At 30.9% G+C, this 144,179-nt stretch overlaps 7 protein-coding genes and 1 pseudogene across 11 annotated transcripts; 3 read left to right on the top strand and 5 right to left on the bottom strand.

The window, feature by feature from the left end:
- Positions 1 to 14,156: 14,156 nt before the first annotated feature.
- Positions 14,157 to 15,807, bottom strand: LOC109788661 (uncharacterized). Its single transcript, XM_083072320.1, has one exon. It carries the CDS (start codon positions 15,628 to 15,630, stop codon positions 14,575 to 14,577), a length of 1,056 nt encoding a protein of 351 aa, XP_082928446.1. The 5' UTR covers positions 15,631 to 15,807; the 3' UTR covers positions 14,157 to 14,574.
- A 16,207-nt stretch (positions 15,808 to 32,014) lies between these two features.
- On the top strand, positions 32,015 to 37,595 carry LOC109788664 (protein unc-13 homolog). 2 transcript variants are annotated; one of them, XM_020347440.3, is made up of 5 exons: positions 32,015 to 32,851; positions 33,784 to 34,647; positions 35,023 to 35,478; positions 35,642 to 35,831; positions 36,230 to 37,595. In XM_020347440.3, the coding sequence occupies exons 1-5, from the start codon at positions 32,444 to 32,446 to the stop codon at positions 37,159 to 37,161; spliced, it is 2,850 nt and encodes a 949-aa protein (XP_020203029.1). In that variant the 5' UTR covers positions 32,015 to 32,443; the 3' UTR covers positions 37,162 to 37,595. The 2 variants fall into 2 exon arrangements, with proteins under 2 accessions (XP_020203029.1, XP_020203030.1); XM_020347441.3 differs by having other exon boundaries at positions 32,714 to 32,851; positions 33,765 to 34,647.
- Positions 35,020 to 52,740, bottom strand: STT3A (staurosporin and temperature sensitive 3-like A). The gene is made up of 23 exons (XM_083072318.1): positions 52,498 to 52,740; positions 51,598 to 51,660; positions 51,347 to 51,402; positions 51,165 to 51,236; positions 50,915 to 51,020; positions 50,779 to 50,829; positions 50,396 to 50,491; positions 45,333 to 45,392; positions 45,126 to 45,239; positions 44,539 to 44,625; positions 43,048 to 43,151; positions 42,860 to 42,955; positions 42,474 to 42,594; positions 42,308 to 42,388; positions 42,095 to 42,226; positions 41,766 to 41,993; positions 41,267 to 41,410; positions 40,130 to 40,316; positions 39,960 to 40,057; positions 39,735 to 39,814; positions 39,563 to 39,650; positions 38,344 to 38,433; positions 35,020 to 38,237 (listed from the first exon to the last, which is right to left on the bottom strand). Exons 1-23 carry the CDS (start codon positions 52,612 to 52,614, stop codon positions 38,181 to 38,183), a joined length of 2,328 nt encoding a protein of 775 aa, XP_082928444.1. The 5' UTR covers positions 52,615 to 52,740; the 3' UTR covers positions 35,020 to 38,180.
- A 14,847-nt stretch (positions 52,741 to 67,587) lies between these two features.
- LOC109788669 (lachrymatory-factor synthase) lies at positions 67,588 to 68,597 on the bottom strand. Its single transcript, XM_020347445.3, has one exon. The coding sequence runs from the start codon at positions 68,524 to 68,526 to the stop codon at positions 67,993 to 67,995; it is 534 nt and encodes a 177-aa protein (XP_020203034.1). The 5' UTR covers positions 68,527 to 68,597; the 3' UTR covers positions 67,588 to 67,992.
- A 9,776-nt stretch (positions 68,598 to 78,373) lies between these two features.
- Positions 78,374 to 101,997, bottom strand: LOC109788667 (uncharacterized; annotated as a pseudogene).
- Positions 101,998 to 110,775: 8,778 nt separating this feature from the next.
- Positions 110,776 to 111,681, top strand: LOC109790281 (uncharacterized). The gene has a single exon (XM_020349399.3). It carries the CDS (start codon positions 110,884 to 110,886, stop codon positions 111,493 to 111,495), a length of 612 nt encoding a protein of 203 aa, XP_020204988.1. The 5' UTR covers positions 110,776 to 110,883; the 3' UTR covers positions 111,496 to 111,681.
- Positions 111,682 to 124,851: 13,170 nt separating this feature from the next.
- Positions 124,852 to 134,324, top strand: LOC109790280 (golgin Putative 1). Of its 4 annotated transcripts, none has more exons than XM_083072289.1 (21): positions 124,852 to 125,137; positions 125,604 to 125,672; positions 126,479 to 126,528; positions 126,703 to 127,308; positions 127,402 to 127,464; positions 127,583 to 127,660; positions 127,769 to 127,972; positions 128,963 to 129,019; positions 129,120 to 129,194; positions 129,273 to 129,344; positions 130,355 to 130,528; positions 130,641 to 130,739; positions 131,249 to 131,320; positions 131,432 to 131,500; positions 132,621 to 132,668; positions 132,746 to 132,841; positions 132,922 to 132,998; positions 133,402 to 133,447; positions 133,532 to 133,630; positions 133,723 to 133,767; positions 133,855 to 134,324. In XM_083072289.1, exons 1-21 carry the CDS (start codon positions 125,110 to 125,112, stop codon positions 133,924 to 133,926), a joined length of 2,199 nt encoding a protein of 732 aa, XP_082928415.1. In that variant the 5' UTR covers positions 124,852 to 125,109; the 3' UTR covers positions 133,927 to 134,324. The 4 variants fall into 4 exon arrangements, with proteins under 4 accessions (XP_082928415.1, XP_082928421.1, XP_082928410.1 ...); XM_083072284.1 differs by having other exon boundaries at positions 124,853 to 125,137; positions 131,243 to 131,320; XM_083072297.1 differs by having other exon boundaries at positions 124,854 to 125,137; positions 130,466 to 130,528; positions 131,243 to 131,320.
- A 1,625-nt stretch (positions 134,325 to 135,949) lies between these two features.
- LOC109790277 (uncharacterized) lies at positions 135,950 to 138,493 on the bottom strand. Its single transcript, XM_020349394.3, has 3 exons — positions 138,335 to 138,493; positions 137,316 to 137,543; positions 135,950 to 136,421 (listed from the first exon to the last, which is right to left on the bottom strand). The coding sequence occupies exons 2-3, from the start codon at positions 137,496 to 137,498 to the stop codon at positions 136,170 to 136,172; spliced, it is 435 nt and encodes a 144-aa protein (XP_020204983.1). The 5' UTR covers positions 137,499 to 137,543; positions 138,335 to 138,493; the 3' UTR covers positions 135,950 to 136,169.
- Between the last annotated feature and the right edge of the window lie 5,686 nt (positions 138,494 to 144,179).

Here is a 144,179-nt window from a genome sequence, read left to right as displayed (position 1 = left end):
GTATTTCGTGAACACAAGGGAAACTACATCCCTAAATTGGAATTTACATTTATTATTTTTCTACCATATATATGACATTTGCATATAATAGCCAATCCTTGCTTCTAAGGTAGCAATATATGACTTTTATTTAAGCACATACAACACGTAAAATGATTGAAACAAGGAAGTAGGTAAACAAAAAAATGAGAGTGATCAGAGTGGGGTAGTGTATTACATGCTAAATCGTATTTTTCATGGAATACAAAGGCCGGAAAGCACAAAGTGATGGAGCCAAAAAAATAATAATTGAATGAATGGGAACAAAATGTGAGAATGGCAAATTAGACCGATTGATATGCAACGACAAAAAATGGTGCGTCGTAGGTGGGAATTGGAAAGTGGGTGGTATCAGTATCACCTAAGGAACAATATTGTTTTCTAAAGTCATTATCATGTGTTTATCTTATTGTGCAAACCCTATCCTTTTCGAGTGAATGAAAAAGGTGAAACATGAACGAAACCAAAGTCCAAAATCTTTTTTTTGCACCCATGCACCCGAAAATAATTAAGAGGAAATTATGGCTTAAAAAGCTGAGTTTTTCCACCCCTGATTAGTACTTTTTTTCTGAATTGTCTAATCGGATTTTGGAATTAATAGATGCATGGTTGCTTCATGCTTAATTGGTTTCTCATCCCCGTTTTCTTTTTTGGGGTTTGTCTTTTATGTTTCGTCTCTTCTTGTGTACCTCTATTATTTTATGTTCTTGATTATTTGGTCGTAGTCATAGTGTAAAGTTTTTCCAATTTAAGCTTGACAATGATGGTGAGAGAACAATTCAAAACAAATTGAAATGCATCAACCAGACACACTTTAACCAGGGCCATGCCACTAACTACTTCATGCTAAGTGCGAAAACCCTCATATATATCACTTTCTTTTCTTTTTTCATTATTATTTATTTATTTTGTAAGAATTTAGTTATAACCACGGCCAACCTATGCACGAGGCCAATTCTGTAATGCCCATACTTTAAGTCCTTCAAAAAAAAAGTGATACATTAATATTTATATAGTTTTTTTAAAATTCATAATTTAAAAGTTTTTTTTTATTTTTTAAGAATTTACTCTAAAAGATCCATCTTTAAAAAAATATAAATATATAATTTTTTTTAAGATTTGTCTCTTAAATATCTTTATTTTTAATAAAAATGTTAATATTAATTTTAAATATGTTAGGCCAGCCCCGGTATAATAACCAACAGAGTTGGTAGAAAACTAGGTTTTAGAACATGTTGATAAAAAGAATGATTTTCTGATCATGTGGTGATTTCAAGCCTTAAAAGGAATTTAGTATTGACTAGATGAAATTTTTTATGCAAAAAAAAAAGGAATAAAAACTATGCCTAAACATAAAATAGATACTCATTATACATCAGCTTTTTCTTCTATTCTCACTTTCATCTCTCTCTTTTTTTTATCCTCTATTTTTATTTTCATCACATTACCTATTACTTTTACTATTTCTCCACTTCTCCAATTTTCTCTCCTATTAATTTCATCCTCGATTCACCTGAAAATGTAGATAAATAACACTGCTTCCTAAACATAGCCTTAAAATAAATGAGTTCATAGATCAACCTATCCCACATGTGTATAGCTAGCTAGACCCATATGATGCCTAACGTATGTACGTTATAATTAAATAAATAGGAAAGAAGGACAATTCATACATAATTAATTTTACTAAAATTGTGAAAATAATAATGCATAAGTTAACAATAATTGATTCTTATAAATAAAATGTTTCATAATATAGTGGGGACAAAGTTTTCTACATTTTTTAATTGAAAAGGAAAAAATTGCAACAAAAAAAAAATACAGAAATTTGCAAGATTAATATCATGAAATTTTGAGGAAAAAATCTGATATTAAAATAAGTGAATTATAAAAGGCTGTAATTTGATTTAAAGATCACTTATAATATTAGCAAATACATTTTTGGTGAAACATTCAATCACACACTAATTGTACTTCTTTTTTTAGTTAATTTCTTGTTCTATATAAAGAGGTCCCAGCCTAGAGTTAAACCTAAAGCATGATGGTGCTGTATCAAAAATTCAAGGGAAATGAGATAGAATTAATAATACAATTGAGGAGGAAGTGCAATTTGAAATCAAACACCATTTGCAGCACATATATATCAATTACTTAACTAATTATAATATATATCCAAAGATTTTATTAAAAAAGAAAAACGGAAATTAACTTTGGCATAGCAAGAAATTGAGGATTATAATAAGGTGTGAATTCACATTTACAAACAATTAAGGGCGACAAAAGAACAAACAGTACAAGTACTGGTGGCCTCTGAATGTGATGAAGTTTGTTGTGGAGTTTTAGAAGCTAGCAATAATGGTATACTGTTTCTATGTGCACTGTGAATAAGGTTTGTACCGACAACAACAAAATTCAAAACTATCGTCATATTGTTACAAGAGTTGTCATTTTAGAAAAATTCTCGACAGGTTTTTGAAACCATGGAAGCTGTTTCTTATTGTCAATGTCATTCTCATGTTAAAATTCACCTTTATATTTGAAATTTAATTAAAAACCGAATAATATGCTATTATATTGTATATTAAGTATTATGTATCAAATCCTAAAACTAAAGGTAAAAAAATCAATTTTATGACATTTATTAGTGTGTACCTCTCTGTGTGTCTTATAGCAATTAATTAGTATACACTTGTAATTAGTGTTAGCTTAATAATCAATTCATTCATTCATGCATGCCTCTATATATATATATATGAATATATTAATTTATATCTTAAAACAATGTATTGGGGAAAATAATTAGTAGTATATATTATATCTGTTTTTATTAATAATTTTAGTATTAAATATGAAATAAATTATATTAAGAGAAAAATATTTACTTTTTGCACACTAAATCTTTAATGAAAATTAATCATTATTTTTAATGATAAATATTTTGTACTAATGTGATAATTAAAAATATATATAATTTAGAAAATACTAAAATACATTATCCTTATGTGAAACACAATTGTGAGATATTTGTAACACTCAATAAAAAAAAATGTTTTGTGTAGGACCGAATTGAGAGCTGTATGAAGGTAGTTGCAACTTGCAAGCTCATGTATTTCACATTGTCATTGGATTCACAGCCACCCTTAAGAGACGTGGCTTATTCTTAACCTTTGAGAAAGGGTTTTAAGTAGGAAATGAAAAACAGGAAATGGGGACATTTATCAAATAGGGTTATATATATACGAGGAGGGTTGAAACGATATCGATGTTCATATTCTTAACTTTTTTGTTAAAATTGAACAACAACTTAAAGGTAATCAAAGTGTTCATATTTTAGTATATTTTGAAATGTATATATTACGTCAATTTTGTTTTATGACAATGAAGTATCAAATCATCTTAGATTAATATAAAATTTGATATATATGATCTAAGAGTAATGAACTTTCAATCTAACGGTTGGATTTTTAAAATTCACATTTAATATAAAGTTATTGAGCGGTGTAATACTTAGTAAAAGTTACATCGGTGTCTTTTGAATCCTCCTCTCTCTCTCTCTCTCTCTCTCTCTCTCTCTCTCTATATATATATATATATATATATATATATATATATATATATATAGGGTTATAATTACACCGGTGTAACTTTTACTAAGTATTACACTGCTCAATAACTTTATATTAAATGTGAATTTTGTAAATCAAACCGTTAGATTGAAAATTCATATCTCTTAGATCATATATACAAAATTTTATATTAATCCAAGATGATTTGATACTTCATTTTTATAAAACAAAATTGACGTAATATATTCGTTTCAAAATATACTAAAATATGAACACTTTGATCTCTTTCAAAGTGTTCATATTTTAGTATATTTTGAAACGAATATATTACGTCAATTTTGTTTTATAAAAATGAAGTATCAAATCATCTTGGATTAATATAAAATTTGGTATACACATATAAAGTGATATGAATTTTCAATCTAACGGTTGGATTTACAAAATTCACAATTAATATAAAGTTATTGAGCGGTGTAATACTTAGTAAAAGTTACATCGATGTAATTATAACCCTCCTTATATATATATATATATATATATATATATATATATATATATATATATTATTTTTGAAGTTATTTTTTAAATTTTACTTAAATTAAAAAAAAACACTCATAATGCACAAAATTCGTACAATTATTGAATGTTTGAAAACACTCAATTTTGTCCCCCTTTTATTTATTTATTTTATTTTATTTATTTATTTTTCATTCCTTTTATTATTTTTCATTTTTTATTATTTTTCATTTTTTATTCACATTATACTATTTCTTCTTTTCTCAGGAATAAAGTTAAGTTAAATATAAAAATAAAACTAATAAATGAATTTGGTGTTTCAAAAATACTGAGTTTTAGTATATATGAAAACGTAAAAAAGAACAATAAATATTGAAAAACCAATAAACAGAAAATCTTCATAAAATCTTCAAAAAATCTTTCTCAACCCATTTCTGTCTAATCAGCCACCAATTTCAGTCTACCTAGCGGACCTATGTCGAAGGGATCATACCCCCTACGAATAAAAAAAGGGAAAATGAAGAAATAAAAAATAATTAAATGGAAGAACATTCTACACATTACAGAGGAGGGGCGGGAAAAACTGATCTCTCACAGTATATAAGGTTGAACGCATTGTAGGGGAGGGGCTTTTTCTCACAGACAATACTCACACCTCACGCTTTAAACTAGGCACTTTTCACACACAAAGAATACTCACTGGAAGATCTAGATACATACATTAAACTTTGATCTTCCTTGAATCCATCATGGCTCACGCGGTCCCAGAGCTCGAGTTAGCAGCCACTCCTACCTAGCATTGTATCTTCATTCCAGCATTAGTAGTACTTGTGCCTGCCACCAAATCACCCAAACCAGATTTTGTCTTTTAATCAACACCACAAACACGAAACCGCTGCGTAAGCAAAAGAGTTGGTAAGGCATATTTCTTCCATCTTTGCCTCAGCCCCGCAACTTCTATCTTTTATTGCTCACACTTGCGTTTCATTTGTACTGTGAGTATTTCCACTTAATGTGTTGTTATATTATTCGCCCCATCCATGCATAAAGTCGAGCTCAGTATCACGTGTCACCAAGACCATGACCTTTTCTTTCTTTCTTGGGTATATCACACTTCCATAGGCCACGTAATCCTGGTGCATGCAGTTTTGTTTTTTAGCTTGAATAGAATATATGTTCATGCCTTTTTTATTATATTTTTGTGTGCAAAACTAATGAAAGTTAGATTAGCATAGGAAGGAATCGTAGACTTACCGAATATGAATCAAATAATAACCACGTAATTCCGCATTGAAATAAGGATAAAAAAATATCAATGAAATCATTTGGAATCAAAGTTCTCATCTAATAATAATAGAATGAAATCCAAACTTTTGCGTCTTGGTTAAAACAATTAGTAACAATAATGATTCCTTTTAATAGTAAAATAAGAGAAACAGTTTGGTTAAATGTAACATTTTTTACCTCTCAAAATTTTAGAGCACAAGTTGTGACAACTTGATTGTTCTAAAAATTAGAAAAAATACTTCAAATATTAAAATTAAGTATTTATGATTTAGAATCTAAACAATACTACAATAAGAATTTTCTAGTGAAAAATGATCAAATAGACATGACGTCTTTTTGTTTCCTAAATTGCCTAAAAACATATAGTTATAGTTTATAATCTCGAGATCTTGTAAAATGAAGCACATTACAAATTATAAGTTCAATTTAAAAAATCAAGTTTTATATTTTATCAATAAAATAATTCAAGTAATATTTGGCAAAAAGATTATTTGAATGTGACATTCTCCTAATCTTAGAAGGCAAAGATACAAGTTGTGACAACTTGTTATCTTATAACTCTTTTCTAAATTAATTCAAACGTATAATTCTTACCATTAAAAATATCATTATAGAATTTTCGCTAAATATTTAAAAAAAAACATTGTAACAATTTATTACAAAACAATTAATTTTTTTTGTTTTACCACAAAAATTATAATAACCATGATTAATCAAAGTTAAATAATTAAATAAATTGGCTTTGGTGTACACCTTTGTCAATTTTAGGTCGTATGAGTTGAGACAGCTCAAAGGCTCCAAATTAAACTAAAATGAGAAATTTAAATAAATAAATAAATAAAAACTATTAAAGATTTTCTACCAAAGAACTACGTGACTCTGATTCTTCATTACACATGAAGATACGTAGGAGCAAGAATTAAATCTTGTCGAGCCAAAAAATAAAAAATATATTATCCTCCTTTTTATATAACAATAATAATTTTAACCTTTTTTTCAATGCATAATTTAAATTAGTTAAATAAAATATATTTGATTATTTTAGTAAGATAAATATTTTTATAAATTATAAATAATTAGTTTAATTAATTAAAGGTAATCGTCTTAGGACGAACGTTGTGAGGTGTTAATACCCTCCTCACACGTAATCGACTCCCGAACTCAAAAATTTGGTTTTCGTAGACTATTTTTTTACTTTATGGTTTTTTCCAATGTTTTTCCGTGAAAAATAACATTGGTGACGACTCCTTTTTTTCAATTTATTTTTTGCTGTGCCGTCGCGACCGAGGTTGCTACAATGTTAATTAGACTTTTTTTTTTATCATATACCTTATCATAATGTCAAATATTATTAAAAATATAGTTAATTTTTTTTTATCATATACCTTACCTATAATTGTTGAACAAGTATCTTAAGGCACTCATTGGCAAATCTACTATCAAAAAAGATTTGAGAACAAGTAATAATGGGATTATGGGACGGTGTCGGTAGATGAAGAGTAAAGGGTCGTTTTCCCCTTTTCTCTAAGCCTTTTTGGCTTTTCCACGTGCGCCAATTCTTATCTTTTTCTTTGTTTCTATAATTCAATTTGGGCCAAAAATTCGACAAAGACCACGTTGTGCTTGCTATTACCTCATATTTTTATAAAACAAAATTAACTATTTTTATTTTATAGGTCAAAACTCTTCTTCTCTCTAATAATTATACAAACAAGATATTAGATAATTGTATATCATTATTAAAAAAATTATGAAAAATTATTTTTTTTAACATTTGAGAGATATAATGATCATTCAAAAGTAAAGACCAAAAATAAAATGTTGATATCCCTTTATAATAAATATAAATTTATTTTTAATTTATAATATCTCTTTCCATCCATGATTAAGAATTAATTTTTCTAACCATATTCATCTAAAGTGTTATTTTTTAATAAATATTTCTTATACACATAAGCTCAAAAAATTAAACCCCTAAGTATATGTTAGAATAAAATTATTTGCTAATTATGCTATTTTAATTTTTTAAAATTCCTCTTTTAAAGCATGCATTATGAATGTCTTTAACAAAGTATTTGTAAAGCTTATAAGATCTATTAATCAAAATAAACTTGTTTAAAATAATAACTTATTTTAAAATTTTATAGTTTATTTTCATAAGTTAATTAAAATAGTTTATAACTTATAAATTCTTATTAATGGTAAAAATGTGTGATTCTTGTTAATCGTAAGAAATAAATTTTACACATTTTTCACGTTTCAATAACATGATATGTACGAATGTTGTATTGAAAACGATAAGCTTTTTCTGTGTTGAATAAAAAGAGTAGTGATTTTATCTACATTAACACTTTTAACATTTCGTAAAATTGCACATAAGTTATTACTGTTTTAATGTTACAACATCTCTTACATGAGAAAATAATACAACATTTTTCAAAAAAATAAATAAATAATATAATGTCTAAGGATTATCATTACTAAATTTTTCAAACAATTAAAAAAATAATGCAAGGATGAAAATATGAGATTTTTTTGCAAAATTGTGGAATCTTAAGAGGTGTTAGTATAATTTAATCCTTTTTCCTAATACCTAAATAACACTTGTTATTTTCCTCTGTTTCTGTCTTCTTATTAAATATTCACATCATATCACTTGTCATGCATATACTTTTTTCTTACTTTTATCTCAGTCATAATATTTTGAGTGTTAAAAATTAATTTTCAAACAGAAACACACTGTTTTATTTATTTTTTTTCGGGTTTAAATGCACCGTTGTTTTTCAGGTCTCAATATTTAAGTATCTGAAATATTTAATTTTTTTTTTTGGTTAAGTAAGTATCAGAAGGTCTCCCATATTTATTCTAGTTGCTTTATTTTAAGTAGGTTTTTTATACATTGGTGAACTTTTGCTGATGTTTCTAATAGGTTTATCGCTTAATCACCTATACACTGTTAGCGTAAAAAATTTTTACACTAACAACCAATCATATCTTTTAATAGTATAATGTCAGGTGCTTATTTAATGAAATAAAAATAAAATAATTTAATTTAAAAGATATGATTGATTATCAGTATAAAAAAATTTATACTGACAGTGTATGGATGATTATTGATCACAATATAAAAGAAGCAAAACCTCTAAAAGTGGACTATCAGGTCAGCAGGCCCAATAGCTTTTAAACAATACAACAAGAAGGGCTTTTTAATTTGTTATTCGAAGTGTTGGGCTTTATTGGACCAACATGATGAAGTTGTCTTCTTTAAACCAGTTAAATGGATCGAGGTGGGCTTAAACAAAAGTATTGGTTCATAAATATCTTTTTTCTTTTTATGTGTGTACTTCATAACATATTTTTAACCTAACTATTTTGAATTATATCAATTAAAATTATTATAAAGGGTAAAGCTCTGCAACTAAATTTTTAATGCAATTATCTGTATCAAAAGTTCAAATTCAAGACTCTTAATTAAAGTAGAATAATTTGCTTATTGTACATGCGTTTAGCGATCCTATTGATATGGTGACAAAGTCATTAAAAAAAGCTGTTTTTTTGCTTAAGTTAATATTTTAGATATGTTATCATAATATTTTCACATTAAAATTATTTATTTTGAAATATTTACTGTGAACATTTCTTGTTTGAAGTTTTACTTTTCTTGTGTTATGCCATAATTATAACTATGATCTGATTGCATTTGTAACAAAGAATTAAGTATATGTTTAGATACCAATTTAAAATTATATTTAACGAAAAAATACATATTATGATGTAAAAAAGTAAAAGTTTGTGAGTATAATTTTTTTTAGGCTAAAACCCTATTTTGGTCCCTTAAAATCTTTTGTTGTTTCAATTTAGTCCTTCATTAATTTTTGGTCTCAAATTGGTCCTAAATTAATTAATTGATTTCAATTTAGTCCTAAATTAATTAATTAGTTTCAATGTGGGACTTTCGTTCAAATTATTTAAACGGAGTTAACTTTTGGCTACGTGGATGCCATGTAGATGCATACGTGGCATCCACGTGGATGAGAAAATTCTTTTTAAGACACCTGGACCTGGAACGGCCCGTTCTGAAACCGGAACGGGCCGTTCTGGTTGCAAAATTAAAACACCAACAGTGAAGAAGAACGGGCCGTTCTGAAACCAGAACGGCCCGTTCCAGAACTGTGAATAAAATATTCTTTACTTAATTGTGTTTTTGATATTATAATTATGCAATTTTGATCTCTAAGGTTTTAATTGAGTAATTTCAGTCCTTAAAAGATTATAATTGTGTAATTTTAGTCTCACAATTTTTAATTGAACAATTTTAATCTCTCAAATATCATAATTGTGGAATTTTAGTCTTTCTCATTAAAAATTTAATAATTTTAAAATTTTAATATATATATAATATTTTAAAACTATATAATTGTTTGTTTATTTAAATTAACGTATATATTTTTTTTTAATGTATCAAATGATATATATTTACTATTACTAAATAAATAAAATTTATATATTATTAGTATTTTAATATTACTGATAAATTAATATCAATAATATTTTTACCCTTTTTATAAATAAACTAATAATTTGATAAATATAACTTAATATATATTAATATACTTTTACAAAAATATAAATATATAAGATCAGATATATATTTCTAATTACTATACTTATATTTTTGTAAAATATTAATATATAACAAGTTATATTTATCAAATTATTAGTTTATCTATAAATATATTAATAATATTATTGATATAATATCGAAAATTATAATATACGTTAATTTGAATAGATAAATAATTATTTAATTTTAAAACACTATATATGTATATATATATATATATATATATTAAAATTATTAATTTTTAATGGGAGAAACAAAAATCATACTATTATGATATTTGAGGGACTAAAATTGTTCAATTAAAAGTTGAAGGACCAAAATCGCGCAATTGCAATTCTTTAAGGACTAAAATTATGCAATTAAAATCTTGGAGATCACAAAACTGCACAATTGTAATACTTGAGGGATAAAAAATGCAATTAAACCAATATTCTTAATTAATTTTATTAAAAAATATAATAATTAATAAGATAAAAGGAATATCACTTTATAATTTTTTGCAACTTATTTAACATTAAAGGAATAAAATGATAAAAATTAATAAGATAAACATAATAAAATAAAATATATAAAAAATATTAATATATTTATTTTATTGGATATAATAACATAATTAAAATATAATTAATAATATATATTTTCTAAAATTATTAATATTTTATATATAAAAAAATAAAATAAAACCGGAACGGCCCGTTCTGAAACTGGAACGGGACGTTCTGGTGCATTTTGGGTGTGTTAATTTTGCACTTGGAACGGGCCGTTCCGGATGCAAAATTAACACACCAAAAGTGCATCCAGAACGGCCCGTTCCGGTTTCAGAACGGGTCGTTCTGGATCCAGGTGTTTTCAAAAAAATTCTCATCCACGTGGATGCCACGTATGCATCTACGTGGCGTCCACGTGGCCAAAAGTTAACACCGTTAAAGCAATTTGGACGGAAAGTCCCACATTAAAACCAATTAATTAATTTAGGACTAAATTGAAACCAATTAATTAGTTTGGGACCAAATTGAGACAAAAAATTAATGAGAGACTAAATTGAAACAAAAAAAAAAATTATAAGGGACCAAAATAGGGTTTTAACCTTTTTTTTAACTTCAATTAAATTGAACTCAACTAGTTCCTAAGCATATGTTAAGTTTGATTTTAATTGTTGCCATTGTGCTATTTTTTATTAATTTAAAAAACACTTCATAAACTTATTTACTCAACTGAAGAAAATAAAAACGAAGGATTAATGCAAATAGATATAAGCTTTTAAACATTTTTTATCCCTGCGAAAGTATGATAATCAGAAGAAAAAAAATGAAGCCATTTTTTTTATTTTTAAAATACAATTAAATAAAGTTGTTTAAACATTTGATGGAGGGTGATACAAGCTGCAGAGAAGAGTTTGGAATTGAAGAATATGCTGAACAAGATGAAAATACAAGGAAAAATATAGATATTTTTAAGCTATTTCTGTTTTTGCTTTAATTTTTGAAACTCGTTTTAAAAATAATTTGAATTTTAAAACCTTAACAGATCTTATACTATAAATTAATTGTTATGTAGTATAAACTTGTCTTAAAAAACAATTTTTAGAACCAAAAAATAAAAAGAGAATTAATGGCTGAAGTGATAGTCGTGAATGTGGGCTATACAGCTAAGTAGGGATGGTAACGGGGTGGGGCGGTTACGAGTTTCATGATACACGTCTTCGTTCTCGCGAGTCAAACATATTCCTGTCACTGTACTCATATCTGTCGAGTATATGATTTTCATCTCCATTCTTGTCCCCGTCGGGTATCAGGTATACCCGTACCCGTACCCATCAATTTTTTTATTTTTTATTTTTTGTAAAAAAATATGATATTTATAAAAAATTTATTATTATATTATAATTATAATTAGGTTATTTCTCTATCTCATATTATAATAAATAATCACACATAAAAAACTATTAAAATTCTTTAATATAATTAAATTAAAAGTGGATATTAAATTAAAAATAGGAACAATAACGGGGACGGGGACGGGGACGGGTACGAGGCGGGTAAGTATATACTCGTACCCGTACCCGATTTAATATATCGGATTTTACCCATATCTGTGTTAGAAAATAAATTTAATAGAACACAAAAAAAAATATTTAGATTTTCCAATAAAACCAATAGAAATTCTATGGTACCCATCTTATTTGAGAGGGTACCGGTACAGTTTTTATATTTTATATGTTTAATAATTTATTTAAATAATATTTATGATATTTTATTCTTTCAATTTTTAAATTATTTAGTCATTTTATTTTTATTTTATATATTCTAATTTATTTGTAATAATATTATTATATATTTAAATAGTTTAATTTTAATAATTTTTTAAGTATATTTTTATCTTTTCACTTAAAATTTTTGAATTTCTATATTTTAATTTTAATAAATTTTTAAGTATATTTTTTTTTGTCTTTTTGTCTTAAATTTTTGAATTTCTATATTGTAATTTTAATAATTTTTTATTTCTACTATTTATTAATTTTTTATAATATTATTGAAATCTTATAATTTTAATCTCTATAATTTTATCTTACTTTTTATTTTATAAGTATAATTTGGATTATTTATTTTATAATTAAATTAATTTTTTTAAATCTTTTATGAATTTACATAGAAAAATGTATTGAAACCCCTCGATCTTTGAGGGTACCGTAGCAACTCCCTAAAACCAATATCAACAACACGATGAATATTATAAAATTAAAACAGAGCAATCAGTAATTTAAAGTTTAGAGAGAAAATAATAGGTTTAGAGTAGCCTGAGTTGAAGCACGCAGAGCGCTATTCTTAGAGAGAAAACGCTCTCACTGCACTGGTAATTTAAAGTCTTATAGTGCGCTCCTCTCCCAAGATACGTCAACCCGTTAGATCATTCGAGTGCAGTGAAAGTTCCTCGAACCAAAGAACACCGCTCCAAAATTATAATTTTGTAGTAGAAATAATATTGAGGGAGAGAGATCAAATGAACTTGTTGTGTGTGTATCTTTCTCTTTTTCTCACGTATTAATATATGTATATAGGCACAATTGGATTCCCTTTTTTCAGCTTCAACAGTACATGCAACAGTTTTAAAATTTGTTTTGCAAAACTTTCGGAAACAAGTACATGTACTGTGCTAACTAATAGGAAAAGGAAAAAACCGTGAGTCTTGGTCAAGGTGCGACTTTTTTTTTTAATATACCTTTTTTTATTTATTTAAATAACCTAAAGTGAAATATATTTTCCTAAATATACCATTTAGTTTTTTAGGTGAGAAATCGGTTACTGGGTAACCGATTTCTCAAAGGGATTTTTCCAAATTTTTTAAAAATCCCTTTGAGAAATCGGTTACTGGGTAACCGATTTCTCAAAGGCCCTTTTTTTTTCATTTTCTGTTTTTTGTTTTTTATTTTTATTTTTAATTTTTTTTCTAGATTTGTAATTTTATATTTTTCGTAATTTAATTTTAAATTTTAAGTAACTTTAAATTTTTTTAGTAATTCTAAATAAAATAATTTATTTAAGTTTTTAGAATAAGAATAAATAATGAAATAATTATTAACTAAATAAATAATGAAATAATTATTAACTTAATAAATAATGAAATAAATATGAATTTAAATTAATAAAAAAAGACAATTTTTATTTAAAATAATAGTAAACAAAATACAATATTTAGAAGGTTTGATGACATTTTAAGCTTGATAACTTGAACTCCCTTGACAATAAGGACATTTATTCTTTGAGTGACCTACATTCCTGCAGAGAGAACATCTTCTTGGTTGTCCTGGTTCAACCATATCCATTTCAGTGCGTATTCTGGATGACTTTGGACGACCTATTTTATTTCTAATCTTTTCCGGATTTGGTATGATTTGCGGTTCTTCACAATCCAGCCAATAAGATTCATTAGGCAGTTCACCAAATAATTTGTTATACACATTTGAAACATATTATAATGTGCATACCGGATCTATGTAAGATTTATAATCGTGGTGAACATGCTTACATGCAGCAACAACATGGGAGCATGGCATGTGTAGCTTTTGGAATTTTTCACAGTCACACCAGTTGTCATGTAGTCTAACTGTGAAAGTTCCAGTAGGTCGTGTTTCCCTTGGGTTAATGGTCTCTTGCACCAGAAAACGTGTACTGTGACGATCAAATTCGAGGACATGATGACTATTAGCCTTTGATTCTGCATCTCTGATGGCCCTATTCATTATTTCCGTATAAACTTGGCCAGCCCTAAGTTTAGCATCGACTTCCTTCCCCCTTTGGATGAATAAGGCATTACATCTCTTATAAGTCGACATGATGATTGCAGAAATTGGCAAATTTCTTGTTTTTTTAAGAATGGATTTAATTGCCTCAGCCAAGTTGGTAGTCATGTGTCCCCATCGTCGGCCACCGTCCCATGCAAGAGCCCATTGTTCTTTTGGTATGGTGTTGAGCCATTCAATTACACCTTCAGTTTCTGGTTTGCTCCTTAGAGTGTTGTAGTAGTAATTGAATCTTGGCTCAGTCATCCCATAAGCTGTGAAATCAGATTAGGAAAAAATGAACAATTTAGTAATGTTGAAATATGGTGAAACAAATTAAAGTAATTAAATGATGCTAAGTACATACCCATATTGATTATTAATTTTTTCCGTTCTGTATTCTTGAAATGTCTCATGAAGTTTTGAGCTATATGGCGAATACATAATACATGCACTGAATTCTCAAGTGTCCAACCACTGCCTTGTTTAGCGTACACATTTTTGATAGACTCGTGTTTGTCCGAAATTAAGCAAAGGTCATCTTGAGGGCAAACATGTCTTTTGAGATAATGTAGAAAGAAAAACCATGCCTCTTCTGTTTCACCCTCAACAATTGCAAAGGCAATTGGAAAGATTTTGTTGTTACTGTCTTCAGCCCCGGCCACAAGGAGAGTTCCTTTGTATTTGCCATACAAGAATGTGCCATCAACTTGAACAATGGGTTTGCAGTATTTGAACTCATCAATACAAGGTTTAAATGTCCAAAATACTCTATGGAATTGAACATAATGATGAACCATCTCACCTTGTTGGTTGTATAGTGGCCTTGTTTGCTTCTCAACAACAAATCCATTAAGAAATCCACTCATGGCACTAAGCAACTTGGGTAAATCATGGTAAGATTGTTCCCAGTTACCATGTAAGTCTTTAATTGCCTTTTGCTTTGCCATCCAAGCTTTGCGGTATGAGATCGTGTACCCTTCAGCACTTTTGATGTGTGCTATTATTGTTGGAATAGAAATGGATGGATCACTCTCCACCAAAGGAAGAATACTTTTGCTAATATATACATAGTCAAGGTTAACATGATCTTGTGTAATAATAGGTGATGAATAAGAATGTTCACCTGATAGCTTACGAAGCTCCCACTTTTGGCTTTTAGTAATAAAAGTCGTTCTGCACCTCCAATCACATGTACTGTTAACACAACGTGCAACAATTAATGTTAGTGACGATTTCTCGACCCTGTAATACAAACCTTTCTTTATATGGTATGCATTTAGAACATGTTGGACTTCCTCCTTTGTGTTGAAAGTCATGCCTTCAAATAGGCTGTCAGGAGAGTACTCGACGTCAACATGGTCAAGTGCATGTCTGTACTTGTTGAGATTTCCGTTGAAGTACTTTTGTTATAATTGAAATTTAGTTTAATTCTATCAACGGTCTCAAACACGGCAAGTATACCGGCCGTTCAAGTAGTAAAAATATCGTATCCACAGGGATTAGAAGGTAATATAAGCATTTATTGACTATTCGTGACTAAAGAATAATTCCAATTTCATAGTTTGTGCAGTGAATTCAAAGTTGTGACTATTGGAATGAAAGCTGTAAATAAATATTGTTTTGTGAGTGGAAAAGGTAAGGAATGGTATTGTGGTATTGTGAGGTTGTGAGGGTCAGATTTCACCAAACGTAACACTAATGTATCCTTAATCTCTTGTTGAATTCATTGCTTAGTCAACCCAAGAGTTTACTCAAACCTAATCCCTTAGAGAAAGAGCCTAGGTGCGGATATTGAATATCAATCCCTTGAGTACCCAATATCTACACCCGCATTACGGGCTAGGGTTTAAGACTACTAATGGGTCAAGCTCTATCCCTAGATACAATCACCACTAGGCATATGTTTCAGAACTAGTTTCAAAGGTTATTTTCCAATACCCATGGAACCTTAAATCATGCAAAGGGTGATCAATCCAAAGCAAGCATTAAGAATAGAAACAAACACAACAAAGAATAAAACAACATGTATATATATCATTAAAACCGTAAAGATTACAATAGAGTACGTTGGTTACATCTAACCCCACAAAATGGGTGAAACCACTCAACAAAGAGGGCAAATACAAAATAGAGATGGAAGAGGAAGTGAAGAACCGAAGGAAAGATCCGCACACGGACGATCCCAAGCCCTGGGAATCCCTTCCGCAGCTCCTGGAGGCGCCCAATGTGAGAATGGGGGTTTCTCCCCCGAAAATGGCTTCAAATACGAGCTTGGGGAGTCAGATTAGGGTTTCGCGCCCGGCGCATAAGTCTTCGCGCCCAGCGCGGGGCCTTCCAGATACTCTCTGCCTCAGGACAAGCCCGGCGCAATTCACATTACGCCCGGCGCAGAACCTCTTCTCTGCTCCTTAGCTTCTTAGATTTCCAATCCTAAGAGTCTTCAACTTTCCACTCTTCCTCAATACCTGCACAAAAAATGAGGTGGATTAAGGTATTGTTAGATGAATTTGGGTTAGTTATATCTGCACACAAAATGAACCAAAAAGAGAACAATTATATTGCAATGGTTCAAAGGATGAGTGGAATTTGTTCAATAAGTCTCATCCAAAAAGAGGTAAAATTGAGACTTAACAGTACTCTAGGTCGGTGAAATCTGTTTTCAAATCAACATTATGCATGTGTGAAGGAAAACTGAATGTGCTTACGTGCTGAGATTGTTGTACAACACAATCCTGTTCATCTTGTTCATCGTCTTGTTGGAGTCTTGCATCATCTTCCCCCTCATTGAAAGGACCAACTTCTTCTTCAGGAACTCCAACTTCAGCGACTCCTTCCTGTTGTTCTTCTTGTTGGACTCCAAATGTAAGGAGGTTGATAAATGATCCATGTGTATGAAAATCGTCTAATGATGGTTGGTTTTGATGGGAAGAAGGTTGGTTGTGATAGGAAGAAGGTTGGTTGTGATATGAAGAAGGTTGGGTTTCATAGAAAGAAGGTTGGTTTTCATACGAAGAAGGTTGGTTGTGATAGGAATAAGGTTGGTTTTGATAGGAAGAAGAAGGTTGGTTTTGATAGATAGAAGGTTGGTTTTCATAGGTAGAAGGTTGGTTTTCTTCTTTAGAAATAATTGGTGTGAGATCTGCATATAGTTGAGCAGAAGTTAGATGTTTAAGGGAACAAATCATTTGAATCATACCATGAACATCTTCATCGTCGGTAAGCTTGACAGCCCGGAAATGAAGCATTCCTTCGCCTACCACTTGTGGATACCGAAAGTAAAGTTGATCAACTGAATGTAGTTGTGGTAATGAAATTCTTCTTTGGATCTTAGCTTTCAACGCATCAAGTGTGATACGTGATCTAATTGATAAAAATATTGGGTCAGAGGATACAAAAGTATCCCCTTGATTTGTTTGAGTGATTTCACCATTGAAAAAGACTAACACATTGAAAGAAGAGGAAGACATTGTTGTAGACAAAGACTAACACACAGAAACAACAAAGCTTAGCTCAATTGCACTTTGCATTTGAACCCAACATTCGTATCATTTAAATAAAAGATGGAGTTAGGAGTCAATCAATTACATTCAACAACCGTAAACAATGCATTCATGACTCTGCACAAAGCATTGATTTTTCTGACGCTGTAGGATAAAGCATTCATGACACTGCATCAATGACACCCTGCACAAAGCAATAACTTTTCTGACGCTCTGGTACAAAGCATTCATGCCTCTGCACAAAGTAATAACTTTTCTGACGCTCTGGGACAAAGCATTGATGACACACTGTATCAATGACACACTGCATCAATGACACCCTGCACAAAGCAATAACTTTTCTGACGCTCTGGTACAAAGCATTCATGCCTCTGCACAAAGCAATAACTTTTCTGACGCTCTAGGACAAAGCATTGATGACACACTGCATCAATGACACACTGCATTAATGACACATTGCATCAATGACACTCTGCACAAAGCATTCATTTTTCTGACGCTCTGGGACAAAGCATTGATGACTCTGCATCAACCATTGATTTTTTCCACTATATATACACTACATACGATCCAACCCTAAACACACAACAAAAGATCATTTCTCTTCAGCTATTGCAGTATTGAATTTCGTTGCTATTGTTCTTCAAGAATGTCTTCTTCGTCTTCAACTATGTTGTGGAAACAACACCTCTATAGGTCAAATGAAACTCATCTTATGGTAAGTTATTATACATTGCATAATGTTTACAACTAATATTATCTTTTACTAACATTTCAATTCTACCATTTTCGTAGACAACAAGTGATCAACTCATTCAATCTTACTATCATTCCATGCCTACACCTGACCCAAGAATTGAGAATTTGTTGGAGTTTGCTGGCTTTGCCGAGGTTGCGAAAATAAGACATTTTAAAATCGATGATTGTTTGATAACGTCTTTGGTGGAGAGGTGGAGACCTGAGACACATACTTTTCACTTCCCAGTTGGTGAGTGCACGGTGACTTTGGAAGATGTGGCACTACAATTGGGTTTAAGGATTGACGGTAAACCAGTAACAGGACCAACTTTCTTTGACTGGGATGAATTATGTTACGAGTTGTTAGGCTTCGCACCTCCGAAAGGGGAAGCTCTAGTTGGCTCAAGCATAAAACTCAAATGGTTAAGAGACCATACAATTGCACTACCAGATGAACCCACTCAACAACAATTGCTTCAACATTGTCGAACATATATTTTAGGGTTGATCGGTGGTGTCATTATGCCAGACAAGTCAGGTAATAGAATTCACTTAATGTATTTACCATTATTGACTGACTTGGAACGTGCAGGACGATATAGTTGAGGTTCTGTTTATTTGGCACATTTGTATAGAGAATTGTATAGGGCAATCTATCCATCCTCAAAGAAAATAGGTGGATGTTCTTTGCTTCTACAGTCTTGGGCTTGGTATAGAATGCCCTCCATCCAACCAAGAGTCCAACAGGATATTACATTTCTGCTAGCATCGAGGTATGGATTAATATTTATACCACTTTAATACATCGAACAAGTAAAATATTTAACCTAAAATTTTATAATTGTACAAATGTTTTAGGTGGTCAGGAAGAGGGCTAAGATTTTCAGGGATGCCCCATGGATACTTACTTGGCTACAGATTAAGATATGACAACATGAACCATAACGAGGTAATACAATGTAAACTTCTCTCAAACATACTCTCTTATACTCAATTCATTCATACCTTAAACCTTTTTCTTTTACAATTTCTATGGATGCCATATAGGGAATTTCAGTCCTCACTGCCACCGCGTGCTTATAAGGATTCTAGAATATGGACTGCTTGTACTGCTTTAACTTCATTTGCAGTTGTAATCTGGCATCAAACTGATAGAGTCCAATTGCAATTTGGCTTATGGCAACCAATCCCCAACGAAGCTCATAATTTTGATAAAATGCACGACATAGACATGAGAGGATATAGCGACACCAACTGGGCTCAACAACATGCAGACTGGATTTCCATTTGGAAAGACAGACGCAAACATGTTATTTTTGGGGAACCACTTCAGGGGCCTCTCTAACACACTCCGGAGTATTTACAATGATTTCGTGCTAATTCTAAATTATTTCTTTGTAGCCAGTATTCTTCATCTTGTGCATCCACTTCTAGTACGCAACTCCCAACAACAACTGCAACAACATTCCCAATGGCTAGAGATAATCACCCACCTTATAGTGTGGAACAACATCCTCAGTCTTATTCATCATTTCATACACACCATGAACAATTCATGTACACACCACCATCAACAACAACTCCAACAGGTGACTTCATGAGCAATCTTTTCGGCATCGACGTACACACGCCACAAAGTGCATATAATTACATGAAAAACATGAATTTCCCTTCATTTTCGTCTTATCACTCTGAGGTCGGTGGAAGTGGTTCGCCAAATCCAGTCACCGATACTGTTAATATACAACATGACAAAGACCAGGTTGAACCACAACAACCACGCATTGGTCGTCGAACCCCAACAAGGAACCGACAACCTCCGAGGTGTGGAACGGGTGGGCATAGACATCATTAAAGTTGGATTCTAATTTACTGCATTATAATTCTGTTGTTGTTCTTTTTTATTCGATCTCCTATTTTATTGTTGTATTTTGTTCTTATTTCAACTTGTTCATCTCAATTAATGTTGTTTTTATCTAAAGTTGTCATTTATCATAATATTTTATTTTTTAAAATATTTTATTTAAAATTAATTTTATTCAATTTTATTCTTTAAATTTAATTTTAAATACATTTTTATAATCTAAATTTAAAATAATAACTAAATTAATTATTTAAAATTTCATTATAATTTTTTTAAAAATCTATATATTTTAAACTGAAAAACTAAAAAAGAAATTATAAATCTGGAAAAAAAAAACTTAAAAAAAAAAAAAGGCCTTTGAGAAATCGGTTATCGGGTAACCGATTTTTCAAAGGGATTTTTCAAAAATTTAGAAAAATCCCTTTGAGAAATCGGTTAACTAGTAACCGATTTCTCACCTAAAATACTAGATGGTATATTTAGGTAAATATATTTCACTTTAGGTTATTTAAATAAATAAAAAAAAGGTATATTAAAAAAAAAGTCTCAAGGTGCATGTACAATCCGAAAACTGTTTTTGGTTTTTGGAACGTTATATAAAAAAAAGGATTAATCATATTAAATATTTAATTTAAATTTTAAATTATAATATAATTTCTCAACAATCCCCCACTAATTTAAAATTATGAAAAAAAATGGTATTTAATTATATAATATATATATATATATATATATATATAAACTTAAATATTTTAATGGAGCATGATATATTATATTTTCAGTACAAGGAACCTTCCGGGTTTGAGCCTTATACCTAGTGTATATGAACTTCCATCTAAGAGAATATGGAGACATAATTGTCTTGAGTCATGTCCCTTTGGCCAAATTTTAGAACATAACACGTATAATAACGGTGTTCATTTGAGTTCTAATCAGTGGAGTGCATTACGGCCTTGCGCATGTATCTTGTTTCGTGTGTATCATTTAGAGATTTTCCATATCTCACAGTAGCGGCCCCACCACCACACTCACTAGGTGAACCCTTCCAAGGGTGGTTTGTGACACCCACCCCTACAACAATTGTCATTGGGTCCATTAAGAGGTATTTTAATTTTAACACAATAAATATAAATATTTGAATACCTCAACCTTATTACGGTCACAGTTTACTTTAGAGTACACCTCGCCATAGGAATGGAACATGCAATAATTTTGCAATTTACAATGGTGTACTTAGTTAACAAACAATTTCGTTATTACCCATTGAACTCCATTTATGGGATCACCATTTATGTGGAGACGGGTGTCCATTGTTGCAACTAGTTCATGGACTTTAGTCCCATTCCCCTTGACGATTCAAGTACTTGTTGACGCGTCAACCCTTTTGTGAGTGGATCCGCAAGATTATTTTCAGACCTGATAAAATCAACAGAAAAACACCATGAGCTATCAAATTTCTAATGGATTTGTGTCTTATTCTCAATTGCCTTCTTTTTTCCTTAAAGTTTTTGCTAGTAACTTTAGCAATGGCAACTTGACTATCACAATGCATTGAGATTGGAGGTATAATTTTATTTAATAATGGCAAGTCATATAGTAAATTTTTAAGAAATTCAGCCTCACTACTAACAGTATTTAAGGCAATTATTTCAGCTTCCATAGTAGAACGAGAAATAATAGTTTGTTTTGCAGATTTCCAAGCTACTGCACCTCCAGCTAAAGTAAAGACATAACCACTGGTAGATTTAGTTTCATCAGAGTCAGAAATCCAATTTGCATCACAAAAACCTTCAATTACAGCAGGATAACATGCATAGTGAATGTCATAATTAATAGTTCCTTTAAGATATCTAAATAACCTTTCTAGAGCAAGCCAATGTGAATGATTAGGATTATGAGTATATCTTTCTAACCTACCAACAACATATGCAATGTCCGGTCTTGAGAAATTAGACAAATGCAACAAGAAACCAATAATTTGAGAATATTTAAGAGGAGAGACACTTTCACCAATATTTTTCTTCAATTTAATACTAGGATCAAATGAGATAGAAACTGGTTTCACATCAAAATAGTTAAACTTTTTTAACAATTTTTCAATATAATGTGATTGTGTCAAAACAATACCATCATGATTCTTAATCAACTTAATACCTAAAATAACATCAACAAGACCAAGATGGAGGCAATTTAGAAATTAACAAACTAACAAGCATTATGTCAGGCAAAGTAATTTCTTTCATTTTCATATCATAAATAATATTTTCAAATTCATGAACTTGGTCAGAGAAAGGTTTTCCATCTTCCATTTGAAAATAAATCATTCTTTCACAAGAGTATTTTCTTAAACCGTTTTCAGCAGAACCATACTTTAGTTCAAGTGCGTCCCATAACTCCAAAGCAGTTTTTGTATGACAAAATATTTTATAAATATTATCAGATAGAGCACTCAAAATACGACCATGACACAAAATATCTTTATCACTAGAAGAACTAGCTTCAACCAAGGCACAATCAAGACAATTTTCAGATTTTCCATTTAAAATAATAGAAAATAAACTTAACTCTGTAAGCCAAAATTTAATCTGTTGTTGCCAACATAAAAAATTTTCACCATTAAATTTTTCTGGCTTACTACTCAAAGACTTTAAAATACCCATTGCAGACATGTTGATATTGAACAAGAAAAGAAAAGGATTTTTCTCTCTAAGATTGTTAGAAAATAAATTTAATAGAACACAAAAAAATATATTTAGATTTTCCAATAAAACCAATATCAACAACACAATGAACATTATAAAATTAAAACAGAGTAATCAGTAACAACTAATTAAACACAAAGAGAAAATTAGAATATTAAATAATAGGTTTAGAGTAGCCTAAGTTGAAGTAGCAGAGAGCTATCCTTAGAGAGAAAACGCCCCCACTGCACTGGTAATTTAAAGTCTTATAGTGTGCTCCTCTCCCAAGATACGTCAACCCGTTAGACCGTTCGAGTGCAGCGAAAGATCCTCGAACCAAAGAGCACCACTCCAAAATTATAATTTTGTAGTAGAAATAATATTGAGGGAGAGAGATCAAATGAACTTGCTATGTGTGTATCTTTCTCTTTTTCTCACGTATTAATATATGTATATAGGCAAAATTGAATTTCCTTTTTCAGCTTCAACAATACGTGCAACAATTTTAAAATTTGTTTTGCTAAACTTTTGGAAAAAAGTGCATGTACTGTGCTAACTAATAGGAAAAAGAAAAAACCGTGAGTCTTGGTCAAGGTGCACGTACAATCCGAAAACTGTTTTTGGTTTTTGGAACGTTATATATATAAAAAAGGATTAATCATATTAAATATTTAATTTAAATTTTAAATTATAATATAATTTCTCAATAACCTGTACCCGCACCTGGTCAAACCGCCCGGTTAAAGTCGGGACGAGTTCGGGTATTACTCGCGGGTACGGGTATATTTGTCATTCCTACAACTAAGGGACTTTGGGCCGAGTTAAACTCTATTTTAAAATCTAGTTCAATCAACATTTCTCTATACATATTTATAGGCTAAAATTTAACACCGTTTGTGAAATTTGAACGGAAGTCTCACATTGAAAATTTTAAAATAAATTGGGACTAAATTGAAACTAAAAATTAAAGTGAGACTAAATTAAATTTTTTTAATATTATAAAGGATCAAATTAGGGTTTTAGCCCATATTTATATTTATTCATAAATATTTATGTATATATTATTGTGTGTGTATATATATATATATGCATGTTATTTCAAAAGGATAAGTCTCAGATTACTTGAACAACTTAAGTGTTGAGCCTTTATATATTAAAGTGCTCCTAACATTTCTAAAAGGGCAAGTAAATGGTGTTGGACTCGTGCACATAAAAATAGGTCTTGTGAGTCTGTTGTAGTTCAAATTTATCTTCATTTTGTCACTGGTCATATATATATATATATATATATATATATATATATATATATATATTTATTTATTTATTTATAAGCCAGTTATTTTATTAAATTGAAATAGAATCCATTAAATTGAGAGTATAAAAAATAAAATTAAATGTTAATAGCCTTCTAATTATTTCATTACACTAATTTCATTTACACACGATTTCCCTTTCCAAAGACAAGTTTGAATAGTGGATATTGGTTTTTTTTTTTTGTGTATGATGAATAATGGATATGAACATTAAGATGTGGGACATGACATGATTGCATAAACAAAAACAAAGATAAAAGTAGCTTTGTGCATGTCGCCGTGTTCGATATTTTCGATATCCATTGCATTACTTTCGTCTGTTGAACAAACCCATCAAAATATAACTCCCGTCGAGCGTTATCCATTAAAAGTTGAAACTCCATCTTAGTTCTATCTTCCCTTCAATTAGCATTTAAAGGATTTTTAGTTCCAAAGATTTCTAAAAATAGAAAAAAAAACCAAATTTCATATATTTTGTCTTATTTCGTTAAGGCCTTCAATTTAAGAGGAAGAGGAAAGGCTATTTTTGATTCCAATGTCAGGGCAAATATGAATTTTATAAAGATTTACAATAGGATTATATATACTTTGTCTATAAAAAAAAAATCTGAATTTATATTCTCCGGGCAAATATGAAATTTAATAAAGATTTACAATAAGATTATATATATTTTATTAATAAAAAAAACTTAAATTTGTGATTGCTTAAATTTAAAATAAATTTATTTATAGTCTCTCAAATTTAAAATCAATCTTTTTAAACTATATAATTTATATAAAAAAAATCATGTTTTAGTCCCCGTACTCAAAATTTAAACCATAAAAAAATTGAACTTATATTTTATGCAGTTATTACCGCAAATATTTATATTATAAATTCCTCGTACTCAAAATTTAAACCATAAAAATCATGTTAAAGCCATATTTATATTATAAATTTCTTTTTTTCATCAATGTATAGGTAAATATTTCAGTTGATCATAACGAGGAAAAGAAAGCCATGAAAAAGTAGTGTAAGAACATTCTGTAAAGAAACATTCAAGGCAAGTATCTTTCGATCTTTGAAGAATGATTTAAAACATTATAGTATTTTTTAAACTTGTGCTACAAAAAAGACATGTTTCTTATTTCATATATGTATAAATAATATACATTTTTAATATTTTTTTGTGATTACTTAAATAATTATGCTCACATTTACTGCCTATACTTAGTTACATAAAAATACTAGAGGACACAATTCTGATTAAGTGGCAAATATTTTTAATAGAAAAATGATTCATCTTTTAAAATTTACCAATCGAAAAATCTTTTGAAAGTTTAAAACTTTAAAATATTAAAATTAAAGAAATATTTTATCTAAAGTTATTGACAGATATAAGTTATCGAGTAATTTGGAAGATGAGTTAGAAGATTTTTTCAAAACATATAGCATTTCTTTTTTCATTATAATTAATAAAACTAGTTATTTTAGTGTGTGTGTTTTTTTTTTCTTTATAAATATAATTCGAATTTGATATTTTAAAAAAATTAAGCATATATCACATATAATGATCACCTCTACTTCTCTTAATGTTCTAAATTGATTCCAAAATAAAAGGTATGTATGTGTTATATTGGATAAACAATAACAAGGATTACTTCGCATATCACAACATTTGAGATGAAAAGATAGACTAGTAAGACAATTATATCTAAACTAGTATGAAATATGCAATTTCTTGTCCAATTGAGTTTACGAAATGCTCTTATAGTGATTATTTGATTTAACACAATAAAAACTAGTGTCAAGAGAATTGTGGTATCGATTCATCAATTTTGTGGTATTTATTTGTAAATTTCTATATAGGTAAAATAATACTTTCAATTATGATTTTATATTTATGAGTCTGCCTGTGTTTGAGAAACCATTTATATCAATGCAAACTGAGATTCATTCTTTTCAATGCACCAAATGGAGAAGTTAGGTTTTTTTTTCTTTTCCTTTGAATGTGGATTTGTAATTTTTCAACGATAAATCAAACATTCACTCTATACTTAAGTCAATGATCAAATTTTAGTTGTTAATCTAGAAACATAAATATCAAAACTACATATATTAATGAGTTTTTATTAAAAAAAATATTTAACACTACTAAGTGTCTCCTAAATATAAGAATATTTTAGAATGATTGTATCATATGGAGCTTGTGATATACTAGGGCATATGTCTGACAAAATTTTAAGACTCCTAAGCAATAAATTGGATTTGGTTGTTCCTGCCTCATTTGATTTCTCTAATTGCAATATATGTCCTCTTTGCTAAATTGAAAAAATTTCCATTTACTTGTCATAATAATTTTTCTAATTCCATTTTTGATCTCTTACATTGTGACATATGGGGTCCTTATGGCCATCCCACCTATAATGGTATGAGGTATTTCTTAACCTTGGTGGATGACCACTCAAGGTACACTTGGATACACTTATTTAGCATAAATCAGATGCACCAGCAGTAATAAAATGTTTTTTCAAATTTATCCAGAATCAATTTGGAAAGAAAATCAAACAAATGAGAAGTGACAATGCTAAGGAACTTCTCCTGACAAAATTCCTTGCTCAAGAAGGAACTCATCACCAATTTTCATATCTGGAAAGACCTCAACAAAATGCAGTGATAGAAAGAAAACACCAACATATCTTAAATATTGCACGAGCTTTATACAACCAATCCAACATCCCTATCTCATACTAGGGTGAATGTATCCAAACAACCACATACATTTTAAATAGGCTACCTTATCCAAACACCAACAATACTTCTCCATTTCAATTATTATACAACAAAGAACCGGACTATACGAGTATGCATTCTTTTGGCTGCTTATGCTACACAGCTACTCTTTTGTCCAAAAGAAACAAGTTCTCCCCTAGAATTCATCCTTGCATATTCCTTGGATATCCAAATGGCACAAAAGGTTACAAAGTTCTTGATCTCACCTCAAATCAAATTCAGATTTCAAGAGATGTTATCTTCCATGAAAGTATATTCCCCTACAGAAAATATCCTTCCAACAATAATTTTGATCCTTTTCCTGATTTGGTCATCCCTCAACCCATATCTGATCAGCCTATTTGTAATGTCTTAGTTTTTAGATACAATTATTATTATATAAATATGTATGATATCTAATTATATTATAATATTTTATTATTACATACGAAACAACTTATTATAATATATATGATAACATATACATATAAAATAGAATGGTTCAATGGCTTGTTCTATAATGCATAGAGACCATAAGATACAAGTCACAAGATCAAGTCATGCTTTGTCTCGATATATATATATTTTAGTAATTAAATAAAATTTTATTCAAAATCTATAAATATACACATGCTGCAATATATATAGTAATTAAATAAATTATATGGAAAGATAAATGTAAATTCGATTACGTAAGACATTACTCGTAATAACTAGATAAAACATATCAAATATAGGATAAGAGAAAGTAAGAGTGAAGGAAACCTTGTGAGAGAAGGGAAAAGCGAGTAAGATAAAAACAATCTTATATATCTTTGAGAAACTTTACTTCTCTTAAGGTAAGGGAGAGGAAAACTCTATCTTTTTAAAATTTTATATGTTACTATGTTTATTTAATTATTTTATATTTTGTGTGTATTTATTTAGTGAAGTGTCCCTAATCTCATTTATTTGCTTAATCTATGATAATTTTTACTTATAATAATTAATAAGGTATTCATAGTTTATGTTGTTTAATTATTTTATAATGATTATTATTGTCATTTACATGATTGGTAATCTTAATATATTATATTTACGTAAATATTTTTTTAATGATAAATATTCAAATTTATTTAGCGTAATTATTTTTATGATTAACTACAATATAGTTTAGTTAAAATATATTTGAATCGTCTTGTTGTTATTTCTTCATGTATTTAATTATGAAGATAAATATTATTCTATGGTCATAAGAATGAAAGTTTGAATTAATTTGTAATTGGAAGTTTAACCTTGGGGATTTAAATGAGTAAGGATTTAAGGTGAAAAATTATTTTGTTGGTCGATAATATGATAATGTTCATTTATCCTGACTAGTCACTGCAAGTGTAATTCAAATTTTTATGTATATTTTCTAGTATTAACTATTGCTACGTATGTTATGTAATTATTAATATTTATTTGAAATTTGTTCTCACTCTTTATGTTTCTTGTGTAATATATTTATAAAAATAAATAAATAAAAATAGATGGACCTACCAACACTTCCAGGACCTTTCACTTCCATCATCTTCGCGGTATTTCCAGGAACTACTTGGTCTGTAGATGTCGTTGCCAACTCAGTCACTTTTCAAGGATTGGCACTATCAACTTTTATGTTTTCTCCTACTCAAGAAGTTCTAACCGTTATTGATGGACCGATAGTGGTCACCTTTTTCCTACCTCCAACAAACCATGTTAATCCTATAGTGAACTTGTATCAACCCGACATGTAAGCATCATAAAATTAGTGTAAGAAATAAATAGTTTATAAGTATGTACATTATTGTAAATATTTTTGTTTAATATATGATGCAAATATAAAGTGCTATATGTAAACAAGTTTATAAAAAATTTCTTTTGCTTTATGTATAATAATATTAATGATATAATGTACATAATTATTATATACGTATAATATTGGAATTAATATTCACACGACTAGGCGGTTACACTATTCCTTATATCGTCCCCTTGACTAACCAAACACAAACTACAGATATAACTCAGCTACCTAGAAGATCAATAAGAATTACCAAACCTCCAGCCTACTTACAAGACTATCAATGGCAACCACCTATTACCAACACTGTGTTATATCCTATAGAAAAACAGCCATCTTATGACAAACTATCACCTTCCTATATGAACTTCATCTACCAAATCACCAAAACCTATGAACCTTATACATATCAACAAGCTGCGAAGTTCCCTGAATGGAAACAAGCCATGGTTGAGGAGATCAGGGCATTGGAAGAGAACAATACATGGACACTTGTCCCTTTACCAAAGAACAAGAGGCCAATTGCTTGCAAATGGGTTTATAAGCTTAAACATAAGGTTGATGGCACAATTGACAGACACAAAGCTCGGTTAGTAGCTAAAGGCTACACTTAACAAGCTGGTGTCGATTTCAAAGATACTTTTTCCCCGATGGCAAAGCTGACTACTGTGAGAACTCTCTTGGTTGTTGCTGCAATTAAGAATTGGCAACTCATTCAGCTTGACATAAATAATGCTTTCCTAAATGGAGACCTTGAAGAAGACATTTACATGACCATTCCACAAGGGTATACAACACCTAAATAGGGGATGGTTAGAAAATTACAAAGAAGTTTATATGGCCTCAAACAAGCCAGCAGATAGTGGTTCTCTAAGCTCACTTCTGCTTTGATTCAACAAGGGTTCAAGCAATCTACAAATGATTACTCCCTCTAGAGGAAAAGGTTCCAATCTACTCATTCTACTTGTGTATGTTTATGACATTATAATTGTCGGATCCAATTCTGCTCAAATTCAATCTGTACAAGGCTTCCTTCACACTATATTCAAACTTAAGGATCTAGGAAATATGAAGTATTTCTTGGGTCTAGAGATTGTCAGAAACCAACAAGGCATATCTCTTTGTCAAAGAAAATACACCCTGCAACTTCTAGAGGATACAGGAATCCTAGCTTCCAAACCAGTGAAGTTACCTATGGATCCTACTCTTAAATTGAATAATACAGATGGAACGCTCCTGCAAGATCCTTCTATGTACAAGAGACTTATAGGGAGAATGATCTACTTGACCATTTCAAGACCTGACATTAGCTTCACTATTAATAAACTCGTATGGAGCCTGTGATATACTTTTGAGAAATATTTTAGGTGTATCTTACAATTAAGTTTTATGGTATTGATTTAGCCCATTTATATCAATTGAGATGAATAAAACTACAAATTGAACTTATTTTATTATTCAAAATTATTATAAAAAAAGTATGACAATATTTAATCAAGACCTTTTTTTAATTTAGAAAAGTCATGTAATATTCAGTTAAGAAAATTAGAAATTTTAAAAAAGTACATGAAAATTTTGTGGTATTTTAATTAAGAAAATCAATATTTTTTTAACATTAAAATTTGGTGACATTTAATTAAGATATTTTTCACTTAAAAAAATTATGTTGCTATTAAAAAACAGAGAAATTTCAATGAATCATTTTGATGGATGTACTTTGTGAGACTTTTTATTATAATTTATATATAATTTACTCATTCAATAATTTTACCAAAATTATTAAGATTTTACATGAATTTTTTTTCTTCGTTTATTTCTCTCTTTTTTTCTCTCGCCTTTTTTACTTCTTCCTTATCTCGTCTCTCTCTCTCTCTTTCATATCTCATCTCTCTCTCTCTCTCTTCCTTATCTCATTTTTTTCGCTTTCTCTATTCCCATGTCTTATCTATCTCATTCTTATTTTCTTTTTGTTCTTCTCTCTCATTTATTTACTTTTTGTTCTTTTTAATTCTATTTTTTTCCTATCTTTTTTATCTATCAATATTTTTTTGTTACATTTTTATCTATCTTTATCAATATATTTTTAATTATTAAATATTATATATCACTATTTTTAAAATTATTAAAATTTAAATTTTTTTAATAAAGTTTAATATTGAAATTAATTTTTTTTAAATATATATTAAAAATATATTTAGACAATTCTACTTATTAATAAATATTATAAATTTATACATATTATTCAAATTTAATAATATGAATAAAAAAATATAAATACATATGTAAATAAATGTCATTTAGGGAGACATAAAAGTATAATCAATTATTTATTATACGATTAAAAAAATTTATCAATTTTATTTTTTTATTCAAATCTTTTTATTTGTTATTTTTTATTAATTATATTATTTTTTTAAAATTCATATTATCCTTTGAAATCTAATAACATTCTTTCAAATCTTATAAATTCTTAAGATACAAATTCATATTACAAAATTTTGATTAAAAAAGTCTTTTAAAAAATTTAAAAATTATTAAATTTTTACAAAAATATTTTAAAATCGAAAAAACTAATCTCAATTGAATTTACTCCTTAAACTTCTTTTTAAAAAAATATTAATATTAATGTACTCGATCTATAAATAGATTAAAAAAAATGCGATGATGATATCGTTTAATTAAAATTCCGAGTAAAAAAGAAAATTAAAATTCTTTTCCTATAAAGAAGACAAATCTATAGTAACTGAATTTGCAGACTAAATTAATCACAAATAGTTAAGTAATTGTAAATCTTAATTACCCCTTTATTAACCTCATTTTCTCTCTTCCAAATTTCAACCAAAAGAAGAAGAAAAAAAAAAAAAAAAAAGATAAAGTGACATTTCACACACACAAACGACAAGCACAAGGAAATTAAAGAATAACCGAACAAGATAAAAAAATGCATCCAAGTCAATGTCAGAAAAACATAGTATACAAGATTCACTCACTGGCAACATACACATTAAGAAATGAATAATGAAAACAGAAACAGCCTCATCTTATCTATCATATATCCACCAAATAAATCCAATAATAAAAAAGTTGTAATTTTTCTTTCTCCTTTATTCCCAGATTCCTTTTCTCTGCCCTCTCCCTCTCTCACTCACAGACAGACACCCTCCAACCACCGCCAACTCCTTCTTCAACTTCAAACACAAACCCTTACACACTCTCTCTCTCTCTCTCTCTCTTTCTCTAAATTTTCTCTCTTTCTTTAATTCTTCCTCTGGCCCACACCACGCCACCTATCTATCTTCAAAGTCAAGCAAGAATAACAGATTACAGACACAAAGGGCCAAACAAACACAAACACTTTCTCTGACACCCAAGCAGAGAAACCAAAACCCAAACCCCACTTCACGCGCCCCAAAAAAGTTTCAAACTTGCCCCACCCCACATCAAAACCGTTCCGATTCCTCATCTGGGTCGTCACCAATGTCCGCCAAGAGGCACCAGAACGCGATGCCGGTGCACCCGATCGAGGACCTTCCGTCGCCGTTCGGAGACCCGGCTCCGAATTTCGCCCCATCGGAGCTCCGGGAGACGGCGTACGAGATCCTCGTCGGGGCCTGCCGGAGTTCGGGGCCGAAGCCGCTCACTTTCATTTCGCAGTCGGAGAGGGGGGATCGGGACAGGGCGCCGGCGGCGGCGCCGTCGCTGCACCGGTCGCTGACTTCGACGGCGGCGAGCAAGGTGAAGAAGGCTCTTGGGCTGAAAACGACGTCGTCGAAGGGTAGCAAGCGCGCGGCGACGACGGGGGAGTTGGTGAGAGTGCAGATGAGGATTTCAGAGCAGAGTGATACCAGAATTAGAAGAGCATTTCTCAGAATAGCTGCAGGCCAGGTTTTAATTTTTTTATTTATTTTGGACTTTACTTACTTAATTACCAAATTTGGAGTTTAGTTTATAAATTTTTTATACAGTCCTTGGTCCCATTGAGGCTAGACTCTACTCACTTCTCTTAAGTAAGGTTTCAGTTTTGAATTTTATAGATAGAAAAAATGTGATTAGAGGGGAGAATTCATTTAAAGTGGTTAATCAGTTTCTCGTAAAGATCAGTCAATATTAACATCTATAAATATTTTGTACCAATAATATCATTATAAAAATTAGAGTTGAATGACTTGAGTGGTTATTGAAGAAGTTTCCATACATGGAGTTAGTTGTGACTGAATGACTTGTGACAGTCTCATTTTAAAATTTAAGGAGTTGTTAGAAGTTGGAAATTTGGAATTTTCTTTTACTAGCAGTGAGAAATGGGTGGAGTGTTTAATTTTAAGCTTTCAAATTTTAAGGTTGGGGTGTTTAATTTGGACTCGTCAGTTGATTTTTGCTTTGCTTGTCTTGCGGTTGAAGTTTTATGCAGTTTTATCTCGTTCTGGTTTTTCAAATGAGTGACGATTTGTTTGACTTGTTTTGACTGACGGAGTGTGTTGGAATTGAGTTGAATGTTCTGCTTGAGTTTTAACCCCGGATGACTAATTACTCTTTGCTTTTGATTTTGTGCTAAAATTGATGACAAAAGATTGACCACCGGTTGTTACTCATGATGGGTGGCAAAAACCAGTGATCAATCTTTTTTTACTTTTGTTTATAACTTGTTTGGTGACCATCAAGTGGGATATATTTCCTACTTCTAGAAAAGGGTTAATTTCACTTCATCCCTTTATATACAAACATGTGGATCAAAATGTAAAGTTTCAACATGTGCATTATGGTTCCTTACATGTGTTTAATCACAATCATAAGTTACTAGGTCTTTGTTCATGAAATAGCTTGGAAGACGCATGGAGTCAGTGGTTCTTCCACTAGAGTTGATACAACTGTTCAGGAGCTTAGATTTTCCAAGCCAACAAGAGTATGAGGCTTGGTTGAGGAGAAACTTGAAGGTTCTTGAAGCTGGACTCCTCTTGTATCCTCGCCTTCCGTTGGATAAGGCAGACACTTCTGCACAGAGCCTCCGGCGCATAATCCGTGGAGCACTTGACAAACCCATGGATGTTGGTAAAAACGGTGAATCAATGCAAACCCTCCGGAGTGTAGTTATATCTCTTGCTTGCAGATCATCTGATGGGTCTATTTCTGAGACGTGCCATTGGGCTGATGGTTTACCACTGAACCTTTGGATCTACCAAACTCTTTTAGAAGCTTGTTTTGATATTCATGCAGAAACTTCTGTGATAGAAGAGGTTGATGAGGTCTTAGAGCTCATTAAAAAGACCTGGGTTATGCTTGGAATTAACGAGACACTGCATAATATTTGTTTCTCGTGGGTCTTATTTCATCGGTATGTTGTCACTGGTCAAGTGGAGAATGATCTGCTTTTTGCATCCAGTAATCTATTGGAAGAAGTTGGGAAAGATACTGGGGGTTCGAAAGATCCTTTCTACACAAAAATTTTGAGAAACACATTGAGTTTGATACTAAGTTGGGCAGAGAAAAGGCTCCTTGCATACCATGATGCTTTCCATAATGGTAATATTGAATCAATGGAAAGTGTAGTTTCTCTTGCAGTATTATCAGCAAAGATATTAGAAGATATCTCTCATGTGAACAATCGGCAGAAGAAAGAAGCTGATGTTGACTACTCTAGAGTTGATAATTATATTAGATCATCTTTGCGTGCTGTTTTTGTTCAGGCAAGTTCTGTCATTTAAGCTCCCTAAATATGAATACTCTCTTTCAGATGGTAGACATGATAAATCATGACATATTTGTATGTTATACTTTTGATACCACTGACTGAAATAGGATAAATTATGACATATTTCTAAAAATACTTCTGCTCAAGTTTTCCTTATGTTTACAAAGTTGGTATTAGTTCTTTTTATGCATTGCAGGAGCTTACCACTTCTGTAATGTACAAGGATAAATTATAAGCTAAAACTCTTTGTTTTATGTCTCAGCATTCTCCAATTGGGTTTTCAATTTTATGTTACTTTATTTTACAAAGCTAATTGCCTAATGTGGTGCCATTAGTATGACCTAACTCTTTTTAATCTCCTTTAAGGCAGAAATTGGAGAAACTGGACCCCAGCAAGCATCCATCTAGAAAACAGAATAAAGCCTTTCCTATTCTGTCTGTCCTTGCACGAGATATTATTGAATTGGCTATTAATGAGAAAGCAATATTTAGTCCCAAACTGAAGAGATGGCATCCTCTTGCTGCTGGTGTTGCCGTTGCCACCCTTCATGTCTGTTATGGAAACGAGTTGAAGAAGTATGTTAAGGGTATTAACGAGTTGACACCCGATGCTATAGACGTGCTGATAGCCGCTGACAAATTGGAGAAAGATCTGGTGCAGATAGCAGTGGAAGATTCTGTTGACAGTGAAGATGGTGGAAAATCCATTATAAGGGAGATGCAACCTTATGAAGCTGAAGCTGTGATTGCTAGTTTGGTTAAGTCATGGGTAAATATCCGAGTAGATAGATTGGGGGAATGGGTTGACAGAAATGTTCGACAAGAGGTATGCCAATTTTTTATGCTCTTAAGCTAATCAAGTTAACATGGTATTTATTTTTCTTTTTATCGAGCAAAATGTTTCTCGTTCCATTTAATTTTTAAGATATTGTTGTTGGTAAGTTTAAAAGTTATAATATAATTTTTAACTTCTCCATTGCATCTCACAGGTATGGAATCCACGGGCAAATAAAGAGGGTTTTGCTCCTTCTGCTGTTGAAGTTCTACGAATCATAGATGACACTCTGGAGGCTTTCTTTCTGTTGCCTATACCCATGCATGCAGATTTGCTTCCTGAACTGATGGCCGGTCTTGACAAATCTCTCCAACAGTACATTTTGAAAGCCAAATCGGGCTGCGGTATATATTTACAGCATAACATTTGTTTAAGGGTCTGTTTGAATAAATTTTTCTAGAAGCACTTATAGGAGGAAAAAATAAGAAGAAAAAATTAAATGTTTCTTCAAAAGGTAAAATTAACTTATGCATAAGTTAATTTGAATAAACTCTTATTTTTCCAAAAAATTACAAACAAACTTAGCATAAGTTAATTTTAACTTGTGGAAAAGTTTATTTCATTTTTCATTCGTTTGTTTTCCTCTCAAGAGTTCTTTTGGAGAAGTTTATCTAAATGAACTCTTACCAAGGGGAGTTATTCAATCATTGTGTGACCTGGATTTCCCTAGGGGAGTATTTCAATCATTGTGTGACCAGGATTTCCCTTTCTTTCTTTCTTTCTTTCTTTTTTTTATCTGCAGGGAGCCGGAGTAGCTTCATCCCAACTTTGCCTGCATTGACCCGGTGTTCAACAAGATCAAAATTTAATGGTGTATTTAGGAAAAAAGAAAAGGCACAAGTAAATCAGAGGAGGAAAGCCCATGTTGGAACCACAAACGAAGACAGCTCATTTGATGTAACCCAGATGTGTGTTTGCATCAATACTATGCAGCGCATTCGTATGGAGTTAGGGGTTTTGGAGAAGAGGATAGTTGCCAATCTCAGCAGTTCTAAATCCTCTAATGGAGACATAGCAAATGGGGTGAGCTTGAAGTTCAAGCTTTCTGCATCTGCTGCTGTGGAAGGCATCCATCAACTCTGTGAGTGTGTCGCATACAAAATCGTTTTCCATGATCTATGTCATGTTCTTTGGGATGGCCTATATGTTGGAGAAGTTGCATCAGCCAGGATTGAGCCTTTTCTTCAGGAGCTTGAGAAATACTTGGAGATCGTATCTTCTACAGTGCATGATAAAGTTAGAACACGTGTGATTGTTGAAGTAATGCAGGCTTCTTTTGAAGGGTTCCTGTTGGTTTTGTTAGGTGGAGGTCCATCACGTGCTTTCTCTCTGCAAGATTCTGTTACCATAGAGGAAGATTTCAAGTTTCTGACTGGCTTGTTCTGGTCCAATGGAGATGGATTGCCTATTGAGTTGATAGAAAAGCATTCCACCACTGTCAGAGGTGTACTTCCCTTGTTTGGTGCTGATAGTGAGCACATAATTCAGCAATTTAGTCAACTTACTATGGAAATGTATGGTCCTACAGCTAAATCCCGGCTTCCATTGCCTCCAACAGCGGATCAATGGAGCCCAACAGAGCCAAATACACTTTTGCGAGTTTTGTGTAATAGGAATGATGAAGCAGCTGCTAAGTTCCTTAAGAAGAATTACAACTTGCCTACGAAGGTCTAACATTGACAAGTAACCACTCTGATATGCCACGCCTTCCCACCCAATATAAATTGTTTGTTCGTTCCTTTTTGTGTTGTGAAACCCTGGCCTTGTTTTGAGGACGTGATCGAGGCAAAGGTGGCACGGTATGCATTACACTCTTACTGATTAACTATAGGAAATATGGTGCTTTATCGTCAATAATGCTCAAAGTATGCAATGTACAGGTGTGATTCTTTGGTTTGCTAATTTGTTGGCTTATTTTCAGATCGTGTCAAAATGCGATTACTGATAGCACGGTAATACAGAGATGTATTTATATCGGTTATTTGTTTTATAATTTGAAAATGACTGGTCTATTTATTTGTGCGGCTATGTAATTTTCCCCCACAAAAACTACTTGGTTCTTCACCTTTATCTTGTAAATGAAATAAAATTCTTCGTGCTTTCCTTAATCTTGGAGGCTGAGCTGTATTGAATAAGCCATTAAAGACTAAACAATTTATTCAATTAACGTGAGGAATCCAATTACGTATGTAGGAAAGGTGACAACTAAATGAATGTGTTTTCAATTACCCAAAAATCCTGCTTTAAATTACCATTAATATTTCCTCACAAGTCGACAGAAAATTGACGAGGCGGCATGGCGCCATGCCAAGGCATAATGGACTAAGCCTAGATATACGATCAAACAAGGCATTTTAAAAGGGAAAGTACTTACTAGGACAGTAACGGTATCGTTTATCATGAGAAAAAACAGTATTATATTATTTTTTATTTTTAACCCTTATGATATATGCCGTGAACATGGTCAGAAAAATATTAAGAAATACTATCCGACGGGCATTTCATCCTAATAACGAGATCTTAAACATTCAGTCAAAATATCTTTAGCTTCAAAATTTTCGTTTGATCATTAAATACTCGAGTGTAGCTAATAATGCCGGCAAAATCTTTCATGGCAATTGCATTAGTTGTATACACGTATACATGAAACGCACACTAAGAAATAAACTCACCTAAAAGAAATGAAAACCTAACTAAAAGGGGTTCCTTTTTAGTCCTTTTCTTTTCGAGGTGGTTTTTGAGCTTGCTTTCTGCAAAACATGGAAAAAAAGTGACCAGTCATGGCTAGCTTAAGTAACCTGCGATCAAATATTAAGAAGAAATCAAAGGCACATAAAACAACAATCATATACGTACCGATTTTGATTTCTTAATCTTTCCACGAATCCTGTTCTTTTGTGTTTTCAACTTGTATATCCGAACCATCCAATGGTGAGTTGTGAACACCTGAATGCGTTAAAAGCCACGACTACCATCATCAGTAAGACCATAGATACTGCGCTTTTAAAGTATTGGTAAAGGGGTCGAAAATAGAAATTTTACTTTAGGGTAAGAACTAAGAACACACCCCCACCGTATTTATAAATGCAACCCCATTGTGATTTAAATAATATAAAAAAAATCTATTTATCAATTCCTAAACTTTTTTTTAATCCATCGGAATTAAGTGGTTGGCAAGGATGCTAATTTTAAATTCTCCTATTATTTTTTCACACCGAATGTCCAACTTACTAGATGGAAAGAAGTATTAAGTGCTTTTTATATTTCCATATTAAATGTATTTACTTTTTCATTTGAATTTCCAAGCATTAAGAGGATTAATAAGAACATATTACAAGATAATATAATATTACGCTTTTCCTTATTAACAAAAATTGTACGGAAAAAACTATTTACTAATCCAATAAATGGAAACTAAATAAACTTCAAGTATAGAAAGGCTAAAATTTTAAAGCCAGTAAAAGCTTATATTCCAAATCTAAAGTTTGAGTACTCTTTCTTTTCTCCCTGATTTGAGAGACCAAATCATTAATTTGAGTTATGGGATGCAAAGAGAGTATTGGCAAATCAAGTACAAACCAAAGTAGTGTACAAAAGAAGAAAATATGGATGGGTAAAGATCCGAAGGAAACTTATAAGCATGAGACAATGCAATCAAATTGATATGTTTAGAGAGAAAAATATCGACTACTAAAGGTAAACTAAAATGTACTATTCAAAATTTCAAATGGTAAATTTTAATAGTATATCAAGTCATCAATAATAAAGTATGCGATAAAGTGAGCATTGGCATATGATGGTAGACTAGTACAGAGCAACCCAGAATAAACATCTAAACACATACACATGCTAACAACCAACAAATGTTAGCCATTTTAAACGAGTTATATTTTTTCAAACAAAAAAAAAAGTTATTTAAGGAAACTGTACAGTACTGGTTATAGCAAATACCATGGTTAGTTCATCATGCATGCACCAAAATTAATTCGAGGATCATAATAGATGAAATACACAGCAAGAAAATTTCCGGACAATTATTTAACACTGGAAATAGTTTCAATAGAAACAATCTGACCTCCTCGAAATGTGTAAGTTTAAAATATTTCTTTCCGATCTCTGTCCGCCTCACTCTGTCAAAAGCTTTACCATCTGTCTCCACAAATCTGGAGCAAAAGCAGGATAAGGGAGTTAGGTAGCAGAACAGTTGAAAACAGAAATTTTCAAACTAATTTTACAGAAAAGCTGACCTGTAATATGAAAGTTTATACATGAGGCAGTTTAGCATGGTTGGTGTGGCCATGGAATCAATCCGATATTGACCATCCCTCTTTTGAAATTTGAAAGAAAAAAGGGGTATTAACACTCCTCAAAAGTTTAATATTATTGAAGGCTAGAGTATGATCTGTTTTCCACATTAAAATATCAAGAGCATGATAAAATATTTAACAACCCATGTTACTCATTTAACTTACTAAATAATCTGGTTCCTTTATGTGAGGGAATACACCCCCTCCAATGCGAACCATCCACAGGAACTTATTGATGTCATCACTGGGATAGCCGACGAGTCCTGTTAATAATTATAGAATCAAATCAGAACGAGGTGACTTGAGATAATCCCAATAAAGAGAAAGAAGCAGACCTCCAAAGACAACAAGAACATATTTGACATCCAATGAGTGGAAAATTTCCCAAGCTGCCTTCTCTGGAGATGACATGGCAGTGCCAACAGTAGCAATATGTGTGTTATTCCAGGTATTATTGTCAACAATGACAGTTCGGTTAGCCATAGCAGTTGTTTGGTACCCATAGTCCCACCAAGATGCCACCTACAAGGAATTTTATGAGCGTCAATACCTCAACATTCACAATGTGTTTTAACTTTTAACCAGCACTTATTTTCTCTTCAATTGGGGTAAAGAATGATCAAGTAGAAACATTTAGGGAGAAGACAATTAAGGAATTTAAGGCCGTAAAATATACAAGTTAGAAACATTTATGTACTCAAGTGGTTAGTTAAATCAATATTTTGTTAGTGTATTATAAAAAATTTGAAAATTATTAAATCAATATGCCTACTTCAGAGCTTTCTTCTAAGGAGTTTATTAATTATAATTTTCACAAAATCCATATAGACAGTATGAATCATTAAGAAACTTGTCACGAAATTTCCAATGATTGAGAAAAAATGGAAAAGGAACCAACACGTTCAGGGGACCAAATAACTTGCAAGGAATAGACTATGCCCCAAGTTAATTTATAAAATACTTAAATCACCTCAAGTCTCAATCGAATTTCACTTTCCATAACATCAAACTAGTGAATATCGTCAAGTTTCATTACCAGCAGCCTCAATGGCCAACTGTCTCTATCTAAGGAAACATCATCTGTCATATCGTCCATTTAAATTTATAATGCAGAAAATTGATTTATGTTTCAAACATAATGTAAATTTCAGGAATTAGCACAAAACACAGGAAATCATGCAAGCTAACCATCATCTATCATATTTTGTACATTTAAATTTTGTCATGCAAAAAATTGATTTCATTTCGAAACATGATGTAAATTACAGGAATTAGAACAAAACACAGAAAATCATGCAAGCTAACCATCACCATTTATTCCAAGTCTTTTTCAGAGAGAATATCGGTAATAATTAGCTTCAATTCTGAACTTGTAAGAGAAAAAGGAAAAGATAATTAATGTTGGCAGGGTTATCAACATGCGTAAAGACATGCACTTCAGCAGTAAAATTACCAAATCCCATAGAGCTTACTTTATCATCTATTTCTGTATTATGACTCAGCCAAGCATAAGCCTCTCTAAAATCATCAAAAACGTGAAGTCCATCATGTGAATGTGATGTTAGAACAATAGAAGGGGCTGAATAAGCTTCTGCTGCTGCCCATACACTGTGAACCTGCATGAGCAATCAAGATAGTCAGGAACTTAATTATAACAAACACAATAGCATGAAAGGGCATTATTGTTCATAAAGAAAATGAGGGAAAAAAAAAGAGTCTAACAGTAAACACCATTCTTCTAATTGAGATTTAACCAGCAGAACACGTCAACTTTTAAGTAGAAAGAGACTAGAGATACATTTAAAACAGAAAGTTATAAAATTATATTAACAAAAAATATTAGTTAAATAAAAAGGAAGAAATAAATGGTAAACTCCAAGTGGACAACACCAAAAAGCTTGTATCAAATGAATAATCTACCTTAAAAACCAAGGAAACTTCAAATGAATGATATCATGCTTAGGAAATTACCACATAGAAGGCACCTAGCAACACAAGCAAGATAATAGCAATGATGGATGTTTCCAGAGGTAAAACCAAAAGCCTTTTCTTAGTTTGTGACTTGCTAACAGGCTTTTCCACAGGTTCCTTTTCCTTCTTCCTGCTCTTCTTTGAGGTCCGTTCCTTTGATGTGTCCTCGCTTTTATCAGTCTTCACTGAATCATTTGGCACTACACTTTCAGAACTGGCTTCCCCTGCCTTGATTGTCAAGAGCACAATTTGAACAAAGCAAACTCATAAAATGACCAAAACAGCATGAAGTAATACCAAAACAAGTGATGATTAAAACAAATGCTTACATCAACATTAGAATGATCCGATAGGCTGGGCAACTGCAACTTTATAGATCTTGTGAAAACATCAAAAGCCTGAGAAAGAGCAATCCCAGACAAGATACATGCTGCTGGAGCAAGTACAAGCATCAAGCGAACCTGATATTCAGCAAGATTTTGTGCTCAATAATATAATAAAAATGCAATTGGAAGAAAAACCACCTCCATTATTATTCTTACCATGACTCCAGAAAAGTATACAGATGTAACAATATAAAGTACCACAAAAGAGCTTGCATCAGATAGCGGAGAAAAGCATGCCTACAATAGGTAAGCACCTCCATAATTTAGTTTATATAGAATACAACAAGATAAAACAAATAATTAAAAAAAAAAAAAAACTCACAATAATGCCAGCTGGAACCAGGAATGCCAAGACATTGATGTCCATAAAGTATGAAGGCCATGTAGGTGGCTGGTGCTCACTAACACTAGCAATGATCGGTATATACTTGCTTGCATAAGTACTGTCACACAAGAAACAAATTAATTACTACTACTTAGGGTTGGAGCCAAATCATAAAATAAATACATTTTGCAAAATGACAAAGAAAGGTAAATTTAAAGGACACTTGTTTGGGCTATATTAGGTAACTTCCATAGTTATTATGAAATTGAATGACCAACAAACAATCTCCTTAATCAGAAAATATCATTTTAGGTGGAAAAAAATATTTTAATAAATTTTTTAAGAACTTGAATGATATTTAAGATTGTAAACACAGCACTTACGGATCTAGCAGACTTAAACTTCTTCCACTCCATCCCTTTGTTGGGCTTGAAGCTACCAATGCTACGAGTACTGCCACCATTGCACAACACACTGCCCTGCAAAATAAACAAGAAAAGCACAGGTACTAGTTTAACATCCACCTGCAATGTTTTGAATAGTCAAAAAAGCCAAGCAAAGGGACACCCACAGGCCAGCAGAAACAACTAGTGCCATAGCTACTTTAAACATTTTTGGGGAAAGAATTCCTTTAATATAGTACACAAGAGCTACTACATGGATGATAACGAAAACCTGCACAAGAAAAATTGGGTAAACTTCAATTAAGCTAAAATGTGAGTGAGATATAAAGAGAAGGAAAGAAGAAAAATACACACAAAATGATTGTATATGCTTAATTGAGTTGAATAGATTAGTGACAAATTAGTATATAATCAGTGCTTAATAATGATTGAGTAGACTTGGAAAATAAATAGAATTTATATAATAATTAGATTAGAAGATTACATTTAAAAGCTTGCATGAGATTTGCAGACAATCTGAATTATAATGTTAACAAGATAGTGGAAATAATTATATTATAATATACCCCATATATAAAAGACAGCATAAATTATTAAGGATTAGGAATGGCTTTAAAGATTTGTTCGTGTGGAAATGAAATTAACTTAACTATACTTTAATGAAAAGACATTGCATCCATTTACACATTGGTCATGTTACATGTCTACAAATTCATTGTGTTTCAACTTGATGGGTCATCATTGTGCAACACATGTCATCCCTATTATACTTGTTTTTCTTAATTTTCTACCGCTGCCATACACTTTGAAGGTTCAACAAATTCAACTCCCGTCTTGATGTAGTAAGGAGTTCAAGGTTCAATTCTTGTTTGAGTTCTGTTTTGATAAGTTATTTTTTTTCCACAAAAAATATTAATAGAAGGCAAAGTAAACCATAGGATTCAAGTTGAGTGAAAAAGAAATGGAGAAATGCTACCGGCATAGTTTTTGTGCCACTCAAATTCAAACGAAACTTTTATCAACATCCACAAATTCAGCAATGCTTTATGACACTAAATATTGAGTGGTGAAATTACAACAGGAGCACTAGCTTAGTGTTGCAAAGATAAAACTGTTGTGATAGATGAATGGGTATACTAGACAAGATGAGGAATGAATTTAAAGTTGGAGTACCACCCATTTAACGTTGGAGAGTCACAAGTGAAGTTGTTCATGTAACCTTTATGAAATTTTGTTTAACAGAGCATGGTAACCCTAACTAAAGAAAAAACTTCTCTTGTTGTATTAAAAGTAGTCACAACCAAGGATTATTTACTAAACAAAGTGTTTATAATTTATGTCTGTACGATGATCTTTCATAAAAACATTTGTACTTTTCAGTTATCCCAACAAAGTTAACAGCTTCCATGTTCATAATCCGATTTTAAGAATACTGACTTGCTAAAGGGTTATTTATACTCTTTGTTGAGATATTAACACTTAATTTCTCCCTCCATATAATCAAAGAAAAACAAAGAATATTTGGTTAACTATTCAATTGAAAATAAAGCATTCACAAGGTATGCAATAAAAATCTTAGGCTAAAACATGCTCTTGGTCAATTATCTTCTTTAAGGCAGAGTTCAACTTAATAATCCAAAGGCTAGGGGAGAACTCACTAGAAATGATGCAAAATGCTCCGAAGTCATTACAGCATTAAACCCAACCACTGGTACCAAGGAAGCCAACAGGGTGCCCAATACAACCTGCATTAAGAAAATCATAATGTGAACCAGGAACAAGATAAGATGATGTTGAGATAAGTTCCAAATATACAATCCACATCAAGACCTAAAATACCTCTGACATGTAATTTTAAACAAAAATGTGATGAAGTCACATAAAGTAGTAAATGTGACATCAAATGAATGACCCATTCTCTAATCTAGTAAAATGCAGAGATTATGCATAAATAAATTCTGCATCTACATGTTGAAACTTACGAGTTAAACCTTTTTGTACAGCATTATATCAATCTGTTAAACCTTAAACTTAAAGCCAACCTCACCTAGTGAGATTAGGCTTTTGTTGTTGTTTGTTGTTGTTAAACCTTACCCAAACTCCCTCAGGACGCTCATATTATCCAAATTACAGATTACTATATCAAGCCCAAGTAATGTACTATCTGCATTGCAATTTTCCAATTGAAAAAGGAAAATGTACTTGATTAAACTCTAATATAACTGTGTCTGAAACAGATACTTACAAGAGGTGCATATGCAATATACAGTCGAGAAGAATAGCGACCAGTTACTATGCACAAGAGTACATGCATCGGAATAAGATTAATGATAAAAGTGTACCCTCCCCATGAGCAAACCTGAAAGATAAGAAACGAAGATGACATAAATAAGAGGGGGCAGGAGCAAGGGCAAAGAAAATCAAGATAAATAACATGGCATAAAAAGCTTACCATATAAAAGTATGCTATGGAATTCAAAGTGGCATAAAAGAGGGACCCTGTATTAAGCGTCTACATGACATGTAAATCAAGTTAGAAACTTATATTAAAAATAATGCAAACATTAGGGGCTGTTTACGTTAAGGAAACAATTTCTATTTTTTATTTTTTATTTTCACTGTTATTTACAAATTCAATTTGTTGCTTGTTTTCGAAGATTTGTACATGAAACTGTGAAAACAACTTGATAGGTCTCAACTGGATATTAAGAGAGAATTTGAGAATAACGAAAGATTGTAGTATTATTGTTCTTGAGTTCTTGCTGTCAACACAACAGAAAGAAAGAATACAATGAATCAGGCAATTCGAGAGTGCCTATCTCTCCCAAAATACAATACTTCTTCCCCCTCCTTCTTCTCCCTTATTCCCTCCTATTTATACAATTTAACAGTCCCTACCTGACTGTCATCAGTTAGTTACAAAATTAACTAACTGTCCCCCTTTTCCCTCCTAACGTAGACCTGTTTAACCACAGGTCTCCTATCAATACTCCCCCCTCTAGCAATCACCTTGTCCTCAAGGTGGAATTGTGGAAATGCAATCTGCATCTGGGTTGCTGTCTCCCACGAGTTTTCACCTTGGAAGGAAAAGTTTGAGCTTTGAAAATCGCAGGAGGATCCCTTCCATACGCAGCCTTGAATGGGGTCATACCCGAAGACTGATTATAATGAGTGTTAAAACAAAATTCTGCCCAAGCTAACCATCTAGGCCATTGCTTGGGTTTATCCCCTACAAAACACCTCAAGTAATCCTCCAAACACCTATTCACCACTTCTGTCTGTCCATCTGACTGGGGGTGATATGCAGAAGAATATTTCAATTTCGTACCTGCTGATTTAAACAACTCCGACCAAAACTGACTCAAAAACAATCTGTCCCTGTCCGTTACAATGGATTCCGGAAATCCATGTAGTCTCACCACTTCCTGAATGAACACTTGAGCCACCTCTTGTGCCGAAAAAGGGTGTGATAGGGGTAAAAAATGAGCGTACTTGGACAATCTGTCTACCACCACCAAAATGGTATCCTTGCCTAAAGCTCTTGGGAGTCCACCAATGAAATCCATGGATACGTCAGTCCATATTTGTGTCGGAATCGGTAATGGTTGCAGCAATCCCCCTGGCGCTAACGTCTGATACTTATTAATTTGGCAAACGTGGCATTCAGTTACGAATTTGGCAATATCCTTCTTCATTCCCTTCCAGAAAAATGCAGCCGATACTCTCTTGAAAGTCCTGAAGACTCCAGCATGCCCCCCCATCGCTGAAGCATGGAACTCCTGGATCATAAGAGGAATCCTGCTCGAATGTCGGGGTAAAACCAATTTGCCTTTGAAGAATAATTTTCCCTCCTTCAATTCATACCCTTTTTCCGTATCCGGGTCTGTGACCAATTTCTGTATTAGTGCTTGCATTTCAGCATCCCCCAAGAATTCTTCTTCCCATTTCCGCCACTCCTCCATTTCCACTCTTGATATGGCAGCATACATCATCTGCCTTGAGAGCCCATCAGCCGCCTTATTCTCATAACCTGGTTTGTATTGGATTTCGAAATCAAATCCCAATAACTTGGTCGTCCACTTGTGATGCTCTTCTCCCAATAACCTCTGCTCTGTAAGAAACTTGAGGCTCCTCTGATCAGTCTTTATAGTGAACTTCCTTCCCATCAAATAATGCCTCCATTTCTGAACTGCCACCACAATCGCCATCAGTTCCCTTTCATAAACTGACTTGCTCTGGGCCTTTTCAGAAAGTGCCTTGCTCATGAAGGCTAAAGGTCTGCCCTCTTGAAGCAGCACTGCCCCAATCCCTTTGCTGGACGCATCTGACTCCACCACAAACTGTTTGAAAAAATTTGGTATGGCCAGAATTGGTAATTCGACCATGGCCTATTTTAGTGCATCGAAAGCCTTGGTGGCTTCCCCACTCCAAACGAATGCTTCCTTTTTTAACAATTCAGTCAGTGGTCGAGAAATCACCCCATAGCCACGAACAAATCGCCTATAATATCCGGTCAGACCCAGAAACCCCCTCAAACCTTTAAGACTCGTAGGTTGAGGCCACTTAAGCATGGCTTCTACTTTGGAAGGGTCAGCTGCCACCCCCTTGACCGAAATAACATGACCCAAATACTCCATTTGAGGCCTTGCAAACTCACACTTCTTCCCATTAACCATCAACACATTTTCCTTTAGCAAATTCAGCACTTGCCTTAAGTGGTATTGATGCTCTTCCAAATTCCTACTATACACCAATATATCATCGAAAAATACTAAAACAAACTTTCTCAAAAATGGCCTCAATACTTCGTTCATCAGCCCTTGGAACGTTGAGGGTGCATTAGTAAGGCCGAAAGGCATTACCAAGTATTCATAGTGCCCTTCATGCGTTCTAAAAGCCGTCTTGTGAATATCCTCCTCTCTCATCCGAATTTGGTGATATCCCGATTTCAAATCCAATTTGGAAAATATAGTGGCCCCAGTTAGTTCATCCAACAACTCATCAATAACTGGAATTGGAAATTTATCTGGGACGGTTACCTTATTTAGCACCCTGTAATCTACACAAAACCTCCAACTCTCATCCTTCTTTTTAACCAAAATTATGGGACTAGCATAAGGGCTGATGCTAGGTCGGATAATTCCGGTTCTCAGCATATCCTGCACCAATTTTTCAATCTCATTTTTTTGATAATATGGATACCTATATGGCCTGAGGTTAGGGATCTCCGCCCCCTCCTTCAAATTGATCGCATGGTCTTGCCTTCTTGACGGGGGTAGTCCCTGGGGTTCCCTGAAAACCTCCTCAAACTCCTCCAAGAGTTTCTGAATACTGTCCGGAATGGCTCTCATCTTCTCCCCTGACTCCGTTTCTGCCACACAACATTCCACCCAATAGATTTCGTCCTCCTCCTTCAGTTGCTTGAGGGTGCCTTTCAAGGGTGCTTCCAACACACTCAAAGAAGAGTCCCCCTTGATTAGATAGACCCCTCCTCCCACTCTAACCCTTAAGGTTAATTTATCAAAATTAGCCTTAATTTCTCCCAGCCCCCTCAACCATTCCATTCCTAAAATCACGTCAACCCCATCCAAAGCGAACAGATAGAAATTCTGCCTCAACGGAACCCCTTGTAACTCCATTTCCAACCCTGAGCACATGCCCTGCGCCTTCACACTGTGCCCATCCCCTACCTTCACCCAATACGGTTCAGTTCTCTCCACCTCCAGCCCCAATTTCCTTACCACTGAATCAGCAATAAAGTTGTGGGAAGCCCCACAATCCACCAAAACCAAAACTGAATTATCACCTATCTCCCCCCAGCATTTAAAAGAATGTTTTGAAGTCATTCCCACCATGCTCCGAAAATCTAATGTTGTGGTGGATGGTTTACCACTCCATTGGATTTCCTCCTCTTCATCTTCCACTACCACGCCTTCTTCTAACAGCATTATTCGAATTTGCTTATTTTTGCACACATGTCCCGGTGAATACTTCTCTTCACATCGGAAGCAAATCCCTCTTCTCCTCCTGTCTTGGTACTCCGCATCTGTCATGCGCCGCCAATTTGTTTTTCCTTCTTCCTTCGTCACCGTAGGTTCCTCTTGCTTCCTCTTCTCTTCATCCCTCCGGCTGCCATAAATGTTCTTGCTCCATCCCCCTCTATTATTAGTGGCAGACGATCCACCCCCTTCCTTCCTGAGAATAGAATTTCGGGACTCTATCAATAGGGCCAAATCCATAATTTCTTCTAATGAATTGAGTTGATGCAACCTCAATTCCCCTTTAATCTCCTCCTTGAGACCATTCAAGAAAATCCCCTTCAAATAATTGGTATCCCCGATCCGGAGAGGCCTAGAATTTGCCTCGAATTTCTCCCTGTAATCAGCCACACTCCCTTCTTGCTTAAGGCCCAACAATACCTCATACGGGTTTTGTACCATCTCTGGCTGAAACCGTCTCAACAAGGCCCCTTTGAGACCCACCCACGCAGAATTTGGATTTCTGCCTTCCCACCATTGAAACCACGTCAACGCCTTCCCCTGCATCGCCACCATCGCAACCTCCACTTTTTCGTCCTCCAATACCCCCTTCAATCGGAAATATCTCTCCATCTGCCCAACCCATCCTAACACGTCCTCCCCCTGGAACAGCGGCAGTTCCAGGTTTCGCCACATCCACCCTTTCTTTTCCGCTCTTGGGTCCCCATGAATTTCGTCCCCTTCGCGGCCGTTGCTTCCCATGGTTACTCTCATCTCCTTCAACTGCTCCAACATCTCGCGCATAGCCCCCTCGATGTTACGCCGCCATTCACTTTCCTCAGCCGCGCGCTTCTGTATGTCTTGCAATCCCTTTTCCACCTGTTCCAACCTAAAATCCATTTTCTTTTCCATCTTTGATCGCCTCTGTTTCGTACCTGCTTTGATACCAGTTGATAGGTCTCAACTGGATATTAAGAGAGAATTTGAGAATAACGAAAGATTGTAGTATTATTGTTCTTGAGTTCTTGCTATCAACACAAGAGAAAGAAAGAATACAATGAATCAGGCAATTCGAGAGTGCCTATCTCTCCCAAAATACAATACTTCTTCCCCCTCCTTCTTCTCCCTTATTCCCTCCTATTTATACAATTTAACAGTCCCTACCTGACTGTCATCAGTTAGTTACAAAATTAACTAACTGTCCCCCTTTTCCCTCCTAACGTAGACCTGTTTAACCACAGGTCTCCTATCACAACTCTTATTTGTATTATGTTCCACAAATCTTTGAAAACAAGGTGACAATTTTGCAGCTAAAAGTGAAAGAAGAAAATGAAAACAAAAGTAAACAGACCCTTAGTGATTTCTATCTACAGAGGCTACTGAATTGATAGTTCATACTTCATACAGAATATTCAAATTGCACATTATGGACAATAATAATAGTGCATTCTAATAATAGTATGAAAATTTAGAGAAGCCAATGTTATAATACAAGGCCATTCAATATAAGGTTCAGTTGCTTGCTTTTGCAGATCACCTTAATATAGAGATAGAAGGTGAAGATCAAAGCAAATATAGCAACAGCTTCATTGTCGTAGCTACCAGCCACTGATCGGGATATATACGAGGGGACCTGCATACACAACATAATTCAGGAAAAATTATATGTTAGAGGGTCAACAGGGACCAGCAACCAAAACATAATAGAAGAGAGTAACTATTACCAACAGTCATTATTGGTTTACAAATATATGTATAAACACACATGGTAATTATTCAACCAGCATCCATTACTTTTCCTACAAATTGATTTGTTAATCATTCAAATATAGAATGTTGAGTGGCTAAGGCAATAATTTTGATCATTAGGAAAGTTGGAAGACAATCTCATTAAGTCACAAAGCATGTTGAGAAATTCACCATAGCCAGAAGAACTGCTGCTGTCAAGCCAGCCCCTGTACCCTTAACCTCCTACAATAGGAAGCAGCTGTAGCAAATTAGGAAGCACATAAACAACAGAAAAAATATGCAAGGTGCAATTCTGGCATGGACAAACCTTTGTCAAAAGATAAGTTGCCCATGAAGCAAAGGCTGAGAATATAGGTGCAGTAAACACACAGACAGTTTCAACTGAAAGAGGTATGTTTAGGGAATTCAGCATCCTGAAACCAGAAAGGAATGATCAAAAAATATCAACCACCATAGATAAACTTTGAAACAATTGCTTGCATGGATAGTTAGTATTAGTATATCATGAGAGAAAAAAGCATATGACAACTAACATATACTGCATTTCAAATGCCTACCACCATAAGGTGCCTGCCGTCAATGTCAAACCAGGATAGACAGTCCCTCCAATTACACGACCAAGGGGATACCTTCAAATGGAAAGATAACACAGACATTATATCCAGAAACTTTTAGCAACCTGATTAAACTACGTATGTATAGAGGAAAACCTGTTTCAACCTAAACACCATTAACTTACCAAGTTCGGTCATCAAACCAGTTCCAGAAATCATATATCCCATTCTTTGTCAAAAACTGAAACCAACAAATACGTGTCATCTTTTGCGAATTTTTATGGCAATGAGATTAATAGAGTAAAATTCAACAAATGTTACAGCCATGAAGAAATTCCAATTTTCTGTAGTCATTAACTAGCTTGAGAGACTCCTCAGTCATCCCAATAGAATGTAGTAATAGATGCAAAATAGTTCCATTCCATATAGTGCTCACCTGAGTGACTCTGTAGTTGAAATAAGGATCAAATTCGTGAATAACACTCTCATACTTTATAACCTGTAAACAAAGCATAAAAAATGTGAAGGAGTGCAAGAACAACTGTGCCGAAAAAGTGGAAACAGATAAGCTACTAGAGTGCTGGAAAAAAACAGAAGACCGTTATCATCTGAAAGTAATATTCAGAAACATATAAGTCCATAAAGAAATACAAGAATTTTAGTTATATCTATTCAGTTCACAGAAATGACTACACTACACCATATCACCATTTTTATGAAAACTATTTCAACAAAATATGAGTGTGCTCACGCACTCATGCTTCTGGAACCATAACCAAAGAACAAAAAATCTAACGAAATACAATTATTATACAAATTACAATTTATAGTTTCAACCAACAGTTAGGCTTCAATTTATAATCTAATCTAATATAATTTAATCTAATTTAAATACTATAACCTCAAATTCATTTCAAATGCATGCACATTGGAAATGACATCACAAATTACAAACAACATCTTATCCTACATTGCATTTCACCATTTCAGTCTAAGTATCACTCTTACACCACTGGTGCAAACGTTTTTCTAATCGTTGACTTATCCGTCGAACGAACGAACACGCCTCGGTCAAGTCGCGTATAAAAAACAAAACCTAAACAGCTACCTCTAAGTCACTGAGATTCCGCTACCGTGAACGGGAAAAACTTAGAACACTAACATATCACAAGTTACGCTCGACGATTGTTACATACGCGACGAAAGTCGCGTAACGGTTAAATTGAACCGCGGAATTAAGAAGCTAATAATCGCATAGAAAAAACGAAAGCGAGGAACATAAACGAGGCTTAGGAAACCAGATCTGCGGAAGAGAAAGGAATGAGGAAATGCTTACGGAGAAGAGACGGATCGAGAAGGCGAGAACGCCGATCAGGAGAAGGATGAAGAACGCGAGGACGTTTCCGAAGGCATGCCTGATGGAGGTGCCGGTGTGAGCATCGGAGGCCGCCATTGACGGCCAAATTGAGCTGAGAGAAAGAGAGAGAGAGACAGAGAGAGTTTCGGAGTCGCGGAGTGTGACTCACTGGGGTTTATATCTGTGGAAGTCGTTGCTGGAGCCGAGGGAGAAGACTAGGCTGTGTTTGCTTGCGGAATGGGAAATTACCGTATTGGGTCTGGGTTTTTGTTTCAATTTTTTACTGATGACGTGGCGAAGTTTTGTTGGGCTTGCGACGAGTTTTTGCCACTCTGGGTTATGTGATTGGACGTGGACTCTCTTCTCAAGTCTTCGGTTCGGACATGGCTGGTTTTTCATTTTTTGTTGCAATAACAAAGTTTAGGTCTGCGACCCGATTCGAAATTTTCTACCAAGTTTATACAAAAAATGTCATTTTTAAAGTTAACACTTTTTTATTTTTTTATTTTTTTAAAAGATTCATTATATCCTTTAATTTTTAAATTTTAGTTAATATTATTCTTTAACACCATTGATTATTTTCATTTTAAACATTTTTTAAAATTTTCTTTTATTAATTTAAATATAAAATTTATCTCATTAAATTCATTTATCTAATATATATATATATATATATAATTTAATTAATGTTAGAACTAAAATGACAATGAACATAGTGAAAAAAACACATTAAAAGTGAACCACAAATAAATGAAAAAAATTAATATTAGATTTTAATTTTTTAATTACTTAAAAATCACTTTTCATATTGTTTATAGTTGTAGAGAAAAAAAACATACTAAAAAGAGGATTGAATAGTGTCAATTAAAAGTCACAATTTTTTTAAAACAGTGAAGCAATAGCGAAATTGTTAGAGTGTATACGAAAGAGTAAATCGAAAGAACACAAAATATTTTTATACCGATTCATCTTAACCATCGAGACTACGTCTAATTCTTGATCAAATTCAATCAAGTTTTATTATCTTTTACTAATATATAAGTATTCTTTCACAAGTTACTTCTGGCTCAACTTAAGCATCCTTTTATTTATTTCTTTAAGTAACTATCCAAATATTCTTTAACACAAAGTCTCTCTAGACTTTAAAAAAATCAAATATTCTTTTATAAACAAGTTTCTATAGGCCCAAAGCAATCAAATATTATTTTATAGTCAAGTCTTTCCAAGCTTAAAGTAATAATACAAAGTTAAAACTAGATAAGATAATTGTGTTGTTCATCTCACTCTCAAGGCGTAATACAACAATATTAAGTGTATGATTTATACACAAAAAGAATGAATGTAATTAATAGAATATGCATTCTTTTTCTATGATTCCTCAAACTTTCTAATATACATGCTTCAGTAAAAATAATCGTTGCAAATCATTGAGCTTCTCTAACACACTTGTTTCATATATTTTCAATTTTCATTTATTGTGGAGAGAAGTGTCCATCAGTGTATTAGTTACTTGCATTGAATGTATTTACTCTCAAATAACACAAAGTTAAAATTAGATAAAATAATTGGGTTGATACATTAATATTATGAGATTTATCCACATAAATAATGAATGTAACTTTTACAACGTGTGTTCTTCTTTTTTTTGTGATTCTTCAAACTTCCTTATATATGTGGTTCAATGAAGATGATCATTATAAATTCTTGAACATCTCTCGTAGGTTTGTTTCCTCTATCTTCAATTTGTATTCCTTACGGAAAGAAGTGTTTGTTAGTGCGTTAACTACTTACATTAAATATTTTTTATCAAATTATTACTTCTTATCTTATCAAAGAAAATACTTATCACCTTTTAGATATCAAATGAATGGGGTCATATGTGTTTCAATGCAAAACAACTTTTTTTTAGAATTTCAATAATTCAAGGGACTTGTCTGTTTTTTTTATGGAAAATATGTCTTCTTTCTCTTTTGTTATTGTGGATATCGAGGAGGCTATTTTATTTCGATTTGTTAAGGAATCATAGACACAAGGATTTATTTAATCCTCAAACATCATAAATAATATGAATTCAAAATAAATGATTTACAGATGAAGTGATTCATCTGTTAGACTTTTATGTTAAGATAACTAATCGTCTTAGTGCATTCGTCTTAATAAATGATTTGAAAAACTTTCCTTTAGAAAAATATTTATGTTTGTTATCATTAAAACTTATAATTTAAGGAATTTTAGATCGTATTTTAACTTAATAAAAAATTATTTTGATTTAGGGTTTAGGATTCAAGATTTATAAATGTAATAATTCTTAAAACAATTTGTATGAAATTATAAAAGATTTTAAGGATAAACTAGTCAAAGTAGTGCAATTCATGATGAGGTCGATCATTTGATTAGGAAACCCAAACTCAACAAGAGTCCATCAAAGAAAATCTCTATTAATCCTCATAGACTTTTTCAAAATCAACTATGAAGAAAAGACAATTTGTTTCGTTTTTCTTCTTAGGCATGTGATGAACAATTTTTTTGTGCATTAAAGTCATTATTCATAGTACCTTTTTTTGGAATAAAAATATTGTGAAGACACTATATAATGGTCTCTAAAAATGGATGGATCCTATCTATCAAGACCTTTGAAATTATTTTGAAAAGAATATTACAAAAATTGATTGAACAAAATTCCTTCGAATATTAGGACTTTTTATTTTGCTCTCTTCACCTCTAAAAAGGATATTAGTTGAATAAAACCATCATAACAAATATTGTCCAATTTAAGGTCTCGAGGCAAAATAAGATTGTGTGAAAAACATTTGTCAGTCACTTGGAACAAGTTTCTGAAAAAAAGTTTGAGCCTCATTTATTTAAAAAAAACATTATATGTGTACTAAGTGTCATTAACAAATAAACTGGTAACTTTGTTCCTCCTTTTTCTTATAATAGTTTGTGTATGGAAAAATTCACAATTTTGTTACTAAATTTTATCTAACTTTCTCGAAACTTTTGATATAAAAAAAATCTCCTCTAGGGTTGGGAGAAACCGTCGTATGAAGGGTCGCAATATCAAAGCGACGACGGTTTCAGGATAACCGTCGTAATTTATCCGTCGCAATTCATCATTTTTCTTGTAGTGAAAGAGGGAGCTTGAGTGAGGGATTTCTTTCCTTCTTTCCTCTTTTTCTTCGTAGTTGAAAATCTTCTCATTCTCCCTTTGCTAGTTGGCTAGAGTAGTTGAGTTGTTATTGGATTCAAAACCTCGTATAGTTGTGTTGCAAAATTAACTTGGAATTGTGCAGAGCTCTTTTTTCCCTTCTCTCTAGTAGATTTTAGTTCTCCAAATAGGTAAGGGAAACTTACATTGTTTTGAATAAGATGTATGTTGATTGTTGTGTACAAAAATCCTTAATTTTATGTTACATTGTTGATTTAATTACTTAGTGAGCTGTGGGATAGGTTTGGTTCTTAAAGTTGCCCATAAGGGTTTTTCTGATGGATGTTGGAAATCCATGGTTGCAAGTACTGTTTTGAGCTGATTGTAAGTTGATTGTGATGTATATGTGTTATCTCGTTTGGCAAGTGAACCAAATCGTATACGTAGTTCAATGAAAGTATGAGTATTGTCTCCCAAGGGACTTGCGCAACACTTTGCAATTTCACTTGGTATAATAACTAAGCTACCGAAAAACAATAAGAGTTTGATTTGCTGCAGTAAATAATGTAAACAAGCAATAACAATTCTTTTTGGTGTTTTGGTAAACACTTAGAGTGCAAAACTTGATTCTAATGCAATATTAATAAATTGTTGGGGTTTGACTTCACTAAACCTTCCTCTCATGCTTATCACTAAGTTCACAATAGTTATTATTTAGAATTTATCAATCACTCTCAAAAGTAACCAACCCTAATCTCTTACAAGTTGGCATCTAAGTTACTAGCTTAAACTATCAATCTCTTGCATAGTTTAACCTAGAAACCAGCTTTAAAAACAAGAGCTTAAGAAAGACTAATGGCATTTACTCTATCTCTAGCAATAAGCACCATTAGCTGCTCTATTTCAAGTCAAAGGTTTAAAATCATTTCTCAATCTCTTAAAATCCTTAAGTTCAAGTTAAGGGTGATCAAGCCATAACAAGCATTATGCACAGAAAAAGAGAAATAAAACTGAATAACAACTTAGATTGATAGCTTAGAGTTTACACATGAGAATGGGTTTAGTTACATCAAACCCCAACAAGGGTGAGTTTAGCTACACATAGACATGTAGAACTCTACAAATGATGAAGAAAGGAAGAAGCTTGATCTTGAAGGTTCCAGAGCTCTCTAGCCGCCACACAAAGTCCAAGAATGATCCTCCTTACTTCTCTCTTCGAAAATCTCACTTTTAGGTCATAAAAGCTTTTGTCTTATGTGAATAATGACATGTCAGCACAATCCACGCTAAGCCTCAGTTCCACGCTCAGCGTGAGAATCAAAATTCTGTTCCAGGGATTCTCTGCCATGCTGAGGCTAAGCGTGGATTTGGGGCTTAGCCTGGGAACTTAACCAAAAATTCCTTCAACTTCAAATTCACCACTTTGTGCTTGGCTTCCTTCCTTCTTTCCTAGCTTTCTCCTAAACTACAAAACAACAACCAAATACTTGTAAGTTACCTAAAAACATGATTCAAAAACAAAATGTGATCACCTAACAATTTAGATATGTTTTGAGTTAAAAACAAAGTCTAAAGCAAGGAAAATTGATATAAGTGCTTCAAACTAGGCCATAAACTTAATGAAATCATAGCACTTATCAATATGAGATGGTTTTGTGTTGCATGTGGTTGGAGTTGCTAAGTTTTAAGTGTATTAGACAAGAATCGGGTTCTACATCGTGCAGGAACTAATATTGCATCGGTTGCGTCTTTAAGATGTCGGGCATGAGTTTGAAGAGAAGTTTTTGCCTTAATCACGTTAAGTGTAAGATCAGTGGCACCGGACATGAGAAGAGAGACTCGTCTCAAGTTGAAATCACGTCAAGCGTGGGATGAATAGCGTTAGGTGTGAGGAGAGAGATTCGTTTCTACCTAGGTTCACATCGGGTGTTAAAGGGTCTGGCGTCAAACGTGAGTCAGGCAAAGGCTCTCTGCTTGATTAGGATCGAGTGTGAATTTTGACACGCCAAGCGTAAGAGACTGGAGCATTCTCTAGGTTAATCACACTAGGCACGAGTGGTGCGATGTTAGGCATGGGTGAGACAAGGAGCTCTTTGTCTCGGTGGTGTTGGGCACCATTTGAGTAGCATTGGGTGCAACATACTTATTGTATATTTATTATTTTATGATAATCTATTGATGAATATTAATGAACGTGTTGTATGATTGATGATATGTAATGATGGATACCTATGTTGTAAGTTGATAGATGGATTGATGATGTTAAGATGTAAGTTGTATGTTGTATAACTATTAAGTTGTGAAGTTGTGGACATGTGGTTGAGATACATGTCTTATTCAAGATATGTAGCTGCTAGCGGTGAACTATGTTGTTTTAAAGTTGATCTTCCTTCTAGGATTTGTGTGGTTTGATATGGAGGTAGTTGAATCATACCCTAGTTGAAAGACTAACTGAATAAAATACAAAGTTGGAGACTTTGTCTTTAACTTAGTATTGGAGGTTTGTGGTATTTGGAAGGTAGTCGTGGGCTAATCTCATATGTGTTTTGCAAGCTAATGTCGTGGTATATATGCCCATACCCAAAATGTCTACCTTGACATAGTACATATTTCCTAGTTTAAGTGACAAACTTGAGAAATCAAATTAAGTTGTTTATACATAGCTCTCTTTGAGACTTGACATTGTCTTATACCTGACCTAGTTGAGATAGGTCTAACATTTTGATTTTGTAGGATCAAACCACTTAAATGCTCATTTATGTTGTAAGAGATCTCCTTAGTTGACATGTGTGACGATGCATTAGTAGTTAGTATCTGTAAGTTAAGATGTTAATTATTAACAAGTTGATGAATGTTGAGTAAGTTGTTAAGTTGTGAGTTATGTTGTTGTTGGTATATGTTTTTGTTGTCCTTGCCATATTGTTGTATATGTTGTTTCTTTTGTAAGTTTACTCTTCTTTTCTTTGTGATTGAAACTGCAATGATCATATTTGGTATACAAGCAAGGTAGGACTAAGAGGTTAGTTGATGTGATGATAGCGAGTCACTTTGGAGGTGACTTGTTTCGTAGGACTCTTTTGGTGGAGTCGTGTTTCGGAGTTTTCGACCAGTTGTCCAGAGGATATTTTGTATTAGTTTAAACTTTGATATGTATAGTATATATATTGGATATTATTATGTTGTGTATAGTATATATATTGGATATTTTTATGTTGTGTATATTCCATACATTCTACTTTATGCATGTTTTAACTTTCACTTATTGTCGATTTTCAATATTAAGTGTAATAACCTATCGGGTCGTTATAATTTGAACTAACTTATTGTTTAAAGTATTGATGAAGATGTTATTTAAAAGTCACTCCATTTTGTTTTAAAGAAATACTATAAAGTTTTCAATATTTTTAAATTTCTTTAAATTTAATATTTAAACACATATTATGGTTGAATTAGAATAATTGGTATTAACAAAATCTCTTGACCTAGTGCTTGTAAAGTTTGTTTTAGGACATGAGATCAACTTAGTGCTTTCAAGTTTGACCTCATCTATTTTAAAATAATGTTTGGCCAACAAAAAGTACTTGCATGCTTCACGAGTACAAATTAATCTTTAATTGTCAATTTTAAAACATTGAGTGCATGAAAAAAAAATTGTACTTTAGTTAAATTACGATAATATCCAATCATGTATTTAATTTACTAAAAGCTATACATAATGTGTTATTAGTTATTACAACTTAAAGTATCTACAATGATAACAATTTACAATAGTTGCTTCTAATAAGATCCACAATTATACATCATTTATTTTTTACTTTTTTCAACACAAGCAACTTTAAGCATAAAATTCATAGAAGAGTAACAATTCTTCAAAGTTGCTTCCAAAGTTCTCACTAAAATTCTTAAATCATAATGTTATAATATAAAACGTTAATATATATAATTGTTTGAATTAAAATAACATTTTTTTGAAAGGTCCGCATTTAATTTATTTATCTGTGTAAGTTGCATCCGGAGCCACCGATAAAGGTGCACCTAGGAAGTAAAGTTATTATAATCCTTTCATAACTATATTTATATGTTAGATTATTCTTTTGAATCCTTTTCTTTTCTTATTTTATATCTTTTTCCTTTCTTTTCGATGCCAAAAAAAAAAACCTTTTTTCTTTATTGAAACGTCCCTTATCACGTTTTAATTTTTCTCTTTTATTTTATTTTATTTTTCTATTTCTCTCTTCACTGTACTGTTCAGCCCAAATTTCGGATATATATATATATATATATATATATATATATATATATATGAGTTAATTATCTATATACTATCATCAGTGTAAAGTTTTTCCAATCATATTTTTTAAAGTTATTTATTTTATTATTATTTTATTAAATAAGCAATTGACATGACACTATTAAAAGATATGATTAGTTTTCAGTGTAAAAAAACTTTACACTGGCAGTGTATAGGTAATTAACTCTCTATATATATATATATAATCAGTATCGATATCTCGATGTAAGGTGAAAAGGAGAAAAGATTTAACCATGTTTCTTTACAACCATTATTTACCATATCATCAAAGGAATACTTGTTATACCACGTTTCAAAAACAAGCTAATATGAAATCTTCCATATCTAGGTTTTGGAGTATTTCATAAGATGACTTCATTAAAATTTTATATGATAAGTGTAACAGTTTTTTAAATAAATAAATTAAAAGAAAAAATATTTTTTTTAATAAAATAAAATGGGAGAACTCATCATAAACATTTGAGTTAGACTTTGAGCCCAACCCAAAAGTCAATTCAAATAGGAGGGGTCAAATAGGATTAGATAAGTTTGGGCATGTTTCTAAAACCTTAAGAAGTTAAGAGCTCACAGGAGGAGAAATAAATGTTGTGAAGGAAAACATAGTTTGACGAAAAAAGCTACCAGGAGACACCATTCCACGATACTCGTCACTCTGGGTAAGGATTATTTAGTATGGGAGATATTAAAACTGAGAATTAAGAAAAGTAATTAATGAATAATGATTTAGAAATCTCATGCTAGACGTGAGATTGGTAGAAAGGCTTTAGTATCACAATTAAACTTTGTCAAGTGTCATACCTATTTCTATTAATTGTTTTATTTTAGAATTTGCTTGTTGAATGAGGGATCACAAGGAATGGTTGATGTTGTTTACTAATAAATTAAGATTAATGAATATTGATGTATATATTGAAGGAATTTGTTGTGTTGTATCCATGATGTTGCTTGAATAATCCTATTAAGATATTAATGAGTAGTAATGTGTAAGGAATTAGTTAAATGGTATATCTTAGTGTGTAAACATTAATGATGTCATTGGTGAAATTACAATAAGATGATGATATTAAAATGAGTAATAGTAATGGGTAATACTATGATGTGTGATGATATTTAAGGTTCGATGATGGTGTAGTTATGATTGAGATATTAAAATGAGTACTATAATGAAATATGATGAATAAGTCCAGAGTTGCGGACTAGCACTCAAGGAGTTGAGTAGCATATGGTTTTGTTGTTTGAGTGTATTGAGTCCATACATTCATGCTTTGTTTCGTGGGATAGTGTGAGTCTATACAGGTAAAATATCATAAGTCATCTAGTTGTGCCCTAGGGGTGTTATGGTGGGGAAACCTCCACCATGAATGGAAGGCTACCATGGTCAGCTGTAACACTTCGACAAGACCTTGATAAACATCCCCTAGTGAGATGGTTCGAGAGGATCATTGTTGCGAAGTGACCCCTACACACTATTTGATGGGGTGGTCCTGTTTCATTGCTCATGACTATTTTGATGAGGACATTGGTACCACATGCATGTAGAGTTAGGAGCATACATCTCATCTCATGAATCTTAATTGATGATATGATGTATTTGCAATTCATGAAATAATGGTGATAAATACAATGTAATATATATAACTTGTTATTAATATTGTACGAGAGAAATTGATGAGAGTGTACGTATATGATGAAGTTGTTGTATGAATTGTGTGTGCGACTATCCTTATGTTTCGTATATGATGTGATTGATGAAATGTATTCTCATTCCTTGTACTTGTATTTTTGTGTTTGGATTGAATATCATTTACAGGAATAGAGAAGGTATGTACAAGATGATAGGTTTAAGGAAGAAGAATTATAAAGAGGGGTCTTGCTTTAATAATGTGACATCAAGGCTAAGTTTTAGGATTAATAGTGATTTAGTAGTTGAACTTCTATTTAAGTGTTTTATTATCATAACTTTATTTATTTAAGAGATTGTTCTTATTTCTTTTTGAACAATGCTTTATATGATTTATTTTAAAGGTATGGACCCTTTTACAAGATTCGATGAGAAGAATTATCATAAGTTGTTGTTTTATTTTCTAGAAAAAAAATTTTATATTTATTTATTAATTTTTTTTAGATAAAAGGGTGTCACAATAAGAGTCACGAATAGGTTTGTGTTTCAATGTTGAGTATCATAGAGAAATTAATATTAAATTATCATAGTTTCAACTAATTAAAATGTAATTAAATATTATTGACTCTTTCTTATAAATTAAAAAGGTTAAATACCAACTATAAAGAAATTAGTTGACATTATGAATATGTGATGGCACAAGACTAGTTGAGATTAGTTGACTCTTCATTAAAATTTTATATGATAGAAGTCGTGATTAGGGTCGTGTTTCGAAGCAGAGCATTGTAGAGAAAATAATATTAAATTATTATTGTCTCTTTCTTATAAATTAAAAAAAAATGAGCTATAAAGAATTTAGTTGAAATTATGAATATGTGATGGCACAAGACTAGTTGAGATTAATTAACTCTTCAATAAAATTTTATATGATAAAAGTCGTGATAAAGGTCATATTATAAAGAAATTAATATTAAATTATCATAATATCAACTAATTAACACATAATTAAATATTATTGACTTTTTTTATAAATTAAAAAAAAATTAAATACAAGCCATAAAAAAATTAGTTGAGATTATGAATATGCGATGGTACAAGACTAGTTAGCTTTTGGTTAATAATTTTTTTTTAGTATCACTTGCTTGTAATTCCCTAAACACATGGTGAATTATTCTATACTTTATAACAAGATAAAGCAATAATATGTCATATAACGAATTACCATATAATTTTTAAATGTTTTAAAAATTTGTAAATTTAATTTATATATTAATAACTTTTAATTTAATAATTTGATCATTGAAATTAAATATACAAATGAGTTATTGAGTGAAATAATTTTATCGAAAGTTACTCTTGAAGTCATTTGGTTTCTCCTTATATATATATATATATATATATATATATATATATATATAAGGAGAGATATATTTATTCCAAAAGGAAGTCTACTTATATTTACTATATACTCAATAGTTCATGTTTTATATTAAATTTTAACGATCTAATCGTTGAATTAAAAATTCTCAATATACAAGTCAAGTCTGCAAAGTTTTTAAAAAATTGAAAAATATTTTAGGCTCCGTTTCATTAATTTAAATTGATGGATATTTATAAAGAGTATCAAATAATTTTTAATTTTTTTAAAAATTGAAAAACTTGATCTATCCATGAATAATTTTTAATTCAATAGTTAGATCATTAAAATTTAATGTAGACATAAATTATTGAGTGAAATAAATCTAAATAGACTTATTCTATTCTTCGAATAAGTAGATCCTTCCTTCTCTCTTATCTATGTCTCTCTTTATATATATGTATATATATATATATATATATATATATATATATATATAAGGATTATAATAATATCGATGTAACTTTTACTAAGTATTACACCACTCAATAACTTTATATTAAATGTGAATTTCATAAATTCAATCGTTAGATTTAAAACTTTTTACTCTTAGGTCGTATATACAAAATTTTATAGGTTAAATACCTATTTTGGTCCCTTATAATCTTTTTTTGTTTCAATGTAGTCCCACTTTTATTTTTGGTCTCAATTTGGTCCCAAACTAATTAATTGGTTTCAATTTAGTCCCTAATAAATTAATTAGTTTCAATGTGGGACTTCCGTCCAAATTTCTTTAACGGAGTTAACTGTTGCATAGGTGGATGTCACGTGGATGCATAGGTGGATGCCACGTAGATGCCACGTGGATGCGAATTTTTTGAAAACACCTGGAACTAGAACGGCCCATTCTAAAACCAGAACGGGCCGTTCTGGTTGCACTTTTGGTGTGTTAATTTTGCATCCGGAACGGCCCATTCCAGGTGCAAAATTAACACACTAAAAGTGAAATCAGAACGACCCGTTCTGGTTTTAGAACGGGCCGTTCTGGTTCCAGACTGCTAAATACAAATGATCAATGATTATAGTTCAGGTTGTGAATCATGGAAGAAAAAAGACTCAAGGTACAAAGCATTTCAAACACTGAATTTGGTAATATTGTCAATGGAAATTGATAACTTCAATTGCTAAACAGTTAGGCTGTACAATGTATTATTAAGGACAATGCAATGTATCACTAAAGGATGAACCACTTACTACCAAATTGACACTATATTGTCAATGAAATGACACTATACAGTAAATGATGAAATGACATTATTAATTATATTTAATTATGCTGTTATATCTAATATAATAAATATATTAATATTTTTTTAATATTTTATTTTATTGTTTAATTGCTTTTTATTTTGTGGTAAAATTATTTTCATTTTTAATGAAGAAAAAATTTACTTACTTCAATAGTAAGTCTTGATAGATTTATTCTATTTAATAATTAATGTTCTATATCAAATTTTTAAGAAATTAATTGTTAAATTAAAAAAAAAATTCATGTATAGATCAAATTTATAAAAAAAAATTAAAAAATTAAAAATCATATAATACTTCGTTAAATTAATTCAAATTAACATATAAAATATTTTTATTTTAAATGAATGTAAAAATTTAGAGGACACTAAAAGAAAATAAATTAATAATTTTATTATGTTTATCCTATTAATTTTTATCATTTTATTCCTCTAATTTTGAATAAGTTACAAAAAATTAAAAAGTGACACTTAAATATTTTTTCAGATAGAAAGAGAAAAAGAAAAAGTTATTACTCTATTTATAAGGCAATTGTATTTTATAAAAATAAGTAATTTTAAAATTTTTACCATAAAAAAATATTTTTCAAAATTATTACATTTTTTAATAAAATTAATAAATAATATTTTATTCTCAGTTTTGGAACGGGCCGTTCTGAAACTAGAACGGCCCGTTCTGGTTTCAGAACGGACCGTTCTGGTGTACTCTTGGTGTGTAAATTTTGCATTTGGAACGGCCCGTTTCCGATACAAAATTAACACATCAAAAGCGCATCCAGAACGGCCTGTTCTGGTTCCAGGTATTTTCAAACAAAATTTCATCCACGTGGCATCCACCTATGCATCTAGGTGGCATCCACGTGGCCAATAGTTAACTCCGTTAAAGAAATTTGGAAGGATGATGAGCCTAAATTATACTTGTTTTTATACAAGATTTAATGATCAAATTCTTCCATTCTTTGTATCATTGCATTTTAATTGTTCTCATTTTGGTTTCTTTTGTATATGCAGGTATTCAAGTAGAGAATTGAGGATAAAAAGGCCATTGGAGTGGAAACTCAAAGAATTAAGGAGCAGAGAAGGCTACCGCGCTGAGCGCTCCAGAACACGCGCCGAGCGGGCACAAAACAGAGAGAACTCTCAGCCTTTGGAGCTTCACGCTGAGCGCGCAAGTAAAACGCGCTGAGCGCGCTCGAGGCCGAGAGCAATTGGAGCATCAGGGAAAGCACCCGCGCTGAGCGCGCAGCTTAACGCGCTGAGCGCGTAAAACCTAATTTGTCTCCCCAAATGCGTATAAAAGGCAAATTTTGAGGGTTTTCTCCCTCATTCACTCAGGGGCGCCTCCAGGAGCTGTGGAAGGGATTCCCAGAGCTTGGGAACGACCATGGTGGATCATTCCTTCGGTTCTTCCTTTCCTCTTCCATCTCTATTTTATTTTTCCCCTCTTTGTTTTGAGAGGTTCTATCCTTTGTATTGGGGTTTTGATGTAACCAACAAACTTTATTGTAATCCTTTTGTGTTAATGATATATATATGTTTTGTTTCATTCTTTGTTGTGTATGATTCCATGCTTAATGCTTGCTTTGGCTTGATCACCCTTTGCATGATTTAAGGTTTCATTGAGTATTGGGAAATATCCTTGAAACTAGTTCTGAACATATGCCTAGTGGGAATTGTACCTAGGGATAGGGCTTGACCCATTAGTAGTCTTAAAACCCTAACCAGTAATGCGGGTGGAGGTATTGAGTACTCAAGGGATTGATATTCAATATTTTGCACCTAGGCTCTTTCTCTAAGGAATTAGGTCTGAGTAAATTTATGGTTGACTGAACAATGAATGTAATAAGAGACATAGGATTCACTAGAGTTTGTTTGGTGGAATCAAACCCCCACAACTTCAAGTGTCCATTTTACCATTTCTCACCCCATTTCATTTCTAATTCATTTATTTGTGTTTTAACAATTCCAGTAGTTTTGTTCTTAAATTCATATTCATATTTATTGGGATTGTTCTCAAGTCACAAGTAGCCAATGAATGCTTAGTTTACCTTCTAATCCCTGTGGATACGATATTTTTACTACTTGTACGGCCGGTACACTTGCCGTGTTTGAGTCCGTTGAGGGAAGTAACCTAATCTATAATTATAATAAAAAGTACTTCAACGGAAATCTCAACAAAGGAAGTCCCACATTGAAACCAATTAATTTATTAGGGACCAAATTGAAACCAATTAATTAGTTTGGGACCAAATTGAGACCAAAAATAAAAGCGAGACTACATTGAAACAAATAAAGATTATAAGGGACCAAAATAGGTATTTAGCCAATTTTATATTAATCCATGATAATTTGATACTTCATTCTTATAAAACAAAATTGACATAATATATTCATTTCAAAATATACTAAAATATGAACACATTGATTACCTTCAAGTTATTATTTAATTTTAACAAAATGTGATATAAACATATAAAGTGATATTAACTTTTAATTTAACAGTTGGATTTACAAAATTTACATTTAATATAAAATTATTAAGTGATATAATACTTAGTAAAAATTACACCGGTATTATTGTAACCCTTATTATATATATATATATATATACACGTATTTCTTTAATTCATGGTATGGTATTGGTAGTAAACTCTTTTAAGCAAGTGTCACGTTACATGTTATGTTGTCATGTCACGTGTCATGTCATGCGTCATGCCACGTGTCATAATGTCATGTCACATGGCATGATAGTATCATGCATGACACGTGACATGACACGTGTCACATCCGTTAAATATTTAAACAGAGAAAACAGAAGGTCAAATATTGAGATACATTTTAAAGATATGAGACTAAATTGATTCAATTAATTAAAGTGAGAGTAAATTGAGACTAATAAATAATTTAAGGGACGAAAAATTTATTTTTGCCTATTCCTTTAATTCATGGTATGGTATTGGTAGTAAATTCTTTTAAGCAAGTGTCTTTTCTCTTCTTATTATAAAGTTTAACTCCAACTTTGCACACTAAATAGTGGACAACTAAGATGTTTATTTTGGGTCATAAAGTTAGAAGTTTTAAGAATCATCGTGCCTTTCTTTCCTTTAATTCATGATATGGTGTTGGTAGTAAACTCTTTTAAGCAAGTGTCTTTTCTCTTCTTGTTATAAAGTTTAACTCCAAGTTTACACATGAAATAATGGACAACTAAGATGTTTATTTTGCGTCATAAAGTTAATTAGAAGCTTCAAGGATCATCGTGCCTTTCTTCGTAAATTGTAACACCATGAATAAGAAATATGAGCTCCATTGCACTTAAGCATATATCAATGGCATAAACACACTTTGAAATTCTTATTTAATTGCAACAACACAAATACAATAGCATAATTCCTAACATACCTTTAGTTTTCCTGGTACAAATAACTAATGATACACTGAAATTTCCAAATACATCAATAGAACTATAGAAGTAGTTATTGAACATAAGATAACATATGAGAAGTTTCTTATCATAAACACTTATAGATAAACTTATCTAAACAAACCCTACATAAAAATACACAATCCTGGAGAAAAAAAGTTTCGATAAGTGCTGATATATTTTTTTTTCTCTTATCTTGACAGACTCAGAATACGAGATAGGAAGAAGATATATATAATAAATAATAAGAATTGACATGGAGAAAGAGGATGAAAGGAGTGTTTATTGTAGTATTGGAGTGTGCATTACTTTTGTGCCCTGAGAGCCTCTTCCATGGTTTTCAAAGCTGCTTGAATCCTCTGAGCCATGACTTGCAAGCCACTGCTCAAGAAGGAATCAAGGTATTCCAGTTTCCAGCCATGAACTGGTTCAACTTCATAAAGCCACTCAATCTGACAGCCCTCGTCCTCATCCTTTGGCAACACCGTCCAAGTTGAAACGTATGAGTAAAAGCCAACATTTCCCTCGACAATTGAGTAGGTAAGTGTCCAGTGAGCAGGGTCAATGGATAATAGTTTTTGCTTGGTCCAATTAAGGGTGTGTTTGGCAGGGTCATCCACAGGGGTCTTGAAACCAGCGCAGAAACGCACGCACCCTGGTTTGCCAGAAATGCCCTCAACGGGAATGCATGTTGAGATATTGGGGAACCACTTGTCAAGGCCAAAGAAGTCCTCCAAAAGAGGCCATACTTGTTCTGCTTTGCCTCCTTTAACTTCTGCTATGGCCTTGCCCTTCCATTTTGCATTTTCTGCTTGCCTTCCTTGCTGAATAGGATCCATCGTATCAACTAGGAAACTCTAATGTCACATAAACAAAGTAAGATAGAATCTAGTATGTATCTTCCTTACATATGACACATATATATAATAGCTCATCCATGCTTTAAAAAAAATTACAAATTCTACTTGTGTTTTTTTTAAAATAATTTTTGTACCAAAAATCAAATGCCCGGTGGTTGCACAACAAGTAACTTTAAATATATATATATATATATATATATATATATATATATATATATATATATAAATACACATAGTATATAAATCATCATTATCTCATATCATTTCATATTTATATATATATGTTTAGTACGTGTTTTTTATAAATAATGTAGTTTCAACTATAAGTTCATTATTATCGTTAGGATTATCTCATTCAAGGTATTATTTACTTTAGTGCTCTATTACGATTTTATCCTTAAAAAGACGTCTTAATGAATTAAAGAGGAAAAATATTTATATACTATCCTTAATTTTGACTTCTAAATGATGTGAAACTTTTTAGTATATTGGAACGAAAATAATTATACATGTATAATAATTCATATAAATAATTTATACAACATTATTTTTTATACTTTTTTTATAACGTTATTTATTACATTGAAAATAAATAATGATACAATAATTTATATAACATTAAATTTTGTATTATTTTTTTTATTTGATCATTTATTATATTTAAAATTTTCTACTTTCTCTTTTTCATTGTGTAAATTATTTAAGCATGTATTATTTCTCTAAGAATAATTTATATATATATATATATATATATATATATATATATATATATATATATATATATATATATATATATATATATATATATATATATGATGTTCCGACAATCTTTATATTATTGGAGAGTAGTTGAAACAAACTCAAGAGCCACTCAACTGATGACAAAATATAGGAAAATGATATCTGCATAACAACTTGTATAACAAGTTATTTTTACGGCTAAGACAGAAACTTTAAGGTAAAAAATATAATTGACAGAAAAAAGGACAATTTTATGTCACCCCCACTTTATTATTTTTTTAAATACGAATTTTCATGATTTACATTATTTTCACGTGATAATTGCCGGGATAAATATATGACTAGCTATTTAGTAGGCATGGCAATAGGGCGGGGCAGGTTTTACGTTCCCTGACCGCCTTCGTAAATTTAAACTGTCCTTGCCCCCGTTCCGATACTCATCGAGGATAAAATTTGGGTCCCCATTTCAATTCCTGACGGGGTTTGAGTTTTCTTGCCCTGCTCCCCGCCTCCGCTCCTATTTTTTTTTCTTTTTTCTTTTAAATAAATATGAAAAATTTTAAAAAAATAAAAGAAAAGTAAACTAATATAAATTTTTACATATAAATATTAATAATTTTGATTTATATATATATAAAAATAAATTTTTAATTATATTATTAAGCGAGACGGGAACGGAGGCGGGGTAAGTATTAACATCTCCGTTCCCAACATCCCCGTTCCCCCCCCTCCTCCTTGATTTTATCAATCGGAGAAAATCCGAACGCGAATCCGAACTGAATAAACACAAGTTTTCTCTATCCAAATCGAGGCAGGTTCGGGCGGTAACCACGGGAGAGTTAGTGCCGTTCTATTCCACCAAGTCAAATGAGTGCTGTGGGAGCACATTTTCACAGTACAAGACTGAGTGGTTCTTTTCGTGCTTTAAAAATTTATTATTATTATTATTTGAATAAAATATATACCTTTCTTTTAACATTTATTTTAATTATGAGTGAAGTAAGAAAGAAAAATATAGAAAAAACATTTTTGAGATCTAGTGGATATTTTTATATATCACTTAAATATTAAAATAAAACTTTATTCATGGTATAACAATATTATCATGTGATATTGCGGTATTATATTATTGAAGCACCTTTTTACTTTACAGTAGAATTCAAATTATTGGGAGCACATTTGGATGGACAACATTATGTTTATTTGGCGCTTTAGAAAATTATTAATATCTTAATCTACGGTTACTTGTTCTTTACTGCTTAAGTTAGACAATTAATTTAATTGTAGGCTAACAATTATATTTTTAATTGTAGAGCAATTTATATTCCTTAATATGCACCTACCATTGTGAACCAAGTAGGAATAAGCAATAGCTTAATTAAATTCATTAGCTGAGAAGACTCCTCAAAGGTTCAGGATCATGGAAAAACATTTTATATTTGTTTGTGTATCTATACTATATATAAATGGAATAATTTTTTATAACTGCTTTTTAATTTCTATTTTCATATAAATTTATTTGTTCTTTATTTTTATTTTTTTATTTTAATCTAAAATTGAAAAGTAATTGTTCACGAAAATGATTATTTTTTGTTTTTCTAATGCAAGATAAAAGAAATAAGATAATATATAATTATTAACTATTTATTTTATTTTTCAATTGAAGTATGAAATGTCTCTTTCCTTATTGGTCTAATATATATATATAGAGAGAAAGAGAGAGAATAGGCTAACAAATTTTCATTATAAGATTTTTCTAAATTTTGTCACGTTTAAAAATTTAGACTAATTAATTTTTTTTGTTAATACTTGATTTTTAATTTTTCTTAATTCAAATTTTTTTGGAATTCTAACTTAAATTATAATAAAAATATATTTTATTTTATAACTAAATTCATAATATAAACCTTTATCTTTGCTTCCTTTAAAGTCATTATCACCATTTTTAAAGTCATCATTCTTTAATTTTTAAAGATATTTCACTTTTTTATTCCACCTTCTCACAAAAGATTTCTTGAAAAAAATTCTTCAAGATACAATTTTTTCTTTATATATATATATATATATGGGGGAGGGAGGGAGGAGATAGGTTAGTAAATTTATATTATTAGACTTTTCTAAATTTTGCCATGTATAAAAATTTAGGCTAATTAAGTCTTTTTATTAATATATATATATATATATATATATATATATATATATATATATATAATAGACTAGCAAATTTATATTACTAGACTTCTCCAAGTATTGTTACATGTAAAAAATTAGGCGAATTAAGTCTTTCTATTAATATTTGATTTTTTTATTTTTTTAATTCTGTTAATATATATATATATATATATATATATATATTTATTGAATAGACTAGTAAATTTACATCATTAGACTTTTCTAAATTTTTAAGTTTTTTTTATTAATACTTAATTTTTAGTTTTTTTAAGTTTTTTAATTTAAAAAAATTGGAATTCTAACTAAATGTATAATAAAAAGAGAATATTTTATTTTATAACTAAATTTATAATCTAGACTTTTACCTTTGCTTAATTCCTTTAAAGTCATTACCAACATTTTCAAAGTCAACATTCTTTAATTTTACAAATATTTCATTATTTTCTTGCACCTTCTAAAAAAAGGCTTCTTGAAGAAATTTCTTCAAGATATAATCCTTTTTCTTTCTTATTTTTTTTATTCTCTTAGTTTTCTTCATTCTTAATCTTTCTATTCATTTTATTTTCATCGCCATCTCTATTCTTATCTCATGTTCATATTTTGTTCGTGTATTTATTATTTATGTGACACATAATACACACATGAGTTTGCATTTAATGGTTTTAGAGTTTTTTTTTTCTTCATCGCTACATATATTGTAAAAAATATACTTTTTTCTTATTTGATTTGATCAAACAGTTTAACATATTTTTTGTTCTTTTCAATTTCTTTGATGAAATTTAGTGTGAAGAAAAGATAGACACTAGAAGAGGGTTGAATAGTATATCAAAAACTTGCACTTTTTAATAGTGAAGTAGTAACACTAGTCGGATGAAATGTAAAGAGGAGTTAGATGAAAAATTAGATATTTTTATACTAGTTCATCTCAACCACCAAGACTATATTTAGTTCTCAATTCAACAAGATTGAATTTCACTATCTTTAAACAAAGATATAAGTATTATTTCAACAAGTTACTTCTGACTCAACCATAAGTATTCTTTTACTTGTCTCTTCAAACAATTATCAAAGTATTCTTTTCACAACAAACATCTATAAGCATAACAATCAAGTATACTTTTATAGACAAACCTCTGACTCAACCTTACAACAATACTTATAAAGGTTACAAAGATGTTATTTCGTTTCACTTAGATGCATGTTATACACCAATATAGTGAAATAAACATTAAATGCATTTCATCAAATGGTACTTTTTATCCGATCAAAGAGGCTACTTATCATTTTTCCATACCAAATGGAGTTTGCAAAAACAATGTTAGCATAGAACAACAACAACAATGCCTTTATTTGTTTTTCTCTGTGATTTTTGTCCTTGGTTTTGAAGGAAAACATGATTTTGTTCTCTTTAATTAACAAATTTGTGATTTTCAAGATAACTTACAGTTCAATCTGCTAATGAATAAAACATTCATATAAAAAATTTTGTTAGTCCCAATAAATAATGAATATTTAATATATATGAGACAGATTATATGTTTCATCTGATTCACATTGTCTTACAGATGATCTACATCTTTCACTTCATTTGATAATCATTTTTAAAGATACTTTCTTTTATAAAAATATTTTATTTGTTAACATTAAAATTTTAAATCCTAAGGAATCCAAGATTATCTTTTGACTTAACATTTAGTGATTCTTTATTTTATGGTTTTTATTTACATGTTTTATGAATTGATTGGTTTATTAAGATTTTTTTGCTTTTACATTTTTTCCTCATCAAAAAACATATTTCTCCATCTTGAGCCCCTCCAACAATCATCTAACCATGTAACAACATTGTTGATCAAATAAAAATAATGAATGATAAAGCTAATCTTTTAGAGTTTGATAAAGTGTTTACTTTGATAGTTTGTTATATGCATGGATAACAATTTTCTTATAATATGGCTAAATATTTTAATTAAAAATAAGAAGTTAAATTGGAATTATTAAATATTTTTAGTTTTTTATAATATTTTTTAGTAAAATTTAGCACCAACTAGACAATACCATAAATAGAAACAAAACATTTTTATTGTTGACTTTTAATAGACATATTATAAACTAACCACTAGTGGAAAAAGGAGCTACTACGTCTCTTCATTTACGTCGGAAACTAGCACACCTGACGTTGTAAAAACGCGGTGGCAGTTCCGTAAATAAGAGGAGGAAATTTATGTCGGACATCGATGGGTCCGACGTAAATGAGATAATTTACGTCGGACAGCTAAAGCAGTCGACGTAAATTATCTCATTTACGTCGGACCCATCTTTGTCCGACGTAAATAACTCCTTAAATGACGGGCGCGCACTATAGATTTCAAATCGTGGCATTCTTCCTCATCTTCACGTTCTCCCGCGCGTTGTGGATTTTTCTTCCTCATCCCTCCGCCTCCTCCTCAAATCGTGGTTGTCTTCCTCATCTTCACGTTCTTCTGTTTTTCTTCTTCGGAGTTGCGTTGGTTTCTTCTTCGCGTGTTGATGGAAATGGCTTAACCATACATCCATTTGTTTTTCTATGAGGTAGCATCTTCTATCAAGTTTGTGTTTTCTGGGATGTTTTTTTCGTAATAATGTTTGTGTTGCATTTCGTGTTTGTGAAGCTGCAGAAGGAAGTGACCACTGCCTGGGTCTATCAAGCAGAACGGGCCGTTCTCCTTGAAGAACGGCCCGTTCTGCTTGCACTCGTTTTTTTTTTTTTTTTTTTAAATTTTTATGAATTTTTTACATCGGACCTTGGCATGTCCGACGTAAATTTACGTCGATTTTTGACCCCCGACATAAATTTTACGTCTCCCGTATTAACATCTGATGTTTTTCCGACGTAAAAGGCTTCAAATACCCGACGTAAAAGGGGTCTTTTGTACTAGTGAACTTTATAAATGTCTCAAGTAATGCATACTCAAAGGTCAACCTATATTAGAAATAAGTTGAGATTAATTTTTAGTTCCTTTATTACAAAATCAAATATCAATCATCTTTAAAAATTTGTGATAATAATATATTTTTTTATTTTACTATCATTGTTAAAATCATGTGCGTCAAATAAGTATTTTTATACGAGTTTTATAATATTTGATATATTAATTATTTAAATAAATTATTTATTTCTAATATAATTTTACAAAAGTGATTTATGTTATGTGTAATAAAAATTAATGTCTAAAAAGAAAAAGATTTTTTATCAAAAGTCCAATTATTATGCACAACTCTTTAATTTGTCTTAATTTTCTCTATATATTTTTGTAGTTTGATTTTTAAAATAGTTAATTGACAAATATGACATTATATGTGTTAGAATGATTTTAATTATTTTGTGAACAAACTTATATAACTCATTTGCTTAATTTTCTTCGATTAAATGATTTTGGCCAAAGGTATAAATGTATAATGACTAATTAAATAAATTTCCTTTGTGTGGTAGATTTTTTGTTTGCTTGTTTGATTTTTTTGTGGTAAATAACAAGGGTAACGCACGTAGTATGGTCCGCAGTATTGAGAACGTTGCCGCCATTCGTGATTTCATCGTGGATGTTAATGTTTCAAGTTAACCTTGCATGTGGCGTGGAAATAACATTGATAGTTTGACACGAAATCCAACAAGTAGTCACAGTAAGAAATAGTAAAAATAAAATAAAATATGAGTGCACATAAAAATGAATATTTTTTAATATATTTATTTCATATTTAGAGTTTGAATTCAAGTTCTAAATAATTTAATTAAATGAGAGAAGTTACTATCACGATTATGTCAAGTTGTCAATCGTGAAAACAAAGATAAATAATTTCCGAAGTTGTTGGCTGTATGAGAAGAAAATCAAAAAGAAAAAAATAGGCTAAATAATATTTTGGTCTCTTATAATCTTTTTTTGTTTCAATGTAGTCCCACTTTTATTTTTGGTCTCAATTTGGTCCCAAACTAATTAATTGGTTTCAATTTAGTCCCTAATAAATTAATTGGTTTCAATGTGGGACTTCCGTCCAAATTTTTTTAACGGAGTTAACTATTGCATGGGTGGATGCCACGTGGATGTCACGTGGATACATAGGTGGATGCCACGTAGATGCCACATGGATGGTAATTTTTTGAAAACACCTGGAACCAGAACGGTTCTGAAACCAGAACGGGCCATTCTGGTTGCACTTTTGGTGTGTAAATTTTGCAACCAGAACGGCCCGTTTTGGTTTCAGAACGGGCCGTTCTGGTTCCAGACTGCTAAACATAAACGATCAATGATTATAGTTCACGGTTGTGAATCATGGAAGGTGTGACACCCTCTACCCCGTTATTAATATACAACAAATGTAACAATAAAATATTTCTTATCTTCTTTTTGGGTAAATGAAATCTTTCATAGTTAACAAATATTTCAAATATAACAAGGTAGAAGATTCACATTCGTAACTCATAAATCATAACTCCAGTGTAAAAATTATAAAAGAAAAGAAGTTAAGATTTTCAATACAATTTAGTGTAAAACAAGAAATCATATATATACAAATAATAATAAAGGAAATATAAATTAACTCCAGTAAAGGTGGCAGTGCCTCCTGGTTAGGAATTAATTTATACTCCCAAATCATATAATAAAAAAATATAACAAAAATGTACATCTTGGTCTTTTATCAAGAACGTTCAAATTACAATTCTTAACATATATTTTCCTTGAATTATATATGTTATCTACGTTATTTCTTCGTTAGAAATTACAAAAGAAGAGAAACTAAAGTTATAAAAACAATAACATATTAAACTAAAATAACTATGCCCCGATGTCACATCCTATCAGAGCATGCCCAATTGAAGCCTTTAAGCCTCATCACCAACATCCTCATGATGCTGATCACCTGCAACATAATTTAAACATATACAAAAACAACAAGGGAGTGAGAAACATCTCACTCAGTTTCAGGTGCAGAAATAAAGGCTAGATAGCACTCACACACACAACAAATATAAGTCACTTATAAATAATACACATACATCATCAATATCACATATATATTCATTTATCATGCAATGATGTCATGATCTTGACTTATAAATGCATGCATGTGGCGCCATAAGGAAGTTTCACATATCATCACTGGTGACCCTAAGGCACACCTGGTTACATCACTGGTGACCCAAAGGTACACCTGGTTACATCACTGGTGACCCTAAGGTACACCTGGTTACAAGTTACATCACTGGTGACCCTAAGATACACCTTGTTAGCATGTTACATCACTGGTATGCGGCCTCAGCGGCACACCTGGAATAATATATGCATATGATGCATGTCATACCATCATAATCTCATTGACTCAATATTTAACTTTTTACATGATTTCATTTAGTACATCATGTCCTCATTTGTCATAGTCTCATAATCATAGTTTGTCTCAATAGTCAATTCTTAGGTCTCATGTCATTTGTCCATATTTCACATGGTCATGTTATCAATACTCCTCTTAAGGTCCGCATAGGTATTCACAGAGATCCAGAGAGCATTCTTATTCATATTAAAACTCATTTATTATTAACATTAATTTCATATTCATTTATTACTTTCAACAAAGAACAAGGTAGAGTAAATAGAAAATCAGACAGAACAACGGCACTTTCAACAAAAACAAAGTAGAATAAATAGAAAATCGGACAGAACAACGGCACCTTCAACAAAAAGCAAAGTAGAGTAAATAGAAATTTAGACAGAACAACGGCACCTCCAACAAAAAAGCAAAGTAGAGTAAATAGAAATTAAACAGAATAACGACAAAGGATTGGGGGCCAATCCGACAAACAACTATCCAACAATTATCCCTACACCCCTGAGCGAGGTTCTCACTCCCCCCCTTACCTGGATAGGCGGAGTTGGAACTTGGGCAGGGTCTCCTCCTCTGGATCCTCTCTTTCTTCCCTCTCTTTCTTTCTTTCTTTCTCTCTCTCTCTCTCTCTCTCTCTCTCTCTCTCCTCTTTCTCTCTCTAAGAGTACCACTTCTTGCTCAATATAAATTTTTCACCCCCCTTGGCCCTATTTATAGGCAATCTAACGCACCCGGAACGGCCCGTACTGATTTCGGAACGGCCCGTTCCGGATCCTTCAAACGTGGGCAAATTTCTCAACTGGAACGGCCCGTTCCAAAATCGGAACGCCCGTTCCCAAAAAGCAGAACGGCCCGTTCTGAAACCAGAACGGCCCGTTCTCAATCTCAGCAGAACGCCCCGTACTGCTTCCAGAACGGCCCGTTCTCCATACCAGAACGGCCCGTTCCAGGCCCGTTCTGGGTCTTCAAAAACAAGCATATTCCTTCTTTTGGAACGGCCCGTTCTGCATTTGGAATGGCCCGTTCCGACACCCAGAAATACCCTTATTCCTTTATTAAAATTACGAAAATGCCATCAATAATTACGAAAATGCCATTACTAATAAGAATATCCTTTTAAGGAAATTGGGGTGGTACAGAAGGAAAAAGACCCAAGGTACAAAGCATTTCAAACACTGAATTTGGTAATATTGTCAATGGAAATTGATAACTTTAATTGCTAAACAGTTAGGCTATACAATGTATTATTAAGGATAATGCAATGTATCACTAAAGAATGAACCACTTACTACCAAATTGACACTATACAGTAAAGGAAGAAATGACACTATATTGTCAATGAAATGACACTATACAGTAAATGATGAAATGACATTATTAATTATATTTTAATTACGCTATTATATCTAATATAATAAATATATTAATATATTTTTTTATATTTTATTTTATTGTTTAATTGTTTTTTATTTTGTGGTAAAATTATTTTCATTTTTAATGAAGAAAAAATTTACTTACTTCAATAGTAAGTCTTGATAGATTTATTCTATTTAATAATTAATGTTCTATATCAAATTTTTAAGAATTTAGTTGTTAAATTAAAAAGTTTTTCATGTATAGATCAAATTTATAAAAAAATTTAAAAAATTAAAAATCATATAATACTTCGTTAAATTAATTCAAATTAACATATAAAATATTTTTATTTTAAATGAATGTAAAAATTTAGAGGACACTAAAAGAAAATAAATTAATAATTTTATTATGTTTATCCTATTAATTTTTATCATTTTATTCCTCTAATTTTAAATAAGTTAAAAAAAATTATAAAGTGACACTTAAATATTTCTTCAGATAGAAAGAGAAAAAGTTATTACTCTATTTATAAGGCAATTGCATTTTATAAAAATAAGTAATTTTAAAATTTTTACCATAAAAAAATATTTTTCAAAATTATTACATTTTTTAATAAAGTTAATAAATAATATTCTATTCTCAGTTTTGGAACGGCCCGTTCTAAAACCAGAACGGCCCGTTCTGGTGTACTCTTGGTGTGTAAATTTTGCATTTGGAACGGCCCGTTTCCGATACAAAATTAACACACACCAAAAGCACATCCAGAACGACCCGTTCTGGTTCCAGGTGTTTTAAAAAAAAAATTCATCCACGTGTCATCCACGTGGCATCCACCTATGCATCTAGGTGGCATCCACGTAGCCAATAGTTAACTCCGTTAAAGAAATTTGGACGGAAGTCCCACATTGAAACCAATTAATTTATTAGGGACCAAATTGAAACCAGTTAATTAGTTTGGGACCAAATTGAGACCAAAAATAAAAGCGGGACTACATTGAAACAAAAAAAGACTATAAGGGACCAAAATAGATATTTAGCCAAAAAAAATATCGTACAACCATATAGATATGGGTATTACCTATGGTTAATGTACACTTATATTTAAGATAAATGAAAAAATAATAATTAATATTATATATATATATATATATATATATATATATTAAAATGTTAAAATGACTCGTATTTTTTTTATTTACACAACATTTATGATACAATACAATATTAAGGACAGAAACACACTTTAAAATTCTTATTTAATTTTTGCAACACAATACAATAGCATAATTCTCAATGTACCTTCATATTCTAGTGCACATAAGTAATGACAAATCACTGATTAATGATACACTGGAATTCTCAAGCACATTAATAAAACTATAGAAGTAATTATAACTCAAGATGACATAGGAGGGTAAGCTTCTCATCATAAGCACTTACAATAAACTAAACAGATCCTGAAAAATAACGAAATAAGTTTCGACAAGTGCTGGTTTTTTTTTTTTTTTTCTTATTTCATTCTTCTAAAAGTAATTATATTAAAATTTATCCAAACAGACATTGAATACTAGACAGAAAAGAATATACATACGATAAATAATATGAACAAACAAGAAGAAAGGGGTGAACCCAGTGTTTATATTAGATAATTCCGATACCATCTTAAAATAATGAATTTAAATTTAATTTAAGATTACAAAATTAATTTATAAGATAAAAATTACTATATATTCATATACTATTTAACTGTTTATCTATGATTGACACGAAACTTATATTTTTTTTTTGTGATAGGTGTATATATATATCAGTATTGTAATTACTTTTGTGACCTCAGTGCCTCTTCCATGGTTTTCAAAGCTGCTTGAGTCCTCAGAGCCAAAACCTGGAAGCCTTTGTCTAGGAAGGAATCAAGGTATTCCAGTTTGCAGCCTTGAATCGGTTCAACTTCATAAAGCCACTCAATCTCACACCCCTCATGGTCCTCCTTTGGTATGAGTGAACCCTAACATTTCCCTCCACAATTGAGTAGGTAAGTGTCCAGTGAGCAAGGTCAATGGACAGCAGTTTCTGCTTGGTCCAATTAAAGTTTGTTTGGTAGGGTCATCAAAAGGGGTTATGAAACCAGCACAGAAACGCACGCACCCTGACTTGCCAGAAATGCCCTCAACCGGAATGCATGTAGGGATATGGGGGAACCACTTTTCAAGGCCAAAAAAGTCCTCCAAAAGAAGCCATACTTGTTCTACTTTGAATCCTTGTACTTGTGCTGTGCCTTGCCCTTCCATTTTGCATTTTCTTGTTCGCTTCCTTGTTGAATAATCCATGATATCAACTAGGAAGCTGCAATGTCACATAAACACACTCAAGATAGAAAGAATTAAATGTACATCATAATCACCATGAAAGTAAATATTAGTTAATAAAAATCATAATTTTGAATATATTATTCAGATTTAAGAGCATGAAAGAGTATATATCAATGCAAGAAGGATAATATAATTTTAGATATGTGAAAAAATATTAGTTAGGAGAACTTTAAAATTAATTATTTGCCAAAAAAATAGAGACAAATATTTGTCAAAAGATGAAAAAAAAATTGTGTTGTTTTACTTTTTTTATTATTTGTTATTTTTTTATTAATTCTTATAACATTAAATGTGTTTTACAAATCCATATTTTCTTGTGAAATCTATAAAATCCTTTAAAATCTTATAATATAAATTCATCAAAATCCTTTAAAATTTGAATTATAAAGTTTTGATTAAAATCTATGTTTTAAAAGTCTTTTAAAAAAATAGTAAAAGTCATGATACCTCCTCATAGTCTTTTTAAAATTCATTAAAATCTACAAAACCTTTTCATTTAAAAATCTCAATATAATACACCTTCTTATAATTATTAAAAACCTCTAAAATATTTTTAAAACTCATTTAATTAAGCAAAATATTATTTTAATAATTTTAGAGAATTTAAGGTATTACAGGTGATACATTAATAAAAGTAATGATATACGTATAATAACTTATAATAGTCAGGAAAAATGTATAAATTTTTATGACATTTAATATTTTTTTTCCTATTGTCACTAAAAGTTTAAGAAATGAAAGTTGATGTGGGACTTATAAGATGAAAGTTGTTCTCTATTTATATATTCTTTAAATTTTCTTATTTTTATTCGATGTGAAACTCAAATTTTTCTTTAAGAAATAATTCCTAATTTATATATTCTTTAACTACCTTATCTCCTAAGAGATGTGAAACTTGTAAGATGAGAGTTCCTCTCTACTTATATACTTTTTAATTATCTTATATTTGATTGATGTAGGACTTGAATTTCTTCTAATAAATAATTGTCGCTAATAGTAAATTTTAGTGTAATGTAAATACATTTTTAATAGCTATTATATATTAGTCATTAATATTTTTATTAAATAATAAAATAAAGGTAATTAACTTATTATATTAAATAATTGTCGCTATTAATAAATTTTGTTGTAATTAATTTTTATCACATTATTTATTATATTTACATTCATTACGTTTTTTTTTATATTTATTTCTCTTCATTATATCATTTATTATATTTATTAATAATAAAGAAAAACATATACAGAAAAATGACTATATACAAATTATTGTATAACTTATTCTACAAGTATCTTTTCCTTTTAAATTTCTCAATCTTCTCTCGATTTCTTTAGAAATAATTATTCACATTTAATGTTCTAACAATCCTTACATTGTTGGAGGGTGTAGGGAAACAACATGGAGGACTAATAAAATGAAGAATATATATATATATAAAATATTTGTATGAAAAAAAACACAATTTAGAGAGATAGTTGAAATGCAATAAATAATGGGATGAAGAGAGTTAGACACATAAAATGGTGTTATATAATTTCATATATATATATATATATATATATATATATATATATATTTATTTATTTATTGTATGTTTAATTTATTATATTATAATCCGTTATTTATTGTATAAAAAGATAACATAGTATTATTTTATCTTTTATTTTATTTTTTAGAATTATAATTTTTATCTTAAGGGGTAGTTGAGTTAGGAGTAACACAATAGAATAATTTTTCTATTATTTTCTTGGATGATAGGAGAAGTTATTCTCTTTCATTATGTCATATATTATATTATGTTATTATATTATTATTATATAATATTAAATAAAATAACAAAAAAAATATAATAAATATTAGATATATAATATTGAATATTAATTTATAAATATATTAATATAATATTAATTATATAATAATATATTATATATTATTTATATATATATATATATATATTAATTTATATAATACATATTATCAAATTTGTATTCATCATTAAATTTTATATCTAATTATAATAATTTTGAATGTAAATATTAAATATATTATTAACTAAAATAGTAAAATAAAATTATTATTTAAACAGTTTTTAGAAAAATATTTTAAAATAATTATATTTTAATAATATTATATAATTTTAAGAAAAATAACTGCATAAATACAAAATAAATTTATATTACATAGTTAAAATTTCGTGTTTAAATTAAATTTAAAAAATTAAATTAATACTTATTTAAAAAAATATATATAATTTTAATAAAATAGAAATTTCATTGCTTTAAATATAATTTCTATAATATATTATTGATATATATTAAATATAAAAATAAATAATAATGTTATCTAGTTTGTTATCATAATAAATATCAAATGTCAGACATATTAAAAATTTTATTTCTTTTATCATATATTTGCAAAAATAAAATCTTTGGAAGTAAAGTTTGTAGGGTTGTGAAAGTTTAAAGAAGCAAATATATAATTAACATAAAAAAAAAACTTTGAATTTTTTATTATAATATTACAAAAAGAAATACCAAAAAGTATCATAAGTTAAAATTATGAAATATATTTAACAAAGTGTCATGTTTATTATTCACATCGAGAAATTGGTTCTTTACTAACTAATTTCTCACTTATCTTTGACATTTTTTTATTTCTATTAAAAAAATTGGTTAACCAGTAGCCAATTTATTAAATAAAATTTTTATTTTACATTTTTTTTATTTTTATTAATTTTATGTAATATATATATTTGTTTCTATTATAGATATGATATTTCTTAATGATACTTAATAAAATTTGTAATATTTTTCTGATACTTGTTTTAGAAGAAAGTAAGCAATAATTCTTCATAAATATTTTATAATATATTAAATCAATTGAGATTTAAAATAAGGAACAAATAAGACATTAATTTTTCTGATAATATATTAAACCCTAAACCCTAAACCCTAAACATAAGGAACAAATAAGACAAAGGTAAAAAAATCTAACTTTTTTTATAGAAATTATTGTTAAAATAAAAACTATAAATTTATTTAAATTTTAACTAATTTTTAAGTTGATAAATTAAATATAATATATATTATAAAATAAAATTGTAAAACAATCAATTGAAAAATTAATTATTAGTTGATCGATTTCTCAAATGAAAAAAGAGAGTTGTAAAAGTAGGTAAGAAATAGCCTATTTTTCAGTATAGGTACATGTAACACTTTGATAAATATATATCAAAGTATGATATTTTTTATAATATTATAATTAAAAAAAATATTTTTTTGTTATCTTATTTATCATGATGGAACATTAATTTCACGTGATATTATCGTGATATTGATAAGTAAGTTTATTTAGATTTACTTCTCTCAATAATTCATGTTTTATATCAAATTTTAACAATTTAATCGCTAAATTAAAAGTTTTTAATACATAGATTAAGTCTGCAATTTTTTAAAAGTTTGCAAAATTATTTGATACTTCATTTTTAACTTTTAAAAAACTTTGAAGACTTAACCTATATATTAAAAAAATTTAATTCAATAGTTGGATCATTAAAATTTGATATAAAACAAAAATTATTAAGTAAATAAGTCTAAGTAGATTTACTCTTAAGCAAGTAAATCTCTTCTTATATCAATCCTTATCTATTAAACACAAATTTCAATCTTAATCATTTTTAAAGACTTTTATTCAATAAAAGAGTACATATAAATCTAAACCTTTGAACCCTAAACATTTTTACAATATAAATTTTTTGTCATAAATCTAAATTATAATTTATACATTTAAAAATATTTATGTATACTTATTTTAAATATAATTTATATATTTAAATATAATATTATATATATATATAATTTATTATAAATTTTAGTTATATTATATATAATAAACATGCATATATATTACACTTAATAAAATACTAGTATATATATATAAAGCAATATCTATTTCCATGCTTATTTATAAAAATAATTTCAATTAAATTACACTCTTTAAAAAATAGCTAATTTAATAAAAAAATATTAAATTTATCAATAATTTTAAATATTTTTTTTTATAAATCACCCTTACCTTGTTTTTAATTAATTTTTTTTCTTTTCATTTAATTATTTTTTAACTAACTAATTAATTTTATTTTTAAAAAATATTTAATTGTTTTTTTAGTCAAGATAATTAATTTTTAATTTTTAATTTTTAAAATAACATCTTATAAGTGCTTAAATAATAACATATTAAATCACTTTAAAATTAAGTATTTATCAACATATATATTCAAATACAGTGATTTATTAAATTTTTAAATATTATAATATAAGTTATTATTATATAAAAGTTTATTAAATAATTAACATCTTAATTAAGTTATATATTTATTCAAATAACGGGACGAAATAAAAAGAAAAAAATTAGATAAAGTAATAAATAAACTCATGTTAAGAAAAAATAATTGAGTAAATTTATATCTTTTGGTTTAAATTAAAAAAATGGAATAAAAATATTTTTATATAATTTATTTATTTCTTTTCCCTCTGTATTTTATTCATACAAACAAGTACTAGAAAGAAACTTCACCACTGTTTTTTTCCCTTATTATTCTGTCCATCAACACATTTTTTTTTTATTTTACTTTTTTTTCCGCTTATTTCCTTCTTCTTCATTTCATTTTTAATTAAGGCAGAATATTATAGACAATGGTATAACCTAAATAGACTAATCAACTATTATTCACACACTTTAAGATATGGGAAAAACTCCCGATCCTAATTAAAATACTTGTACCCTACTGTTCAAGTTATTGGAAGAAAATATCTTGGATTTGAACGGTTGACAAATCAGAAAGTTAAAAATACTTTGATTTTGTGGATGTGATGCAGACATAGAGACTGCCAAAGAAATATGAAGCAACCTAGTACATAGTGTGAGGCCATTATATATATTGAAGTTGAACATTCTACGCAATTTATAAAATAGAGTCATGATAATTTCACCAACATTACTTTTTTTTTTTCTCCATTAAACTCCTATTTTAGTTCTTGAATGTGTGAAAAAGCAGTGTCAAATAAGGACGCTAATAATAATCATCTCTACATTTGTTAAGTTATCACGCTTCTCGATTATTAAGAAAAAGAAATTTTGAAAATTAATAATTTTTAAGCAAATATTTCACATACAACCCTAAAAATTCCAACTCGCAAAAAGAAAAACCTATTCACTTCATTATTTATTTATTTATTTTATTCAAATAAATATTAACAGGCAAAAAGTAGTTCTTTTCTCTCTAATCTATATCAATTATCTATATGTAGAAAGTGGGCCACCTGGGAACTGGAAGATAAAAAGAGTTCCTTTTGGCTAATATAATAAATAATAGTGGATGAAATAACAAAACTCTAACTGGGCAGACCCTTAATCACTTCTACTGGACTATGCATAGGACTACCCACGGAGCGGTGAAAAGACAGAATGTATTCCTATTGATTCTAAGGGAGAACGAAGGACGGAGTGGAGGATGGAGGCGGATCGGTTGGAACGCGGGCTATTTTTATAAGGTTATTACACAAACATACTCCACGATGATGAAATATTGTCCGTTTTGGGTCTTAGCTCTCACGGTTTTGCTTGGGCCTTAGCTCTCACAGTTTTGCTTTTGGTCATTATCCAAAAGGGCCTCTCAATCATTGAAGTATGTTTGTATTATATAAGTTGTTATTTTATAAATGTGGGACTTGTTTGAGAGGATATTTTATGAAATATTTTTATAAGGTTATTACACAAACATACTCCACAATGATGAGATATTGTCCGCTTTGGGCCTTAGCCCTCACGGTTTTGCTTTTGGTCATCACCCAAAAGGCCTCTCAATCATTGAAGTATGTTTGTATTATATAAGTTGTTATTTGTTGTATTATTTTATCGATGTGGGACTTGTTTGTATCCCAACAATTGTAACTATTTTTGATCTTCATATCTCTAATAAAAAAAACCACTCATATTTTATACATAATCATCAACAGTTAATAACAGCTATTAAATTATTATTCTTTAATTTTTTTAATTTTCAAGTATTATAATAACTACTTTCGGTCTTTATTTTAATTTTTGGATAATTTTGCCCTTCACATACACTATTTTCTCGTAATATTATATTTCATATTTCATTGAATAAAAATAGCACAATTCATTTAACCAACCACTACCACTTTATATATTGTATTGTTTTTCCTCGTCTTTTTTAAGAGCAAATTTTTTAAATTAAATATACAGAGGTACATATTTTAGTGACTAAAATGAAAACAGTTTAATTTCATATATATATATATTATTTTATTTTTTAAATTTTAAATACTACGTACACATTTAGAGATAAAAATGAAAGTTTATTTTTGGTTTTCGCTTTCCGATCTTGTTCCATGGACCTGACATTTTATTCGGTCGTCGAAAAAGGATGTAAAAGAAATGATACGGAAGAAAAAATAATTAACACTCGAATGTATCACAACATCGTATATATTTTATTAACATTTATAATTTCTTATTCTTCTTTTTGCCATATTATGTTTCAATTATACCTATAATTTTTTCTTAAATGTTAATTAATATGATAATTCTTAATACTTTTTTTCTATAAATTTTAAGGGCACCATAATAATTTAAATTATTTTTAGAAACATCATGGAGGCTATGGCACCTCTATATGTCGACATCTATATATATTTAATCTCGATGGCTGAATATATGTGTTTGATAACTCCAAATTCTGTATAGTTGGCTTAGATCGGCGATGTGACGTTTAGACGTTAATTAATTTACATAAATTGAAAAAGGGGTGTATAGTGGGAATAAAAAAGAAGGGAAAGGAGTGGGTGAGTTAGTGGCCGGCGTAATGTGTGAACCAAATTAGTCGGTGTAATGAGTATGATTGATCAATGTGGTGATTACCCAACACCAATAGATTATTCTTTTGGTTAAGTTAGTTATCTTCTTGTGCTAGCTCAAGTCATAGTCAAGGTCTTTATCTCGTTAATTTTAGAAACATGAATTTACGTGAATATTGTGGTCTGAAAATTCGTATTGAGATAGTTGCTTACATGCATGATTTCATTTTGCACGGTACAGATTAACTTTATTCAGCTTGATGTGAAAACATGATCAAGTTATGATGATTTTGCACCTGCAGTCTCCATCTAGACAAACCAGAAAGCAAACAGAGTGGCCGAAGGTGGTGGCATGCTGTACGAGAGTCGAATATAATAGTTAATGGAAGTACGAAGAAATCAATGATCAACGCACGTTTAGAACACGCCACACACCAAAAGTTCATGGTGGGTTCATTTTGATGATAGAGAATAAGGTTGATATATACACATTTACATGGAGTTCACCACAAAAATAATTATTTATTGTTTTCAAAAATTATAATCATTTAACCAGCACGTGAATATGCAAAGATTCTAGATCTACATGGATATAGTTAGGTTCAACTACATTAAGATTTTGTGGCTTTCAGCTAACGAGGTTAGGTTCTTCTCCTTGCTGCTTAATTTTTTTTTTTTCTCTAGAGTATCCATCGTCGATAGCAGTGACTAATCTCCTCGCTACGTTGGAGGCACCTCAAAAAGTGGGATAGCTAGCTCCAAGATTTAACGCGGCTGTTGTAACACCCCAATTTCCTTAAAAGGATATTTTTATTAGTAATGGCATTTTCGTAATTATTGATGGCATTTTCGTAATTTTAATAAAGGAATAAGGGTATTTCTGGGTGTCGGAACGGGCCGTTCCAAATGCAGAACGGGTCGTTCCAAAAGAAGGAATATGCTTGTTTTTAAAGACCCAGAACGGGCCTGGAACGGGCCGTTCTGGTATGGAGAACGGGTCGTTCTGAAAGCAGTACGGGGCGTTCTGCTGAGATTGAGAACGGGCCGTTCTGGTTTCAGAACGGGCTGTTCTGCTTTTTGGGAACGGGCGTTCCGATTTTGGAACGGGCCGTTCCAGTTGAGAAATTTGCCCACGTTTGAAGGATCCGGAACGGGCCGTTCCGAAATCAGTACGGTCGTTCCGGTTGCGCCAGGAGGCCTATAAATAGGGGCAGGGGGGTGAAAATTTGGTACAGAGAAGAAGAAGTGAAAATTTTAGAGAGAGAAAGAAAAGAGAAAGAGAGAGAGAGAGAAGAGAGAGAGAGAGAAAGAAAGAAAGAGAGAGAGAGGGAAAGAAAAAGAGGGGATCCAGAGGAGGAGACTCTGCCCAAGTTCCAACTCCGCTTATCCAGGTAAGGGGGGGGAGTGAGAACCTCGCTCAGGGGTGTGGGGATAATTGTTGGATAGTTGTTTGTCGGATTGGCCCCCAATCCCTTGCTGTTGTTCTGTCTGATTTTCTATTTACTCTATTTTGTTCTTTGTTGAAGGTGCCGTTGTTCTGTTTGATTTTCTATTTACTCTACTTTGTTTTTGTTAAAGGTGCCGTTGTTCTGTCCGATTTTCTATTTATTCTACTTTGTTCTTTGTTGAAAGTAATAAATGAATATGAAATTAATGTTAATAATAAATGAGGTTTAATATGAACAAGAATGCTCTCTGGATCTCTGTGAATTCCTGTGCGGACCTTATGAGGAGTATTTATGACATGACCATGTGAAATATGGACAAATGACATGAGACCTAAGAATGGACTATTGAGACAAACTATGATTATGATACTATGACAAATAATGACATACTAAATGGAATTATGTAATAAGTTAAATGTTGAGTCCATGAGATTATGAATGTATGACATGCATCATATGCATATATTACTCCAGGTGTGCCGCTGAGGCCGCATACCCACGACTAACAAGGTGTACCTTATGGTCACCCACGACTAACAAGGTGTACCTTAGGGTCACCCACGACTAACAAGGTGTACCTTAGGGTCACCCACGATGTAACATGCTAACAAGGTGTACCTTAGGGTCACCAGTGATGTAACCAGGTGTACCTTAGGGTCACCAACGATGAATTGTGAATCTTCCGTATGGCGCCACATGCATGCATTTATGAGTTGAGTCCATGACATCATAGCATGATAAATGAATATATATGTGATATTTGATTATTTATGTATGTTATTTACATGTGACTTATATTTGTTGTGTGTGTGTGGGCTATTTAACCTTTATTTTTGCACCTGAAACTGAGTGAGATGTTTCTCACTCCCTTGTTGTTTTGTATATGTTTTAAATTGTGTTGCAGATGATCAACATCATGGGGATGTTGGTGATGAGGCTTAAGGCTTCAGTGGGGCATGCTCTGATAGGATGTGACATCGGGGCTTAGCTAGTTTAGTCTAATATGTTATTATTTTAAAAGCTTTAATTTTCTCTTCTTATGTAATTTTGAACGTTCTTGAGAAAAGACCAAAATGTACATCTTTGTTATATTTATTATTATATGATTTGGGAGTATAAATTAATCCCTAACTAGGAGGCACTGCCACCTTTACTGGAGTTAATTTATATTTCCTTTATTATTATTTGTATATATATGATTTCTTGTTTTTCACTAAATTGTATTGAAAATCTTAACTTCTTTTCTTTTATAATTTCTACACTGGAGTTATGATTTATGAGTTACGAATGTGAATCTTCTACCTTGTGATATTTGAAATATTTGTCAACTATGAAAGATTTTATTTACCCAAAAAGAAGAAAAGAAATATTTTATTGTTACATTTGTTGTATATTAATAATGGGGTAGAGGGTGTCACATTTAGTGGTATCAGAGCAGGTCGATCTAATCGGCCGTGACTTATCGAGATTCTGTTGTGTACTCTGACATTGTTTTGTTTGTTGTATACTTTGGTGATGCTTTGCTTTGATGATGTTTTGGTTTGATAATGATGATGATGATGTTCTCCTTGTGTTGATATTGTAAAGTTTGATATTGTAAAGTTTTTTTTTTTTTTTTTAATTTGAGGAATGATAGTCATGATAGTGTCAGCTAATACCATTATGACCTTTCTTCTTCATTCTTATGATTGCTTAATTGTTTGATACTTACGTAAGAAGTGGTGGTTGAGTAATATCGCTTGTGTTGCAAGCATATGTGCGAGTAGTGGTAGACGAAATATGTTGTTAATATTGTGGGAACTATTGAGGCCTTAGATTTGGGTAAGACATTGATTTATTTTAAAGTGTATTAAGAATTTATGATTGGTGAAATTTTTGAAAGCTATAGTTGTAGCAATTGAATCCAAAGATGAGGTATGTTGAGAATTGGAGTTTTGGTATTCTTAAGGAGAGATTGAAGTGTTGATGATTTTTAGAGTTTGATGGTTGCATGAAAATTTTATTTTCTAAGCCTTTTGTACTGAATAGGTGAGTTATTTGGTTTAGATTTGTAGTGGGAAACTTTGATATGAATTTCAGGTGGAAAGGAGTAAGTTTGGAAGGATTGAGGTATTTTTGTGGTTTTAGATGTTGATACACTATTGTTGTCTGGTGTAGGAGATGTTTTGTTGTGACAGTACAAGTGCTATACTGACAAAATTAGAATTTTTGTTAGTCTTCAGGAAAGTGGTAGCCTTGGATGTTATCTTTCTAATGGAATTGGAATCAGGTAAAACGGAGGTCTAGAACTCCAGTACAACAACTTTGGTGATCAAAGGTCTAGTGGTAAGCATTGAATATACCTATGGTGATTTTTGAATTTTTTAGCTAAGAAAATGATTTTTTTAAAATCTCATGTCTCACTAAGAGTTGTAGCCTATTCACTTAGTGATAGGTTGATATCACGTGGATGAGTAGAACTCTTTATGTGTTGTTTTCTTTGATAGTTGTTAAAAATAGAAGTTAGTCTGTATAATAATGTTTTCGGGTTAGTAGGCAATGCAAGGATAAGAATTGACATGTTTTGAGGTGTTTTTGTGTAGATTGAGAGGTTGTTTAAGGTTATATGATGCTATGTGGTAAAGGTTGTTCATGTACATGCTTATGGATGATATATATGAAAGTTTAAAGTAGGCATTCTAATATGACTTGATGTGCATGTATGTCGATATGTGAATAGAAGACCTTAGGGATCAAATGGTGAATGTTGTATGGTTAGTGATATTGATCTTAGGATGTGATATGATCATATTGTAGTTGAAGGTGAAGATATATCCAAGACGGTTGTATGTTAAGTTTTCTAGTCCCTGTAAATTTCAGTTAAGGTGAACATGAATCTGTCTTAGGTAGAAGTTATGTTTAAGCAGAGAGATATCTAAGCAAGTTAGCGAGAATAAAAGTTTTATGAGGCTTACTATTAGAGATTTATTGAAAGAATTTCTAGGATAGCATTGCCCTTGACTACATTCACTATGAGGGGTATTGTCTTTATGTGAGATAGTAAGTATAAGAGTAGTTCTAACTCTTATGGCAAAATTGACTAGTGATAATATTACCTGACTCTAGTAAGTCTTATGTGGGATATAGTGATGACTTTGAAGACAGGTTTGGGTGGATTATTGATGCAAAGGTAGTAACTTATGTTTTTAAGCATCTAGGAAATAGAAAATTCATGAGAGAAATTACCTTGAATTAGAAGTTGTAATAGTTACGCTTGAGATTTTAGAAACATTATTGAGATATTTAGTGATTATAAGGATCTTAAATATCTGTTTGATCCGAAGGAATTGAATATGAGATAGAAGAGATAGTTGGAAATTGTAAGGATTAAGATTTTAATCTTAGTTGTTATCTGGGTAAACCTATAGCAGTCGATGCTTTGAATAGGAAATATCTATATTTATCTTTCTTTATGGTCAAAGAGATATATCTTTTGGCTCAAGTTAGGAATTTAAGTTTGATTTGTGAAATTACTCCTAGTAGTAAGGGACTATGTATGACTCGATTAACGAATGGATTATTCAAAGGATATTGAATAAGTATATTAGTCGATTCATTTTGGTGGCCAGGTATGAGATTATAGGACAAGGTAGTGAATAAGAGTTTTCTTGGAGTATAAATAAAGTGGTAAGACTTGAAGACCGAGTATGAGTACATAGTGAACTTACAATTAGGTGCCTAATCATTGGAGAAGATTATACAAGTTAAACTAATATGATGACAAATGTCCTCAGTAGGATGAACATTTATCTATCATTTTGATGATATAAGGGTTGAGTTTGATTGAGTAGATTAGAAACTTAAGCATGATGTGTGAGCTCACCCTTAGGAACATTGAATTGAATATGTTGAAAGGATTAATAATGAGATTAGAAGACTCAGGAGTTAGATTCTTTCTTAGTGACCCAAGTGAAAAAGATTGGTAGGAATATAAATAGCCTTTTACAAGTGGAAGTTGATGGTGTTTCGGGATACAAGGATATAATCTATGTGCCTAGTAAACCCAAAATTAAGGAAGATGATCTTAGAGAAAGGACATAAGAATATTTTTAGCATTCATTTAAGAGTTACTGAAATGTATCAGAGTGGCGCAGCAGAAACATGATGGTCTAGAAGTAGAGAAGTTGAATCAAGGTGTAGAAAGTAAGTTTAAATTTGGAGTGGATGGAGTGTTGAGATTTAAGGATGGGTTGTATATTCCAAATGTGCCAGAACTTGAGAGAGCAATCTTGGAAGAAGGTCATAAGAGCAGTCTTAGTATTCATCTAGGAGTTACTAAGATGTATCAATATCTTAAGAAGATGTTTTGGTGGCCTAAGATGACGGAGGAAGTGGAGGAATTTGTGTATGCTTGCTTAGTATGTTAGAAAGCTAAGGTAGAACACCAAAAACTTTCAGATTTAATACAACCTTTAGACGTTCTAATTTGAAAATAAGATTCTGTATCTATGGATTTAGTTGTAGTTATGTATGATATTCTTAAGAAATTTGATCTTATTTGGATTAATGGATAGGCTTACCAGGTCTGCTCACCTTGAACTTATTAACATTAGACATTTCTTGGAGAGATTGATAGAGTTGTACATCAATAAGGAAATTTTGAAGAAAGTGCTACATGGGAGTTAGAAAGCAAGATGCGAGAAACTTATCTATTTTTGTTTTCAGGTAAATTTCGGGGACGAAATTTCTAAAAGGAGGGGAGAATTGTAACACCCCAATTTCCTTAAAAGGATATTTTTATTAGTAATGGCATTTTCGTAATTATTGATGGCATTTTCGTAATTTTAATAAAGGAATAAGGGTATTTCTGGGTGTCGGAACGGGCCGTTCCAAATGCAGAACGGGTCGTTCCAAAAGAAGGAATATGCTTGTTTTTAAAGACCCAGAACGGGCCTGGAACGGGCCGTTCTGGTATGGAGAACGGGCCGTTCTGGAAGCAGTACGGGGCGTTCTGCTGAGATTGAGAACGGGCCGTTCTGGTTTCAGAACGGGCTGTTCTGCTTTTTGGGAACGGGAGTTCCGATTTTGGAACGGGCCGTTCCAGTTGAGAAATTTGCCCACGTTTGAAGGATCCGGAACGGGCCGTTCCGAAATCAGTACGGCCGTTCCGGTTGCGCCAGGAGGCCTATAAATAGGGGCAGGGGGGGTGAAAATTTGGTACAGAGAAGAAGAAGTGAAAATTTTAGAGAGAGAAAGAAAAGAGAAAGAGAGAGAGAGAGAAGAGAGAGAGAGAGAAAGAAAGAAAGAGAGAGAGAGGGAAAGAAAAAGAGGGGATCCAGAGGAGGAGACTCTGCCCAAGTTCCAACTCCGCTTATCCAGGTAAGGGGGGGAGTGAGAACCTCGCTCAGGGGTGTGGGGATAATTGTTGGATAGTTGTTTGTCAGATTGGCCCCCAATCCCTTGCTGTTGTTCTGTCTGATTTTCTATTTACTTTATTTTGTTCTTTGTTGAAGGTGTCGTTGTTCTGTTTGATTTTCTATTTACTCTACTTTATTTTTGTTAAAGGTGCCGTTGTTCTGTCCGATTTTCTATTTATTCTACTTTGTTCTTTGTTGAAAGTAATAAATGAATATGAAATTAATGTTAATAATAAATGAGGTTTAATATGAACAAGAATGCTCTCTGGATCTCTGTGAATTCCTGTGCAGACCTTATGAGGAGTATTTATGACATGACCATGTGAAATATGGACAAATGACATGAGACCTAAGAATGGACTATTGAGACAAACTATGATTATGATACTATGACAAATAATGACATACTAAATGGAATTATGTAATAAGTTAAATGTTGAGTCCATGAGATTATGAATGTATGACATGCATCATATGCATATATTACTCCAGGTGTGCCGCTGAGGCCGCATACCCACGACTAACAAGGTGTACCTTATGGTCACCCACGACTAACAAGGTGTACCTTAGGGTCACCCACGACTAACAAGGTGTACCTTAGGGTCACCAGTGATGTAACCAGGTGTACCTTAGGGTCACCAACGATGAATTGTGAATCTTCCGTATGGCGCCACATGCATGCATTTATGAGTTGAGTCCATGACATCATAGCATGATAAATGAATATATATGTGATATTTGATTATTTATGTATGTTATTTACATGTGACTTATATTTGTTGTGTGTGTGTGGGCTATTTAACCTTTATTTTTGCACCTGAAACTGAGTGAGATGTTTCTCACTCCCTTGTTGTTTTGTATATGTTTTAAATTGTGTTGCAGATGATCAGCATCATGGGGATGTTGGTGATGAGGCTTAAGGCTTCAGTGGGGCATGCTCTGATAGGATGTGACATCGGGGCTTAGCTAGCTTAGTCTAATATGTTATTATTTTAAAAGCTTTAATTTTCTCTTCTTATGTAATTTTGAACGTTCTTGAGAAAAGACCAAAATGTACATCTTTGTTATATTTATTATTATATGATTTGGGAGTATAAATTAATCCCTAACTAGGAGGCACTGTCACCTTTACTGTAGTTAATTTATATTTCCTTTATTATTATTTGTATATATATGATTTCTTGTTTTTCACTAAATTGTATTGAAAATCTTAACTTCTTTTCTTTTATAATTTCTACACTGGAGTTATGATTTATGAGTTACGAATGTGAATCTTCTACCTTGTGATATTTGAAATATTTGTCAACTATGAAAGATTTTATTTACCCAAAAAGAAGAAAAGAAATATTTTATTGTTACATTTGTTGTATATTAATAATGGGGTAGAGGGTGTCACAGCTGCATACACAAGGCAAGATTCGAATCCTGACCTTACTTAAGTGTGGATCAACCCCTACTGAACCACACGCTTGGGATTCCTTGTTGCTTAATTGATATCTAGGAAAACCCACACTTGACTCCTATAAATATTAATTTCACATGGCAGATATTTATAAATAATAACAAATTTTAATGATTATGATTTAACCGTTGAATATTTACAATCTTTAAATTGATGGAAAATTATGATGAATTAAATAAAAGCAACTCCAATGGGAGTTGCTTGTCCCATGAAGCAACTCAAACCCCAATTTCTTACCATTGGAGGACTCCGACGTGGCAACATGAGTTGCTTGAAGAAGAGAGAGAGTTGCTTCCTTAAGCAACCATTCCTTACCAGATTTCAAGCAAATCTTATTGAACATATTTAGGAACATTTCAAAAATAATAATGATGAAAATTAATTTCGTATAATGTCTATGTATTTATTATTATTTTATTTTATTTTTAATATTTACTTATTGTGTATTTTTTCTCGTAATTTATTTTCTTTCATTGTAGTGCAATTACCATTTTTAATAAAAATTTAAAATTGGTTCATAAATGATTAGAAAAAAAATTATAAAAAGAATTTTTTAAAGTTTCTTACCATTGGAATAAATTTGTATTTGAGTTGCTTAATACTGACATAACATACTCGAGATCACTTTTTTTATTTTTCAATACATGAATGAGTTGTTTTCATTGGGATGCCCTAAGTCGCAACAGATATTGATACGGTAATTAACAAGTGGAAGTGAGTAGGTTCCGTAAGTTAGAAGCAAATAGTAATGTAAGAGTGCCATTTTTTTTTCTCTTTCTCTCTTCTGAATTTTTTTTGTGTGAACTCGTTGTGGGTGACGGTTAAGTCTGATTTAGGGTACAATTTTTTTAATGATTTTATTTTTAAAATTTTAAATAATAAAAAATAAAATAAAAAATTAATTATTTTTACAAATATAAGACTTGAACATAAAATCTTAAAATTTGAAGATTATATATAATATTAATTAATTTAACAAATATTGATAATTTTTAAATATTTTTATTAAATAAAATATAAAAATAAAAAATGTTTCGATTTTATTATATAATTGTCCTTATTGCTAAGCTTTTTCACGTTTAGATAGGATAAGAATGTATTTGCATAGAAAATTTTAATAGAATAATTTTTATTATTTTAAAAGAATTTTAAATATTTTAGAGTGAAATATTTTGTTTGAATAAAAAAATTATAAAAATAAAATAAAATTATAAAATTTATGATTTTTTTTTTATAATTGTAGCTAAAATTTTAGATTCTGTAAAAAAAAAATTAATTTTTTTATATTATTTTTTCTTATTTAGTCTATATAATTTTTTTTTATCTTGCATTATCTTATCTCTTATCTTTTCTTTTTATCTCTTCCTTTCTTGTACTCCTTTTCCTCTCTCTCTTCCTTCTTTCTTTTTTCATTTTATTTATTATGTTTCCCTTTTTTTTCCTATTTCTTTTTTTTTTCTCTCTCTAATTTTTATCTATTTTCTTTCTCTTATCTCTCTTTTTTCACTCTTTCATATTTATCTTTTCTCTTCATTTCTCTTGCTTTTTTTTTTGTTTACTTTTTTTTTCTCAACCTCCATCTCTTTATCAACGAAAAAATATCAATAATTTTTAATTATTAAATATTTTAAAATATTTTTAAAATTATTAATTATTTAAAAATTAATTAATATTTATTTTTATAAAATTTAATATTAAATTTGCAAATATATATATTTAAAATTAATTTTATTCGTTGTGAAAATCAAATTATCTTAATTATTTAAATTAAATTTTAAAAACTTAATAAATTTGAATTGATTTGTTTAAAAAAAACATTTTAAAACATTAAAAATGTTGTAAAAAAATTAAAATTAAAATTAAAATAATTTAAATTTCAAAGTTTAATTTTGACAAACAAATAGGTAACATGAAATAATATAAGTTGTACAAAAGTTAAAGAGTACAACTAAAAGGTTCAACATCACGTGAAAAGAGTTTTCAATGATATTCGAAAGAATAGAATGAAAGTATTGTCCACCACCTATAGCATCCACACTCAAAACATGAGTGGTACGACCCACAATCACTACTTTTTACATAAGTAAGAAATATCCAAACAAACAAATAAACAAAAGAACAAGACCATATCACAACATACAACCAATCACAAATTAGAGTACACATATAACACATAGTCAAGACATATAAAACACAGTTCGATTTTGTGACACTCTTACTACCCCAACACATATATTGTAATAATGTAAATAGACTAAGGAAATAAATTTTCAAACGTCGATAAAAGGGTTCACATAAAAACCTTCATAAATATTCTTCAATATCCAAGATAATTGAAAATAGAAAAATTAGAAAATGAAACATAAGAGTTAACAAATTGTTTTTAAAATAATAAGTACAACTCCAAATTCATATAAAAATTCATGTCTTAGAAATTCTCTGCCCCGATGTCACAATATCAGAGCATACCCACAATTCAACCGTTGGCATTCTAGATGTCACTCATAGCTGGATCTTCCTCACCTAAAACATCCACAATTGCACGGTGAGAAAAGAAAACATCTATATGTAAAGTACACAAGGAAAAACACAACATAATCCCATCATAACTCATTACTTAATGAAATATTCACCAACATTTATATATATCATAATTTGTCAATCATTCATCATCTTCACATCTCAATTCACAATTACATCAATCCATCACAATCCACACAAATCTTACAATTAACACTATGTCAAAGCCACGCCACATCTGACATAAGTGATACGAGTTAATTGCCTCACTCATCCCACACCATGCCAAGGTCACGCCGTCCTTGTAGCATCACTTACCCAAGAGTCGTGTCATCCCTGGTCATTAGTGTGAGAAACCACAATCACAATCAATCCACACAAATCTTGCAATTAACTCTATGCCAAGGCTACGCCACATCTGACATAAGTGATATGTGTTAATTGTCTCACTCATCCCACACCATGCCAAGGTCACGCCGTCCTTGTAGCATCACTTATCCAAGGGTCGTGCCATCCCTGGTCATTAGTGTGAGGAACCACAATCATAATCATATTCACATTCATCACAACATCTCATCTTATAGCTCAATTCCATATCACATACACACAACAAATAAGTCCAACAAAATAATGGTTCCCATACCTCTCAAGTAATTCACATCTAGATCATCAATTTTTATCATATAATATAACAATAACATTTATAAATTAATATAATACTCAACTGAATCACCAATTTAGTAGAATCTTAACTTAAACAGTAAAACCCCCAATTTTTTCAAAACCTAACTCACAGGCACTTTTTTACAATTTTGTTCTCTCTCCCAGATCATCATTCTTACAAATTAAATATATATTTCTAATCCTCAATACATGTAAAATCTAATGGAATTATCTATTCCTCAAACATAATAATTCTAAAATTACCCATAATCCTAAGGGATTCTTCCTCTACCTAATTCCCTCATGTAACTCTACATACAACTAATCCCTTTTTTCCCCGTACCTCGATAAGTAGTAGCTGAAACTAAAACAGAGATCTCCTCAGTCTTCAGAGAGTGTAGAAGGAAAAGAAGAGAATAAGAAGAAAGAAGTCAGAATTGAAAGAAGTCAGAACTGAAAAGTGTGATTTTTAGGAGTGCCAGAGTGCTCTATTTATAGGCATCAGGAGTGACCGGAACGACCCGTTTCAAATCTAGAATGGCTCGTTCTAGACTTTTCGTCATGCGTAAAATTTCACATCCAGAACGACCCGTTCTCAAACCAGAACGGCCTGTTCTGGGGTTGCATTTAACCCACAATGGCCATATTTGGAACGACTCATTCTTAAACCAGAATGGCCTGTTCTCAACTAGGGTTACAAGCCTTTTTGGTAATTTGGAAGGCCCCATTCGAATTATGGGAACGTCCCGTTCCCAACTAAGATTTGTAGGCACTTTTAGTATTTTGGAACGGCCCGTTTCAATATGGGAACGACCCGTTCTAAGATACTAAATCACCCTCATTTTAGTAGTTTGGAACGACCCGTTCCAATTTGGGAACGACCCGTTCTAGGCTACTAAATTACCTCTATTGGGCTTTGGGCCCTCGTACAATCTGTGAAAATTGGACTGTTATAGATTTGAATCAATCAAACTTTAATACCACTAAATGTGACACATTCTACCCCACATGCATAAATTGAATAAATATAATACTAATTTTTTGAATAAACTAAAACTCAATGTAGAAGCATCACATTATACAAAACTCAACTTTAAATAAACTGAATTTGGAAGCAATTACAAGAATTTAAAACTTGGTACTAAGAAACTCAAACTAATAAGTGTGATTTCCTAATGCAAATACTAGAAGAAATAGTTCCCTAACTATTACCCTAATGTCACATTCTATCAGAACATTCCTAATAGAAAACTTAAACTTCTCCCACATCATCAAATTCACTCGTTCATATAGAATGAAACAAAACACAAAAAAAAGGAGTGAGAAACATCTTACTTTGACTACTGGTGTAGAAAATGGTTAGATAGACACACACATACATAATAATAACTATGCATATTAAACAACAATAACAAAAATTATTAATCACATTTATAATTCTTAATAATCAAGCATACTAGACAAGATATAATAAGGCTTATACCAAACATCTCAACATTTATCCAATTCATAGTTCCAAAACAATAAGTAAGCTATGATCATGCAATGGACAAGACTCTCCTAAAATTATATGCATGTGGCGCTAATAAAATCACTTTATCACGATTTGAAAGCATGAGTAGCCTAGGAGAACCTATCGGGTCAAGCTATCACAACACTCTACACTAGAAGAAAATACATTAGTGGTGCATATCAGGACAACTGTGCTATGCAAGTTTCACCCCATGCATGCAATTGGACAAGATTGAAACTCTCAAACACAGTTGTCCCCAAGGTTGTGAATCCCTGAACTTTTACACAAGGGGGACCTTTCCTAGCAATATATTTCACATCATACTCTTCACAAACTTTATGCATGGTCATACTAATCACATTCATATTTCACATATATTCAATTTCATATCACACTAGTCACATCCTTGTTAGGCTATTCACCCAAATTTTACATTGCTATGTTAAACATAGACTTAGACTTATCACATGGTTTATCATAGTTTTCTCACATGGGTCACATCTCACTTTAGTTCAATCACATATGTGAACTCATCAAGGATTCACATAATATTCTCAATTACATCTACTAGACTTATCATACTCAATTAGGTCATAAGGTTTACCTATCAAAGTTATTAATATTCCCTAAGCAAATTTAAGCATCTTAATTTCAAGCATAGGGTAGTGCCCGATGTGGGTTACCTTGCGCCCAACACAATTGAGGTTAAGAACCTTTAGATGAATCACACTAGACATGGTATATCCTATGCATGGTGAATTTACAACAGGGAGTCCCTGGAGCTCCCACACCCGATGTGACCAAGCTCACACCCGACATCAACAAAACCTCAATCATTATGTGGCTTTGACACCTAGTGTGAACCTACTCACACCTTATGTGATTGCCAATGAGAGCACTTTGTTGCCTTTGCGCTTGACATTTCCAATGTGGTGCTTGACACAATATTAGTAAAATTTTATTCTACATAATTGTGAATCAGTCTAATATTAAGTCTCACAACTTACACGAGTTCATGTTAAAGAAAGGATATTTATAGTATAATTAATTTGTTATATTCTAAGGGTTCAATATTCATAATTGTTTCTCGAATAATTTGCTTTGTATTAGCCCTTAAGGTTCCCCTAAGAACTCACGTGCACTCACATATTCACCACTATACGTAATTCTAGGGATGAGAGACGCAAATATAGTCTACTAACACATTCAAAATACTAAGGAACTCACAAACGACACATATTTACAAACAAAGACAGTATCATAGATCACAAATACAATTGTATCATAGCGCACAATTAGAAAGTAAAGGAACAATAGATACAAGTCACAATCAAGTTTGGATTTAATCCTTTATTCAATCAAACAAACAATGTGTTAAGGGTTAATTTTGCTACCTCGTAGATAATCCACACTCAAAGCAAAGTTTTCACTCCCCCTTACCTCGATGATCACCAAACTCTAGATGTGGATCTCCAATATCGTCTTTGAATGCCTCTGATTCTCCCTCCTCAATGAGAAGAAAGAAAGTGAAAACTCCCAAAAGTTGAGCTTTTACCGCAAAATACTTTTCTCCCATTATAGGCATTCTTTTGATGATCCAACCATTGAAAATGAATAATGATGTCCTACGAACTCGTATTCCAAACCAATGGTGAACAAATATTCAGTTGCAATTTGAAAATCATTTCTTGGTGGATATGCGAATTGGACAATCGATTTTCTCTCTTCTTTCTCAGTTTTGTTGTTATTCTCTCTCAATCAATTTTTGGTCAAATTGACAAATAATCATAAAAGTCTTTTATATGATGATTTGAATTAATGAAACGAAATATCAAATAATTTTTAATTTTTTAAAAAAATTTGCAAGTTTTATATAGTCATTAAAAACTCTAAATTCAACAGTTAGATTGTTAAAATTTGATGTAGAACATGAGTTACTGAATGGAGTAAGTCTAGGTAGGCTTACTCATCGAGTAATAACGGATCTCTTCTTATATATATATATATATATATATATATATATATATATATATATATATATATATATATATATATATATATATATATAATGTTCCTTCTCTTAATCTTGTATGTACTAGTACTATAATTTTCACTGCTAGTAGTGATTTTGTTAAGTATAATGATCATAACAGGTCATTACAATGCAAAACTTAACTTCAAACAAACTAAATTCTCGTTATCAAAACAATCTCAAATAATTAAATTAAAACTCTTATAGATAAATATATAAGAAAACTCCTCAAAAATAATTTTAAAAATTTTATTTTCATTGTCTAAAAACATTCTTATCTATAAATCCTCTCAATTAATCAAAATCATAATATATAATTAACAAAAGTTAAAAATATATATATATATATATATATATATATATATATATATATATTTCTATCTATAATAACTAAAAGTACAAATAATTTCATAAATTTTTCTTTAATTGATAAAAACACTCATAACTACTTTAAAAGAAATTAATATATTTATAAAATCTACTTAGTTAATTAAAATATCCTTTTAACAATTTTAGAAAATTTAAGATGTTACGTATGACATGAATAACACTATTAAGGAGAAAGTTGAATGTTATTGCTTAACTTCTTAATTGTATATATAATACAATAAATAATATGTTATTACTCAATATTGAAATAATTTTAATATTTAAGTATCAAAATTGTATAATAAAACAAATAGTATTGATATAAACAATTTAATTCATAATTAAATACAATTTGGTCCATTATTTTTAATTACATCATATTAAAGTTGAAGTTTAGCTCAACAATTAATGTTTGTTTAAATTTTTCTTATATATATTTGAAAGTATAATTATCTTTTTATTCTTACAGTTTTATAAACTTTACATTTTAATATTTATAGTTAAAAATATTTTATTTTAATGTTTATATTTACTCTTTTTTTTTTCTTTTCAATCCATGTCGTCTATTATTGTAGGATTAAAATTAAAAATTTATAAAACTATAGGGAAAAAATAAAAAGTAGTATGCATAAGGATTAAAATTGAATTTTTTTAATTATAGAGGTCAAAAGTTAATTAAATCATATTTTAATAACTAAATTAAAAAATTATATTGATATATCTACAAAGTAATTATTTTGTTGGTATAAACCACTGATATTCTTACTATATGCATTCTTGTAAATTCGAGTTGGGTAAAATTTTATTATAACGGCAAAAAAATTTCTTTAAATATTTAATACAACTGCATTTTAAGACTCGGATACAAAACTACCAGTGAAACGAAAACAACTTTTTATGAGTTGATTTAAGTGTGCCTTAGCATAATCAAAATAGTTTATTGACAATATTTTAATACACATATTAAAATATTATTTTTATTGACAATGTCACATCATCTAAAAAAAATCCATATTGACCATTGTTTCAAGAATGATTTGGACTTAGATCTTGGATCGAATCTCATCTTTGATTTCTCTAATCCAAATACTAAATGTCTTTGAGAAAATTGTGAAAAATAAGTTATTTTAATAATTGATTATACGAATAATCAATTGTTATTATAATCGATTATAGTTGGAATAAAAATTTAAGATGAATTTGATGAAAAACGATTTTAAAATATTTAATTTCTCTTAAGTATAACTATAAAATATTTTTTATGTAGTAAAACAACTAAAAATAAAAAATTTGTAAAAAAAAAAATTCAAATTTTCAACTTCTTAAAAACACTTTACATATATTTTTTTTTAAAAGAAAGTTGTACAAGTTTAAGTTATTGTCTCAATATACATCCTACTTTGCAAGCAACATTTTTTTTACAGCTGAAAGTGGGAGAATTATTCTTTCCCAAACATGCTCAAATGGGTGAGGTAACAAATTTTTTCTCAATTTCACTTTTATGTTTCCTTCAATATAAAAATAAACACGTTGTACACTCAACACTCTTTTAACTATTTTTTTATTGTCTATTGAAATATAGTGATAATTAAAAATAAAAAACGAGTCTCATTATTCATGGGATTTTTTAATTTCTAATAACTTTCAGTTAATAGGTGTCAAAATAAATAAATTTTAATTAATATTAAAATATATTAATAGCTTTGTTTAGAAAACAATAGTAGAGAGAGAAAGAATGAGCGTAGCTTGTGTGGAGACAGAAAACTTACCTATTGGGCTTACAGAGCCCACCGTAAGGGACTCAGCCCACAGCATTTAAAAACAAGTTGGAGAAAAAAAAAAGCTGAACAAGTATTTGTTTAATAATTTAATTAAATTGAAATGCACTTGCAATTTAAAATTTACAGTATCATTTCATTCCTGAGTGACACACACACACACACAGAATTATATAATAATTATTTTAAAATTCTTTTAGAGAATATTTTTTATTGATTAACAAAATTAAAATCTTATTCTACTTTTGATGGTTAATTAAACTTAAGCATCTACGTTGTTTTATTTTTGTCTTTTAAATGATTAAACATGTTTGTTGATGTTAAGTGATTAAGCCTTATATTACGAATGTTGCTTAGTAAATAAGTTTTTGTTTGTTGGCTTTAATGATTTTAGTCATCGTATATGTTTTTCCACCTTAGTTATTTCACTTTTCATTATATTTTTCTTTAACTTGCATGCACTTGTCCTAAAAAAACACACTTGGCATCTACTTGTACTGTAATTTCAAACTGAAAGTGTTGTACTAATAAATCACCAGTTTAAGTAGTATTGAAATTCATCTTCTTTGTGTTCGATTTTGTGAATGAATTTCTTTTTTTTACAATAATCCAATTCATTTACTTTTTTTTTTTAAACAAATGAATGGGTAAAATTATTGATATAAGTATTACTTTACCGGCTCTAGTTTTCCTTATTCTTCCATAACCTAAAAGATACAAGTCGCAACACATAGTTCTCTGGACCAGACCACACATACTTGTATATATTGTATTAAGAGTTAATCACTTATATACTTTCAGGGAAATTTTTTTACACTGGTAACCAATCATATCTTTTAAGAGTTAATTATCCATACACTACCAGTGTAAAGTTTTTTACACTGACAACTAATCATATCTTTTAAAGTTGTTTATTTTATTATTATTTCATTAAATAAGCAACTGACATGACATTATTAAAAGATATAATCAATTATTATTGTAAAAGAAACTTTAAACTGACAGTGTATAGGTAATTAACTCATATTTTAATAGTGACATGTCAGTTGTTTATTTAATGAAATAATAATAAAATAAGTAACTTTAAAAGATATAATTGGTCACCAGTGTAAAAAACTTTACACTGACAATAATTAATTATATAAAAATGTTCCAATCATTTTGCAGATAAGAACCAATTTTTTGTGTGGCAGATGATTGAGAAGCCAAATGGCAAGCAAATAGAAAAGGTTGATTATAAACTGAGGTCACCATAAAAAAAAAAAAAAAAAAAAAAAAAAAAAAAAAAAAAACATAAGTGTAAAGGATTACATCTTAAAATAAAGTCCTAAAAAGCAAATGCATTACCATTAAAAGACGTCCTTCAATGCCAAGCATGGAAATAATAACTTCCTAATGTCTATCTTTTTACATTGGACCACCAACGATTCATGACAAAATATCTGAATGTTTATGTGTGTTGGACAATTGAAAAGTTTAGTTAATCAATTTGATGAGAGAATTAATTAAGCAATGAATGCCCTATTACTATTTTCTTCTCATTCTTTGTTCTTTCATAACCTTGTTAATTCTCTCGTCCATATTTGTTTTCAGCTTTGAAAAAAAAAACACTAAACTATATATATGTAATATATGACCAATTAAACCATAAGACAAATGCTGGACATTGATTAAAAAATAAAAAGTTTTTGTTAAAAAATTAATATATACCTTAATATGTAAAAAAAAAAATAATTCATTAACCAATTAATAGTTCTTAGAACATAAGCAATATGTGAGATATGGAACAATAAAGAAGAGAAATAAATTACTTACTTTATCATTATGTACAATTTAATATTAATGTATTGGTTATTTTTCAGAATCACATAACTATTTTTTTAGTTTGTATTAAAGATATATCTCAATCGATACTCAATGACTAATTTTTTTAAGATATAGAGATTATCAAAAGTTTTGACTCTTCTAACAATTTTTCTCTCTATATATATACCCATGACCATGAATGAAACTCAGAACAATATATTTTTAAAAAATTGAATATCTACTAACTATATATATAAAACCTTATTGGTTCACAAAAATCCTCTTTGATGAAGGAAAGCTATGTATATAGGTGTTGTCTTTGTAGCACGTACTTTCTTCTCTTAAATATGTGGAGTTGAAGGAATTGGGGACCATAAACGGAGTAGCTACTGAATGTACACACATACATGCATGGATGATATAAAAGAACATTTCCAGTTTGAAAAAGAGAAAGAAAGAATGGCCCTTTGCTTGTGGTTGAGCAGGTAAGGTAGAAACTTATATTTGGAGCCTTATTAGTGGTACTATCGTCCTATCTACCATATCAAGTTTCAAAGACACAGATTATTGTCGAATTACAATAATGATCATGTAATTAACTAATTAGTGGCATTTTCAAGGACGTATAGTTGTTCTATAAAGTACTGGGGTGGTCTATTTTTATTTTCTTCACAATGACAACAAAATTAGAATTACAACTTAAGATTGTTGAAGGGTTCATTTGGAGTAAAAAGTCGCGTAACTATTAGAGTTGAATATTTTGAGTAATATATAAATATAAAAAAATTATTTATTTAATATTTTATAAGATTTTAAATTATGATATAATGTTAAATTTATTTATATACTTTATTTATTATATTCATAGATGAGAGTGTTTCTTCATGTTTAATTCCTGAATAAAAATATTGTATATATTATATATTACTCAAATTTTTCATTAGATTGATTATAATTACTCTGTTTACGAGTAGTCTATACATTAACGGCATGTTTTTATCCCTTTGGTTGATAATCAAACTGAATATTATAAAATAAGCTGCGGCGAAATAGATATTTGTAATCTTTAAAAAATATAATTCTAAATTTGTTTTTGCATAAACTGATGCTTATATATTTTTTATATGGATTTTATTTTTTATAATTAGTCCTCATATATATATAGAGAGAGATTTATTTACTCTAAGAATAAGTTTACCTAGATTTACTTCGTTCAATAACTCATGTTTTACATCAAATTTTAACGATTTAATCGTTGAATTTAAAGTTCTTAATCCATAGATCAAATTTGTAAATTTTAAAAAAATTTAAAAATTATTTGATACTTCATTTCATTAATTCAAATTGACAGATAATTATAAAATCATTTTATACATCAATTTGAATTAATGAAACGAAGTATCAAATGGTTTTCAAATTTTATAAAATTTTGCATATTTTTTTATCTGTGCATTAAGAACTTTAAACTTAACGGTTGGATCATTGAGATTTAATTTAAAACATGAGTCATTGAACGAAGTAAGTCTAGGTAGACTTACTCCCGAAGTAAACGGATCCTTCCTCTATATATATATATATATATATATATATATATATATATATATATTATGGTGTGTAAATCATTTGAGTTGTATTTTAGTAATTGTAAATCTTATTTGATATTTTGTATTATTTTAATTTTCAATAATCATGTGTAATGCATGGAGGGTTACTACATACACATATATCTATTGTGACCTTTCGGTACATAAACTATTAGAACTATTGATTTTGATCACGTGATCGGTTGAGTCAAGTATGACGAAGTTGATAGGTGGATTCGCACATATGATCTTTTGTATTAAAAGTCTTCATAACAATGAATCTATGCATGAAAAAAAATCTTCCTAGTAACATGGATAGTTAAGAGACGTGTTTTCGCTATCATAATTTAATGATGAAATATCAATACATGACTAAGTTTTATGAGTCACCATTGAATATACTCGTAGACTAGTTTCTATAGCAGGAGATTAAACATGACCTTTTGTTTAACAGGAAAATTATATATTAAGGTTTAATCTCGCATTATTAAAACAAGAAGAGAAATACGAGTTTATAAAGTTAGAACCACTTTTTTTTTCTTCTTTTTCTTTTTTTCTTTCATTTAGAGTCGAGTACAAAGTTAGGAAGTTCGGAGCAGTTCTTCCTTCTTTCTTTTTCTCTTCTCTTTTCTCTTCCTCTTTCCTTCCCCTCTTGAAAAATTTTGGTTCTCCGAAGAGATAAAGGAAGCTCGATCGTGAATTATTGTTATATTTTGAGTTGCATGTGATTGGATCAATATCAAAGACGTGATTTGTGGCTGAGTTGGTTGAATTGAGTAGGTTGCATGTCATTTGGGGTTGTAGGTGTTCTTGAATGAGTTGGGTAAAAATGGGTGATTTTGGTGTTTTGATGGATGCATGTGATGTTTTATGATATTTTTAAGTTGTATGTATGAATCTAGTAAGGAAAATGAGTTGTAAATGGTGTTTAAGGAGAGAAATTGTGGATAGTAGGTGAGAAACGAAGGGGAAGCCATGAAAGTGTAGAAAATTTTTGCACTCAATGCTGCAGTCGTGTGGAAAAATGGGATGGCAAAGATCCATCGCTACAACTATGGTTAAGCGTTGTAGCGATGGGGAAAAATGGACTGGCAGAGGTCCAGCGTTGCAGTCACGATTAAGCGTTGAAACAATGGGAGAAAACTAAGCTGATAGAAATCCAGCACTGAATTGAGCGCTACAACGCTAAAGTAGATGATCGAATTTGAAGGCAAAATATTACGGTTTCTACCATTATCAACATATGGTAGATGATAGAATTAAAACTTGAGTTCTTCATACAAGTTGTAGAAAATCATTTTATCTTTCATATGAGATAAATATGAGTTCGATCGGAGTAGTGGAACTCCAATTATGTTTTGTTATGTAGAATTTGTTGTTGTATGCTTATTGTTGATTTCATGCTGAAAATGATATGTGTTAATTCCTTTATAGCATATGGTAATATATGATGTCCAAGTTATTATATGATGAATTTTTGATATGGATGATGATGTATGAGAATGTTTAAAATTATTTAAGTTATTATTGAAGTTGTTATGTTGAGACTATTATACATGTTGTAAGTTGTGCCTTAAGTTATTCAGTTGTTAAATTGTTTGGTTGTTTTCAGTTGATTGTCAAGAATTTGTTTTTGTTGATGTATGCTTAAATTTGTAAAGCTACTTTGATGTTGAATTATTATATTACTTTGATGTTCTAAGTTGTCTTATAGTATGTTGATAGTTGTTAAAGTTAAAAGTTGTAAAGTTGTAAGTCATTCTAGTTGCTTAAGTTGATATATGATGTTGTTTTCTCAAGATGTGAATGTTGTAAAGATGTATGTTATTTATGTTGTTTAAGTTGACATGATGTAGAGTTAAAAGTTGAACGTTGCATGTTGTTAAAGCTGTTAAGTTGAATGTTGAAAGATGAATAAGTTGTCAAGTTGATAAAATATAAATATGTGGGTTAAATACACATTTTAGCTACGAAACGTAGAAAATAGAGGAGAGTTAAAGATGTTTTTCAAAATTTAATAACCCATTGTGTGGATATACATTGTGTTAAACCCTTCAATAAGTAAGTTGACTTTTGAATGGGTATGTTATTTTCAATTGTCTCATCTAGGTTTTACATAGTAATCCGTGTGTGGGTAAGATCGAGATCCACGTGTATAAAGGAACCAAAATATAGGAGTCAGGCAAAGTTATACTAATTACAAGTAACCAATTGAGTAAAGTACCGGGTTGGGGACTTAATCTCTAATCTAGTATTGGAGGGTAGTCGTTGAGTTAATCCCATAAGTGACTTAGATCAAATTTATTATTTGAGATCCCACAATTGATTTTGTGAGTGAAGAATAAAGATTGTCTTAACTTATAAACTTTTTTATCATACTATTAATCATTTTAAAAATTTTAATAATTATCATTCATGTCAACTATCCAATATCTAAACCCTCAAATTTATAAGACTAAATATGTAAAAAAGATCTAATAATAATTTAATAACGAATGATTCGATAGATCCAATAACAATCATTAAAATAAACTTTAATATTATCTTAAGTACCATAAATTTAAGTTTAACTCAATTCTTGAACCAACTAAAAAAAGATAGATTCCCATTATATATTTTATTTTATGTATATCAATAATAGAATTTCCTACATTTATGTAAACAATAACAAAATAGTGCGAGCAGGCGCTCAAATTGAAAGTGGAACTTTACATTATAATATCCCAAATGCAATTATATAATTGTTTTCTTAATAATGATAACCATGATGCACCTCCTTTATATACCTCCCCAACCTCCACTTCCCATTCATTCAACACCATTCCAAATTCATTCACTCCCTCTCCCAAACTAAACAACAACAAAGTCCCACTCACGGTACCACCTGGTCAACAATGGAAATCAAACCAGGCTCAGGCCCAGGCCCAGGCCCAAGTCCAAGCCCACAAGCAATAGCCGCAAGGAAGCTATGGAACATCGTGCGCATCGTGTTCCTCATGCTCAGAAAAGGCATCGCCAAGAGCAAAGCCGCCGTCGATCTCAACCTGTTACTCAAACGCGGCAAGCTCGCCGCCGCCAAAGCCATAGCCGGCGCCGCCGTGACGCTGCACGGTGACCGAAACAACGCCGTGGTGCAGCCGCGCCGCGACTACGAGTTCAGCTGCAGCAACAGCCCCGCGCTGTTCCCCTTCAAGCGCAAGCACCAAAGGTCCACGCGCTGCCACGACGACGTTTTGAAGATGCTGGAGATGCTCAACAACGATAACAAGGTGGTGGAGGCTTCTCCGTTGCCCTGGTTCGGGAAGAGCACTCACCTTGGGAGAAAACTCAGAGTCACGGACTCGCCGTTTCCGGTGAAGGACGAGGAAAGAGACGACCACGACGACGACGGCGAGGTTGATTTGGCGGCGGAGGAGTTTATTAAGAGGTTCTATAGGGACCTCAATTTGCAAAGGAAAATGGCTGCCATTGAGTCACCCTACCATTACAGTTCCTGGGACAGATGAGAAATACCAAGAATCACTGAGCTTGACACATGGATGCAGTCACCACGAGTTTGTATAATATACACAAAGTTGATCATTAGGATTCACCATTGGGTGAGGAGTTTGTGTAATATTTACAACATCTTATGTTTTAATCTTGTCTCCTTGTACACAAAAATGAATGAAAAATACTAGCTTTTTTATCTAGCTAGGAATACATGCTGAGAAAGTATCTAGTGGTGAAGAGTTTATGTCCAAGATGTTTAAATTATAATCTTGTTGTCACCACTGTAAAAAAAAAAAATATATGAAAAATATCACCTTTCTTATGTATAAATTATATGTTGTGCGAGTATGCATATAGTTGATTTTAGTTAATTTCAAAAAAAATTATTTTAACTTTTCAAGATTATCAATAATATCACCAATAATAACAAATTGAGTCAGTAGTACATATTAATAGATTTAATGTGATTTTCTTACTAATAAATAAGTTGGTAGATGGATTTAATGTAATGTATTTAATAAATAAATAAATTTTTTTTACATATTTGAGTAAAAATAAGATTAAAATATTTTTTAAGAAATTATAAGAACTAAAAAAATAATTTTAAATTTAAAAGACCTTATATTTAATAGATTAATATATATATATATATATATATATATATATATATATAGAGGTGTGTGTATTAATTTAAACCTAAAATTTAATTACATGTGAGTATTGATGGTACCATAGAAAATGATCCTTGGATAATTTCTCCTTTTTATCACCGTGTGGACATGATGTTGTTTCTCTGAGTTGTTTAATTTGTCACGCAACGAATTGCAACCACCTTTTTTTCTTCACTAGCACTTTCATGTTTTTCACTTTGTCAAGTTAAAAAAGTAGCATGTGGTCAGACTTATTTGCACAGGGTTAATTGGTTAATGGCACACCTATGATTAAGTTGTGACTTTACTTGTTTGATGTATATATAGTTGTTTGGTTTTTCTTGGATCATAGTTTTAGATGGAAAGGTGTTGATGCCTTGATATTCAACTTTGTATGTAACTTTGTCTAGTGTTTACGGTATACACTGATGTTTCTGGTTTCTGTATATTAGCTTTCCATTTCCATAAGAGAGACTCAATTTCATCCATTATATATTATGATGTGAAATGTTTTGTTATGTAGTTATTATTGATATTAGTAACAAAAAGAGTGTGGCATGAAAGGTCACAGGAAGCAAAAGGGAGTTGTGTCTCAGCTTGTCCTTGAAGTTAGGATCTTTTTTTTCTCCCAATGAAACTTTTGCACCTGTACATTTTTTTTTCTTGTGAAATGAAGGATAAAGTGAGGAAACTTTTTTTTTTTTTTTTACACCATGTAGATACTAATTTTTATGGAGACTTGGAGGTCATAAAGTAAATTCTTTTTTTATCTTAACAAAAACTGAACTATCTAGTAACTGTAATATTGAACAATTGGAGATATGTTATATCCATGAACATGTGTGGTTAAGAAGATAAAATTTAAGGTACAACTGCTGGAGCTTGGCTTTATTACCCTTTTGAGCTTGGCTTTCTTGTCTCTGAATCGGTCTCTCTGCATTATGATGGTGGTTCCAGTGTTTCTGCTTCATTTATACATATACACACTTCTTATTCTTAACTAGTGTCGTGTTCTTAACTGGTGTCTTGTTAATGTTGTAGAGTATGGAAGTTATAAAATTATTATGGTGTATGCAGTTTATTTTTTACTAACACGAAAAAGACACTGTAAACCTATACACTATGTTAAAAGAAGTTTTTTTTTTGTAAATAATTATTAATGAGTAATTTTATGCAGCACTTATAATAAGATTCATAATACAATAAGTAAGACAAGAAAAAAATATTGATGCAAGAAAAAGTAGTTTTAAGAAGTTATAGAAAATAAACAATATTAAAATGAAAACCAACAATAGTTATTGAAAGGGTTATTTAACTTTATATAATGGTATGATATAGATAAATAATAATTTTTATTTAAATTAATAAAATAAAATTACTAAATTATCTTATATTTAGAGAGAAAAAAAGTGTATAGTTATCATAATAAATAGAGGATAAAAATATCTTAAAAATTATATATATAAAAATAATAAATTATCTTTGTATATTGTTACAGATTATAACTCATAATTAAATTAATGATTAAATTATACTTTTAATTTTTTTTTCTTATTTTTAAAATTTATTGTAGTATTTTATCTATTAAATATTCATTTTAATTTTTTATCTTTTATATTAATTTAAATTAATTTAGTCTTTCTAAAATAATTTTTTTTTTAATTTTGGAACACAAATTTGAATCAATTTTCAACTAATTCATCACATAAAACTCGTACCATTATATTTAATTATATAAAAATCATAAAGTTCAATTGACCTTCAAATTCGAATAACTATAAATATATAGTATAAATTATGTGAAAAATATATATGTCTTGTGAGCAACTAGAAAATGATATGAATAGATTTTTTGAAATTTTTATATTTTTTTTGAACTTGTTAAATTTTTGTCACGTTTATAACATATTTTATTTAAACTTTAATCAATTTCAATATTTTTTATATAAGTGAATATAGTAAAACAGGCTTTAAGTTTTTGATTAGTAAATTTTTTTATTTAAAGTTATATCTCAAAATTAAAAATAATTATTATTTCAAAATAATCAAATGACTCAAATTTGAGAGATGAATGACCAAAGTAAATATTTTAAAAAAATCAAAAATCAAAATAAATTTCATAAATAAGATAGATAATGAAAAGTATAATTTATCCTAAATTAATTTAGGAACGCATATAAAACAGTGTCGAGGGAGCATTCAACAATAAAATCAAGTCTCTTTGTTTGAATCGATCATCAACAAAAATTTTATGTAGGTGTTATTTTTTTCAAATAAACATTTCTTGCAAATTTATCATAATATTATAAAATGGATGAAAAAAAATAATCTAAACTTAATTAATTGACATAAAACAAAGTGTTGAAGGCGCATTCAACAATAAAATCAAGTCACTTTGTTTGAATTGATCATACACGTAAGTTTTATGTAGGTGTTATTTTTTTTTCAAACAAACATTTTTGCAAACTCAACACGGATATTATAAATTATGCTTAATTAGGGCACTTTTGTTCGAATCAGTAACCGTCTCTGCTTGAACAATAAGAACTATAAGCCAGTTATGTTAGTTAATTTCAGTTTCCAACTGTAAAATACAATTAGGGAATGTTAAACATTTTTTTTAGTGAAAAGTTTAAATTCATAATTTTATGTAAAACTAGAGCTAACTACTGTTTTTTTTAAGGAATTCCAGTATAATTACATATCATTTTTATCACCTTTTGCATAATAAGTTTACAGAGGATATAAAATACAAGAAAAAATGAATTTGACTTTAGATCCTATTAGTATGAGTGAAGATATTTAACTAGTTATATCATACTTAGGAGATTGGAAGTTAAACTTTAGTTGTATACTTTTTTCTTTAAAAAATTGCTTTAATTCTTAAGTGAGAGAATACATTTTACAAAGTAAAATACACTCCATCATTAATTAGTTAAAAAAATGCATGATTAAAATTATGATTATATATATATATATATAAAGAGAGAGAAAATATTTACTTATTACAAGAATATATCTATTAAAATTTTACTTATTAAGTCATGTTTTACATTAAATTTTAACGATTCAATCTTATAAAATTAATTTATAAAATAATAATTATTTTTTATTTATATACTTTTTAATTATCTTATTTTTAATCGATGTAAAATTTAAGTTTTTTTTTTTTTATTTTGTAGAAAGTTATCTTTCATTTTATATATATTGAGAGAAAGGGTTCTCTTTAAACCTTCATTATATATACCTGACCTTAACACATTTAATTCAAATATGAACAAAAAAATTATTATTAGATATTGTTGGTAGTTTTAATAAAGTGTGCATGAAAGGTAGCTAGCATTGTAACGAAAAGAGAAAGCACTAATGGGGAAAAATAACGATTATAATAAAGAGTTGGTGAGGGATGGTGATATAGTAGTGCTCTATAATTGGATTGAAAAGTCCCTTTCAAGCACTAAGAATGATATCAATTCATTCTAATTGGCTGAACCCTAAGTTCTGTCTTTTAACTGTGGACGATATTTTAACCTTTTCTTGGAGTTAATTTTAAAATCTTCAAAAAATTTGGAGCCAGCCTGCGACACATGGCGATATGTATTACTGACATTTAACCATTTGATTTGAAAACTTGCTGTCACAATCAGTTTCATTATTGGACATCAATCACATTCCATTTGACACCGATGCATGTACGAGGAGTATCTTGTCTTTGAAAATTAAAAATTATTGTATTTTTAATTTGAAAAAATAATGTAAAATAATCAGCATATGTTTAAGTTAATTTTCATATAGCTTTTATAGTAAATTATGATATAAAATAAACATGCCCAACATTTTTGCATGTGTACGTTGAGTTAATTTGTGATGATAAAAATATATGTAACAATAGTTTAGAGAAGCACTAGAAGTAGAAGGAGAGAATTTTTTAAATGAAAACTTGTTATTAATAAAGTTGATAGATATTTTATGTCAATAGAATATTAAATTTATATATGAAAAAAATTGTGCTTAAAAAGTATTGAGTAAATTGTTAAAACCTCTATAGGAAGTAAGATTGTTACGTGGGAGATCAACTTACCTTTTTTAATCTTAAATTGAGTAGGGAAAGGTAAGACTTCTTCACCTCAAATTTTATAAAGAGTTGGTGTGATAAGGGAGAGTTGTTTAATGGAGAAAATCAAAAGTAATGGGTTGAATTGTCTTTACCTCTATAAAAGTAGTGGCAATCACAATAGTATAGCCATTTTCTAAAATACGAAAAAGCCATGCTGCTTTTGGTTCATCGCATAGGCAAGACAAAGAAATGTTGCTTCAATTAATTAAGAATGGGGTAAAAGTTTTGGTTGGTTTGCATATTGGAGATCTAAATTTTTGCACGATCGATTTCTAGAAGTATACAATGGGTTAAATATTGTGCACTTAAGACTTTAAAACATGTTAGTCTAACCCAATTCAAGGTTTTTTAGGAGTTATAGATTTATTGACTTGATCTAAAATGAGATATATAAAAAGAATTTTAAGCTTTAAAATCTGGATCTGTATATTATACATCTAAATTTGTGCACGAACGATATTATTAAAATTCAAATGGGTTATGTATTGTACTTCTAAGGCGTGAAAGTAAATTAGTCTAACCTGTCCTGAATTTTTAATGAGTTATAAATTTATTGACTAAGTCTAGATTGCTAAATTAGTTTAAATTAGTTTTTTTTGCCTTAAATTTATATATATTTCATTTCAAAAGAAAAATAATAAAAATAAATATTATCAAGCCACGATGAGTCCAATTGTAATTCGACAAACATTTCAAAGATCTAATCTATTGACTCAACTTAAAATAATTCATTTTTTTTCCCATAGATATTAACAAATTTAGCCTAACCTTATTTATGGGTTCTTTGGACCAATCTATCATATCAAACTTATTTTGTCATTTTTATCAATTATATATATATATAGATTCAACACTAAAAAAAAGTTATAACAACTCACATTCTACTCAATCAATTGATTTAACCTTCTTAATAACTATTATATGTATCTACGTGTAAGAATATGTGAAAAACTTTTATCTTATTAAAAAATAAAAGAAATGATGATAGCTTTTAAGGATATCTTAATGAATTTGAGAATTGTTTTTTTTAACTACATTTTATTTCATTTTTAGGGGGCATTTTATTTCTTGTAGTTAATTAATTTTTTATTTTTAAATTAACCAAATTTAGCATTATCAATAAATTTCCCTTTTTGAAAACCTCAAATAATCATTTTTATCTTAAAAAAATCATAAATCAGATCAATTAAATTTCTTTATTCACTAACTTAACATGAGAAATACTTACGTAAATTATTAATGTAACATATGAATCATATAATATAATGTATCATGTAATTAATATATCACATCATCAATCAAAATACTAATCAACGGTCAACTAATGTCAAATGATCAATTAATATAATAATAAATGAACAAAATTTAAAAATTGATAACAAAATATACAATTTTAAAAGTTGAGTGAAAAATTTTGCAAAACTGTGAAATCTGCTCGACAAAAAAGTGCATATTAAGCCATTGGTTAATTAAAAGTTTATAATCTTAAACATCAAATTTCACCCAAATGAAAATAAAAACAAAAATCCATTTTTTTACTTTAAAAATTATAATTACACATCATTTAATTTTAAAAAAAGTTTATCAAATTTTCTCCATTCTTATTTTTTAAGTTTCAAAAAATTATATATTAATCAAACATAGATTCTAAATTATTTAGATAAGAAATAATATTCATAGAAATTTTCAGAAAAAAAATAACTGTAAAATCAAATTTACTTTAATTTAAAAACATAATTAATTGAATAATAAAATACTAGAATCATACATAATTTTAAAATGTAGTTACATATTTTTCCTACTTAAGAGAGATGTTTATATTTTGCAGTCATTAGTCGTTATATCAAATGGTGACACAGTTTACATTCCAACAAGAAAAAAGATGCAGGTTGAGGCACAAGAAGATACCAAATAAAGTCTCTTATCAAATAAAAATAAATAAAATCGAAACTTTTTGTCTTTATAATTTTAAATTAACAGTGTGACGTGGAATTGGGTTGTCTAACTAATCCTTTCGTCCAACCATACTAATCCAGTTATCGTGTTAATTTTTAATAGGCATTAATTATTTTGGTACACTAATTGGCTTCATTTATTAATTATTTTTTCGTTTTAAAAAGTTAAATTATTTTAGAGAGAACAGTTTGTTGTTTTTTTTAAATAATTTCAAAAATATTATTTATTTATACAATTTTAATTCAACAAATCAAATGAAATTGAATTACAACAAATGAAATAGAAAATTAATTTAATTTATACATAATTATATTTCGAAAAATAAAAAATTATCATTGTTTCCTAGGTTTGGTTGAGAGAAAGTGAAGGAAGAGGAAGACAAGAGTTTGAAATTAAAATTGAAGAGAAATTTGAAGAAATTTTTTTTATTTTATAGTTATTTTTCCTTCTACATTTTTATAAATCTTCCTTTCTATATATAAATTAAAATAACTATTCTGATGGTGTTCTTATGTATCACTATTAATCAAGCGTATTTTTAATTGTCTATTAAATGATAATGGTTTTAAGATATTCTCTATTTTTTTTTATCGCTTTTAATATATCAATTTTTCTAAATTAAATTTCAATATTTTTAATAAATTATTATAAAATGTATAAATTATTCATCATAAATATAAAATATATTTTATATGATAAAAATAATTAATTTTTTTATGAATTTTAACCATGATATAATTTATATATTAAAAATAATTATTTATTATAAATTTTAATTATCTTTAATATATATATATATATATAATATTTATTTAAAATAAAATTTTATCTTATATATCACACTAGTTAAAATAATAATTTATATTATGATATAACATTATTCTTAATTATCAATAATTTAAATTTTAAAAATGAAAATAAAAATTAAAAAAAGGTAAATAATTAAAAATAACTCCTAGTACATTTGGGTTTGCATCCAATACTAAGGATGTGAAGTTGACATGTGTTGTGTGTAATGTATTGAACAGAAAAAAAAAAAAAAAAAAAGTAATAATGAGTGGTTGTAATTAATTTACATTTAATTTAATTTAATAGATAAGGCTGGGACTCCTCATGACTCTTGTATTTACAAAAGTATTACTTTTGCATTAAAGGATTCAACATAAAGAAGTCACGACAAAACCTTTTGATTTCAATTGACAGTTATTTGTAACTTTTTATATCACCATGATTAATTATTAAAGTATGATGTATAATCAGAATTTAAAAAAGAAAAAACAATTTAAGAAAAAGTAAAAAAAAATAATATCCGTACCTTGCATATAAAAAGAATTACTATGGAATTGTTTAATTCAAATGAAAGGATAAAAAAAATGATGGAAGAGAGGAAATTAAAGTGATCAATTTGAATCTAAACTATATTACATATATTTTGTTTCTCTTATGTGTGAGACCCCCGTACGGACTTTTTCTCCAACTCACCTTCTCTCTAAACTTCCACTTTCATACTTCACTACTCTCGCTTCTCCTTTCTCTCATTTGAACTTGTGGTTTTGGTGGCTGAAGGTGCTGATTGAAGGTTGAAATTCTTGTTGAACCGTGCTGTGCGGAGCCTCTTCCTTCATCTTCTTCTCCAACTCTCTTCCTCTTCGTTCCGTTTCTCTTCCCGGAAGCTCGGATTCTTCACCCGAGGTAAGGGAAGTTAGTTTTCTGGTGGTGTTTTGGTTGAAGTGAGTCTGAGAACTCAAGTAGTTGGTTTTGATTTTCAAATTTCTGGTTGTTGGGGGTGGCATTGGAGTTTTTGGGGACTTTGGGGAGTTTGGGGAAATTCTTGATTTCCTATGACTTTGTGGATGCATGTATGAAAAAAATGTCGTTTTCGAACTCTTGGATGGAAATGTGATACTTTGGCTGGATTGCATGTACTCGAAAGTGACTTTTACAGGTGTTTGGGGAATTTTTTCGAACTGGGTAGGGTTGCAGATGAGCTTCGCGCTGAGCGCTGTTCATCGCGCTGAGCGCGTGACCGCCAGGGGACCTCATTTAGTCAAGCTCGCTGAGCGCCTTGATGAGTGCGCTGGGCGCGCTTGAGAATGTGGGTCTCTGGTTGGTCCTCGCTGGGCGCGACTTGGACTGCGCTAAACGCGATACCCATTGTAACTTGTTGTTGGGCTCTAGAGGCTGCGCTAAGCGCGGCCTTTGTCGCGTTGGGCGTGAGACTCCTTGGGAGTCTCAGCCTCGTGGGCGCTAGGCGCAATTCCGAATTGCGCTGGGCGCGAGACCAAGGGGTGGTCTCTGCCTACCCCGCGCTGAGCGCTGGGTTAGGTACGCCGGGCGTGGGAGACTCCTTGAAGTCTCTGCCTGGCCTGCGCTGGGCGCAATGGATATTGCGCCAAGCGCGGGAGAGCCTTGTGCTCTCTGGCTGAGTCCCGCTGAGCGCGAGCATGCTTGTGCTGGGCGTGCTGGCCCCCTGGTGCTCTCTGGTTGTACCGTGATGGGCGTAACCATGAGTGCGCCGGGCGCGAAGATGAGAAATCTTTATATGTTGGTTGATGTTGTTTTATACTTAGTTGAGTTGAAATAGATGAATATAATGTGATGACTAATGGATGATGTTGGTTGATTGATGTTGTGTTGTATATTTGTGTTGTGCTGCAAGTTGACATGTTGAGTTGTAAAGCTGAGTTGTGTTGAAAGTTGATGTTGAGTTGTACCGCTGTGTTGTGTTGCAAGTTGACATGTTGAGTAGCAAAAGTTGGGTTGTATTGAATGTTGATATGGATTGTTGTAGGCCTAAATGGTTGAGTTGTTGTAGGCCTAAATGGCTGAGTTATTGTAGGCCTAAATGGCTGAGTTGTTGTAGGCCTTAATGGCTGAGTGCCAAAGCGGCTGAGTTGTTGTAGGAGATCTCCGAGGTGATATGCGTGACGACGCATTTATATCCAATTGCTGGTTGGTTGTATAAATTGATGGATAGTAGAATGTTGTTGTATTGGCGGTTGAAGTTGTTCTAATTACTTGAATTTTGTTATACGTTGTTTCTTTCTATACTAGCTTACCCTTTTCTGTTTCCTTGTGGTTGGACTGCTATGATCGTACTATGTACGGGAGCAGAACAGGAATAGGTGTTTGGTTCGTGGTGAGTAGGCAGCTGATAGGCGGAGCTGGCTATGTTTGATTGGTGTTTTGTTGTAGTGGCTACTAGGTGTAGCGGTTGGCGTTGTATCTTGTTTGGTTTTGTTGTTTTGGCACTCTAACCCTAGTCGGAGTAGGACTTTGTATATATTTATATTCTAGAACCTATATTTATATACTTGTTCTTTCTGCCTAGTGTTTCCGGTGTTCAGTGGTGTGTGTAGGACCTGTCGGGTCGTTACATTATGCATTCTAATTAAATTAAATAATGTGTGGATGTAAACTAAATTTCACTAATCGAATGTGTAAAAATATTATATCATTGTTTTGTAAACAAATGATAAATTGGTAATAAGATTTAAAATATTTTTTCTTGTGTTAGTTCTTAATGAAATTAGAGAATGGATACTCTCATGCAATTTGTCTACAACGTCTCTCTATCTCTCATTATAACCATTTATTTTTTTATGCATCTAAGGGCTACAAATGAAAGTTTACTATCACATGTCTTCCTCTAATTATGAGCTCAATTTATGCATTTTTGTTATTGTACACTCTTTGTAATTCTGATATGGCATTTATTATGTAATTATATTTACAATTTAGATTATGCAGTTACATTTGACCAATCCTTTTTAGTTTGTGTTGTCAATCTGTTTCATTTATAACTCAAATTATCCTAAGTTTACAACTCAGATTATGCTAATCTATCTTTTTTAGTTTCATTTGACCATGTCTATTTATAACTTAGATTATGCTAAGTTTAGACAACAGTCATTAACAAGTAACTTGTAGTTATATACAAAACCAATGCAATCAGCAACCAACTCAACTTATAATTGTTGCACAAAAGGAAATGAATTTCAAATGAATTAGAGCACTACAATATCATTTTCAATTGAAACCAATGTCTTTTACAACAACAGTTACATTTTTCAGCCTCTCTGAACTATAAAGGCTCAGTACAAAATCAAGAACTTGGGCATTTTCTAATAATTGCCATAGATGCTAATGGCTTGTAATAGCTTTGTGTAAACTAAATCAAAGGACATGAAACATGCGAGGATCATCATCAGTGAACAAAAAGTTTTGGCCCAAGTTCAACAAAGATCATCATTAGTAACAGGAAGAAACACAGTCACATGGAGAACATAAAGATCCATTCAGCCGACCAATCTCCTTGAATTTGGGCCTCTTCAAAGCCCAAATAAATGTCCACGTTCTATTCATTGATTGAACTTGTTCCAAAAACGGGTGATACCTTCCAAATTAAAGTAAAGTACTTCTGATTTGATAACGTAACTAGAAAACAAACCAGCCCAAAGGGACAGAGGGTACAAAAAAGCTAGTTGGTGTTGGACACATTTTTGAAACACAACACTATATATACACGAGAGAAATTAAATAGCGCAAGTAATAAAAAAATGAAAAATGAGAAAATATTATCTTTAAATAAAGAATACAAATTAATTGATTACGCTCGGCCTTTAAGTTAATTTGATTATAAAACTGGTTGATAAAAAAAAAATTTGATTATAAAACTAATTCTCGATTTGAGATTTGGTTAGCTACATTTTAACCTTCCTTACTTATATGTGGGAATCAAATCCAAGATTCAATATTATAAACTTTGCATATATTTTCATTTCAGCTGGGATATCTTAGAATAGTGGATTTGAGCTTAACTCAATCTTACAAAATCGGCTTGTGAGGGTTGTTTTCTATTTATATACTATTTAATTGCCAAAAATTCAATACACTCTCTCACGTCTAACACTATTGAGTTTGGTACGTGAATAAATAGTAGGTGACCCTTTTTAATGATCTAGGTTGGCAGGAGTTGAGTTTTTAGTCTCAATACACTCTCTCATGCCCATGGTATATGTATCAATGGTAGGTAACCCATTTTTAAGGATGTAAGATAGCTTCAATATTATCTTAGAATAATAGATTTGAGTCTAACTCGACCTTACAAAACTAACTTATAAAATGAGGGTTGCTTTCCACTTATATATTATTTAATTGCCTAAAACTCAAAAAGATATACTAGTTGGGTTAAAAAAACTAATTTATATGCATTAGTTACACTGTGATTTAATTGTAAGTTATTTTAAAAGTCATTTATGTTATTGATAAAGGTGCTACTATTTTTCATAACAGTTCATCGTGTCTACTTTTACATGGATAAATTCACCTCTATTTTTATTTTGTAATTTTCTATTTTTTAAAAATTATTTATAGATAACTATTTTATCTCTAAAATTGTCTACTTTTCCTTTTATTTTTGTTTTTAAATAAAATATACGAAAGTATGTTTTCTTTAAAACTATTTATATATAAAGATGTTTACATTTATAAACTGCCTGGTGCCGACACATAAAGTTACTCTTTTGGAGTTTTAAGCACGTGTCAATTGGATCGGATGCTTTAAGCATTGAAACAATTGTGTTGAGACATATATGCTAAAATTAAACGAAAAGATAATTCATTCAAAAAAAAAAAAAACAAGAAGAAGAACATCAAGTAACAATTTATGCAGAAAATCACATTAATTTTATGGCCTTGTGTCTCTAACATAAGCAATGCAACAAAGTTAAAATAAAAATGTGTAAATATTTACGTGGAAGATGTTTGACAATTGACATTCTCCCTTGCATTAATTCTTCTAATGACACTAGACTTAGACATTGCACCTTATTTTTGTGGAGATTTTTTTTTATTCCTTGGTATTACAACTATATAACTTAGTCATAGTATGTAATGAAAATTTTCGATATGATTTTTTACGTAAAAATTTATTAAATATTATTGATTTGGTTCTTGACGTGATTAATTTCATTATATAATATTAATTTCATTTTTATACATGTAACACATACTTAATTTAGTATGTTGTACATTATTTGATGAATGTCTATATATATAAAATATCAAATTAAAAATATGTTATAGATTAAATTAAAAATATACTATATATATAACAAACAACTTAAACAACTTAAAAATATGTAAGAAGTTAATAATTTTAGAGACTAAAAATCAATAACTATTGCATGTGTAAAAATAAATTTTATAAATTTTTTATGCACTAGATTGAAAATCTACGACAAATATGAAAATCAAGTTATATGTGCCAATAATATTTATAGTAGTAAAAAAAGTTTAAGAAAATTTATATTAATATATAAAGGAGATACTTTTTTTTTTAAGTAATTACCTTAGTTTCCATTTTTTTTATTTTATCATTATACTCTTTTATTTTAAAAAATTAAAAAAATTATTTTTTAATCAAATTTAAAAATTTAAAATTAATAAATTAATTATAATATTAATTAAATCAATATACTTTTATTATTTAATTTTTATTTTTATTTTATTTTTAGTAAGACACAAAGTGGGTCGATGCTACTAATGATAAATAGAATGTAAAAGTTTAGTGAATTTTTTAAATTAAAGTGTGGCACGTGAGAATAAGACGATATTTATATTTATTTATTTTGATTGTAATGTGTTTGCTAAAGAAGAAAATAGCGTTAGCGTAAGAGGGGTGCATTTTGTTTGGAGCGGTAATGATCAGGTTGTTGAAGGCAGAAGTGGCGAATTAGACACCGAGAAAGGAGCGGTTCTATATTTCTCGCGCGATTCCTTTCTTCATGCAACAAAGTGCAAGGGATTCAATTGCCAAATCCAAACGACGTCGTTGGGCGATGGAAGCACCTCAAGTGCTGGATCTCTGAACTCTCCGGGATTCGAATCTCCACTCTTTCGCAATGGATTCGTGGCTCAAAGCCGCTGAAGGTAACGGATCTCGCATCTTACAATCCTCCAATTTCGTTATTCATTCCATCGGTTTTTCAGAGCTTGGAGTTTTACTTGGCGTGGATGTTTTGTTCGTCACTGAATCTGACTGAATCTAATGTTAATGCTGATGTGCTCATGTGTAAGATTATGCTCTTCAAATGACGTTGCCAAATGTTTTGATATTAGTTTCGGTGATGGACTGTGATGCTTATCTGGTAGAAATTAGGGAATGAACCAGTGAGTATGATGCAAGTGCAATTCAATGAAGGATGCATTGTCTAATAGAAGTATTGCTTTGTTTTTATTGTTTGGGAGGGGGAGATGGTGGTGAGAGGGAGTTATAAGTTATAACACGTGATGCATTTTCGTTTCAGGATGTTATAGTTATGGATGTAAGTCTTTCATTTTGAGCTGAATTCTGACGTATAGTATTTTTTTTTTTTTTTTGGCTTTGTTTGAACAGGTTTATTTGAAGTTGTTGATCGACGAGCGAAGGCTGTTGCTGAGGAGCAGTCTGATTTTAAGACTCCAGGTTTAGATTTTAGCTTTTTTTTTTTTTTGGGTTCACTCTCTAGTTTGCCTTCAATTCATGCTAAATATTTTATATGGAATTAGACTTGGGTTATTGCTGCAGAGTTGTGTTGCCAATTTAAACCTGAACTTCCAATTCTTATTGGCTCTCTCAATTTTTTGCTTGAGATTGAGACCAGTTCGGTTTAAAACATTAAATGTTTGTTTGGTTCAGCTTATTTTGAAGAAATAATTGTTTATTTTTCATCGCTTATTTTTGTTAGTTTCCTTAGAGAGATTTTGAAATATAAGGAATTATTTCCACAAAATTAATCTATATGAAACATGCACCAAGGGAAACATTTTATAAAGTCAGGAGAATGGAAGCCCAATTTAATGCTTCAACTGTGAAGTTGTAAGAGGTAGAATTAGAGTGTTCTTAGGAATTGACCATACCTTTCATGCAGTAAGATAAACTTTTGTTATGTCAAGAGAAGCCCAATTTAATTCTTCAACTGTGAAATTGTAAGAGATACAATTATTGTGTTTATAGAATTGGCCATCCCTTCGAGGAAAGTAGTATTGACTTCACATTTTTATAAACTAGAATATTATATGTCTAAAACTAAATAGTGAACCTTTTTACAACTTTTTTTCCCTCTAGATATTACATATCTGCCTTGTAATGACTAACGAGACTAATAAAAGTCCAAAACAAATGAATCAGGCATTATGTCTTTCAGATGTGAGTGTTACTATTAAGTGCTACATATTCTCCTATATTAGAAATGCTTACTGTTGTTTTATTGTTACCTTCATTAAAATTAGCATCAAATGGGCAAGGATCTCAAGGCAAGAAGACAAAATCAAAGCCAAAGGTATTGCCACTGCATTACTATCCAGCATTCATAGTAATGTTCATGTAATATTGACATTGAACTTCTCTTCTGGAGTGTTAAGGAGAGCAGGTTCGAATTCCCATAGCATAACATACTAATTACTAACATTTGTTGATAAAAAAAAAACCACATTGAACTTCTCGAGTTTTGCAGGCTCAACAGGGACTATCAAACTCATCAACTATAATTAGTGATACTACTAAGGAGAAAAGTGGATCCCCAATAGCACCTGTGGATGTAACAACTTCAATAGACAAAGTTGATCCTGAAAATGATGGAAGTGCTTCCACATATACAAATCAACCAAAGGACCAGCAAGCTAGCGATCCGACATCACCCTTGTTAGGTACTTCATTATCAAAAGTGCTTGGCAATGATGTTGGTAAACTTGACACGGATGACAAAGAAGCATCAGTAAATGAAGCTGATGTTGGAGTTGCCACTGTTGCTGCAAATGGTGATCCTGCCAAAGAGAATGCTTCAGACATTCTTGAGATGGATCCTCCAGCTCCCAAAGAAATTGAGGGCCCCAGTGATGAACTCGTTAGTACTGGCCAAATTATCAAATCTGGAGATTTAGATGCCAATAAAAATATGGATCAAGAGAAATCTGAATCTGTGGCTGCTGACACAGTTCCTAATAATGACACTATTCTCAGAGACTCTAATGTAAAAGATGATTCTAATGTGAACAGAGAAAACCAGGAGGATCATAAAACTGACATCTCCCCCAAAAAAGTACAGGATCAACTTGAGGAGGTAATACTTATAATTGGGAAGTTTATACGTTCTTACTTATACAAATCTTTATTAAAAAAATTCTTCTGACTAATTTTTTTAGTTGGTACATAGGCTCAAGGATTGCTGAAAACAACAAAATCTACTGGTCAGTCTAAAGAAGCAAGGTTAGCTCGGGTAAGAATGTGGGTTAAACCAACATTTCTGGTGGTTGACATCTCCATAAGATTCAAATAGAGTGTCTTTCTAATTGCTTATTATAGATGCCTGATGGATATTTTCTAATAATGTTCAGGTCTGTGCTGGATTATCATCCCGCCTTCAAGAATACAAATCTGAAAATGCACAGTTGGAGGAACTTCTTGTTGCAGAGGTGAAACATTATCACTATCTCCTGTTCAAAGGAATAAAAGGTCTCATCATATGCTTGAAATAGAAACATATTGACTATTGTATCAATTAATTATTTCTAAACCTACAGAGAGAGCTGAGTAAATCATACGAGGCTAGCATAAAACAGCTACAGAAGGATTTGTCTGAAGGTAAAAGGGAGGTGACAAGAGTTGAATCAAATATGGTTGAGGCCTTGGCAGCAAAAAATGCTGAAATTGAGGCACTGCTAAGTTCTATGGAAGCTGTTAAGAGGCAGGCTGCATTGTCAGAAGGAAATCTAGCTTCCATGCAGGTTCCTCTTAGTTAATTTATTGAAGCGTGCCCTGCAGTATTTTATTTGCTTCCATGCAACTTCTGTTTCTACCTAAACTATTTTTGGTGCAATTTTCTTTGATCTTGTGGAAGGCCTTTTTTTAAATGAATAATGAACAAGTTGGACTTGCTTCGGTGTTGGCATCTATTAGAGAAGTCACTTTATGTTTAGCATGCACATTTACATTTATATTACGTTGTCATTTCACTATAATTTCCTTTACATTTCTTCTGTTAGAGTTAGTTAGCTTGTCAGTTAGTTTGTTAGCTTCTGACTTAGCAATGAGTCGTACAGTTCAGCTATAAGGTTGCCCTCTCTGTACATTTTCTTCTATGAAAGATTTACAGTTCAGTTTATCTCTGTTCAGATTTCTCACTCTCTCTAATTCTCTGATAGTCTGATTCTATTAGCAAATAGCATCTTACATTTTTATACACAAGCTTGGCTAATTGACATATTGTTTGAAGTTTGAATAATCCCTTTCTCCGAGTGGGTCTAAGAATCTTAAGGTCTAATTTGTATACTTTTATTGTTCTAGTAGGAGTTTTTGGTCTATGAATGATAGGGGTTGTTAGAAATTCATATTCACTTGCCCAAATTTTTTCCACTATCCAGAAGAAATCTACCACTTCTTTCTTTCAGAACATAATATGACCTGCTTTCTGCCCATGCTATATCTATAAGATGGTCATTGATTTGTGGCGTGTGTTTGTTTGTATGCGATATCTGTTAAAATTTACTTAGCAGATATCAGGGAATCTTTTTACTCAAAGAATCAGGAAAATATTGGGCTATTGTAGACTTGTTGGACTGAGCAATATAATGATCTTCCTACTTCAGTTTCCTTCATTAATTTCTTTCTGTAGTGTAGGATTAGTTATTTCACTATAGTTTGTAACTTCAATATATTCTTACACTAGAGTGTTACTTATAATTATGGCTCGAGTAACACTAGTCATATTTTACCAGGCAAGCATGGAATCAATGATGAGAAATCGAGAACTAACAGAAACAAGGATGATGCAGGTAAGTAGGTTCTCTGATCCATGTAAGATTACTATAATTATACAATATTTCCCATTCATGTGAGGAAGCTGTTTGCATATTAAAACTGCTGATCTTTTAGGCTCTAAGAGAGGAGCTAGCATCTGCTGAGCGAAGAGCAGAAGAGGAGCGCGCTGCACATAATGCTACCAAAATGGTCTGCAACTTGAATTATTTATTCTCAAGTTTCTGTGTTTTGCATTATATTTTAGTGATTCTGTGATTGGTATAACAGGCTGCGATGGAAAGAGAAGTAGAATTGGAGCACAGAGCAGTTGAGTCATCCACTGCACTTGCAAGGATACAGGTAATGTAAGCAGCTATGGTTTAATTTTTAAATCGGATGCAAATCATATTAAAGCACTGTTTTCTGTTTGGATTTTGCCATATGTCATTAGTTTATTGTTTATATCATAATTGAATTGACAACATTATGGTAGATATACATGCTGGGTGTCAAGTTGTCTATGTGGTTAAAAATTCTATATATGAACTTTATTATCAAGAGCTTGTACAGAAAACATGTAATTGAATTCTATGCATAGGTGGAAATTTTTCCTAGGGAAAAAATTTAAAATAACACACGTACTTATAATACTAGTATACAGACCTTGTGTGATTTTTAGGCAGCAATATCCCTGGTACTTTTGGGATTGCAATCTCTTCTGTGCTAGCCTATTTACTTAGAGATTAGGTTGGCTGACCCGCTGGAGCACTTTCGGGCTGCAATGGGCCGGTCATTTCACTTATTGGCATCCTTGTAGAGACAAAGAAGTATTTTTAGAAGGAAGAGGGAAAGTACAAATAAAGGAGGATAAGCCATCCTCCTAAGAAGAAAAAAGAAAGTACTAGAAAGTAAAAATTGCAGCAAAGCTGCCCCTTCTCTATCTTAAGTCTAGAAAGTTTACTTCATTAACACAACTATTAGAAGAACAATAGAAAGGTCATATATACAATTCTATATCGAAATAATTGTCCTGGTATGCATGAAAGTATGCGTGAATACATGCTGGGGTATCCAAGAATAGGAAAGAGTTTTGTATACTGAGTCTTGAGATGATTATAAAATAATTTTTATCAGCAGAAATGTTACATGTTTGGTCACATTAAATTTGAAAATAGGAGGTATGACCATCTCAGCTTGTTCAATGCTTCTATGTTAGTCTGACTACATTCCCTCAAGCTTTTTTGATAAAGTTTGGCATCATATTGTCATCAATGGTGCTTTTTGGTCTTGCTATTTAATTTTTTTAGATATCTGATTTACCATTAAAAATATTAATGAGCAATAGTTACAATTCCACAATGATAAATCAGGAGTTAATAACAAGCCTGCTTTGGTTCCCCCTGTCAAGCTCTTTTGCTTGTGGAATTGTTATCGACATTAGGTTAAATATAAACATTGATTTATTAGTTGCTCCTCTTCAGAGAGTAGCAGATGAGAGGACAGCTAAAGCCACAGAACTTGAGCAGAAGGTGGCACTTCTTGAGGTACATGAATAAATAGTTAACGTTTTTTCCTTTTTGAATGTGAAGGCTGATTAGTGATTACTATTCTGAAAGAAAAATCTGCTAAAATGTTTTTGGTAACATCTATTATCAGGTTGAATGTGCAACTTTAAATCAAGAACTACAAGACATGGAAGCCCGTGTGCGCCGGGAACAAAAAAAGTCACCAGAAGAGGCAAATCAAGTAAAACAGGTATTTAAACAGATTATTGAGAAGAAAGTAGGCCATTTTTTAACTTTATTAGGTTTCCTTATATTTCATACTGTCTACAAAGTTTATCGATAAGTGTATAGCATATTTAGAGTCAATGTCGTTTTTTGTTTATTGCCACCAATTCAAAGCACTTTCGATTTTCTGTATAAATATAACTAGAGCACATATTTTCTATCTTTTATGCATATTAAATGTCACTGTTTAGAAGTAGACCGTTCCCCCTGTTTTTGCTACTTTACATAACTGAAACACTTACTACTTTTATGTTTGTCCCTCTGATTCTTTTGAAATACATACTAGACCTCAATGCCATTTCTTTTATCAAAAGAAAATGCAAGAGGAAAAAATTTCCATGGTCATAGTTGAACCTGGCTGTGGTTGGGCACATATCAAAAGTTGCCTTTCTAGATGAAAATTATGATAATAATAATGATAAATTTTCATCCTTATGGAATTTAACTGTGAAAGTTTGATGTATTAAGATGCAGGCATGGCAGGAAGAATTGGAGCGTGCACGTCAAGGTCAGAGGGAAGCTGAAAACAAGCTATCTTCATTAGAGGCATGCTTTTTTTAATTATTTTCGTGTGAAATTTATTTGAGATAATAACCTCCTGTCTTGCAGGTCAAGTTGAACTTCCCATTATTGATACGTTTGGTTTCTCTGTTTCAGGCTGAAATGCAAAAAATGAGAGTTGAAATGGCTGCCATGAAGAGGGATGCCGAGCATTACTCGCGTCAGGTAATAATTATGTGTTCCTTTAATATTCTCTTGAATAAAATTTAAATTCACCAGTTGGATATAGAAATAAATAAAACCTCCGTGTTTCTTTGTGGGCAAAACTTAGACTTAATGGTCATACTGCTGCATTTCCAGTGAAATTTTCAAGTAACGTCCTTGTGTACTGCATCATTTTCTGTAGTTTTTATCATATAAGCTGTCTTGTTTCTAATTTTGGGGGTAAATAACAGTAAAAACACTTGGTAAAACCATTTCCAGTTGAGGAACAATCAGTTAATGGTTACTTATTAACCACCTAAGTGGTCAATTGATAATTGTTCCTGATTTTTTTTTTTTTGACAATTAAATCCTTTTAGTAATTTTTTTTTTATTGTTCACCATGCATGAATTATATTGATAACAGTAAAAAACACTTGGTAAAACCATTTCCAGTTGAGGAACAATCAATTAATGGTTACTTATTAACCGCCTAAGTGGTCAATTGATAATTGTTCCTAAATTGAAAATATTTTTTACAATCCTTTTAGTAATTTTTTTTTTTGTTTTTCACTATGCATGAATTATATTTTGAACATTGGTTTTTGGCACTTGATATATTAACTTTGAATGAAAGTATACCTGTGAATTCGAATGGGCTCAGTTCCAGATATAAAGGTTCATCTTTTTTTAATGGTATTATGGAGTGTTATCCAATTTGTCTAAGCATCAATGATTTCAGTTGCTTAAATGATAAATTGCACTTAGTCATATCCACCATCTAAATCTTCAGAAATATATTTATTGCCGATTATTGGGTGATCTAGTTTATTTTACCAAGACAAAAATTGCATCGAGTTTGAAATGGGTGTCATGATTTATTTGTTAAAGAGTAAGCCTAAGCATCCATGCATCTTCCCAGTCACATGCATGTATTTAATATAAATCAGATATTTTACCTTGAGTAATGCTTTTTTTGGCACTCTTTTCCACACACTAATCTTTAGCCTGTCATGCTATTCTTGTGTGGATTGACATATTAGAATGTTGAAGTTATCTTGGTACTCTTAAAAACTGTATGGTTTGGTCTTATGATAATTTTGGAATGCTGCTTGTTCTAAGCATCATCTTAATCTTGTAACAGGAGCATATGGAGTTAGAGAAACGCTATCGAGAACTAACTGACCTTTTGGTAATTTATATCATGATTAAATTTCATGTAAATACTTGCGATATATTCAATAAATTTATGTGCTTCCTTTATTTCAGTACTACAAACAAACACAATTAGAAACCATGGCCAGTGAAAAAGCTGCCACAGAGTTTCAATTGGAAAAGGAAATTAAGCGTCTTCAGGAAGCACAGGTATGTGATTAGGTTCCTGTGGCTGCTTGATCAGTAGTTTGGCTTCAGCTTGATTTTCACAATCATTGTTATATTAACAGGCAGAGGCCGAAAGAAATAGAGTTTCTCGTCGGGCATCTTCATCTTGGGAAGATGAAAATGAAATTAAATCCCTTGAGTATGTTTCCTCTTACTATCTTATTAGCATTTTACCTTGTTTCTCTGTATTGCATTTGCTTAAAATGACAGCCTCGTTAGTCATATGCCCTGCGAGCAGCAACGGAAGTTGCTGCAAACCCATTAAAATGCACTGATCCTTTTGCGGATCTCTATTTGCTTACCCTCCCCAAGTTAAATCATCTCTTATATTTTCTTCTTATTCTAATCTGTCCAATACTTAATAAAATACTTAATAAATGGTTAAGTTAAAGCTGTGATTTGTTTATGATAACTGTTAAAATCACGTTATTACTCAGTTATGCTTTTATGTACTATTCTCTGTCTCTCCAAAAAGCTGCGCCATCTGTTTTTACTTCCAATTGTAGAGTTTGGAAAGTTATCTTATAAAGTAAAAATTGCAGGCCTCTTCCTTTGCATCACCGTCATCTGGTCGGTGCAAGTATTCAGGTATAATCACCATCATGTTTCATGTCATTTTTTCATTCTCCTTTGTAGCAATTTTTTACATTGTATGTGGCATGTCTCATGCAGTTGCAAAAGGCGGTGAAACTGTTAGATTCAGGGGCTGTCAGGGCCACAAGATTTCTCTGGCGATATCCAACAGCTCGAGTTACTCTATTTTTCTATTTGGTGAGATTAGTTCATTGGATGTTTAAAATGACAAATTGAAATAATACCATTGAAAGATTTGAAAATTTGCTTACCTTGATAAATTGCTACAGGTGTTTATACATCTCTTCTTGATGTATATCTTGCATCGCCTTCAGGTAAATATCTGATTGCAATATAGAATATATGCCAACTACTGATACATGCAAATCTTGTAAACTCTGAATTTTTTATCTTCTATGCAGGCACAAGCTGACACTATGGCTGCCAGAGAAGTTGCAGAATCTATGGGACTTTCTAACCAGAATTTACCGTGACTTATTGAAAATATTCTATCTAGGGCCTACGTCAGGTGTTAATATCTTCCTGACAACATATTTTCAAGTGTACATTTCCAAAGGGTTGCTTGATAATGGTTCAGCAAATGACTCAAGTATTGCAAACCAAAAGAGGAACTGTTGCAGGATGGTGTTGGGAAAATTGGAATTTTCTTTATAGCTGAATGGGTGGCAGCTTCTCTTTCTTATGTAGACTGTCCTGAGAATTGAATTGGTTAATTATATGTTTATTCGTTTTTTCTTATCTGAAAATGTATTACGAGTGGAACGATGTCGATACCAATATTTTTGTGAAATCCTTTTTATTCGTTCCGAGGGCAATTGCCAAATCTAAAGGATATACTGCACTTGAATGAAGAAAGTTGGTTACTAGATAACTTATTAGCCTCTAGATAATTACCTTTTTTCCCTATATTATTTAGATATAAAAATTATAAGACATGAATGGGAATATCATAATGGCAAATATAACGAACTTTGGTTTTCGCTGTTTCTCATGATAATACATGTCAATTTCGTTCGATGTAATTTCTAAGGCCGTGTTGTGTTAGATTTGGTTAAATGAATTATGAAGTGAAATATAATAGAATGAAATAAAATTTTATTTCCTTTAATTGAACTAGTGAAAAAAAAAGGTACTACATGTTTAGAAGTTACGTATAGGATCTAAACTTGTCCCCGTTAAAAAAGAGAAAAAATATTAAGTTTATTTTAGTATTTTGTATGGTTATTAGAAATTATATATAGTTATTAAGAATAAAATGAGGAGGACAAAAGTGAACACTAAATGAGAAAATTTCTTTTATTATTAATATAGAGATGTAGATATATTATGATAGAATAAAATGCTCATTTCCTTTATTATTAATATAGAGATGTAGATATATTATGATAGAATAAAATAAGATTCTTGTTTCGTCTTATTTTAAAATAAGAAGAAACATATTTTATTATTTTTCATAATATTATTACATCATCTGTTAAATCTAAATAATGAATGTATTATCATCATTTTTTTTTTAATTCTCTCCTACCAATTCAAACAAAGCTTAAGATTAAAATAGAAGAAAAAACTATTATAAAACTAGCAAGTATATTATACAATATGACAATTTTTTTATTATGCAAGTGCTTATTAATAAACTGTTTCTGTAATTGAAGAGAAAATACGAGTAGTTTAAATTTAAGGTGTGTTTGAATAAAAAACTTATTAAATGTTTTACTGGACAAGTATTTATCATATAATTGTTTCTAAATTGAAAAGAAAATACAGTTAAATTGTTTTCACACATGTAAGTATATGGCTTTGTTTGTTTTCCATTTTCACTAAAAGCCTGATATTTTTTAATAAACCAAAAAAAATATACAATTAATTTTAAAATTAATCTTAAAGTTGACCATTTTAATCAACAAAAGGTATAATTATTTTATGTAATACTATGCACAAGAAACATATTATATTAATATAAGTCCTGTTAAGTTATTAGTAAGAAGGTGATTCATTGTTATTTCCCTCCTTATTAACTCAATACTAATTAGAAATAAAATAGATGCTGTGATTTTTATTTTTATTTTTATGCATATATTTGCCAAATTACGTGCGTTTGTCTGGCAGATAACCAGAATTTACACCAACATACGAGGCAAAAAAATCTTAGGGACATTTTTTTTATCTACGATAATCAAATATAATATAAAAAATTTATAACAATTCACTACTGTACTTAATTATAGACTCTCTTAATTACTGTTCATTAAATCCTAGGTTCATTTGTCTAAGATGTTTATTTTTTACATTAAATATTTACATTCCAAAATACTACCTCCCATTCTTTATATATATAAGTAATTTTCTTATATAAAGGAGCAAAAATAGTATTGATGGATATTCGAATTGCTCTGAAGTCTGATCCATTAACAATTGCTTCCCTCAAGATGTTGACTTGAGCAAGAAATATATTCTACGAGCTCAACTCAACTGCTCGTAGATTCCTGGGCAAGATTATCACATTTGTAAATCAATTATTTCACCAATGCTACAAAGATAGTATTTTGTCGAATAGCAAGAGACAGCTTGGGGTTTACAAAATAACATGTTCAAGCCCACTGATCATAATTTGATGGTTACCTAGTTCTGTAAATAAGCACAAATTTGGCACCAAGAGAACAATGCAAAATGATTTTATCTCTTAATGGAAACTAACAAAATACTCAGCTATCTTTTAGTTCACTGTTTCATCTTGGTTCACTTCGTATTCCTCATCATCTTCATCCTCGTCTTCATCATCGCGTCTACTGAGTTGGGAGAATTTGCTCAGCTCAAATCTACCTTCATCACCGAGCATGTCGAACCCAAATTTTGTGTTGCGTTGCTTAACCAAAAGCCAACGCAGTAACCGGTCTTCCTTGTTTAGGTAATGTAACTCTTTGTTCATTTCAGGAGTAGCCATCATGCTCATTTGCATCAGCCCGCCCTACATCCATTAAAAATGGAAAATGGAAGCACATTACATTTCAATTGCATAATTGCCATTCAAACTTGAAAAGGATTCTGTAAGTCCTTTTTCAAGAAAGGAAGACTCTAAAACTAACAAAGTTTGCTGAAACTTCACTGCTGCAAGCAGAAAACCACACATTCAATAAAACATTTCACAATTTAAATTTTCAATATAATATGTTGCAAGTCACTTTTTTTGAGTCACATTTGGTTGATTAGTACTGATAACCATAACCTTACATGTACACATCAAATAAATCCACTTCTGCATCAGATCACCTCAAACCTAGAGTTATGTGAAACATTTCACCAAATCCTTTGACACCCATACCACTAAAGCCTTTTTTATATTAACCTACATTACATTAATTTGGTATTTTATATGTAGCTCTGTCTGTCTCTGTCCATGACTGATATAACCCTGATGACAACAACAGTTCAAGCAATGCGATTTTGATTTAAAAAGGGGGAAAAATAGTATTAAACTAATACTGCGGCACAAATTGCTCAGTTACTACAATGAGGTTAAATGGCAAGTAGTAAAAGTTATGTGCATGTACAGCATATAAATATCATATCAGAGTTAATGTCAAAGAAAAAGTTAACTACATTGATTGGCAAATGAATTCATAAATCTGAAATTGCAGTAAACTAAAATAAGAATTAATTAAGTTCCACCATCCCTATAACTCTAAATAATATAAGAATTCAGTGAATAATATAAGAAAAAACTAGCACACAAACATGCAATGCTTGCATCAACACAGGTACAATAAAACAGCATAATAAGGAACCTATAAGGGACATCAAAAACAAAAGGTAAATGCATAAACTCTCATTACAATACAACATCACAAATAACCAATCCCACCTCATAATATCTGCCATCTAGCTTTTTCACACCATAGCCCAACTGAACAGTTCCGAGATTCTTAATACCAGTGACAACCCCATTTCTTCTGTACACATGTTTTCCCACCCTTACAACTAAATCCATTATGGCTTCCTTCTTTATATGCGGCTTAAACAGAAACATACAATCGTAAGGAGGCATCTTATTCCTCCTGCACAGATTCAGCCAAGACAGCTAACTATCTATCTGCATGCATCATAAAAAAAATTGTCAACAAGCCTAAACATATTAGCTAATACCATCTTTCAAATATATAATCAAACATAATGATCAATATTGAGCAGAGACGGTTCATTCATAATAGAGTAAAATATATTTTTAATCCCTCAAAATATTTTGAAATGTAAGTTTTAGTCTCTATAAAATTTTAAGAGTTAATCATCTATACACTTACACTGACAACCAATCAGATCTGTTAATAGTATCTTTTTTATTTTAATTTAATTAAATGAGCAAATGACATGACACTATTAACAGATCTGATTGGTTGACGGTGTAAAAAAACTTTACACTGACAGTGTATAAGTGATTAACTCAAATTTTAATATGTATTTAGTCTCTGATTTAACCAAAAATTACACATTTTCAGTCTCCAATGAGGGACTAAAACAACATCACTTTTGATAAATATAGACTAAAATCGTATTAAATTTTTAAAAAAGAGACTAAAATCAACACTCTAAAATATTTTGAGACAAAAAAACATATTTTACCCTTCATAATAAAATCACCTTGATTGGGATCAGCTCTCAGTTTAACAATTAATCGGACAGTAGTGTGACCATAGGTATGCTTTATTTTGTGGTGGGGTTTCAGAAATTTCATGGTGCATATTCAATTTTGAGAAGGGACGAGATTTAAACTATAATCGAGTCAATTACAGTTACAAAGCAATGCACGCACACAGAAATCATAGAATGATGCTGTCAACGCAAAATTAGGAACATTGAAGAAGTCATGGACACAGAAATTCGTACCTTCAGTAGCGGCTATGGAGTGGAAGCTTCACTATGACGAAGGCGATGTAGAGAAGTGTGTCTTTAACAGAAAGTAGGGTAACAAACGACCTCGTTTTTCAAGTTGTTTTGTTTCCGATAAACTCAATGGGCCAAAGTCCAAGCAACCAAACAAACATAGGAATATTTCGGGCTAGAAAAAAAAAAAATATCGATATTTATAAATAAAATTCATTATAAATTTTAAATGATACCTGCTTATAATAAAACATAGGTCGATAATAAGGTATTTATATATATGTAGGTATCCGCCCTTAAAAAATATTAAATAATATTTTTAATTATATATAAAATAATTTGATTTAATTTATTTTTACAGTAAATATATGTATCATAATTATTTTTTTAAGTATAAATATATGTTATTAAATTATTTTTAATAAAAATATGTATTTTTAAATTATTATTTTATTTTATTTCTTACTTTTTTATTCAAAGTTTTATATTTTATCAAATATTTACGGATATCATACATACTCGTAAATATATAAAAAAAATTCATAGATATCCACTAAATAGATACACATGTTAAATTGAATGGGTGACAAATAACTACACGTTTCTCGTTGCTATCCTTATAAGTTAAAATTGAAGCAATGTTTTAGAACGTATACAAGATACATATATTTATTTTATATTGTTATAATTTATAATAAACAAATATTTTTGAATATATAAGTTATCTTTTTTATAAATTAAATACTATAAACTACTCAAATGTTAAAACAAATAACTTTTTCAATCACCGAGCATAATTTATAGTGTTAGTTACCAAATAAATACATCTACTATCATGGAAGATGAATAGATCGATGACTTATCAATAATCTCATAATAAATTAGAGATATAAAAAAAATATCAATTAACATATTTAAAAATAAATCTATGTTTCTTATAATTATGATCAAAATAAAACTAGGTTTCTCATATATATATATATATATATATATATATATATAGAAAGATCAAATTACACCAAGAATAACTCTTAGTAAAGTTACTCTATCCAATAACTCGTGATGTATGTTAAATTTTAACGATTTAATCGTTAAATTAAAAGTTCTTAATGAATAAATCAGGTTTACAAATTTTTGCAAAACTTGAAAATTATATGATATTTTGTTAAGATTCAAATTGACATAGGACAATTTGAAATTTGTAACAAAATACTAGTATCAATGTTTCATTTTATAGATTCAAATTTACATATGATATATTTTTATGAATATACATTGATTTGAATTATATAATAAAGTACTAGTATCAAATATTTTTGAAATTTTGTAAAAAATTTATATTAAGAACTTTTAATTCAATCATTGGATCTTTTAAATTTAATATAAAATATAAGTTATTAAATATAGTGAATCTACCTATACTTATTAGAGTAATTGGTTTCATCCTCATATATCTCTTAAGTGTAAGAAATTGGACTTGAAAAAAACATATGATCCTCTTGGAAAAAGCTTATGATTAACAACTCAATTGGGAATTTCTCATTGATACTCCGGGGGAAGTGGGCTTTCATGAACATTTTTGTATGTTGATATTTGCATGTCTTTCTTTTGTTCATATGAGATTGATATTTAATGGGGTGCCTACGAAGGAATTCTCCATTACTAGAGGGATCAAGCAATGTGACTCTCTTTCACCGTATCTGTAACGACCCGGCTGGTCATTATACACTACACCGTACACCTGAAACTGGACAGAAAAGAACAAGTGTATACATATAGTGTCTAGAATATACATATATACATGTCCAGATCTGACTAGATTCAAAATGTACAAGAATTCATCCAGAACTACTACACCGAGTAGCTGAAACAAACAAGCATCAACAAGGATTAGCTCCGTCTGCCAGCTGCAGACTCTCCACTAGCCACCAACCTATCCTTGCTCTGCTCCCATACATAGTATGATCATCGCAGTCCAAACCACATGGAAACAACAAGGGTAAGCTAGTGAAAGGAAATAACATACAGATATAAATATGTAACTAAATAATAAGAAAAACATAGCTATAGTTATCCGCACATCAACCAGCTTAACAACATCAACTCAATATACCACAACATTCAGCAACAACAGCACACATCTCACATCATCAGCATACAACTCATCAACCATACAGCATAATAGCAATAAAACATACAATGCGTCGTCACGCATATAAGTTAGTATTGGTCGCTTGTAATCGGTATAGGTCGACCGGGCCCCTATACCGTGGTCGCTTTGTACACGTGTGCCTCGACCTTGCCCACACACGGGACCACTAAGACTTAGAGGAGAACAGCAAGTTACTACTCCAAGGGTCAGCTTCCCAGGGAGGGTTTTCAACAAATTGGGCCCCAAGAGCACCACAGCCACTCAACCCACACAATGGGATGAGGAAGTTTCGAAAACAACTCCTCTAGTCTTAGTGATCAACAACTCAGCCTTTTGGCCCACACAGCCATTCGACCTACACACCTCAGCCTTTTGGCCCACACAGCCATTCGGCCTACACACCTCAGCCTTTTGGCCCACACAGCCATTCGGCCTACACATCCAATATCAACACACAGTACAACACAATTGTACAACTCAACATATCAACTTACAACAATATCAGCTTACAGCGCGGCTAAACAGCTTACGGCTCAACAATATTGGCATCCAGCACGGCTAAACATCTTACAACACAGCAATACTAGCATACAACAACTAGCAGCTTATAGCTCAGCTAAACATCTAAATACAGCTCACAGCACAGTCTAAACATCCTTAATCAGCAATAACATCTACAACACGACATATTCATCAATTTCAGCTCAACATCATAATCCCACATTATCAACTAGTTAGTACAACAATATTTAACAACTACAGCTCAGCTCAACATACACAACATGATCGACAGCATGATCAACAACGTTAAACTACACTACATACAACATATAGTACGGCTTATCCATCTTGTTTACAACTCATCCAAACAACACCAATCAACCCAAGCACCTAAAACAACCTTCACAGAAAATAGCACATCCGGAGTTATACTACTCCTACCATGCTCATCCTTATCTCACATGAAAGATAAGAAGGTTTCCTACAACTCTCAAGAAGACACCAAGTCCTAATTCCTTCATCTACCTTGTTAAAAATGATAAAAACCGCAGCAGCTATAAACAAAGGTGACAGCTCAACCTCTCTTCACTAAAATAGCCATATCTAGAGTTCTAAAACTCCTTTTTGAGTGATTCCAGCGCCATTGGAAAGATAACATCCAAGGCTACAACTTTCATGAAGACTACAACGTCCAATTATGAAAGCACCAAGGCGCTCAGCGCCTACAAAGCGCTCAGCGCTTTAGCTCCAGGGATTCTCCTCTAGCTCTCTGCCCCAAAAGCGCTCAGCGCCCTAAAACAGCTCAGCCGTTTTGTCCCAGGTGGCTCTCTGCCCCCAAAGCGCTCAGCGCCTTAGAACGGCTCAGCCGTTTGGTTCCAGGGGGCTCTTCCCTGTCACGAAACTCCCAAAGGGCTCAGCCGTTCAAAACGGCTCAGCCATTTGTGACAACAAACAATCCCTTCTCCATTTTTGAACAACAACCTGCAACAATCCAAAAGCCCAAACACATGCAAACCCTCCAAAGAACTACACTTTCGTCAATCAACACAAAAACCCCTTCTTTTTCAACATGCAACCACGAATCATCAAAAATCCCAAATTTTTGATCAAAACCCCGAAACCCCGAAAACCCCATGTCCTTCAATCTCAGCTCAAAATCATCAAACATCAAACAATCAAAGAGTTCCTAGAATTCGTTTTCAGCCAAACAAGTCAAAGGACTAGCTTCCCTTACCTTAGTGAAGAAATTCGAGCTTCGGAAGGAAGAGCAACGAGAGGAAGTGGAAGAAAGGCTTGTATATCGAAGGAGAAGAAGGAACTTCTACTACTCAGCTAGCCAAACCTCAAATCTGCCCCACACCACCACCTTCAATGGCCAAACGAAAATCCAAGGGAAGAGAATGAGAGTTGAGAGTGAAAAAGAGTTTGAGTGAATAAAAGAGGGAAGGGAGAAAAAAAATGAGTTACGGGTCTCACAGTATCTATTTGTACTATGTGTGGAGCGATTTATATATCGAGAGGGAGATGCAAGGTAAAAACTGACACCCTATTAAATTGGTTCGAAATGTGCCTCCCATATTTCATTTGTTGTTTGTGGATATAACCTCCTATTATTTGGGGAAGCTAATGTCTTTCAAATGGGTACCATGAACAAATGTTTAAACATGTTTTGTTTGTCCTCAAGTAAGAAAGTTTCAATAGTAAAAACTCGACTATTTGTTTATAGAAATATCTACCATAACCATGCTACGAAGTTGAGTAGGTGCTTCAATTTTTGTGTTACTAGAAATCTTGGGAAATATCTTAGTGTTCCTCTATTACATGGTAGAAAGAAGAAAGAGATGTATCTTAGTTAATTCAGAAAACTCAACAAACGCTAAGCTTACGGAGGGCTAATACTTTATCCTTTGTTTGACGATGCACTCTAATCAAGGTGGTAGTTGTTGTTCTTCCTACATACACAATGCAAATAGTCTTGCTACCCAAGCATATATATATGTCAACAACAACCATAAACAACATTGCATATACTTTGTGATTGTCAGTATGTCAATATAGTACGACATAATATATCTCCTAACCTTCATGAATAGTTATTTGCAGTTAGTGTACGTGATTGGGTGTACTGTAATCTTTGAGACTCCCACAAAATGGTGTTGGAAATGAAATGGCATGTTATTTTTTGTTGTTGGAACAAATATTATTTGGCAATCAAGGAATAAAAGTTTGTTTGCAAGGAAAAGTATAATATCCTAAAGGTATGCATGTTAAATTGGCAAAGGGTGTCTAATTGTCTGAATGTTGTGGATCGGTATCTGTGCTAGTTGGTAGGAGTGCCAAAGTATTAGGAATACAACATTTGTTGGACTGCACCACAACAAGGATGGATCAAAGTGAATAGTGATGCTTCTATCCAACATGGAGGTACCTCTATAACATGTGCATGTGAGCTAAGGAGTTTTAAGGGTAGTAAGAACTCATGTTTCCTCCAGAATCTAGGTAGCTCAAATGTTCTTAAGGCTGAGCTCTAAGGAGTGTTGACTTCTCTCAAAGTTGCTTAGAGCAAGGGACATGAGAAGCTTTGGGTGGAAAGTGACACAAGAGTAGCATTGGAATTCATAAATAAAAGGGTTGAGGTGTGTCATCCCTTCAGGATTAGGATAGATAGTATCCATAGTTGGGTGAGCAAGGATTGGCAAGTCAAAGTTACTCATGCATTAAGAAAAACAAATATAGTGACTGATTACTTAGCTAATTTAACTCATTGTCATCATATTGGATTGTATATTTTAGATAGTTTGTCTATTAGGTGTGTTTATTTCCTTAAGCAAGATGTAACGAGTCTATCTATTCCTTGTAGTAATCACTTGTAATTTGTTTGGATTTTAGCCTTCCTTTTATATATATATATAATAATAATAATTATTTATTCTATTGATAATAATTACTCACTTATTTTATAACTATCTTTAATTTCTTTAAGATTTTTTTTCGGCTTAATTGTGTGTGACAAAAGGCCCCCAAACCCAAGAAAAAACTAACCACCATTGTTGGGTCAATTATAGCTTTGGTCTTCCACAAAAGGAACCAACCCAAAATTAGGGATAAAATGAAAAACTTTTATATTCAATAGAAATTGACAATCTAAAACTAGCAAAATTTTAGGCAAACTTTACATATCTCACTTATTTTATA

Source organism: Cajanus cajan, chromosome 1, assembly GCF_000230855.2.
Source record: "Cajanus cajan strain Asha chromosome 1, NIPB_CcT2T_4, whole genome shotgun sequence".
NCBI classification, from domain to species: Eukaryota; Viridiplantae; Streptophyta; class Magnoliopsida; order Fabales; family Fabaceae; genus Cajanus; species Cajanus cajan.
This window is presented reverse-complemented; position numbering and strand designations above follow the sequence as displayed.

Excerpts from the sequence above, each read along its gene's own strand:
- LOC109788669 (XM_020347445.3), bottom strand. The coding sequence starts at position 68,526 with ATGGATCCTATTCAGCAAGGAAGGCAAGCAGAAAATGCAAAATGGAAG.
- LOC109790277 (XM_020349394.3), bottom strand. The coding sequence starts at position 137,498 with ATGCCTCCTTACGATTGTATGTTTCTGTTTAAGCCGCATATAAAGAAG. Across the intron at positions 136,422-137,315 it reads TAGATGGCAGATATTATGAG|GGCGGGCTGATGCAAATGAG; the intron begins GTGGGATTGGTT and ends TAATGGATGTAG.
- LOC109790281 (XM_020349399.3), top strand. The coding sequence starts at position 110,884 with ATGGAAATCAAACCAGGCTCAGGCCCAGGCCCAGGCCCAAGTCCAAGC.
- LOC109788661 (XM_083072320.1), bottom strand. The coding sequence starts at position 15,630 with ATGACTTTCAACACAAAGGAGGAAGTCCAACATGTTCTAAATGCATAC.
- STT3A (XM_083072318.1), bottom strand. The coding sequence starts at position 52,614 with ATGGCGGCCTCCGATGCTCACACCGGCACCTCCATCAGGCATGCCTTC. Across the intron at positions 51,403-51,597 it reads TCAACTACAGAGTCACTCAG|TTTTTGACAAAGAATGGGAT; the intron begins GTGAGCACTATA and ends TGTTGGTTTCAG. Across the intron at positions 38,238-38,343 it reads AGATTAAGAAATCAAAATCG|AAAGCAAGCTCAAAAACCAC; the intron begins GTACGTATATGA and ends CATGTTTTGCAG.
- LOC109788664 (XM_020347440.3), top strand. The coding sequence starts at position 32,444 with ATGTCCGCCAAGAGGCACCAGAACGCGATGCCGGTGCACCCGATCGAG. Across the intron at positions 34,648-35,022 it reads TGCGTGCTGTTTTTGTTCAG|AAATTGGAGAAACTGGACCC; the intron begins GCAAGTTCTGTC and ends CCTTTAAGGCAG. Across the intron at positions 35,832-36,229 it reads GAAAGCCAAATCGGGCTGCG|GGAGCCGGAGTAGCTTCATC; the intron begins GTATATATTTAC and ends TTTTATCTGCAG.
- LOC109790280 (XM_083072284.1), top strand. The coding sequence starts at position 125,110 with ATGGATTCGTGGCTCAAAGCCGCTGAAG. Across the intron at positions 129,195-129,272 it reads CACATAATGCTACCAAAATG|GCTGCGATGGAAAGAGAAGT; the intron begins GTCTGCAACTTG and ends TTGGTATAACAG. Across the intron at positions 132,999-133,401 it reads AATGAAATTAAATCCCTTGA|GCCTCTTCCTTTGCATCACC; the intron begins GTATGTTTCCTC and ends TAAAAATTGCAG.